Here is a 140,645-nt window from a genome sequence, read left to right as displayed (position 1 = left end):
CCCGTGGAGGGGGGCATTGGGCTGCCCTGCCATCCCCCCGGTACTAGAGAACCAGCACCTCCCCCGCCAGTGCTGTGGGGCTGAGCTCCTGGGTCTGAGAGTCCACGTCAGCACACGACCCAGCACCGCCACCGCCAGGGGGGAAGCAGGGCTTCAGAGAGTCACGTGCACCCCGCGTCCACGGCCGCGTTATCGCGGCAGCCAAGAGGAGGAAGCAACCCCAGGGCCCTGACAGATGGATGGACGGACAGGGTGGGGTCCAGGCCGACAGCAGAAGGCTAGGCAGCCTTAAAGGATGTTCTGACCGCTGCTACAGCATGGGCGGATCCAGAGGACGCCACGCTCCGTGAGGCGAGCCAGTCACACGGGACGTGATCTGTGCGGCTCCACGCACAGGAGCTCCCTGGAGGAGTCAGGCTCACAGAGACAGGACATGGATGGTGGGCGACCAGGGATGGGGTGCGGAGTTGTTTACTGGGGACAGAGCATCATTTTGGGAAGAGCAGGGTCTGGAGGTGATGGTGGGGATGGTTGCACAACGGAGTGTACTGACCGCCACTGAAAAGCACACTTAGAAATGGTTAAAATGTGGGTTTTCTGTTATGTACATTTACCACGATTTTTTTTTTTTTAAGATAAACAACCTCCTTCAGGGGACAAGGGCTTCCCTGGTAGCTCAGCTGGTAAAGAATCCTCCTGCAATGCAGTAGACCCCAGTTTGATTCCTGGGTCAGGAAGATGCCCTGGAGAAGGGATAGGCGACCCACTCCAGTATTCTTGGGCTTCCCTTGTGGCTCAGCTGGTAAAGAATCCACCTGCAACGTGGGAGACCTGGGTTCGACCCCTGGGTCGGGAAGACCCCCTAGAGAAGGGAAAGGCCACCCACTCCAGTATTCTGGCCTGGAGAATTCCATGGACTGTATAGTCCATGGGGTGGCAAAGAGTGGGACACGACTGAGCGACTTTCACTTTCCTTTCGGGGGGTGGGGGGAGAAAAGTACTTTTGTACATAGTAGGTACTCAAGTAATCCCTGTTTCCTGCCAGCCTCTCCTCGCCCTAAGGACAGAGAAACAACTGCCCGCCACAGAGACCCAGGCCTGGGCTCACCAGCCAGCGGCACCAGCGAGTGCTCAAAGCCCGTGTGGGGGGTGGACGAGGAGGCCCTTCAGGCCGGCCCTGCTCTGCATTCGGCCCTCGTCCCTGAACTGCCGGTCAGCATGCAAGAGGCCAGCACGACGCAGGCTTTGGAAAGGATCCTTGAGATCAGAAGATTTGCTGGAGTGGATATAAATAGCCCAAAGCTCCCAGCCCAGCTGCTGAGCCGGCGATGCGGGCCAGGCGGTCAGGGGGACTCCCTAAGCCTGGGTCCAAACTCGCCTTCGTGGAGCGGCCGTCCCGCAGTCTCCTCTGCCCTCCGGGTCCTGTGCCCCACCCCGACCCCGCTGTCTGTCCCGGTTCCTCTCTCCAAACGCAAACTGCTTCCGAACGAAGGCAGAAGCATCCGCGGGCCCCTGGTTTGCTGTGGAGGCACTCAAGGAGCCAAGGGCAGAGGGCATGCGTGGGCAGGGACGCCTGGGGTGCTGGGGGGGTGGTACAGAGCTGTAAAGACACACCCTGGTGTCTGTGACCCCAGGCCAGGGCCAGTCTTGCTTTCGCCCGATCCCTATAACGAATCTCATTAGTCCCAACATCAAACCGCAGATACAGCACCCTCAACGCCAGTGAAAGGCGTTTTCTGACGGGCACACAACACCCCTTCTCCTCCCAGCACCCGCCCCCTGCCACCTCCCATCAGATCTGCATCCCCTTGAGGGGAGCTGACCCCCTGCGTCCCCCTGACCCTAGCCTCTCTGCTCCAGCATCCCCCACACTGTATAGGCTGGCACTTATGAGGCTTGGCAAATACTAGTTATATGAATGAATAAACAATGAGCCTCTGGCGAATTCAACACATGGGGGAGAGAAGAGGCGGTCTGTCTCCCCGTCTGTCCCCTGTCTTGTCTGTCTCTGCCTTATCTGCTGGCAGCCCAGGCAGTACCCTATCTGTCACAAGGCACACACCACCCCCTAGGGTCACAGTCCAGGGGTGCTTGCCCGACCCACCACCTCTGTATCTCACACTGTAAGAAGTAACCAGCCCTCGTGGCCCATGTAAGAGTCTGGAGGTGGAGGTGAGTAGTCCAGGCTGTGTGGGGCAGTTCTCCCCAAGTGTCAGGGGCCCTGGCGCCTTCGGCTCACTGGCCCTGCCCTCCCTGCACTGCGACCATTGTCCTCATGATCCAAAATGGCCGCCTGTGCTCCAGCCATCACCTCCTCATTCCAGCCAATAGGAAGAAGAAGAAATGGGAAAAGGAGCCACCTCTTCCTTTTAAAGACACTTCCTGGAAACTGCATACTTCTGCTTACCTCTTACTGGCCAGAGCAGTTACACAGCCATATCTAACTACCTGGGCGGCTGAGAAAGGTGTTCTTTATTCTCCCTGGCATGGTGGCCATATTAAACACAAAACACACCAGAAATGAAAAGTTTTAATAAAGAGCAGATACTGGGAGGCAGCCATTTAAGTCACACATCCTCCCCATCCAGGCCAGGATCACCCGCTTTCCACCTCCAAGACCTCTTTCACCATCTTCCCCACAACCTGCCAAATAATAAGGCCCGAGAAGTCCTGTTCAGGGAGCTCTCCCCGTCTCCCGTGCTGTGCTGACCGGCTCTGTCCCACGAGAAGGCCTCTCTCTTTCCTTACGTCCACTTTTCCAGGTGAGGAGGAAACCTGCCAGCCTGCTAGGATGAGGCCAGGGCCCAAACCCAGACCCATGTGCTCCCAGCTCGGCAGTTTGTTTTAATCAAACCACACTTGGCAAGCTGGGGCATGAGTGGGCCCCCAGCCACCGACCTCCTCACGGGATGGAGCAGCCTGAGATGCACCTGCCCTGGAGATGGCCCTGGAGATGTCCCAGCTGTGAGGAGTGCCCCCGTGCAGCATGGGTCTGACTGCACCAAGGCCAGCCTTTCACAGACAGAGAGCCAAGCTCCGCCTGCACTGTGGCCAGGCTGGGCTGAGCCTGCGGGCCCCGGGTGGTCCAGACCCCGCCTGGGGTCCCTCTCATTAAACCAGGGGCTCAGGCACCCCAGCTGGGTGCACAGAGAGGTCCCCACAAGCTTGCGAGCTGGAGAGGGCACAGTCTGCTTCAATCAAACGAAAACAGAGGAGAGCTATTCAGGGAGAAAACCGGTGAGCTCTGGCTGAAGCTGTCACCTTGAGAGACATCAAACACCAAGCCTTCCTAGAGGGACACACAGAGCCCCGAGGGCTGTGCAAGAGAGGTACGCACCCACCTGGGGCTGGCTGTGCCTGCCCCGACACCTGCCCCCATGCCCTGCATGGGGCAGAGGGGGCACCTGCTTCCCCAGAGGCAACGAGGCACCTCCCTACGCCCCTAACTCCCCAGCCTGCACATGTCTGCACATAGCAAGGCTCCGAAACTTGCTGGATGGAACCTGGAGTGTGGGTTCAGTGGAGAGGGAAAGACAGCCCCTCCAGACTCAAAGCAGTCCAGGCAGAGGAGGCAGGCCGAGGTGAGGGCAGAGCAAAGGCAACTACCCCACCTCCATCCACCCCGGTCTCCTGCAGCACAGGGCACAGGGCAGTTGGCATCTGGTGAATGACAATCCAGGGAGATGGCCATGAATGAGCTCCTCCCCAGCTGCCCTCTCCCTCACAGACCAGAGTCGGCAGGCTTCTTCGTAAGGAGGTCGCACCCCACGGATGCCAGTCCTGCTCAGCACTGTCCTGCAGATCCATCCTCACCCTCTCTTCCCGGCCCAGAGCTCTCAGCTCTTTGGGGACGAGGAGAAAAGGGGCTCCCAGAGCCCTCCCCACAGGAAGGGGCCCCCGCGGGCCTCATCTGGACCGCTGCCAGCAGGACTACCCTCCCATCCCTGCCACTGCCCAGCCCCTGGGCATAGGCCCCGGGCACGGCCAGTGCTCGTTCTCAGGACCACAGACACAGAGCGGAACAGAACACGGGTGTGGTCTCATCTGGCCTGGCCACTTCCTAGCTGTGCAACCCTGGGAAAGATGCTCCACCACTCTGAGCCTCAGTTTCCTCATCTGTAACAGGGGGAGGGGGGCACACAGATTTAAAAAGGGGTCAGGGGGCACACAGCAGGCACTCAGCCCACCTCCCAGCAGAGACCGTGTGCCCAGAGAGCCGCCAACTCCAGGAGACAAGCAGGGAAAGCCCAGCTGCAGGTGAAGATGCCAGGCACTAGGCTCTGCTGAGTCCTCCCTGCCCAAAGAGAGAGTGGGCACACGTCCACATGATAACTGCATCTGCGTGTACTTACTAATCATGTGTGGGCACAACCGCAGTAACATCATGCGTGTCACAAAAGATTGCCCCAAAAAGACACTGAGGACGAAATTCAAGGCTCAGTGGAAACAGAAGCCCCCTGTACCTCCAAGGATGGTACTGACTGCCCCTGGGGTGCACACACTCCTTTCTGGAGCCCCTGGACTTGTTCACGTGTCGACTGTGGGCTTATTTCAAAGGTTCTTTTGTTTTCTTGTTTAGTGGCTCAATCACGTCTGACTCTTTGTGACGCCCCGGACTGTAGCCCACCAGGCTCCTCTGTCCATGGTATTATCCCAGCAAGAATACTGGAGAGGGTTGCCATTTGCTTCTCCAGAGGATCTTCCCCAACCAGGGATCAAACCCATATCTCCTTCATTGGCAGGAGTGGCTTTACCACTGAGCCACCTGGGAAGGCCCTCATTTAAAATATCTCATCTGAAACATGAGTGATTTGCTGGGCAGGCACCTGAAGGGAGCCAGGATCCGGCACGGCCAGCTTGATGGAGGGGAGAGGCAGGACTCCCAGCAGGGCACCGCCACAGCAGGTCAGATGGGACGCCCCAGGGGACCCAGGCCTGTGGCACATGCAGAAGACAAGACCCATTCTAACATGGATCAGAACCACGAGGAGTTCCAAGACGGCAGCTGGTCCCTACGGGACACAAGGGGTCTCCAGGGGCAGGAACGAAGCAAGTCCAGGCAGAGGGACCCGCCTGAGCCAAGGTACACAGCGTGAAAACTGCATGCATCAGGGTGAGCAGCAGAGGGCAGTGCCGGCGGCCACCCCACCTGGGGCAGGTTTGGGAGCGAGAGGGGCCTGCAGGGAAACGCTGTCTGGGCCAAGATGTCCTGGGATGGGGGAGGAATGGAGAGAGAGGAGGGCCGTGCTCCTCGGGCTCCCTGAGAGGCAGTCAGGGGCTCCGCACACCCCTCGTGCGTGATCTAGGCCCCCACAGGCTGGCAGCCCCCTCCCCAGCAGGAGTGAGGCTGCTCAGGGTGCCCGCGAGGCTGGGGGAGCAGGGGTGTGCTCTTAATTACTGTGGTTATCACAAACGCCTCAGCCGTGATCAGTTCCTCCAGACCACCCACCACCACCACCGCCCTCCTCCCTGGATGTTTTGGCGGCTCCGCCATATGGCGGAGTTAAAAATATAGCTCAGAGTGAGGGGGTGCAGACAGGAGTGGGCAGGTTCCCGGCGTGGCGGGCGGGCATCTGGTCAGGCCGGTCTGGGGTGCACTCTGAGCCCAGGTGTCTGGCTCCCGCTGGGCTATGGCTGGACAATGCCCATCAGACACCTGGCACCACGGAGAGCAACCCACCGGGGGGGGCCGGACCGGCGCCAGAGCCCACACAGAGTGGCCCATTTGGCCTGAGGGGAAGTGACAGCATGGGGCCTGGGGACCCTGAGTGCAGGGGGAAGAGGGCTGCAACCCCTCGCTCCTCCTCCCAGTGAGGGGCGTGTCCAGTCCCCTCCCGCCTGAAACTGGCCTTGGGATCTGCTTGACCAATAGCAGGTGGCAGAAGTGACCTCATGGGATCCCCAAGGTCGAGCCACAGGAAGCCTCAGAACATGGCATTCCCAGCCTCCCTCCAAGCCTCAGAACCCCGGCTCTGGGGTCTCCAGACCCCCGAGCTGGAGAGGCCAGGTGTGGACACTCTGATCCACAGGGCCAACTATCTGGGCGTCTCCACTGGTTCCCAGATCCCCGAGGAAGGTGTTCTGGATGCTCCAGACTAGTGCGTCCACTATTTGAACACCACTGAGTAACTCCCAGCAAGCGCACAGGGAGCAGAAGACCCAGCCGTACCAGCCCTGCCCTGCAGAATCTCAGCTCTAAGGAGGGGGGCTCGCCTTAAGCCTCTAGATTTTAGAGTAATCTGTTACTCAGCCACAGATAACTGGAACACTCATTCATTCACTGACTGACTCATGCATTCATTCAACATGTATTCATTAACATCCACCCCCAGGCAGCCACCCAGGGGAGGCAGACGTCCCTGCCTGGGCTGCTTCTCTGGAGGGGTGAGTGAGGGGTGCTGGAGGCAGGGTCCAGGGGATCAGCCAGCCCCACTCTCTCACCAGTCCAGAGACACCGCAGACAACACAGGCCAACATCTGGGCTCCTTGTTGTTCAGTCACTAAGACGTGCTGGACTCTTTGCGACCCCACGGACCGCAGCACACTGTCCAGGCTTCCCTGTCCATCACCACCTCCCAGAGTTTGCTCAAACTCATGTCCATTGAGTCGGTGATGCCATCCAACCATCTCATCCTCTGTCGTCCCCTTCTCTTTCCACCTTCAATCTTTCCCAGCATCAGGGTCTTTCCTAATGAGTCAATTCTTTGCATTGGTGGCCACAGTATTGGAGCTTCAGCTTCAGCATCAGTCCTTCCAAAGAACACCCAGGACTGATCTCCTTTAGGATGGACTGGTTGGATCTCCTTGCAGTCCAAGGGACTCTCAAGAGTCTTCTCCAACACCACAGTTCGAAAGCATCAATTCTTCGGTGCTCAGCCTTCCTTATGGTCCAACTCTCTTGTCCATACATGACCACGAGAAAAACCATAGCTTTGACTAGATGGACTTTCATCTTTCTGGTTAAGCAATGAGCTTTCCCTTCTGTCTGGACAGGCAGTTGGGGGGTTAGACAGGATGGGGCTTGTTCCTTTTATCCAGAACCCATGTGCCCGGCTCGCCTCCAGGACCCCCAAGTCCTCCAGCATCTCCTGCAGCCCCTGCTCACTGGTTCCCCCTCCCGGAGGCAGGTGAGCTGTCCAGCGTCCTCCCCCGGGCAGCCCCCTCTGGGGACGCCCAGTATCTCCTCCCAGCACCCCTCAGGGCCTCTGCAGCTGTTGGTTCTGCCCACCCACCGCCTGCAGCTCCCCACTCCTCTCCCTCGCTGTCCTCTGGGTCCCTCCGCTGAAGACACACCGGTCTCCTCACAGCCCCTGGACCATGCCCCGTTCACTGTCCCCTCAGGAAACCAAAAGGGAGACCCAGTGACCGCTGTCTCCACCAGAGACAGCAGTGCCAGGGCCCCGAGAGAGTCCCCTCACCCTCAAGGGGCGAGCAGGAGGGGCAGGGCCTCACCCCAGGCTGACCTCCTGGGCTACCCGCCCATCCACAGTCCTCCTCAGGCTGTCAGGGAGCCCTGAGGCCTGTCCTGGGTCTCACGCCCTCACCCGTAAGGGCCCTGGTGCCACAGCTGTCCAGGAGGACACTTGGGTTTTACAGGGCACCTCGTGCCAGCCCCGCCCTGCTGGACACCTGATGGGCATGACCGACCACGAGAGCCAGGTCTGCCGCCAGGACGCGGGCTGCAGGAGCCCGTCTTCTGCCCGCAGCAGGCCTGGTCCCCCGGGAGGCAGAGGGCTGCCCAGGGGCCTCAGGGTCCATGTGGTCTGACACTCTCTGTGCAGAGCAAACAGGCCCCTCCAGCCAAGAAGACGGGGGGCAGAGCCGGGGAGGGGCACAAAGGACTGTGTGCCCAGTGCGTCCCGAGGGTCAACACGCCGGAGAGGCCTCAGCGGCAGGCCGGCACGTCCTCGTCATGTGCTTGGGGAAACGCACCAGCCCAGCCGGTGCCTGACAGCTTCAGAGTCCCTCCCCTGCACGCGGCACCTCCTGCCGCCACCACCCCCATCATTTTGCAGGTAAAGGACTCGGGCTCCTGGTGGTAAAGTAACTTCCCCAAGAGGACTAGAGCATGGCAGAGGCCAAACCCGACACTCAAAGGGAAAAGGCAGGGCTGTTCCAGGATGGACGGTGGTGCTGGAGGCAGTCCTGGCTCCTGGAGCCAAAAGCCTGGGTGAGCCGACCACGCACAACCGGAATCAGCCCAGACACTGACGCCGCGCAGGGAACAGGCCTGGTGCGACAGTGCCCGGGTCCTAGAGGCAGACAGACCTGCATGCTAATCCTGCCTCTGCCCTGGCGACCGCCGGCAACCTCTCTGAGCCTCAGCGTTCACATCTGCAAAATGGGATGATGGTAGCCCACACGTGTCATGGCGCTGGAGCACCGGGAAAGACTTCATTATTACCAGGGCTTTATCGTCGTCAAAGTGCTCCGGAGTCTGGGTGCCCAGAGCCCAGGATCACTGCCTGTTCCTCTGTGAACCTCGCTTCCTCCAAGGAAAGCTGAGCGTCTTGCAACAAGGCTCAGACAAAGCTCAGTTGAGGGTGAGCGGCCTTGTTCCCCACCCCCACCCTCCAAAGCTGACGTCAGTTCTCAGCAAGCACCCTGGGCTGTCTGGCACACTGTCCCCACTCCTAGGCCCGGCACGACCACAGGCAGCACATCCAACCCCAGACGACTATGCGCCTACTTCCTGTCTTGGCACCCACGTGTGCTGTGTGCTGCCGAGAGACCATCCTCTCTCTCGCTCGTCAAGCCTGGCCTCAAACGCCACCTCCTCCAGGAAGTCTTCGGAGGCTGACGCCCAAGGCTGGCCATCTGCCTCTTGCTGGGGGCTGCCCGCACACCACTCAGCCCCTCTCTCATCCCGGCCCAGGGTCTATGTCCCTGCTCACGTGGAGGCCACGGGGGAGCTGCTGCTCAAGACCAAGGACCAGGTAGGGCTGAGTCACCAGGAGCAGTCAGAGGGGACAAGGAGATAGTGGGTCCGCGGAGCCCACCCCAGCTCCTGCCTCTAACTGGTTCCACACACCCTCCTGGATAGACAGGCATGTCCTGAACAAACTACAAAGCCTTCACTGGAGAATCAGGGGGGTGGGGGGTGGGCGGTGTTCTGCCTGGTTCAGTCCTTTCGACGTTTCCATAGGTTTGGAAATTTCACAATAAAGCAACCCTCAAGGGCTCTCTGGGTACCCCGTCCCTCCCCCAAGCCAGCATCCCTGGTGTACTGCAGCGCCAGGCACCCTGCAATCCCGCAACCTGCTCTCTGGAGCAGGGCCGCCTCCCCAGCCCACTGGCCTGGGGGCAGCCGGGGCAAAGCCTGTCTTACTCCATCCGTCCTCCCCCTGGGAGGTACCCAAGGCTGACGGGTGCCTGCAGACCCGAGCAGGGCTTAGCAGCTGAGGCGTCATCATGGGGCCGCCCAGAGGGTCCCTATGAGGCTGGGGAACGTGGATTGCAGAAGGTGTTTAATAACCTCAAGGCTGCGGCTCTTCACTCAGTAAAGCATAAGCACTCAGCATCCCTAATAACTGGTGTGGCATCGCCCGTCAACACGGCACTCCTGGAAGAGCAGGATTCGGACACTGAAGGTCCATGGCCTTGGGGATTCCTAGCAAGGCCGTCGCTCTGGGAAGCTTGCTCTGAAGTCAGGGCAGTATCCGCTGCAGCCTGACCTGTGTCTGCATGGTGGTGGGGCGCGGGGTGGCGGAAGATTCGAGGCCCCTTGATTTCCCGGCTGCCTCGCGACCTCCTCTGTGGCTTCTGCTCCGTTTCAGTGAGGTCAGCTCGCGTCCCCCTCCCAGAGCCTGCCCGACACCCGGCCGGTCACTTTGTTCCTGCTGCTCTGTGGCCAATTACACAGATGACACCCTGACTCTCTCAGAACGGTGCCCTCCCCAAGTCGGGCAAAGCTTGGCTCTTTCTTACAAAAGCAGAAATCAGGGAACAACAACAAAAAAAAAACCCAAGATCAGCTGTCAAAACAATGTCATCGACAAAGCAGCTGACAAGCAGCCACACCGCTGACCGAAACTGCCCCTGACCCCAGACTCCTGAGTGCAAACCTCACAGGCACAGCCCTGAGACCTCCGCAGACTCGGAGGCCTGAACCAGATTTATCTCAGGACTTATCCTCCAGGCTGTAACAGAATCACTGGCTTAGTGTGTCAGACGGCCGGGAGACAGCGTCAGAGAAGCATCTCCTTGTTTCTGTGGACTTGACCATCTGCCTGAGAAAGAACGGCTCGCCCCGCTCCCCAGGACGTGACCACGTGTTCTTCAGCCGGACTGAGGCCCTGCAGGCACAGAGCAGCCCGTTCCCAGCGGGGGGACGTCCTCCCCAGCACCAGCTACTCGGCTAGGAGAACAAGAGCATCATTGACCGAGAACGGGAGCCCAGTATCTCCCTTGGCCGCCCCCTCCGCCCTTGCAGATCTTCCTGCCTGTGTGAGGCCCCAGAGGTAGAATCAGAGGCGGCCGGGACCTCCGACCCTGCGGCCCGGGTCTGGGGTTCCCCAGCCACTCTGAAGATAAATGTGCTCTCGGAGGCTCCCAGCCAGGACCCGCCCTGTAAGGTGCTCGGGTCCCCGCCTCCAGCCCACCCCTTATCACTGGTCACCCTCGAGCGTCACCCCTTCCCTCTCCCCCGAAATTGATGCGCCCTAGTCATGGTTAATGTCAGCACAGACCGGAGGAGCGCCTGTTTGGAAAGTCAGCAGAGACTGAATGCCATTGGAAACCTCCCCCGGAGTGAGTCACCAGCTTGCAGCTCCAGAGAAACGTCCTCTCTGGTGAGCTGACAGCCCTCGAGGGCTGGAGGGGACGCAGGCGCCGAGGGAGGCGGCTCCATCGGGCCTCCCAGCCTTGTCAGGCCAAGGCTGACTTCTGCCAGAAACTCAGGAGCAGAGGCTGGGAGGCAGCGTCCCATGCCACCCTGGGCCCCTCCGCACGGCAGCCTTGGGCTATGCTGCAGACCCCGCCTGGGTATCAAGGGCCCAGGAGGCAGGACAAGCGCCATGCACGCTGGGCCTCCTCCAGCGCTGCGGGCTGGGAGTCACGCAGGACCATGGAAAGATGTCTGATCACGGGGGAGCGTGAAGGGCAGGTGTGGGCGGCGGGGTGAGAGCAGGGTCCCCAACTCCTGGCTCCACACTGGACAGGCGGGAGGGCCAGAGCCGGTCCCGGGACCTCTCTGAGCATCAGTCTCTGCATCCGTGAAACGGGAGAGGCCACCGTCCCCGCCTTGTGGGAGCGCTGGACCCACAAAAGGAGCTGGTAAACGCGAAGACCCGGAGCAGGGTGGGCGCCTGGGGTGCCCTCGTGGACGCCGCGGCGACGCCCGCACCGGCTTCCCCCGCGTCCGGGTCCGCATGTTCATCGGCACAGCTGTACCCACGAAAGCCCACACTGACTTTCTAATGGAGAACACACGGATCCTAATCAAGCCCCCCGTGTTCAGCAGGATCTACCGAGCATCTATAATGAGCCCGAATTCCTGGAGGGTTGGGAGGGGCCGGTTCTAGAAACATTAGGATGGAGCTGACTGAACACTGGATGTGAATTTTGATGTCACCAAAAACAAGCAGTGAGACGCCCAAGGGAACCAAAGGCATCCCATTCCTTCCCTGTTATTACCCTGTTTTCCTCAAAGCTGAGAGACTCATGAGGTCAACCTTCAGCAGAGATGGAACGAGGACTTCCTGAGAAAGGGGTTAAAGGTCTCTGGGTGGAAAGGTTTCCCCCACACCCAGGAACTCCCCCGAGGACTGCCTGGGGGAGGCGGTCCAGAGACGACCGGCGTCCAGTGTGAGCCTGTCCCGCAGCCTCCCACTGTTCATTCCCCAGCGGGACGCTGCGCCTGCCAGGCAGGTGGGGCACCCTGTCCAGCAGCCAAGGGGCCAGGGGTTGCTGACTCAAGCCAGGCCCAGCCAAGCCTGCCTGCTCACTGGACCCTCAACCTCAGGGGCCCCGGTCTGCAGGTGGGGGGCAGGGCTGGGAGACACTGGGGGTACTACCGCTGCAGAAGGTGCAGCAAGTCCCCCAGCAGGAAGCAGTCTCGACGGTGTGCACTCGCACTGCCCGTCGGCTCGGGCCAGCCAGGCACAGACCTCCTGGTCTCTACCCCAGGGAGCCGACCCCCACCCCGCCCCACCTTCTGGACCATGTCCTCCAGGGTGCTGTGCCCCACTCCACATGCCCCAGAGGTCTCACCTGCCGACCTGTGCTCACCTGGCCCCCCAAAACGAGAACCTGCCTGACAAGGAAAGAGTGTGCCGTGCATTAAGCACCTACTGTGTACAGTTCCTGCACACCCTTTATCTTCTCTTTATCCTTAGAGCCTGGTGGCAGCTGAGTCACCCCTGTTTCTGTGAATTAAACACCCCGAAGCTAAGAGAGGAGACCTGTCCCGCAGCCCCTGGGGCCTGACTGCCTGCCCACGCTGAGTACCTCCTGGTTGCCTTCTCCGCTCTCCGTTTTGGGTCGCCAGCACATCACCAATGGCTCCGCATCCAGTAGGTGCTGAATAAAAGCCAGTTGCTCTCAGGGGGTTGGTTACCCCCTTGCTCCTTAGGCATAAATCGCCTCTCTCCACGGATGGGCAGGGGCCCCTCAAATCTGGGCTGGAAAAGCAGCCCTCTGCTCACTCCCCCCACACTGCAGGGGCCGGAATACACCCTCCAGAAGGGAGAAGGCACGTATGTGCCACCAGCCCAGGGCACGGGCCCCGTGGAGGGAGAGGGGCTCCGGCGCCCTCTCTCCTCAAAGACTGGGGAGAGACACGGTCAGGGAAGTAGGCCCCCAGTCCTGTCAATACGCTCGAGCCTCCCAGCCTGACTCCTTACTCCTCACGTGTGGCCCCAAAGCCACAGCACCCCCACCCCCAGGAGTCTGTGAGACCCTCGGGCCCTCCAGCTGCCCCGCCCCCAGACCCACTGGTCAGCATCTGCTGCTTAGCACCATCGCCAGGCCCCTGTGCGCACCTTCCGCCCGAGACGCTCCCCTCCACCCAGAACTCGGTGTTGCCACCGTTTCTCTTGAAAAAGATGCGACCACAGGCTCTGAAGCCACGCTGGGGACTCGTGACCCAAGCCCCACCTCAGCACCCCCAGCTCCCTCCCTCCGAACCCGCCGCCCACACCAGCACTGGGGGTGGGGGTCCCCAAGCAGGCTCGCAGCATCCTCCGGCCACACCTGGTCACTGGAAGTGACTGTGAAGGGGAAGAAGGAGCGCTTGGACGCTGCCACGAGGCACCTGCCAACATTGCGCGGGCGGCCGGGCCGCGTGGCCCCGGGGCCCTGCCTGCCAAGCTGCTGGCGGCTTCCTCTGGGCCCGGCTCTTCCATGAGTCCCTGCCTTGGGGGGGTCAGGGCTCAGGCCCTGCAGCCAGCACCAGGCAACCACAGAAGAGACGGAGGGACAGAGGGCATCTCAGAGATGCCGGAGAGCCAGGGGCAGAAATACAGAAGCGGCGCGGGGGGTCTCTTCCTTCTCCAGTGACCCCGGCTGAGAGCTGTTCCATCCTGCCTCTGCCCTCCCAGCACACAAACAGAAAGAAGAAGTTTGCCACTGGCCTGGCACCACAGAGCCACCGGGCTCACCCGCGCCTTGACCCACCCAGGCACCCCTCCTCCTCCAGGGCCCACTAGAGCCAGGATCACGGCCGGGTACCACGCAGGAATCCGGGCCGCAGGGAGGCTTCTCTGTCCCCTGACTACAGCCTGCACAGCCCGGCCAGGGGCAGAGGCACACGGGGTCTCAGGTGACCAGAGGACCAGATAGCCACACCTGGATGCCTGGGAATCAGTAGCCCCTCCCCCGAAGGACTTTGGAGTCAGGATAACTCTCCCCTCATCATTTCTGCCCACCCCTAACCTCCCAGAAAACCTCCCCTGAAGCTGCGTACCATGGGCATTCCAACCCCTACCCCAAAACCCACGCAAACAGTTTCTCCTCCGCCCCAGTCCGTGGTGTGTGGGCCAGGCGGTCCCAAAGACACGGGGACCAAGGGGTTAGACAGGGCGCAAAGCACGCAGGAACCCCACCCCCCAGGAACCCCGAGCCCCAGCGACCCCGAGCCCCGCGCTCCCCGCCTCGCCCAGATGGGCATCAGGACTTGTGCGGAGCGCGGCCGCGCACACGACTTCAGACCCACGGGAGGCAAACGCGCGGCAGGGACTCCGGGCCCCGCGCGGCCAGGCTGTCCTGCCCCATCCCGTCTCCGGCTTAATCCTCGCTCTGAAATAGCCCCGGGTAATCCCAGGGCCGGGCGGGTATTAACCAGGAGCCGCGAAGGAAGACACGGAGGCGTCCCGAGGGAGGAGGGCTCGGCGCGTCCCGGGCTGGAGGCAGCAGAGAGTCCCTCCCCGAGGGAAGCTACCCGCGAGGGACCCAGGCCCGTTCGAGGGCGGGATCTGCGCCTGCGGCGCCCCCGCGCTCCGGGCCTGGGGTCTCCGGGTCAGGGGTTCCGGACTCGCCACCCAGAGCCCCCGGAGCGCCCGGACAGCCCTCTGTGGCGAGACCATCCCGCATCCGAGCTCCCGGGTCGCTGGAACCCGAGTCCCGAGCCGGCCGTCCGTGGAGAGCCGGGCGCGCGGGAGCGCCGGACAGCGCCCCGGAGCCCCTTTCCCTGGGAGCTCAATCCCGCAGAGACCGCGTCCCAGGGCGGGCCGCGACCCCGCCAGGGGTACCCCGAGGTGCCCCCCGGCCGGGCACCCTCCACGCCGAGCCCTGAGGGGCCCCCGGGGGCCCCCAAGAAGTTCGCGCGCCCCCGACACGCCCGCCGCCCCCGGTCCCCACTTACTTGTCGCGGTGGCCGCCGAGCTCCGGGGCGGCGCCGAGGGGCTGCGGGCCGGGGCCGGGGTCGGGTCGGTGGGCGCACGCGGCCAGGTGTCGCCGGTGCCGCTCCAGCAGGCCGGCGTTCTCGCGGCTCAGCCGCGCCACTTGGCGCTCCAGCTCCTCGATGCGCCGCCGCCGGCGCGCCAGCAGCTCTTGCTGCGCCGCGACGATCCGGGTCAGCTCCTGCAGGTACTCGGCCGCCTGGCCGGGGGGCTCGGCGGCGCTCGCCATGGTCCCCGCCTCAGGCGCGCGGGCGGCGGGGCGGCGGCGGCGGCGCGGCCGTGGCTGCGCGGCGGGGACGGCGGCTCTGCGCGGCGCGGCGCGGCGCGGGGCTCGGCCCGGGGGGCGCGGCGCGCGGGGCCCGGCGCGGCCCCGCCTCGGCGCCCGGCTCCCGCCTCCGCCCGCGCCCGCCCCGGGCGCCTCCGCGCCGCCCGCGGCCCCGCGGCCGCACCGGAGCGGACAGGGCGCGGAGCTGCGGCCGCCGCGGGCGGGCGAGGAGTTTGCAAAGTGCCGGCTGCGGCGCGGGCGGAGCGGGAGCCCGCGCCCGGCGGCCGGCGCGGGAGGAGCGGGCGGGAGGCGGCGGCGGCGGCGGCGGCGGAGGGAGGGCGCCGCCTGCCGGCCCTGCGTCCCGCGCCCGCCGCCGCCGGGGTGCGACTCGCGCCTCCTCGCCGCCGCCTCGGTCGCTCTGAGATGCTAGTCTCACCAAGAAATTCGGCAACACAGACGTTCCTACATATTGTCAGCCGACGACTGGGCTGTGAATAGCAAAATAAGGAGCTCAGAAGCACTCTGGCATTTTTTACCAAGTGTGATAAAAACGCGGGGTTCGTTCTGTTGCCCAAGCACGACAAGTTTCCTAGGCCGTCCGTTGTCCTGGACGGCTCTAGGCGGCTGGCAGCCCCGAGGCCTCCACGATGCGGCTGTGGATCAACTCCCAAGGCCCGGGCAGGGACCTTGCTTCACACCCCGGGTCTGGTGTGCCGGGCCTGCAGTCCCAAGACCCGCTGTTACCGCGGCCCTGAGCCTTTCAGCGGTTCCTTTCGTCTCTGAGCCTCAGGTTGCCCAGCGATAGTATTTTCTATTTCTTGACTTTTAATAACCTTCTATCATTTTCATGCTCTAAATTTCCTTAGGACTAACCTTGTTCTTTTCCTGCCTTCGGGGGAGTTTAGTTCTTTCCACTGTTTGTTTTCTGGCAAATGTTATAAATTTGCCTCTGGGTAAAGCTTTAGCTACATCTCATGACTTTCTAAAAACCTTGTAATAATGTACATTTTGATGGTATAGTGTGTCTGTTAAGGCTGGCGTCACACTGGCTTCGATAAAACTTGGTTTCCCACACCCACGATTGTTGACACCCCTTTACCTGGAGGAGATGATGGGCCCCACCTAGAGAGACCCCTGACCCTCCAGGGCCCTAAGGCCTCCTTGGGTGGCCCCTCGGCATGGCCTGTGAAAGAGAGAATGGCAGGAGGAGCTGTTTCGAGGTCCTCAAACTCACCAAGTGCTTTTCCTAGGTTACTTGTGATGTTGTAGAAATACTGTCTTTATAAATCCTGTAATTATTTTCTCTAGGGCAAAATTACATCCTGCTTGTGTGTGTAAATGTGTTTATCATTTCAGTTTATATTTTGAAAATATACCAACATCTTTGCAAGCCGGTTCTATAATATTTCCTCCCTTTATAAAGATACCAGGAGCTTTCCCAAAAGGGATACGACCTTGGCATCTAGTGAGTTCTTTGGGAGACCTGACCCTCGGGCCACACATATAGGGGTCTCTGCCAGTTTGGGAATGAAGGAAACTCAGGTGTAAATCCTGGGGCACTTGAGTGAGGAGTGGGGGTGGGGAAAAGCTGATGGGGGGGTGAGGAGCAGCTTCCCACATCCCCCCACCCAACCGCCATATCCTGTCCCCACCCCCACCCCAGCACCCTCTTGCAACAGTTCTGGGTTGAAGCTGACCTCATGGTTCTATCTCCATGCTGCCTCCCCCTGGGCCCCCCAGATGCAGCGAGCTAACTGACCTCCCTCTGCATGAAGGACGAGACTCTGGACTGTTAGCCACCCAGACGTCCTTTACAGTCTCCCCACGCAAGCCGATGATGTCAGAGCATTGATGGGCAAGGTGGCAGATGGTGGAGAGAGAGAGGTAACCCAGGGTGCTTTAACACACCTGCAAAATGAAGCAGCGAACACACACACAGGTCATCCCGTTGTGACACTGCCTCTCATCTGGATCCCCGCAGGGGACAACAAAGGAGGTCTGTGTGTGGACGCCGCGGCAGCTGACAAGACCCCGCCCCAGGACGGGGCTCTCACCCGCCACCCACCAGACACGTCGGCATCTGACAGCTCAGCAGTGTTCCTCTTTGGATACTGCCCCGTGCCCACGGACTCGACCGCATCCAAAGCTACGCCCCTGCTTCCCTGAGGCTGTGACTGGTCCACGCAGGGGCTCAAGAGCCCAGCGCCTTTGTCCAAACTCGGCCAGCTCTGCAGGGTGGTCCCAGCTCCAGAGCCGCTGATGGGACTCGCGGAGGCCTCTGCTGGGACAGGCCCGTCGGCCGGCCCTCCTGCTGCCTGGGCCTGGTGCTGGTCCTGAGAGCTCGGCCAGCAAGCCTCCTGCACCAGCCTCACATCCCCACCTCTCCCGACCCTGTGTCACCCACATGAACATCCCCTTGCTTTGTGTGGGGAGATTCTAAACCTGAAAAGCCAGTGATAGGCTTTTCCAGGGTTATCATTACCTGAATACAAGGCCAAGGGGCAGAAAAAAAAAACAAAACATATTACTATTAGCTGTAAAGAAAAGAGAGGTAACAGAAGTTTGGAGGAGAGAGGGGAAGGAGAGGCATGTTATAATCATCTATTAGCTTTTACTGTCATTATCCACATTCAGCTTCTCAGTGAGACCATCTATCTTTTAAATATCACCCTTTGTTGCAGAATCCTCATTTTTCTCCGTAAAAACCCTCCTGAGAGCTCTCTGACTCACCGTTACAACTTGGCCTGGTGCCTCCTTGGCCTGCTATGTGGCTATCGTCGGCGATTTCTTGGCACTTCCCTCCTGGATTGGGTCCATGCTTTCTTGGATTTTATGAATTCTCTTTCTTGGATTAATTTTGTATTTTGCTGTGAACGTCCTCTAGCAATTCTCCCAGAGACAGCCTGTGGTAAGGTCTCAGAGTCCTTGGGTGTCTGAAATGATATATTTTGCCCTCGCACTCAGTTGACAGTTTTTCTGGGTATAGAATTCTAAGTTAAAATCAATTTCCTCAGAACTTGGAAAGGTTTCTACCATTTTCCTCTATCATTTAGTGCTGCTGCTGATGCTAATCTGATTCCTCTCCCTTTGAGGAAGAAATTCTCCTGGAGGGGGGTGGTACTGCCCCCAATCACAACTTTTGGAAATCTGGTGGGGGGGTCTTTTGATCATCACAGTGACTGGGTTCACTCTGGTATTCAGTGCAGTAAAGTTTCATCTAACGAAAGCTGCTCCATTCAAATTGCCAAAAAGAGCAAAGTTGGAGGGGCACGCTGAATGAGCTCAAGCTTCACTGTGAGGCGACAGCGATCAGAGCAAGCGGCCCCGGGCAAAGCTGGACAAAAAGGCCAACAGAAGAGAGGAGAGGGCGAAAAGAGACCCCCACACATGTGGTCAACTGGTCTTAACAAAGATACCAAGAAGCCTAATAAGGGGAAGGATAGTCTTCCAACAAATACTGCGGGCACAATTGGATATCCACATGCAAAAAAATGAAAGCTCACACTTGCAGCATCTACAAAAATTAACTGGGGACAGAGCATGAACCTAAATGTGAGACTTAAGTATATATACCTTCTAGGGAAAAAGACCCAGGAGAAAGTCATAATGGCCTTGAGTTTGGCAAAGATTTCTTAAGTATGACACCAAAAGCATGAACTCTAAAAGAATAAAAAAGCAAGACATTGGACTTCATCATGATGAAAAAAAAAAGAAACACTGTTAACGGTCTTTCCCATCTTTTGATTGGACTGTTTGTTTTCCTGATATCGAGTTGCCTATTTACGATGGAATATTACTGAGCCATAAAAAGAACAAATTTGAGGTGGATTGTTCCAGTGAGGGGGATGAGCCTAGAGCCTGTTATACAGAGTGAAGTAAGTCAGAAAGAGAAAGACAGAGTATATTAATGCATATATGTGGTATCTAGAGAAACGGTATTGATGAGCCTATTTACAGGGCAGGAGTGGAGACAGACGTGGCAACCGCTCGTGCACTCTGGGGAGGGAGAGGGTGGGGCGAGTGGGGAGCGCGGCGACAGCACGTACGCACAGCACGTACGCACAGCACGTACGCACAGCACGTACGCACGTACGCACAGCACGTACGCACAGCACAGCACGTACGCACAGCACTTGTGGGGCGGAGAGCTGGTGGGAAGGTGCTCTGTGATGACCCGGAGGGGAGGGATGGCGGAGGTGGGGATGCTCACGAGGGAAGGGGAACGTGTGTAGTTGAGGCTGATTCGAGTTGTTGTGTGGCAGAAACCAATGCAACATTGTAAAAAAAAAAAATTTTTTTTAAAGACACTTAAGGGGACGTTCCTGGCAGTTCAGTAGTGAGAGGCCTCCTCGCCTCCACTGCAGGAGGTTCGGGTCTGGTCCCTGGTCAGGGAACTAAGAGCCCACATGCTGTGTGAAGAGCCCTGCATCCTGGTAGACGTGCCTCAGGTCACGGCGATGGGCCCGGCTCCCAGTCACCGCCCTGGGTGGGGACGTGTTGGTTAGCGCTGCGCCTTCTCTGACCCGGAGTCAGAGTCGGTCAGTCAGGGCCCCCGGCTGTAGTCCTGCTGCTTCTCAGTCCTCACCTGGCACCACAGAACTAACCGCTGCTGGCTCTTCAAGACTGCTTTCCCTTGGAGTTTCCTTTGAAAAGGAAATCCTCTACTTAAACAAACAAAAAAAAACACTGTTAAGAAAAAGAAAAGTATGGGAACAAATATTCACAAAATGTACATTCAACAAAGAACTTGTGAGTAGACTGTATAAAGAACGCTTACAACTTAATAATGAGACAAACAACCCAATTAAAAATGGGGAAAAGATTTGAACAGACATTTTACCAAAGAAGATATATTAATGGCAAATAACCACACAAAAATATGCTCAGCTTCATTACTTGCTAGGGACATGCAAATCAAAATCATAATGACTTATCTATGAAACCAAAACCATCAGGAGGGCTTCCCAGGTGGGACAGTGGTAAAGAACCCACCTGCCAATTCTTCAAAGGACAAGAAATTGTCAAATCAGTCAAGAAATTGAAATGACAACCCTCCGAACAGGAGAAAATTTTTGTGAGTCATACATTTGATGAGACTTTTGTTTCTAGAATAAGTAACTTTCTTCACTCAACAATCTAAAAAGACAACCCAGTGTAAAATGGGCAAAAGCTCTAAATAGACATTTCTCAAAAAAAACACAATAAGCACATGAAAAGATGCTTGACATCATTAGTGATCAGGGAAATGCAAATCGAAACCAAGCTGACATACCACTTCACCCTTACTAGGTTAGCTAAAATTAAAAATACAGAAAATAATAAGCGTTGGCAAGGATGTTGAGAAAGTGGACGCTCATACATAGCTGGGGGGAATCTAAAATAGTACAGCTGCTTTGCGAAATAGCCTGGCAGTTCCTCAGACATTTAAGCACTTATATGATCCAGAAATTCTTTTCCTAGATGTATAGCCAAGAGAATTGAAAACATACATCCTCGCAAAAACTTGTACACAAATGTCATAACAGCATTGAGCAAAAATATGGAAACAAGTCTCCATCAACTGACTGATACAAAGCGGTCTATCCACACAATGAATACCTCAGTTCAGTTCAGTTCAGTCGCTCAGTCGTGTCCGACGCTTTGCGACCCCATGAATCGCAGCACGCCAGGCCTCCCTGTCCATCACCAACTCCAGAGTTCACTCAGACTCACGTCCATCGAGTCAGTGATGCCATCCAGCCATCTCATCCTCTGTAGTCCCCTTCTCCTCCTGCCTCCAATCCCTCCCAGCATCAGAGTCTTTTCCAATGAGTCAACTCTTCACATGAGGTGGCCAAAGTACTGGAGTTTCAGCTTTAGCATCATTCCTTCCAAAGAAATCCCAGGGCTGATCTCCTTCAGAATGGACTGGTTGGATCTCCTTGCAGTCCAAGGGACTCTCAAGAGTCTTCTCCAACACCACAGTTCAAAAGCATCAATTCTTCAGCGCTCAGCCGTCTTCACAGTCCAACTCTCACATCCATACATGACCACAGGAAAAACCACAGCCTTGACTAGACGGACCTCTGTTGACAAAGTAATGAATATTTACTTGTTAATAAAAAAAGAATACAATACTGACACCTGCTATATGGACGAGCCCTGAAAACATGATGCTAAGTAGAAGAAGCCCGTCACAAAGGATCAGCTATTGCAGGGCTCCATTTACACGAAAGGTCCAGAATGGACAAATCCACAGAGAGAGAAACCGGCCAGCGGCAGCTGAGGGGAGGGGCTGGGTGACCGGTGGGTAGATGAAGATTTCTTTATGGGGTAATGAAAATACTCCAAAATTGATTGTAAAAGTCTGTGAATGTGCTGAAAAGCATTGACTCGTACACTTTAAAAGGGAGAATTGTATAGTATGTTAATTATGTCTCACTGAAGCTATTAAAAGGAAAAACACTCCACCATATCTGGTAGCACGGCTTTAATTAAGGAGTCTGACCGCTCTTCCCGAGTCTTATCTGAAGCGGGGCAATGCGGGTGGGTGGCCGGGAGGTGGGTAACCAGCTTCTCCAGGCTCAGCATGCAGCCCCGCTAGGAGCTCCCCACCCCGCCGGGTTGGGGCCTCTCTCGAGGCTCTTCCTGCTGCTGTGTTTAAAAGACAGTCTTCAGTTTGATGGAGCTCCGGGACGACGTGCGCTAAGCCTGTCACGGCTGGGGTGGCAGCGACACACACGCCTCGGAGAACGCGCTCCTCTGAAGACAGCTGGGACTCGAACCCTCCTCCACTCTCTCACGCACAATTCCAAACTCAGGGGTTTGTCCCACAGTAAACCCACTCACGAGCTCCAAGGCATCATGGACAGTGCCTTTCATGGAATGTCTGTGGCCTCAACCAAGGCTGTTCTCTACGGATCAGCAAGGGTGACCTTCAGGATAAAGGAAGTGATGAGGGTCAGGCACACGGCAGGCGTGGGTTTCTCCCAGCAGCGCCAAAACACGAAGGAGCGTGCAGAAGCGTGCGCTTGAATTTGTATAGACTCTTTCCACAAGGATGCGCTCCAGATAATGCCAAAGGTAGGCACTGCTGGATTTTTTATACCTCCTCACGTATATTTTACCTTTTATATAACAACATCATCCTAGGGGTGGAGAGAAGGCTGACTCTATAGCCTTTTGTACAGTTCAGATATTGTCTTCCATGCATGTATCACCTTTTCAAAGTATAGCCATAATAATAAGGAACAAAGAATCTCCAGGCCCTGTTTCCTCTGCACGGCTCACCTGGATGCCTTCTGATCCCCAAACCACCCCCCTGCCAGGAACTGCCACCCAGAGGCGCTCAGCAAGCATCTGATGAATGAGTGGCAGAGAGAGGCAGCCCCCACCCCGAACCAGCACAGCAGTCCTCCCGGAGCATGTGGGCAGGAGGGTGTGCCCCACCAGGGCTCGGTGCGGCTCTCAGACACCCCAAACCCACTGGCAAGAAGCAGGCACCAGTCAACCACGGGGAGGGCTCTCCCCTCTCGCCCCTGTACACACTCACCTCTGACTCTGTCTTCATACTCCAGCTCACTGGCTCTTTGTTGAGGAAGTACAGACAAGTGGTGAACCGTACAGACAGACAGACAAAAAATGGCAGAAAGAGCCAGGACTTAGAACTCCTGCTTGGCCGCCCACTTGCTGATAAGCCCTGGACCACCATCTTCGGCTCTTGAGCGTCACTTAACTCATCCATGAATGGAAGGACGAACCCTTCTTTCCAGGCAGCTCTAAGGATAAATAAAGGTCATATGCGGAAACAGAGACAGTGCTGGGGCCCCTCCCCCACTCCCTAATCCCTGCCTCGGGGATTTATCAGCTTTCGCAAAGACCAGGCTGGAACAGAGATGCTGTTAAACAATAAACATTATTAGAAAACTAAGTATGTGTGTTGAAAATATACAGTTATTCATTAGGCAAACAGAGACAGAAGGCATAATTTTCAAAGCAGTTGAGGGGGGGAAATGAAATAGATACTTTGATCAATTTAAAAATGTAACACAATGAAATCATGATGAATTAAAATAAGATGGCCAAGTAAGTCTAAACAAACAGTACAATAAAGGTTAATGTCTTCCACTCTCCTATCAAAAGGCAGAGACTCAGGCGGGAGGGTGCTTACCTGGTGGTTCAGTGGGTAAGACTCCAAGCTTCCACTGCAGGGGGCGTGGGTTTGATCCCTGGTCCAGGAAATAAGGTCCTACACGATGTATGGTGTGGCCAAAAAATACTAAAAAGGGCAGAGACTCAAACAGGACTCCCAGGAGATCCAGGAGCACAAGTTTACGAGAGTTAAGGTGTCTCAGGAGCCCCCTGGGGACTGGAGTCTCTGCTGACCACCTCCCCACCACCTCACCTGTCCTGATGCTCCACGTTGCTAATCCTCAGAGATGGCCATCAAGCCCCTCTCTTTCTGAGTAGCTGAGGAGCAATTTGTGGTTCTTCTAGATAAAGCTGCTTGGTGATTAAAGTCACCGTATCAATCACCTTGTTTCTGCAAATCAGGAAGGATCCTCATTCCTCGGTCATCTCACCTTGCAGGAGCAGGTGGCTGGTCTGGAGTTGGTCCTGCAACATTGCTCCTTGTAGTGACTCAGAGCACCTGTGCACAACTGCCACGGAACTGAAGCCCTTCCCCGCGTTTCTCACCCCCAGTGCCAGGCTCCAGGCGCCTGCTCCTCCACACGCCTTTGGTCCACTGTCTGCGGGACCTGTATGGCAGACGTTGACCTGCCCTTTAAAGAAGGGGAAGACCATCAGAAAAAGGAGTCTTTAGCGTTAGATCCTTAGCACTGGACCTTGTCTGCATTAGCAATCCTTATCAGGAATGGGACAGCCCAGAGAGGTGGACTGACTTGTCTGAGGAGACACAGCAGAGGGTGAGCTGGTTGGATGGCATCACCAACTCTGTGGACGTGAATCTGAGCAAACCGGGAGACAGCGAAGGACAGTGGAGCCTGGCGTGCTGCAGTCCACGGGGTCACAAAGAGCCAGACACAACTTAGCCCCTGAACAGCACACGGCATGCTAACTGCAGCCCAACCCCATGGAACCCTCAATTTGGCCATTCAGATGCAGCCTTCATGATGGCCACCATTAAAGAGTCTACAAATATTAAGTGCTACACTGTTCGTGGGAATAGCCACTGTGGAAAATGGTACGGAGGTTCCTCAGAAAACTAAAAACAGCGTTTCCAGTTAACCCAGCAATCGTGATCCTAGACATATATCCAGAAAAAACTACAATCTGAAAAGATACATACATATACAGATGCACCCCTATGTTCACAGCTGCGCTGTTTACAACAGCCAGAACACGGAAACAAGCTAAATGTCCATGGAATGGATAAAGAAGATGTGACATGTGTACACACACACATACATGCAATCGAATGATACTCAGCCACCAGAAAATGAAGTAATGCCCCAGAGATGATCATACTAAGCAAAGCAAATCAGACAGGAGAAAGACACACGCCACATGGTATCAGCACATGCGGAGTTTAACGCACAACACACATGAGCCTGTCTGTGAAACAGCAGCAGACGCGGACGCGGTGAACAGACGCGCGGCTGCCGAGGGGAGAAGAGGGAGGGATCGGGAGCTCGGGATTCACAGAGGCAAACTGTTATACACGGCACAGATAAACACCACGGCCTCCTGCCGAGCGCAGGGACCCATTCAATATCCTGTGATGATGCCTAACAGGAAAGAATATGAGAAAGAATATATACGTATGGATGACTGAAGCATTTGCTGTACAGAAGAAATTAACATAAAACACTGTGAATCAACTATACTCCAATAAAAAATGTTTAATGCTGCCTTCATGAATTTTGCTGTTACTGGGTATACATGAAACACGTATTTAATTTTTTTCTTTACTGTTTTAAACAAAAATACTTTTAGGGGCGTTCCCTGGTGGCCTCGTGGTGAGGATTTGGTTCGTTCACTACAGAGGCCTGGGCCTCCCTGCAGTAAAGACCACATCTGCCAGTGCAGGAGACTCGGGAGATGTGAATCCGATCCTGGATCAGGAAGATCCCCCGGAGCAGGAAACGGCAACCCACTGCAGTATTCCTGCCCAGGAAGTCCCATGGACAGAGGAGCCCGGTGGCCCACAGTCCAGGGGGTCGAAAAGAGTCTGACACGACAGAGCACACACCCAGCGGGGCGTTGAAGACCCGTCAGCAGCTCCTTCACACGGTCAGGACTGAAGGGTAACCGGCCTGCCCCCAGGGTGAGTGATGCACTTCGGCCCACACCTCCTCGGGCAGGCCAGGACCCCCCAGGGCTGTCCGCACCTCCCAGCCTCTGCCTTTCCACCTGTAAAGTGGGGATAGGAACAGCTGATGATGCTGGCGCCCCCGGCAGTCAATGGTCCTGTGAGGGTGGCAGGGACTCTCACCCCCTGCCTCTGAAGGAAGCGGGAGGGCTCTGACAAGCCTCCGCGTGGGAGGATGCGCCCAGGTGGTCACCGCATCCACCGTCCCCCTTACAGACAGGCTGAGGGGGGCACTGCGGCCCTGAGACAAGGCCACCTGCTTAGCCACGGGGCAGAGCATCGGTAGCCGGGAGGCTGTCGGGAGCCCAGCAAAGTTTTGCAGATGGGGGTCGGGGGGTGGAGGACAGAGGAAAAGACATACTAACGTGTCAAAATGAATAAATGTTCAATTAAGTGTCCACAGAACAGAACCTCAGTCGACTAGTCCACGGCATCTCCACTCATTGCCGTGTCGTTATATAGAAATTCTATTTAATGAGGCACGTGGGTGCCTTTTAATCTGTTTGCTGTGACGTGGAGTGGAGGCGCCCACACAAGGCCTAGGGCGAGGCTTAAAATAGCCCAGCCACGAGAAGGAGGGGGTGGCCAAAGTGCCCTCACTCATTCATTCTTTCTTTCATTCATTCATTCAGCAAGTGCTGAGCCCCGGGGGGCCGGCAGAGCCCGCGTGAGGGACCCAGACGCCGCCTCTGGGAGCCTCTCCTACAGCTGACTCTGCCCCCATCCGTCCCCCGAGGCCCGCAGGGAGCAGGGCAGGCCCGACGTCACGGACTCTCGCCGCCAGCTGCAGAGCGGTGTGCACACCCAGCCCCACCTCCTGGCCCCCCGCACCCCTCCTGGGCACACATCATCCCCTGAGACCCTCTCCCGGCTCCTCGTGAGTGCACACGTGGTGGAAGCCCCTTCCAGAGGGCTGCAAGGAAGCCCGTTACAGATTCCTAGGGCTCCGACTGCATCTGTAATTAGGAGAGCACAGTGGTTCTAATTTTAACATCACTCCCACTACTCTCACCGCCTCCCCTCCCTGTCGTTTCTGGGAGGGATGCAGCCTGAGATCTAATCTGTGACTTGCGATGAGTCATCTTTTGGAGAATTCTCCATACAGCGAGTGGCCCAAACCTCTTGTTCCGGGGTCCCTGACAGACACCTTCCCCACTGAGCTGCAAGCCCACCCATTTTAGTGCCTGGGCCAGCATGCAGGTTGGAGCCCTCGGCCCTGTTAACCCTGATCCTTAGAAAGAAATCCAACCACTTCCCCAGGCCAGCCAAGCCTCCATCAGGCTGATGAATCACTACCCCCCCACACAGCTCCTCCCCCGAGCATAGGACTGCCAGATAAAATAGAGGTTCCCAGTAAAATCGGAATTTCAGATAACAACAAGTGACTTAGGCAACGTTTGGAATACACTTATATTAAAAAATCCTTTTAACCAAACCAGTCAATCCTAAAGGAAATCAATCCTGAATATTCATTGGAAGGATTGATGCTGAAGCTCCAATACTTTGGCCACCTGGTGCGAAGAGCTGACTCATTGGAAAAGACCCTGATGCTGGGAAAGATCGAAGGCAGGAGGAGAAGGGGACGACAGAGGGATGAGCTGGTTGGATGTCTTCATTGACTCAATGGACATGAATTTGAGCAAACTCTGGGACATAGTGAATAACAGGGAGGCCGGGCGTGCCGCAGTCCATGGGGTCACAAAGAGTCGGACACGACTGAGCAACTGGACAACAACAGCAAAAATCTTTTGCTGTTCAGGTCTTTAACTGGGTGCCCTGCATCCTCGTTGGCTAAAACCTGGGACCCGACTCCAGCCACGGGGCCCCTGCTCTGTCCCACAGTCAGGCCCAGAGCTCCTACCTCAGGGCCTCTGCACACGCTGTTCCTCCGGCCGGAACACTCCTTCCCTGTCTCTGCCGATTCCTTGGCTCTGAGATCTCGACTCAAACGTCGCTGCAGAAAAGTCTTCTCTGACCACCAAACGGAAGCAGGGTCCCCTCCGCCATCATCCTGTCCCCTCCCATCTTGTCTGGTATTTCTCGGGGTACTTACCACTATCTCTGCAACCGTGTTATCTGTTTATGCTTTTTCCGTCTCCCCCACTACAGTGCCAGCTCAACGAGAGAAGCCAAGCCTGCCAGGCAGAGGGCCAGGCACATGCCTGTCTGTTGGCTGTTGAATATTCACAAGCAGCCCTGCAGGAGAGGGCGGCCCTCACCGCCGCTGAGGAAGCTGAGGCTCGAGGCAGTGGGCCACCTGGCCTTGGGCTCCAGCTGGCCGCTTACACGCCAGGAACGCTTCCCAGTACTTTCCATGGATTCCCTCATTTAATCTCACATCCTCTCGAACGATGGAAGCACCTCTGTGGGCTCCATTTGCGGGGTAAGGAAACGGAGGCACAGATCGGATTGCTCGCAGTAAAACAGCACGTGGGAAGTGGAGTCAGAATCTGGACCCAGGCTTTCTGACTTCAGAGCCCGCTCCTAGAAAACAGTGGCCTGGTCCAGCCTTTGACTTCACTCGCTTCAATGTTACAGCAGACCCACAGAAGCCCTGTCCGAGCCACACCACCTCAGCCCCCTCCTGACCTCGGTGATGCTCTTCCCTGGAACCGCCGCTGTCTGTTCAACGCAGACACACGGACACACCCACCCCCCACCTCCTGGTTCCCTCTGGTCATCTTTGCAAGGGCTGTCCCCTCCTCTTGGCGACCCTTGCCAGATTAGGAGTTTGGGATTAACATTGAATCCAGGGAACTCGACTCAACGTTCTGCAATACTCTACATGGAAAAAGAATCCGAAAAAGAGTGGGTATGTGTGTAACTGAATCACTGTGCTGTACACCTGAAGCCAACATAACATTGTAAATCAACTAAACGCCAATATAAAATAAAGTTAAAAACAAAACCCTTGGGAAGAAAGCAGGGCAAATTGAAAGCAAATCAAGTCAGCAATCAGCAGAGGGGCTACAGGTGAGGCTGCGGTGTTTGGCACTTTAATGAACTCTGATTACCCTGTAATTAGAGAAGTGCACGAGTCACCCGGGGGGCTTGTTGAACTGCAGGCCCTGACGCAGCAGGGCTGGGGTGCAGCCTGAGAGCCCACATTTTCTCACAGGCTCCTGGGGGGCACCCACGCTGTCCATCTGAGGACCAGAGTCTGAGCAGCGAGGCTGTAGGGTGTTGCGGGAGAAGAATGGGGAGGAAGAGGAGAAGGATGGGAAGTGGGGGGAGGCCGGGGGGGTGGGGTGGGGAGGAAGAGGGGGATGGGGAGGGGTGCAGGAGGAGAAGAGGAAGAAGGGAAACTGCAGAAGAGAGGAGAGCCCTGCCCTGGAGCAGGGAGTCAGGCCGGCAGAGAAGGCAGACGACAAGAGCAGCAGGGCAGGCTGACGGATCAGCCCAGGCTGCCGGGAGCATCGCCCCACTTGGGGTGGGAGGAGCCGAGGCAGCTCAGGTGTTCTGAGTCGGGCAGGAACGCGGAGCGGCTGGCACTGCCCTTCAGGGCCTCACTGTGCCATGCCATGCCGGTTAAATCAGGCCACCGTTGGCAGAGGAACCGGCCCGCTGGGCTGCCCAGCGCACCGCCCCCCGCCACCGCTGGGGCCTCTGCAGTTCCGTCTCCCACCTGCCAAGAGCAGGGCGGCCCCAGGGTGGCAGCTGTGCTCCCTGGGGATGCGGCTGCGGTGGGCAGGCGGGCAGGCAGGGCCCAGGCCTGGGGTCTGCTCCCTTGCTGGACCCACAGGCTTTTGGAGCTGGGGCATCTAATCAAAGCCGAGGGGGATGCTGAGGCCCAGGGAGGGGAAGGTCCTGGCTGGACAGTCAGGACCGGAAGTCTGGGGGAGCCTGGCTAAAGGGCCAAGGGGCAGAGGTGAGGTGAGGGCACGTGTTTCCCCCAAACACGTCCCGTCCACTCTCCTTGGGCGGAGCAGTCATCCTGCCAACTGTCCCCGGGGGACTCCACTCACACATACAGTGACCCCAGGGTGCCCCTCCGAGCAGCCGCTGGCCACAACACGCCCACTCAGGCACCTGCCATACGAGGGGCAGGCTCCCCACCGCACACAGCGGGGCTCGCAGCTCTAGGCATGCTCCCTCAGAGCCTCTCGATAAAACTCAGTGCCCGCAGGCTTTCCAAGGTGACACCTGTGGTCTTTCATCCTTGGTTTAAAGGTGTACTTTTATGAGTAGGACACAGAACATAGTAAGCACTTTACAGGTTGAGATACAATGAGGATTAACCCATAATCAGAACATTTTATACCATGACTTGATATAATAGCTTTCAACTGTCATATGAAATAAGCTACTCAGAATCTGAAATTATGTGAAATTGTACTGAAAGTGGGCTTCATCCGTTTTGTCACTCAAAAAGTGAGAAACTTAAAAAAAGTAAGAGTCCAGTTAGATTGGGAAGAATTAACTTAAGAAGTTAATTAACTGACTTCTCTCCAGGTCCTGAATTCAGAACATCTCAACCCAGCCATGCACGCCCCTGGGGAATGCCACAGGCCTGGGGGACGCAGGAGGCCTTGTTTGAATGCACTGGCCCATCACCCCAAATCGGCACTTCCCTGCACCCCCTAGTTTGGGAGCCGAGAGCTTTTTATACCCAGAACAATAGGCCATAACTCTGTCCCAAATGGGTGAGGATATGAATCCAGGCCCCAGCGTTCCTTCCCACTGCTCAACACTGCCCTCAGAGGACGCTGGGAGTTTCTGATATGCCTGGTCACTCAGCCATGTCCGACTCTTTGCGATCCTTTGGATTATAGCCCGCCAGGCCCCTCTGTCCATGGAATTCTCCAGGCAAGAACACTGGAGTGGGTTGCCATTTCCTATCCCAAAAGCAGCTTGTGACCTGCGGCTCATACCAGCCCCTCTGACGATGTACCACGCCTGGTTCTGACTACCCTCCTCCTAGGAGCCTCCTCCAACCCAGCTGCGTCCCTCCCCTGAGGCTGCCGCACGCCCACCCACAGGAGTAGCTCTGCGCCTTGCTGGGTCTCCCCCTGCCCCACCGAGAGACGCCTTGTCTGACTCATCCCTCCAACTCCCACCCTCCCAGCTCCTGGGGAAGCAGAGCGTTGACAAAGGCTGCCAGAATCTCCTGGAGGTGGTAACAGCACCTTACCCCTCCCGGCTCAGGGAACAAAATTACCAGCTTGACAGCCGACAGGAGTCTGCCTCCAACTTGGGCGCCTTGATCATTTTCCTTTGATTTAGACCATGAGCTCCTGTTCTCCTCCCCCACAGGGGGGCGAATGGCGTTTCTGTGGTTCCTGAAAATAAAGTATTATGTTTACACAAACACCCTACCTCTGTCTATCAATGCCCTCCACCTGGACCCAGTGGGCAGTAGGGGCAGGAAGTGGGGCCTACATCTTCTGCATTTGAAGATGCTTCGGTCCCAAACCTATACTTTTGAAGAAAAAAAAAAAAGACACACTCCAGCACACAAAACATCCTTCATCCAGTGCCTCTGTCTTTGTCAGCTGCCAAAGAGAAGCTGATCCTTTCACGTCTGGTTATGAGTGAGCTAAAACTAGTCCTTTCCTGCCTCTGAAATGAGTGGCTTGGGAGTAGGTTAGTGGGAAAGGTGGGACTCCTCACTTCTGTTGATACTGGCTGACGGGCCGTGGCTGCCAGAACGCTGGACTGTAGGGAGTCCAAGGCGGAGTCCTGCCTGAGCAAGAAAGAGAGTTCTGGGAGTGATCAGCAACGTCTGCCAGGGACACAAGAAGGGGCTGGGGGCAGGCACGTGCCAGAATGCTTACTGTTTATGGAGAAACTCAGAGACTGAAAGCTGGTGCCCTGAGAGCAGGTTTCTTTGGCCCCCACAAGTTGGTTTTTCTAAAAAATACATATATATTTAAACGTTATTACCAATATGTATACACTGGAAGGTTTTACCTCCCCCGAGCTGGAATTTCAGAGTCTCTAGAAAACCAGAAGAACGGGCCTGCAGGGCTCTGCTCCCACCTGGCAGGTGAGCCCAGTGGGCAAGGCCATCCACCCTCAGCCCCGCAGTCTCGGGGCCACGTGCTGGGCTGTCCCGTGGTTTGTGAGCCTGCACCTGCCTGTGATTTGACTCCATCGGCCTGGTGAGCGGCAGCAGGGACTCCGGCGGGGAAGCTTTCACGGGGCCCCCAGGAGAGCGAGGACGGTTGCCTCCAACCCCCAGGGAGACGAAGCTAGAGCAGCTCACAGTTACTGAGCGCCACGCGCTTGCTCGCCAGCACGCTGGGGGGCCAGCAGAGCAGCTCCTGGAAGCCACACAGCGCATCTGCCGCTTTGCAGATGGGGGCACTGAGGCTCCGGGAGGTGACAGGGCGTCCTCAAGGCCATGGCCGCCCGCTGGTGAGCGGCAGAGGCAGGCAGCCTGCGGTGGCCGGGCCCGTGCCTCGGGCCCTGGGCTGCTGCCCTTGGCCTCCCGACACGCCCCGCTCCGTGGAGAAGGACCCAAGGGGCAAGCCACCGCCACCCCGAGGCGACGGTCCCTGGGAACCACGGAGCAATGGGAACACGGGCTGCCACCTCCCAGTGCTTGCAGTCGTCTCCATTTGCTTTCAGCAAATACTCCCCACGTGAAAGTGGTCACCTCGTGAGTCTGCTGATGAAATCCTCCCCGCGGGAGTTTCTGTGCACCACTTAACATACAGCATAAAACCCAACAAGATAACAGACGATCCCCAAACGCACGGCTCTGGCTTTGTTTCCTTCCCGTCTCTCTCTTTAACTGAGATCGCTCACCTCATGTGACATTAAAATTTGGGCTCCAGACGGGCTCCTTGAGGGTTAGTCGTGGGGGAAAGGCCCCCGCCATCCACCAATGAGTCCTTGTGTCCTGGGTGGCTACTCCGGGTGGAGGAGGAGCAACCTTGACCGTCAGGAGAAGGGCCTGGTGTACTAACCAGGGGGGCCCCCCCGCTAGTCCCTTCCTGTCTCTGGACCTCAGTTTTCCCATCTGCACGATAAGGCAGTTGAACAAGAAAAAGTACAACCCATGATTGTTCTCTGTTAATGCCCTTGACTCTTGACCCCTCCTCTCACACGGTGACTTTGCAGCGCCCCCCAGCCAAGGTAGCCTGTCCCCGAGCCTTGATTCTAGATTCAGATTCATGACTCGCTTTGTTCAAGAGGCTGGAGAGCAGCGGCTCGCAGCCCAGCCCCGGGGGTGCTGTGTGCCCCCACCTCCTCTCTTGGTTCTGGTCGTCACCTGGCCCACTGGGGTGATGAGAGAACAGAAGCCCAAGGAGGAGAAAACCAGAGCTCCGGGGAGGAGGGCCCTGCGTGGTTAGCCTCCACAGCACCTGCCTGAGTGCCTGGTCGAGGCGCTGACGCGGGGCACGCTTCCCACTCCTGTCAAGGCCACCAGGAAGGCCTGTCAAGCTCCAGGCAGAGCCCAGGAGCGAACGGGCTGAGGGGAGGGGTCCGAGGCTGCAGCCGCGTCACTCAGACTCTGAGACAAGCGGCAGAAAGCCGCCCCTCAGGGTTCGGCCAGAAGGGAATTCATGCCGTGCTCTGTAGCAGGTCACCTACTGCTGAGTAATGCTCCTGACAAACCGTCCCCAGCGTCGGTGAGCTTGTAACTGCCGTCACTCACGCCCAGGGCCAGGCGGCCAGGGGTAGGGATGCGTGTCTCTGGTGCCCTGGGCCCCCCTGTGATTCTGTCAACGGCAGAAGCATACGGAGGGTCAGGGGAACTGGTGAGGCCTCTAAGCCCAGGCTCTGAATGGACACGTGGTCACCTCCACCCACATGGCCAAAGCAAGTCACGTGACCTCCACGGCGGCGGGGTCACGCGTTCAGCCTCGGGGGAGGTGCAGGGAGGCGGAGGGCTGGGAGGAACGTGCAGCCCACGTACCACCTGTTACCCTGGTGCCACCGCGGGCTGGCGGGTAGGGAGGCCCCCAGGTGTTAGGAAGGCTGCTCTGCAGACGGGGGAACACGAGCCCCCTCCCACCGCAGACGGTGGGCCTGCACCTCAGCCACCTCATCTGTAAACCCCGTGCCTTTCCCACCCACCTGGACGCCCAGGCTGTGGTGTGTCTCAGAGCTGGTGTCTCAGACCTTGAGATGTAACATGTCTAATACGGCCCCCTCCCCGCCCCCAACACACACAGACACAGAGAAACAGGAGGAGACAGAGAGAAACAGAGTTATTTTTTTGGCCAAACTTAGGAATTCTAGAGGGGAAAAAACCCTATATGCAATACTATATTTTTAGCACGAAATGGTGCTGAAAGCATTTTTTGGCACCCTTGAGAGAGTGAAAGTTGCTTGGTTAGCTCGGGAACAGAAAACGGAGGCAAGTCACCGGGTTTTGTCAACGCCCTCGCCTCCGGCCGCGTCTGGCTGTTTCCAGTAGCACGTGCTTTAAGATGACGGTGACGTCCGGGGAGAAGAAAGCCCAGACCTCTCGGCCGTAGGCCCGGGTGTCCATCCAGCTCTGTCAGGGGTCAGAGTGCCTGAGATGAGCAAAGGGAGGAAGACGCAGCGATCAGGGAGGAGACCAGCTGGGAGCCCTGTCAGGGGTCAGAGTGCCTGAGATGAGCAAAGGCAGGAAGACGCAGTGATCAGAGGGAGGAGACCAGCTGGGCAGACCCTGACACCTCTCCATTTTCATCTGAAAGAAGTTGAGGGGGTCAACATCCAGACCTCCAGTCAACCCTGAAGGAATACCATACGTGATCGTTTCCTGAAGGAACAATCATCCGTGGCCCTCGCCTCCAGGGGCTGGGAAGGGTCATGGACACAGACTCTGGCCAACAGGTAAGGTGGGAGCTGTTTGCTGAGGAGCCTTCCACAAGAGAAGCCTTCAGTCCTTAGAAAGAGACAGGGAGGGTTTGTCTCTGTGCTGCTTCTTCTGGACGCTGCCATGTCCAGTCGTGATGTGACACCTGGATCCTGGCGGCCACCTTGTGCCACTGAGGGCCGTGCCTGAGGGCTGTGCTGACTTGTACTGAGTGCTGCGTGCCAGGTGGGCCCTGTGCTGAGCATGTGTGCGTGTGTGAGTCACTCAATTGTGTCCAACTCTTTGCAACCCCATAGACTGTAGCCCGCCAACCTCCCCTGTCCATGGGATTCTCTGGACGATCTCTCTAGAGGAGATTCTCCATTCTCCTCTGTCCTGGGTCTCCCACATTGCAGGCACCTTCTTTACCGTCTGAGCCACCAGGGGCATATGGTATCATTACATGCTTTCTAGGTATTCCTGTGGACCAGACTGTGGAGACACACCAGGTCTGCTCCCATCCTCGAGGCTGGACCAGCCAGGGTGGGGCAGTGGGGTTGATGATGGTCACAGAGATCCCTCAGAGGGGAGGGAGGCCTGGGTGTGCAGCCAGAGAAGAGGCCCATAGAACAGACCCGCTCCCCACATTCACACAACGGGAAGTGGCAACGCCAGCCTGGGTGGGCTCCGGGCAGGACGCAGGGGACTCCGGTAATAATCACACTCGTGTTAAGAAATTAAATCGAGCTTTATTAAATAAACCAAGTAGAAATGTGCCTATTTACATCCAAGTTGTCAGTTTGAGCTCAAGTAATATGCCAAGGCACAATTCTTCCTGTCTCTAGCTTTAAAAAAATAAATTGCATGGTCCAGCCCCGAAGGACTGAGGCAGATTCAGGCATACGGCTCAGGTTCAAAGCTGGAGGCCCCACGGCAGGGTCCACGCACACCGGGCTCTGGGGCTTCCTGGGGGCGGCCCGGCTCCCTGGCCACGGGAGGGCTGCGTCCTGGAGGTCTCAGCTGCCGCATGGACGAGGGCTGGGTGGGAGGCTGTTTTCCGAGCTGCCTCTTCCCTGGCCCGTCTGGGGAGCTGCCTTGAGGGAGCCCGTCCCGCAGGGCGGTGGAGGCTCAGATCGGCAAGGTGCTTCGTACAGAAGGAGGGGCGGAGAACGCGGGCCTGTGCGTGGGCAGAGGACTGAGCACACGGGCGGTGCCTGGCTCCAGGTCAAGGACGCCTCCCTGATTCCGACTCTGAAGCCCCTGTGCTGATAGTGAGACCGGGACAGGCAGGACGGGCTGTCCCCTGGGGCGGAGGCCAAGTTCACCGCCGGGGAAAACAAAGAACCACAGAGGACACTGTCCGTTCACAGCGGCCCTCAGTGGGGGCAGGAGGAAAGGCTCCCAGCTCCGGGAGTTTCAGGAGCCCCTGAGGCTGATCTGGGCGCCCTGGCCCAGCCCTGAGGCTCCTCGTGTAGCCCTGGGGTGGCCCCGGTCACTCGCGACCATTTGCTCCAATCATTTCCCAGTAGGAGCCGGACGGGGGAAATGTCGGGTTTCCAGAGAGAAAAGAACTGACACAAATAAAAAACATCACTGACAAAGTCCTTTCCCTGAGAACACTGCTGTCACAGCATCTACAGAGCCCTGGTCCACAGACGGCCGCCTGCTCTAAGTCCTGAGAACGGTGCGATTCTAGAGACTCCAAAATAATAAAAGCTGCGTGTGCTTCAAGAAACCCCAGACAACAGGTCGAGGAGGGAGCCAAAGTCTTCACCTCTGCAAGACTCAGTAAAACAAAACAATAAAAACAAAACAAAAACCCCAAACAACAAACTTAAGTTCCTACATGTAAGACTGAGCTCGTGGGCACAGCCTAGACTCCAGTTACGGCAGGGGCGGTGCTGATGGTGGCAGTGGCGGCCGGGGCCAGGGCTCGCTCCAGGCTGGACCCGGCAGGCCTATCCCCGGGGGCGGTGGGGCCCAGGGTCTCGGCCCGCTGCCTAGTGGGACGGGTACCATGGGCTCCACAGCCCTGAGGCGGGGCTGGTTCGGCGGGCAGGAGGGAGTGCATTGAAAGGTGTTGGCGATGAGGCAGCAAAATCTAGGTGGGAAGAGAGACGCTGTCAGCTGAAGGGAGACCTCGACGCCCCTGGATCCCGCAGGCCCACGCCAGACGATGGTCAGGAAGCGGCCCAGGCTCCCGGGCTGGTAGGCGGGGTCCACAGGGGCCTGCTGAGCTGCACAGGCAGAGGCCTGGGCCACAGCCTGACCTCCCAGAGCACACAGCCTGCCGGGCAGAGACTCAGAATCCCAGGACCACGTCCCATCCGGGGGCACTCGGGGAAAGGGGCCTGTCCATCTGGGCAGTGAAAGCTATAGGAACAGACTCCAAAGTGTGTGGGTGGAAGGGTCTGGGGTGCTCAGGAGGCAAGGCGAAGCCCCCGGCACGACTTCCGCAAAACAGGGAGGCGTGTGCTGGGGGATGCGGGTTGCAGGGCGAGCGCCCACTGCAGGACAGCTGATCAACAGGACAACGACAGTAAGTAACAGGACGACTCTGTGGTCAGAGTCGACACAGGGAAGTGAGCTGCTGAGCAGTCCACGGCCTCCCCTGGGCGTCACAGGCCTGAGAGCTAGCCTGGACAAGGGCTGTGATTCTGGGGTCCAGGACACGTGGAAGGTCTGGTTACCCAGCAACGTGCATCTATCAGAAAGCTGTGTCCTCTTCCAAGAAACTCACAGGCCCCTTGAAGCCAGGCCATGCCCCGTGTAGGTCAGTAGACACCCCCTCAAGGGTTCTTTGTGTAGAGGAGGGAACCCTTAAAAGGGAATAGGGAGACACAGGGCCGCCATGTACAGCGGTGCAGGTTGCACACTGCACAGCCCCAGGGGACGCCACTCACGGGGTCACCAGGGCCTCAGGACCGCAGAGACAGCTGGACTATGAAGAGGAGTGAGTCATGCGATTCTTCTCTGAGCATCATCTCCTCGAGACCGCCCAAACCCTCACCTCTGAGTCAGCCCATCCGCCCCTTGCTGAGAGCCCTAGGAAGCGGCGCCAGTGTGCTCCGGCAGACCCAGGGTCCCTGGCCCCAGCCCCTCTGCCTTGCCTGGTCTGCCCCAGGGAAAGCTCTCCTTGCCCAGGACTGACGTCCACCAGCTCCCGTTCCCCGGCCAGCGCCCGGACCTGCCCTCTGGGGCTCACACCCCAGCTGCAACTCACGCCCGGGGCAGGGCCTCGTGAGACCCGGGGTCCCCCACCCCTGGACCGCTCCGCGGGGCAGCTACTCACAGTGAGGGCTGTGCTGAGGGCTGGCTCTCGGGGAGAGGGCTGGCGTGGCGGGGGGCTCCTGGGGCGCGCAGACTGCGTGGTAGGCTGAGAGAGGCACGGGCGGCTATTAGAGTGGGGGCGGGGACGGCAGGGCAGACGGAGGGGGACGCGGAGCGCCCAGCTCACCTATGATCGTGGCCGCCGTCCCGGCCAGCAGGGCGAAGAGCGTGAAGAACATGGCCTGGTAGGAGTCCAGGACGCGCTGGAAGAGCCCGGCGCCGTCTGCAGCCCAGGACACAGTCACCAATGAGCCCACAGAGCCCCGAGTGCTGTGCCCGCACTCTGGGGGAGGGGCCGGGCCTGAGCCCAGTCAGCCCAGGGCCCGCCCCGTCCATCTCCTGAGCCCACCCCCTGGGCCCGGGGCCCGCCCCATCCATCTCCTGAGCCCACCCCCTGGGCCCAGGGCCTGCCCCGTCCATCTCTGGCTGCTTGACCCCCCCCAGGCTGGACCCAGGACCCTGCCTCCTGGAGCAGGGAGGAGGCTCAGCTTCCGCCCCTTCAGGGGCGTGCTGCCCCGAAAGCCAAGGCCGTGCTCAAGGGGTACAATTCAGTCACGTTTAACAAGACCTCCGGCTGCCCTGTGAGCGCAGATGGGGATGAGGGGAGTGAAGCCCGCCTGCCAGTGACTCGGTCACTCGCTCCGGGGGGCACGTGCGTTTCTGCTCCTCCCGCCCCCAGATTCCCGGTTCCGCTCCTGGCTGGACCACGCTGGCCGCCCTCCCCCCGGGGCCCTGTGCCGTGACTCACGAGCACCCGGGCCTCGGCGGTCCATTACGAAGGCCACGGTGACTGGGATGGTGACAGCCTGGTCAGTGCTGGGGCTGGAGAAGGTCAGGGTGGTGGACAGAGGGCCCTGGCTGCCGGCCGCGGGGTCGGAGATGCCGACTGTGTAGGTGACGAAGCTCGGCAGCCCCAGCGACTTCTCCTTCACGAAGGCCAGCACAGCTGGGGACCCCGACTTCACCTGGGAGAGACATCAGAGCTGAGGATGTGAACGCCGGCTCAGTTGTGTCTGACTCTCCGTGACCCTGGGGACTGTAGCCCACCAGGCTCCTCTGTCCATGGGATTCTCCAGGCAAGAATACTGGAGTGGGTTGCCATGCCCTCCTGCAGGGGATCTTCCCGACCTAGGGATCGAACCTGCATCTCTTGCATCTCATGCATTGGCAGGTGGGTTCTTTACCACTGCGCCACCTGGGGAGCCCCAGGGCTGAGGGGTGCACCCCCACTTCTTCCTGACACTCATGGTGCCCTGCTAGCTGGGCATATCCAGCCGACAGGCACGCAACCAACAGAGTCAGAGGAGCACGCTGTCTAGGCCGGGTGTTTTTTAAAAGGACAAATCAGTACCACGGAATTCTAATCAACAGCTCCTTTTAAATAACGCTGCGCTACGTGAGCCATCCCCAAACTCGCTTCCCGAGGGGGCAGCCGGAGCTCTGTCATTGGGCTGTCAGATGCCAGCAGCCCAGCCCAGGGCCCGGCAGGTGCTCCCCCGTCAGCAGCCAATTCATCTCTGCCTCACTCTGCAGCCAAGGCTGCCGCAGCGAGACCAGAGAAGGCCGAGGAGACGCCGGCGAGCCCTGCACACGGCGCCCCGAGCTCCTCCACCCTGCCGGGCCCCAGAACCCCTGTCCTACACCACCCTTCGGCACACAGGGTGGCCCAGGCCCAGAGCTGGGGACCCGCTGTCGGCAGGCGTGCAGGATCTGCGATAGGTGAGGGCTCAGCTGCTCGCCCTGCTCTCGGTCACCACGCGTCCTGCCCTGAACTCACTCGTGGACACGTGACGTGCTTACTAGCACGTGCTGCAGAGGAAAGGAGCAGCCACACCCCTCACACAATCATACGAGCCGACAGACAGGCCCGGAAAGACAGAGGCAGGAGAAGAGGGGGCGACAGAGGAGGAGGTGGTCGGATGGCATCACTGACTCAATGGACATGACTTTGAGCAAGCTCTGGGAGACAGTGAAGGACAGGGAAGCCTGGCGTGCTGTGGACCACAGGGTCACTGAGTCGGATACGACTTAATAACTGAACAACAATAGACAGGGATTCTGCTCTGGGGAAAAAGAACGGTCAAAATCATTCAGCTCTGTGCTCATTTCCAGGAGAGGCGGCCCAGGACTTCACGGCTGCAGCTGGTCCTGCCCGCCTCCCCCTCCCAGGGGCCTTGGCTCCCGCCTGCTCAGGGCTCACCTCCAGGTGCTCCAGAACCTCCATGGCGCCAAAGACCTTCACCTCGGAGCTGGTGTAGTGGTTGCTCAGGAGGATTTCGGCCTGGTCAGCGTAAAGCCCCGGGCTGAAGGGCACCTCGGCCCCGACCTGCTCCGCCGGGGAGGGGCTGCCTGGGAGGCTCGCTGTGACCAGCAGCGCCGTCCGCTTCAGGCTGAGGTGCTTCAGCTGCCGCTCCGTCAGCGGGAGCATCGTCACGGAGCACAGGTACCGGCCTGCAGAGACAGGGCCACCGTTCCGCCCGGGCCCCTCCCCACCCAGGCCCTGCCGCCGCCCCTTCCCCCTGGAGGCGCCCGGGTAAGGCATGCCGTCCTCCAGGGGCCTCCTGGGAAGGCCCTCTTCAGTGTCCCCGCCCGCCCTGGGCCCCCTTTCTGGGCCCAGAGCTCTCGAGTATCCTGGAATCCTCCGTTCACGGACTCCCCTGGGGCAGGAACGCCAGGTCCATGTGTGAGTCTCGGGGCCCCACCAGGCTGGCTCAGGGCGGGGGTGAGGGACGGGTGAACCAACACCATGGCCCAGCGCTGGCCCCACGCCCGGCAGGGCTGACCCCTCCACAGCTGGCACCCCAGGTGCTGCAGGAGATCCCACGGCCGCCTGGCTGGGACTGTTTGGGGTCCACGCCTGGCCCACAGCAGGTTCCTGGGCTGAGTGGCCACTGCTGAGGGGGCCTTGGGAGGCTCGGTGAGCGGGGACCAGGGCGCCTGGGATGGTTCACCCCGTGCTCCTGCCAGCCAGGAGCCTCAAGGCCAGTCCCTTCCTTTCCTCCTCCCCCACTGCCACCAGCTGGGAGCCCCCAGCAAGTCGGCATCCTGGCTGACTCTTTGTCCTTCAAGTCGGGGTAACACTGACCCCGTGTGGGGCCATGCAGGTGAATCCACAGGGCCTGGGACAGCTGAGGGCCTACTCTGTGCTAGGCCTGACTCGGTCCTGCACACAGCACGCCCACAGGTGCACCCTGGATCCCAGACGGCAGCCAGAGGGACAGACACGGAGTGGACAGAGGAGGGCCTCGCCTCGGCCTGCAGCCACACTCGCTGGGTGACACCGGGCCGTGCGTCCTCAGGAAGAGCTGAGCGACGCACTGCACGCCCGGCCACAGAGACTCTCACGACAACACTGACTCGAGCCGGGCGCCGAGCAGGCTCGTCACGGGGACCCTCCTGAGCTGTCGCTTGCTCCCGTGACGGCGGCCCTCCTCTCAGAGCCACCCCATGGGGCCGGCTGCCAACTCCCCGGCTCCGGTCAGCAGGTCTGTGGAGCAGCTCCACTCCAGAAACGCCCAGGACTCTAAGAGTGAATAAAGGCCCTGCCTCTGCGGAGCCCCCTGCCAGAGCCTCATCATGCTGGCGGTGCAGGGCACCACCCTTCCTTCCCAGGTCTTGAAGGCAGCAGCCCCCAAGCTCTGAGCTGAGAAGACCAGGAAAGGCCTTGGACCAGGTTTCTCAGCTCGGAAGCGCGTCCTCTCCCCGGGTGGAGGCAGCCACTGGGGGAGGAACGCGAACCCTCCCGGAGGTCGCAGTGACCCAGACGCCAGGATGACCACATTCGTCCCCAGGACAGGCTCCTGACAGACACGAGCCCCACAGAGAGACCGCCATCGTGAGCCAGACACACCACAGACACACCCAGCGTGCAGGTCATGTCCCCTCCAGACCCACAGGCTCACCCAGGGCGGCGTCAAACTCGGGCTCTGCGGTAAAGACCTCTCGTGCCGGGAAGTCGAAGACGTCCTGCTTGAACTGCAGCTGGCAGCCGAGGAGGGCTTCTGGGCGCAGGGCCGCGATGCCTTCCGCCTGGCCGGCGGAGCACTCGCCTGCACACGGGGGAGCAGTGAGAGGTGCCACACGCAGGCCCCCGGCCCCCGCCTCAGCCCTCGCCTGCAGAGCCCAGCACAGGATGCCAGAGCAGACCACGCAGGGGCCGGCTGCTCCGAGAACCAGACCTGCGCCACAGCCCTCTTGACGACCACAGCTTATGAAGGCTGAGGGAACGGGCCATGTCAGCATTTGCTCAGAGCCTGCATCCAGAGAGCGCCCAGAGGCTGGGCAGCTGGGTCTGCCCCTGGCAGCACGTGTGCGTGTACATGTGCTCAGCCGTGTCTGACTCTCTGCGACCCCATGGACTGTAGCCCACCAGGCTCCTCTGTCCATGGGGATTCTCCAGGCAAGAACATTGGAGTGGGTTGCCAAGCCCTCCTCCAGGGGATCTTTTGGATCCAGGAATCGAACACTCGACTCCTGAGTTTCCTGCATTGACAGGCGGGTTCTTTACCACTGAGCCACCAGGGGAAATGGGCAATTCACCCCTGGACACCGGTTCCCCACTGGCACCCTGAGCGCTGTTCCTGCCCAGGTGCCTTGGAGTGGGGAGAGGCCGCCACGACGCAGCAAAGCTGCCGCAGATCGATAGCACTGGCGTTTAATTCTACTGGTTAAGTGGTGTTTTGCTGTGTTTTTTTTTTTTTTAAACAACCTGTATGGATGCACTTGGGTTTCCCTGGTACTCAGCTGGTAAAGAATCCGCCTGCAATGCAGGAGACCCAGGTTCGATCCCTGGGTCAGGAAGATCCGCTGGAGAAGGGAAAGGCTACCCACTCCAGTATTCTTGCCTGGAGACTCCCATGGACAGAGGAGCCTGGCGGGCTACAGTCCACGGGGTCGCACAGTCGGACGCGACGGAGCGACTGAGACAGCACAGCCTGTGGACACACTTCCGGCAGCTGCTGTCCAGGACTGTCGTGGGCAGGGGAAGAGGTTGACTATTCCATGCAGGACTCGAATTACGAAAATCAGAATGAACAGCGAGGCCGGCTAGGCCAGCTTTTCAGGGCTGTGTGGTGGCAGGGGGCGGCTTTCTCTAGTTGGGTGCCCGGGGCTGACATTGCATCGCCAAGCCCCAAAACAGGCAGTTTCTCAGCACTGGGCCTTCAGAAACATCTCTCACGGCTTCTGCCTTGGAGGACTCGAATTTCTAAAGAGCTGGAGGGGGCGTTAAATGGGCCAGCCAGGGTTACATGCCCTCTCAGGAGATGGGGAGGCGAGTCTGAGCAGGAAGGACACAGAATCCAATCTGAAGGGCCCACTCCCCAGCCCGGCAGGGCCCCCCAGGCCTCCTAGCCCCTCACTCCCTACCTCTCAGGTTGGAGCTCCGGTCTCCCACTGTGACCATCACTTTGAAGGCTGAGACCTTCTGGAAGCTGCCCTGGACAGGGCGGGTGTACCGGGCCACAATCCTCTGAGGCAGGCTGACCACGATCTGGGGAGGAAGCCAGGGTGGGTCGTTGAGTGCCCGGGAGCAAGTACCGCCCTTTCCACAGTACAGGGGGCAAGGCTGAGGTTCCGTGGCCACGTGATTTGTGTGGATGGGGCAGAGCTGGGCTAGACCCCATGGTGGCTGGACGCCCCCATGGAACCAGCTGCCTCTCCCAGCATGGGGCAGGGTCGATGTCAGGCCTGAAATCACGCAGCCTCTTCTCTGAACGTCAGCTCAGTTAATTAATCTTTCAGCGAAGAGAGAAGGACCTGTTTTACTTCAGTGCCATTCATTCAAGAAGAACCAGCCTGACCAAATGCAGGCTCACACAGGCATTTTGAGGGGTGGTCTCTCCCCGCTCACCCCTCCCATGCAACGCCTCCTCCCCCGCCCCGGGGAGAGGCCCCAGACCCAGCTCCACTGCTCCTGCTCCGGGAGGCCCTGTTTGTTCCCACCGCCTCTAGGGCTGCAGACCCCCCACGCCCCCACCCTTCGCCGTCTCCAGCGTTCAGCCCTGGAGCTCCTAACACAGCTGCCCAGCTGCGTGGTCCCCAGCCCCGCTGAGGAGCCACAGCCACCTCAAACCCCCATCACCAGCCCCCAGCTCCGCCCTTCCTCCCTGCTCCCCTCTTTGCTCCCCTCTCATCGCCCAGGCCAGACCCTGACACTCACTCCCAAGGCTTCCTCCTCCTAAATGGTCGCCGAGCTCCGATGACCCTCCCTCCTGAGTGTCTCCAAATCCTTAGTCTGCCCCACCTAGGGGCCCCAGGCCTCACTGCCCCCTCCCTCGGTCTCCTGGACTCGGCCAGGTACCAGGCAATCTTTCCAAACGTACCTCTCATCGACATCACTCTTTGCCTTAAAAAAATTCTCTGATGAATCCCTACTGCATCTGGCCTAAGTTACAACGTCCTTACCCTGAACAGCAGCAGCTCATGTCTGTCCTAAGGGCTTCACACCCGTGAACGACTCATTTATTCCACACAACAATGTCAGCCCCGCTTTGCCAGTAAGAAAACTGAGGCACAGAGAGGTTAAAGGACAACCCGAGGTCACACTGCCTGTCCGTGTCCAGCCGGGATTTGAACCCACACAGCCTGGCCCCAGAGCCCGCACACCTAACCACGCTAGGAGCTACCTGGAATTGAACGCATGTTCTGATGGACAGGGAGGCCTGGCGTGCTGCAGTCCGTGGGATCACAGAGTCGGACACGACTGAGCGGCTGAACTGAGCTATGATCCGATCGCAACGCCAGCCTCCGCTGCCCCAGAGCTGGCTCTCAAAGCCTGTACACGTTTGCTGGGTGGTGCCCTGCTTTGCCAGCCCCGCCCCTGCCCCCACCGCCCAAGCCTGTCCAGCTGACCCCCGGGGCTTCTCGGGGTGGGGGGCACTGCTCTGTCGGTCACACGGTGCCTCTGTCTGCACTAGCTCGCCCCAGCAGCAGCGCTGAACACGCCTGCTATTAGGTCACACTGCTGGGTTCCACGGAGCACACGCTGCTTGGAGAATGAGACAGACGCGTGGAAAGCAGCCAGACTCTGCTCATTGATTCATTCTCGGCTGGAGATAGACAGGAGAGAGAGCGGTCTTGTTCGCCTCCACAAAGACTCCAAAGGTGACTCGCTGGGGGAGGCTGGCTTTGCCGGTGATGCCAAATCACTGCACAGGGCCGCCCACGGCCGCCACTCCCGGGGGGACGCCCACGCGGACAGTCCTGCCCACGGGGCTCCGTCGAGGTGGCGTGGGCGCGGGGATGCCTCCAAGAGGCTGCCTCTGTCCTCCCACTGCTGTGGACGGGGGTGCCAGCAGCCTGTGAGGAGGGGCCGGCCCCCCACCAGGCTCGTGACCCCCAGCCAATTGCCTCGCGAGGCGCTGGAGCTTCTTACATGAAGAAGAGAAGCAGTCAGCTGGGAAGATGAGCTCTCCACCCCCCGGGAGTCAAATGTGTGCCCAAGGCCCACCTCCTTGTAGGTCCTCAGGTGCCCGGAGACTTCATAGTAGACAGTCACGGAGCCTGGCTGCCAGGCCACGGCCACACCTGTCTTGGGGTCGACGTGGAGGATGCTGCTGGCTGACGAGCTCCAGGTCCCGGGGACTCCTGGGAGGGGAAACTGCGCGTGACCTCTTTCCCACACCTCACACTCCAGTCGTTCCCGTCGCGTCTGTCTCACCGGGCAGCGTCCCCGCTGCCCCAAGCCTGCCCCCACCCCCCAGCTCCTGGCCACGCCACCTGCTCCCCGAGTGCCACCCCGCAGGAGCATGCCACCTGCTCCTGCCCAGTGCCTCCCCGCTGGGAACCTCACGGTCATTTCCCATTCTGGGATGACCCAGGCACTGGTCCTCCAGGGCTGGCCCGCTGCGTGCCATCCCCCAGCATCGCCCCCGCCCAGCCACCCCGCTACGCGATCCTTTTTACACAAACAGAGCAGGTGGCAGACTCTGAGCCGTCACTAGACCGCGGTCCTTAGTGAAAAGCCAACCTCGTTACATAATAAACACGTGAGAACATTCAACAACCACCTTCTATTTGCGGCAAATAATATTTGCTTTTCCTTAAAGGCAGTGTGTAACTTCGTTTTAAAATGAGTTTGTTGTTATCGTTGTGGCTCAGACGGTAAAGCATCTGCCTACAATGCAGGAGACCTGGGTTCAATCCCTGGGTCGGGAAGATGCCCTGGAGAAGGAAATGGCAATCCACTCCAGTACCATTGCCTGGAAAATCCCATGGACAGAGGAGCCTGGTAGGCTACAGTCCATGGGGTTGCAAAGAGTCAGACACGACTGAGCGACTTCACTTTCATTGACTCTTTTGCAACCCCCTGGCCCATAGCCCGCCAGGCTCCTCTGTCCATGGGAGTCTCCAGGCAAGAACACTGGAGTGGGTGGCCATGCCCTCCTCCAGGGGATCTTCCCAACTCAGGGATGGAACCCAAGTCTCCTGCATTGCAGGCGAATTCTTTACCATCTGAGCCACCAGGTCCCTGTAAAGGGCCAGACGGTAACATTTGGGGTTGGACATGTCTGTCTCTGACGCTGCCACTCAGCACACAGATGAAAACGGCTGCTGACACGGGGAGCTGGAGTGCAGCCGAGCACCACTTCTAGCCCAGTGCAGGGAGAGGCCGCGGGCTGGCTCCGGTCGGGACAGCAGTTTTCCGACGCCTGCTCCAAAACCTCACCAAGCTCCACATGCACACCGGCCCCGGGGGGCAGAGCAGCCCTTCCCGCCTCCCAACACAAGACACGCGTCCCTCGGCTGGAACCCCTCGTACCTTCTGGGCTGACGAGGACCGTGGCCAGACAGAGTACATCCCCCACCACCACCGCCCCGGACAGGTCGGGGGAGATGGCCTGCAGGACGGGCAGCGGGACGAAGTCGGAGAGGCCGCCGTGCGCCGCGTCCCACGCCCTGAGCAGCGTCAGGCCCACGCTGACCGTGCGGATCACGCAGGTGTTGTTGGCGACGCCCTTCCCAATCTGCACGAACTCGTCCCTGCAGCACGGGAGACGTGGCTCTAAGTCTCGGGAGCGGCCCCAGCTCCCAAGGAGGGTCTGGCACAGGTTCCCGGCTGGGCCCCGCGCCTGCCCACTGCGCCCTGATGCCGCCTGGCTCAGGTTCACGGAGCAGCTGTTCTAGGTGAGGGGCCTCGGGCCGTACCAACTAGACTCCCCCACCACCCACGGCCCAGACAGCACGCCCTGCTTTAGCACCCCCACGTCCCACGGGGAGGCCGAGGCCCAGAGGAGGTGATGAGGCTGTGCTCCCAGCCCGCCCAAGCAGGGAGCCAGGATACTCTGGGGCCACGGGCAGCCCTCAAACAAGTAACTGGGACAAGGGCATGGCCCCTGCCCACCTGCTTTCTCATCTGCTGAGTGGGGCTGACCATGTACCCACATCACAGGCTTGACGTGAGCAGCAAACCCGGTCAGCAGCTGGAAAGAGCTAAGGTCAGCGCCAGGCGTGTGGGTACACGCGGGCACTCGGGAACGACAGCCCCTGCGGGCTGGGAGGGACGGCTGGGCTGAGCAAGCGGAGGGTCAGGGCCCCAGCTCCATGGCCTCCCTCCCCACGCCCCCGCCTCCCGAGCCCTGAGCGCTCTCTTGGAGACGGATGAGCCAGCCACGGAAGGGCCCATGTGACTTCCACAGGGGAGTTGGGGGGCTGGACGAGGGGCGGCCTGTGCCCCAGACCTGCAGATGCCCTGCTGTGTGCACGGAGCACCCCACAGTCCAAAGGCCCTCGTGACCACAGCCTCAGCTGGTGGCCCCGAGGACGAGGCCACTTTCCCACACAACAGGTGTAGATATGGCAGCCTGGAGGGGTGACCCATCCATCCAGGCTCACAGGCCCCAGAGAGGGCAGAGCCAGGCTTGACTCAGGCCCAACTCCAGACCCTGCTCTCCCATTGCCTGGGCCCAGGTGTGCTCAGCGCAGGGCACATGTCTGCTCCAGGGCCCGCGGGAAGCCCAGGCTGAAGTGGTCACCAGCCCCTGGTATTGACCTGCTGTGCCCGGAGAGGACACGCTGGAGCCCTGCTGCCTCCTTCCGGGTCTGAGGCTCCTCTCAGCTCCTCCTGGCTTGGCCTACATCCCCTGGGATGGTGGTCCTCAGCCTTGACAATCACCTGAAGGCCTTGTTACACCCAAGTGTCCTGAGAACGTGCATTAAGGGTTCCCGGGCAACGGCGATGCTGCCGTGTGGGGACCACACTTTGAGAACTGCTGCTCCAGTGCACTCACAGGTGGGCAGGTCTAGCCTGGGGCCACAGCTCTCTTTCCTGGAGACCACTCCCCTCCCCCTCATATTTGGCCTGAGGCTGCAGTTTTATTCCGGAAGTGTCAGCCGAAAAGAACTGCCCTTGCAGCGCAAATGGAACCTGGTATTCAAACCCTGCTCTCTGGCTGTGTGGCCTGAGACACGTGGCCTGACCTCTCTGGGCCTCTACAAATGGGCAGCAGTGAGGAGTCAGCAAGACGGCACGTAGGCAGGCCTGCACACAGCAGAGGCCAGTGACCATCGGACCCCGTCCTGGCCGACCTGAGCGTTGGAAGGCATGCGCCTTCTCCGATCGGCTTTTGCAGAGGGAGCAGCGAGCGCTGCGCGTCCACTGACTGCAGGGCCAGGGCTGTCTGCATCTCCCCTGCAGCCCAGCTCCCACAAAGGCTTAGCAAAAACCTCCAGCCACAAGCCCCAACCTCTGGGCTCCGCTTCCTGGGCATTAGGGGACGTCCCTGCCAAATGACTGTGTCTCATAATAAAGACTCTCGGTAACGGCCCCTCATGCCCGCTGCCTGGCCGAGCCTGGTGCTTCTCCTGGGGTCTGAGAGTGGGGTGAACGCCCTGCCCTTGGGAACCATGAGTGACGAACTCATCCTTCAGCAGCACTGGCTTCTCTGCGTGGTCATCAGTCACTGTGTGAGTCAGATCTGGATCTGATGGAGACGTGACTCCACGTGGGGAATGCGGGGGGCCAACCGCCTACCTGTTGGTTGCAAAGTTGAGGACGGAGTTGTGAGCGTGGAAGACGTCTCCGGAGTTGTCGTGGAAGTGGACAGTGAAGGTCACGGTCACGCCCAGGGGCAGGGCCACCAGGGCCTCCTTGTTCCGAGTGTGCAGGGCAGGGCTCATGGAGATCCTCAGGTAGGAAACAGGGGACACCTGGGGACAGCAAGCAGCCGCGGTGACAACTGTACCAGGGGCGCCCCCAAGAGTCCCCCAGGACGGGCGCCCACTCCAGCTGCTCCCCAGCGCATGACGCCTGGGGGCGAGACCGACTTGGGGTCTTGGAGAGACTGGCCCAGCCCAGATGCTGGCCCTCCTCCTCCCTGCGGTGGCTGGCCTCATTCCGAGGAAATCTAACCCACAAGAGTCAGAGTCCACGACTGTGAAAAATTAGATCATTATTCATGTTGCAAAAACATCCCCTGGGCTTTGAATGCTGGGCTGCGTCGGAGGACCTGGCTCTCCAGGCATTTAAAGTAGAAACAATGTCCGCTCGGACGGCGGTGGTATCTGGGGTTCACTGCATGCTGCCGAGGTGCCTGGAGGTGCTCCAGGGAAAGCGGGGATGGGAAAGGAAGGGACGACAGCTTTCGGGAGCCTGGGAACCCAAGGTCCTTAGAGAGCCACCTTGGTTCTCTGTCTCCAGTAAAATCCATCGTGGCCAAAACGCCAGCCCCTCAAAGACCCCACTTCCAGGGATGGGCACACAGCTGGCACTCAGTACCATCTGGTGACCCGAGACGCGTCCTCAGTCACTTTCGGTCACTTGGAAACTAGGGTTGGGGTTCCCTGCTAGACGCCCGTCTTGAAACAAAAAGATACTAATAAGGAAAGACGCCCAGGACCCAAGCAGAGCCTAAATATTAATATTCAAGAGGTCGTGTATTTGCTCTGTCAGCGAGGATTACACTGTGGTTGTGATGAGATGTGCAAAGAAAATTCTGTTCAGGATAAACCCCGGGACCCGATCCGGGGGCCTCCCAAGGAGAACATCCCGTCTTCAGGAGAAGAGAGGCAGGGGACATACGGGCATGCTGGGCATGGTGGCAGGGGTGGGGGGACCAGGGGGCACCATCCCGGGGCAGGCCGACATGGGCTGGAGCCCAGAGCCTGACTCCCAGCCCCTGGCGGCCTTGGCGACTCGACTGCCTCGCCTGTGAGATGGGCCCCCTCACCCTCCAGGTGCTGTCTGTAACCGAGTGCTTTCTGGGCCAGGACAGCACATGCTGAGTTCATCGCGCTTAGGTGTCTGCTGATCCAGGCACTGATGGCCAGTCAGGACACCGGGGTGCCAGTCCTGCAAACCTCATACGGGTCTGGGCCACAGTTATTCATCTATGAAATGAGCTCATTGATATCAATCATGTCCAAGGATCTCTGCTCTGATACCCAGGAGATGCTTCAGCTTTTCACCTATTACTGCTGTTCAGTCACTCAGTCGTGTCCAAATCTCTGCAACCCCGTGGACTGCAGCATGTTAGGCTTCTGTGTCCTTCACCATCTCCCAGAGTTTGCTCAAACTCATGTCCATTGAGTCGGTGATGCCATCCAACCACCTCATCCTCTGTTGTCCCCTTCTCCTCGTGCCTTCAATCTTTCCCAGCATCAGGGTCTTTTCCAATGAGTCAGCTCTTTGCATCGGGTGGCCAAAGTATTGGAGCTTCAGCTTCAGCATCAGTCCTTCCAATGAATATTCAGGACTGATTTCCTTTAGGATGGACTGGTTGGATCTCCTTGCAGTCCAAGGGACTCTCAAGAGTCTTCTCCAACACCACAGTTCAAAAAAATCAGTTTTTTGGTGCTCAGCCTTCTTTATAGTCTCACCTAGGACCTTTAATAGTTTCTTACAATTTCTTGGCTAGAAGGTGAGTATCTTTACTCGCACACCTGCGAGGGGAAAACAGTACTGCTACTCTTATTCCAAGAAGGAGGCAGACGAGATCCTACCTTGACAGCAACAATGATGGTCTGGTTGGCCCCGAAAGCTTCTTGGGCAGTCACTTCGACCATGGACGTGCCGATCACGGACCCCGACGCCAGGAAGCCCTTCTCGTCAACATGCACGACGGGAACCTTCTCTGGCCCGTCCAGGACACGGTAGCTCAAAGAGGCAGCGCCATCCCTTGGGAAAACGAAACACACCCATGCTCGCAGACAACAGCGGCAAGATGGCTGCTGCTCAAGGAGAGAAAGCAACACAATCCTGGCCTCACGACGCACCAGGCCGCCATGCACAGCCTGTTGCAGCTCACTGGCCATCGATGGGAAACCTCATTTGGAAAACCAAGGGTTCCCAGTAGGGCAGCACCTTCCACAGCCAGTCGGCAGGAAGCATGTGAGAGCTGAGGGTCTCATGAGCCACACAGACGCTTGCAGTCAAAAGATCCTTCCATTTTAAGGCTTCCCTGGTGGCTCAGTAGATAAAAATCTCCCTGCCAGTGCAGGGGACACGGGTTCTAGGCTGGTCCGGGAAGATTCCACGTGCCACGGACCAACTAAGCTTGCGCACCATGACTACTGAGCTTGCGCTCTACAGCCTGTGAGCCGCAACTACCGAAGCCTAGAGCCTGTGCTCTGCAACGAGGGAGGCCACCGACATGGGAAGCCCGCGGGCTCTGAGCCAGATGGAGCCCAGAGGCAGTCCCAACGGCCCACCAGCAACTGTGCATCTTCAGACACACAAGTCCCCTCTCCCAGCCTCGGCTTGCTCAGCTGTGAAACGGGAGCGACGGCCTGGCCCCGTCCCACTTCCGCCAATAACTGGATAAAAACGGGCCGTTGCTGTAATAAGAATGTGGTTCGGAAAACTACTGATAACGTGTACCAGAGAGGAGACAAATGACGCAGTCTCTTTTGCTCTTTTACATATTCATGATGTTACAAAGAGAGGAAGGAAAGAAGAGCTCCCAGGCCCGCCCTCCAGTCACCCTCTGCGCCGCAGCCCCACAAATCCTCCGCAGATGACTCCTTAAGCAAATGTCACCGCTTCTGCCTCAAATTCCTGCCCCCTCCATCAACGCCCTCCTCTTAACCTGCAGGACTCATGCGCATCCTGTGAGACCCGACTCCTGCATGTCCACGGGGGCCGTGCCTCCCCAGAATCCTGGCACGGAGGCCCTCCTTTGGGCTGCGGCTTCATTCCATTACAAGCCTTCTCACACGACACTCCCCTCTCCCCCACCAGACTCCTCCAGGGCACCGCTGTCATCCGACTGGGATCCAGAGTCCAGCTCAGAGCCGGGCGCTGACACTTTTGGCTGTGTGCCCACTGTATGTGGATGTGTGTGTGTGTGTGTGTGTGTGTGTTTCTCCAACGTCCTTGCAATTCCCGACTTTGCAACTGCAGTTCACACACAAAGCACTACCGTGGAACACAAGGCAGGAGTCTGGTGTGCCTGCAGGCTTCAGAACTCGCTTCTCAGCCTTCACAGGCGTCTCAGCAACCCAGGAGGGCCCGAGATCTGCATTTTTCATGTGCCCCCTCCCCCCAGCTGATGTCCCAATTCCCAGACTACACTGAGTGGCAAGTCTTAAAGACACGGGGCATTTGAGAGACTGAACCCCTCCAAGCTGGCACTTTCCCGCCTTTGAAGAACTGGATTTGTGCAGAAAGCATGAGACGGTCTGGGCCGTGGGGAGGAGGAGAAGGGCCCAAGGGGAGATGCTGCAGACAAGCACGGGCCATCTCCGCGGCCGGGAGGAGGAGGAGGACGGCAGGGAGGTGCGGCTGGCCCTTGGCACTCACAGCTCCTGCCGACGTTGACAAATGAGCCGTCGGACGTGAGCGCAGCCTCGCGACCCACATGGAGCCGCGCCGAGTCACGTACCTGTTTGTCTGAAGCTTGATGAATGAGTTCGGTGACATGAGCACGTGTTCCGCTTCTACTTCAGGGCTCAGCAGCCGCAGCTTTTCAAACACCTGGGGGAGAGGGCGATTTCTGCTCTCCCTTGATCCCCAGAACCACGTGCAGGGTTGGTGTGCCTCTCGTGGGTCGAGAGACCCGGGTGCCACCCCGCTAGGAGCTCGGGTGCAGCGGCAAGCGCTGAGGGCATGCTGAGCAGGAGCAGCAGGTGCGCTGGGGAGGCCCCCGGGGCTCTTCATGGGGCGAGGGCTGTGATCCCCCAAGCTCTCAGGGTGTGCGTGTAAAAGGCACACTCAGCGATGGGGTCTAGGGTCCTGCTTGGTGACACTGCCAGGCTGGGGAGGCTCTGCCTGAATTCTCCTTCCCCCAGCCAGACATGCTCTCCACGTCGGCCCCTCCCACAACGACCCCCCAGGCACCCCCCCAGCCCCACCTCACACCCTCTCTGCCTGTCAGGCTCCTGCTGAATCTCACAGAACCGGGACAGGGTGCCTGGTGACCTCCGGCCAGTGGCTGATACAGCTGACAATGTCGGGGGGATCTGACCCTGCCCCTCCCTGGCAGCCCCCAGCCCATGAGGCAGCCCTCCCCCAGGGACTCCAGGCCGCTCTCTGCACGCAGCCCACTGTGCCCACACCCTTCCAAGGCCCCCTCTCTGAGGACTCTCGGGCTGCTGGCACCCCTGACACCGAGCCTGGGTGCTGAGCACACCTTGGGGCTCCCCGCTGGCTTCTGATACGATCAGGCCAGCTGGACGCTCCGAGGGCCTGTGTCTAAAACCGAACGGGTGATTTCTGAAGAGGAAACTGGCCTACGTCCCCTCCCTCCCAGCAGCTGCTCTGACCACACACTCAGGTGCAGCTTCCTCATCAGTAAAAAGGGTCCTGAGGGAAGCATCCTTGGCGCGCTCACCTCCCAGAGCTGGGGACGTGCAGGACACTACGGAGGGGCAGGGCTCCCTACACGGGGCATGGTCTTGGGGGCTGGACCGGGTTCCAGAGCCAGGTGAGCCCATCCGCTGGGCCGACGGCTCCCAGAGCGAAGCTGCCTCACTGGCTGTGCATCACACAGTAAACACACACCCAGACAGGCCCCTCCCACTGCTCCGGGCAGGTAACCCCTGAGGTCCCCCCGACACAGCGCTGAAGGCACAACGGGGCCTTCCTCTCCTGCCCCATGACCTGCCGAGGAGCGTCAGTGCCAGCAGCACGGGGCACGGCCTGGGGTCAGGGCGACGAGGGGGCCTGGGGGCTGTGACCTGGGGGCTCAGCTCTATCAGTGAGAGGCTGTCTCATCTCCTGCCGGTTTGGCCGGTGGCATCACCCAATGTCCCCAGGACGAGCCGCACACTGGGCTTTTAGACAAAATCTTCCTATTTTTCAACATTGGCAACAAATAAAAGACTGTTTCGAAGTACTGAGTGAGCCAAATAAAACACCTCTGTGGGCTGGATCCAGCGTCTCTGAGTTTCCGATGCGCTTGAAAGTTACCTGCTGTCAGCCAGGGAAACCGAGGCACAGAGCTGCTAAATGACCCGACTGAGGCAACAGAATTCGGAAGATGCAAAGCCCTGTCTCTAATTCCAGGACAGGGTCAGAGCTCGCTTCACTTTGTCTTCAGCTGGGAAGAACATCTGCTTCTGTGTGTGTTTGTGTGTGTGTGTGTGAGTCTGTGTGTGTGTGTGTACGTATGTGTGTTTCTGTGTGTATTTGTGTGTGTGTCTGTGTGTGTATATGCGTCTCTGTGAGTCTGTGTGTGTGTGCGTGTCTCTATGTGTGTGTGTGTGTGTGTGTGTGTGTGTGTCTGTGTACGCACATGCAGGCAGGAGTCGGGGGTGGGGGCTGGGCAGACAGGCATTTCTCTCTGAAATGTGCTCCTTCACCCTGCGTGGGGTATGTGCCTGACCTAGAATTGGCTTGTTTCCTCTTGAAGAGGGGGTTTGAAACTGTGTCTTTCCTCATGATATCTAGGAGTCACTTTCAGTCTTTCTCTGCAATTTAGGGGGACCCAGATATTACATTTAAGGGCTTCCTGGATGACTCAAGTGATAAAGAATCTGCCTGTGATGCAGGAGACCTGGGTTCGATCCCTGGGTCAGGAAGATTCCGTGAAGGAGGAAATGGCAACCCATTCCAGTGTTCTTGTCCGGAGAAGTCCATGGACAGAGGAGCCTGGTGGGCTACGGCCCATGGCATTGCAAAGAGTCAGACACGACTGAGCACATACGCACGAGGTCAGGACATTACTGAGTCTCACATCAGCAGAAGAGGGTCCCTCAGGCTAAATGTGCTCAGGCCAGTGGGGCTGGAGAGAGCCGTGGGCCAGGCCCTGGGTGGACAGGTCCACCCTGCCGCTGCCCCCTCGAGGGGCTCTGAGCAGGCTGGCTGCCCCCGTCCTGAGGCTCGGGTCCCATCTATGAACAATGGGGTCACACCCTGTCTCCTGGGGCACAGCTCTTGAGGCCTCCTGGGACCCTCCACTGCCTGCTCCCTGTGACCCCCCTGCCCTGGGGGTGTTTGCCTCCGTCTCGTCCTCCACGAGCGCTTGTGAAATATAGGCAATTAGATGCGTGCCTGGCCCAGATTTTCCAGCCTCTTCCCCCCAGAAGGCACCTGACACCCAGCTCAGAGTCAGCTTCTGCTCTGGAAGTGCATCGAGCTACTGTAGACCTCCAGGCCTCTGCATGCATGGGCCAAGTCCCCCACCTGCCCCCGCCAGGCCCTCCCAGCCCCAAACGCCTCCCCTCGACGAAGCCCAGGGTCACCCCAGCCCTGGACTCCCACAGCACCTTGGAGCCCCAGCTCAGGCCCTGCCAGCCTCACCACACCTCCCCGGAGGCCGAGCACCCCCCAGGGCTGGTCCCCAGCCCCCAGCACCCTCCACGTGTCCCTACAAGCCCTGGGGGGAGCAGTGCTCTGGGCTGGCCAGCACTCCCCCGCTGACAGCAACTCCTGCCTGCCCAACCCTCACCTGGATCTGGATCTCATCAGAGAGCTCTTTGGCGAGGCCCAGCAGCTGCCCGGCAGTGGGGTCCAGGGCCTTGACCACCACCCTCAGCCCGGTGCGGCCCTTCGCCCGGCCGAGCACGTTCATGGCAAAGTTGTACTGCGACGGCAGCCGGAGCGATGCCTGCGACAGACAGAACCGAACGTCCCGAGGGGGCCCCGGGCCCGGCTCCCACACAGGGCCAAGCCACCCGCCCCTGTCACCCTGCTGCCCTCTCGCCCCGGTGGGGGCCTGCCAACCCTGGCACACGCGTGGGGCACTCCACGCTGCGATTCACGCCGTTCCCAGGGCCCGCGGGAGAGGTGGGCCCCGCCAGTGTCCTCACGCAAGACTTAGAGCCTTGGCCGCGGGGCTCAGGGCGGACTCACCCCGACGACTTGGGCTTGGGGTGCTGCCCACAGAGCCCTTGTTATGGGGTATTTGTGAAGAAGTCACATGCCTGGGTACCATGGGGATGGTCTGGGGACAGGATCTGGTTCCATGGGGACAGGGGACCGGGGGTACTCATCTTGCACTGTATGAGCTTCAGGCAGCCTCTAAGAGACCCCATCCCCCGTCTGACTCCCTCTCCAGGCCCCCACTGTCCACAAACAAGACAAGGAGGGACCCCGGGAAGCAGCCGCACTCAGGCCCCGTGTGACCGAGGCCCACCTGGGGTTACTGCCTGGAGTCACAGGGCCAGTACCCGCTGCACAGCCCACTGACCAGGTCACCTGGGCGTGTCCACCCTCCCCACGCACGGCCTTCAGCTCACATGCACGGGGCGGTGTGTCTCTCCAGCACCTCCCAGCACAGACCTGGGGAGGGGCCAGGGCCCCCCTAGGGAGCCTAAGGGAACGGGGTAGGGCCCTGGGACAAGCCTGGAGAAAACTCCAGGGCTGGCAGAGGCAGGTGACATCTTAGAAAGGGGGTCAGACGCTACAGACTGGGGACCCCCACCAGGACCCCATGACGTTCTGGGGCCTAGTGACTTTGCCCCTTCCATGCGCAGGTTGCCTCTAAGCCCCTGGGTGGTGCGGCTGGTCAGCAAGAATGAGCTTAAGAGGAAAAGGCTGCAGCCTGTCCTGGGACCCACGAGAGGGGAGCTGAAGGCCGGGTTCCTGGACACACGAAGGGCTGGAGGGGGCAGGGACCCCAGGGAGGGACAGGGTGGCTGCAGACCAGGAAGCCTCACGAGGGCCTGACGGGCAGTCATCTGGGATGGAGGGCGGGGTCTCGGGTGGAGGGGTGGGGGTGACGGGCTGTCATGTGGGATGGAGAGTGGGGTCTCGGCGGGGGGGGGTGACGGGCTGTCATCTGGGATGGAGGGTGGGGTCTCGGGGGGTGACGGGCTGTCATCTGGGATGGAGCGCGGGGTCTCGGGGGGCGGGGTGAGAACCCTCCCACCTCACGTCATCTGGGATGGAGGGCGGGGTCTCGGGTGGAGGGGTGGGGGTGACAGGCTGTCATCTGGGATGGAGGGCGGGGTCTCGGGGGGGGTGACGGGCTGTCATCCGGGGTGGAGGGCGGGGTCTCGGCGCGGGGGCCAGTGAGAACCCTCCCGCCTCAGGTCAGGGTCTCCGGGGCGGGGGGTGAGTACCTCGTGGTGCCGCCCGCGGACATCCAGGACGTCTCGCTTGGTGACAGACCAGTGGAAGGTCAGGCCCGGCACGGCGTTGCCGAAGGAGAAAGGGTTCTGGTTGTTGGTGATCCCGGTGACGTAGACGGGCATCTGCGGGGAGAAGCCAGGCCCGTGACCACCCGCGTCCCATGGCCGGAGCCCCCGGACGCCCTGAGACACAGCCTGCAGTGCCCCCCAGGGCCCGCTGCCGCCCTGTCTCCTGAAGGCAAGGGGGGCCTCGATCAAGTCCTCCCAAGTCGGCGGCCGGCCCGGCACAGCGCCAGCCCCTCCCGCCCGTCCTTCCGGGGCCGAGGGACCCCGTTCCTGAATAGCCGCCTAGAGCTCTGAGGGGCCTGCAGCCCCCCGGCAGCCCGGCTCACCCTGTTCCCGTCCCTCTCAGTCTAGTGGGGGCCCTGCTCACAGCGGTGGGCTCGGTCTCCCACACTCTGGATTTACCAAGCGCTGATCCGAGGGCAAACGGACATGGAGGCACCACAGCAAGGGGCTGGGGTGCAGCTGAGTCCAACTGCGGGTCAGCGCCCAGTCCCAACGCTCACTGGCTGTGTGGCCTCAGCAGACGCCCTAAGCCTGCCACGTGTGCACCTCCTCATCTGTGATGCGGAGATGACCCCGGAGCCGCCCCCGGGGTAATGCACTCCACGCGGACTATGACATACAAAGCACGAAAAAGGTGCATGCCATCCAAACGCCAGCTGCTGGGAGGCACCAGGTGCTATTCCAGGTGAGCAAGGCGACAGACCGGCACAGACACGGGCGTCACCCCCGCAGGACTGCAGGGGTGGGCGCCACACGTGCGGGAGCTGGCGCCGGGGAAGAAGGACAGGGAGCCTGGGCAACGCAGCAGGAGAGGCGGGAATGGAGCTGGACCCAGAGAGTGAACAGGGTCAAGGGGCTGCAGAATCGCCCCAGCAGAGGAAACAGCGTCCTGGGAACAGCTCCCCCAGGCTCATCCTGAACCAGGTCTCAGAGCCTGACACCTGCTGGAGGCTGCTCCGAGGACACAGACAGGAGGGGCTGGAGAGGTTCCGCCTCACATGGGTCCCCGCCCCCATCCCTGAGATGGGAACCTCCCTGGTCCCGCCCCCATCCCTGTGAAGGGAACCTCCCTGGGTCCCCCCCTCATCCCTGTGATGGAAACCTCACCTGGGTCCCCCCCTTCATCCCTGTGAAGGGAACCTCCCTGGGTCCCCCCCTCATCCCTGTGATGGAAACCTCACCTGGGTCCCCCCCTTCATCCCTGTGATGGGAACCTCACCTGGGTCCCCCCCTTCATCCCTGTGATGGGAACCTCCCTGGGTCCCCCCCTCATCCCTGTGAGGGAACCTCCCTGGGTCCCCCCCTCATCCCTGTGATGGGAACCTCACCTGGGTCCCCCCCCTTCATCCCTGTGATGGGAACCTCCCTGGGTCCCCACCTCATCCCTATGATGGGAACCTCACCTGGGTCCCCCCCTCATCCCTGTGATGGGAACCTCACCTGGGTCTCCCCCCTTCATCCCTGTGATGGGAACCTCACCTGGGTCCCCCCGCCTTCATCCCTGTGATGGGAACCTCACCTGGGTCCCCCCCCTTCATCCCTGTGATGGGAACCTCCCTGGGTCCCCACCTCATCCCTATGATGGGAACCTCACCTGGGTCTCCCCCCTCATCCCTGTGATGGGAACCTCCCTGGGTACCCCCCCTCATCCCTGTGATGGGAACCTCACCTGGGTACCCCCCCATCCCTGTGATGGGAACCTCCCTGGGTCCCCCCCTCATCCCTGTGATGGGAACCTCCTTGGGTCCCCCCCTCATCCCTGTGATGGGAACCTCACCTGGGTACCCCCTATCCCTGTGATGGGAACCTCCCTGGGTCCCCCCCTCATCCCTGTGATGGGAACCTCCCTGGGTCCCTGTCCTCATCCCTGTGATAGGAACCTCACCTGGGTACCCCCTATCCCTGTGATGGGAACCTCCCTGGGTCCCCCCCTCATCCCTGTGATGGGAACCTCCCTGGGTCCCTGTCCTTATCCCTGTGATGGGAACCTCACCTGGGTCCCTGTCCTCATCCTTGTGATGGGCGCGCGGATCCTCACAGCCTGGAGCAGCAGCACCTCCACCTCCACAAGATCCTGGAAAGACGGCTTTGGGGCTCAAGCCAGCAGGGCTCAGGGGCTACATGCCAACAATGGGTCCCTGCCCGAAACTCCCATTTCTGAGGCTGCAAACCCTTTCTGTAGAGAGGAACGAAGTAGGCCCTCCCTGGTACTTAATTTTACTCTCAACACGCCTGGTACTTTCTTGTTTTTATAAAATTGATAGACTTGGAGTATTCACCCTGTGACTCAAAAGGACTTTGCGGTGTGACCAGGATACTTGGGGAGACACTGGAACTGCTGGGAAGGGCGTGAATCAATGAATTCCGGGCTGGGTAAAGGTCAGTCCCACCCACTCCAGGGGGTCCCAGCACACAGAGCTGTGTGCTTAGACGCTCTGAACTCAGCAGGGCTCCTGGACCACTGTCAGGGACCCAGTTTCTGTCCACAGTCACATCACCCAGAAGGAAACACTCTCTTAGAGCTGGGGCTCCCGCATGGCCAGGCCACCAAGTCGCTGCTCCTCCAAGTCACTGCTGGCCGCGGACATGGGGCAGAATCCAAGCAGCTTGAGCCCTTCCCAGGAGGGGACACGCTGTGCTCTGTCCTTCCCAGAGGCCCACAGAAGTGCCCACTCCAGGAAAGAAGGGAAAGAGCAGACCGAGACAACCCCCACCACCTGCTTGGGGCCAGAGCCACCACATGAGGTTACGGGGCAGGGGGGCAGGATGGGGGCCCCTCCTGGGTGAGGCCCTCCTGACTCGGCCTCCAGCATCTCTACTGACCCAGAAAAGCTGCTAGGAAATGTCCCCAACTCCGGAAAGGAGGCCTAGGGATAATTTAACCTCTAGCTGAGCAGATACTAGCGGCTGACTCAGGTTTTCTTCTCCTAGAAATATCAACCCAGGTCTGAAATACTACTGGTGCCCAGTTACCCAGGTTTATGGCAGCCAAGCCAGCATGTGCCTCTAAAAACACACACCATAAGCTCCCCAGTGCCCACAGCATCCCAACTCTACTGGGAGAATGTCTGCAAGCCCTGCTGGAAATGAATGAACTAAAGGCGGGAGGGCTCTGACGTGGGCAACACCAGCTCAGGCCTAGAACAGCTGTGGATGGCCGTGGGTGAGCTGCGCCCAGGCAGAGCAGAGAGTCCTGAGAGGAGCCACGGAGGCACGGAAAACAGGGTCTGCCGTCACAACCGCTACACCACCCTGCACTGCAATGTCCCCAAGGCGGGAGAGCTTGGGGCCCCATCCCTTAAGGAGCCAAGAGATCAGCTGGCAAAGAATCCGCCTGCAACGCAGGAGGCCCCGGCTCAATTCCTGGGTCAGGAAGATGTGCTAGAGAAGGGATAGGCTACCCACTCCAGTATTCTTGGGCTTCCCTGGTGGCTCAGCTGGTAAAGAGTCCGCCTGCAATGTGGGAGACCCGGGTCCGATCCCTAGGTCAGGAAGATCCCCTGCAGAAGGGAACAGCAACCCACTCCAGTATTCTGGTCTGGATAACTCCATGGACTGTATAGTCCACGGGGCCGCAGGGAGTCGGACATGACCGATGGCTTTCACTTTCAGGGACCCTCAGTCTGGAGAAGGGCAACCATGGGGGTGCAAGTGCAGGTCTGGCCTGGTGAGAGGGGAGGGTGACAGGCAGGTGCCTCGGGCCCCGAGGGCAGAGCAGGACCCTGGGAGAGGGGTGGTCCTCAGGTCCTGGGGAGCGGAGCGCCCCCGCCGTTACCTGAGACACGACGACCAGCTTGCCGGTCTCGGCGTCCACAGCCTGCACGACCCCCGACACGGCGCCATGGCCCACTGCGAGGCCCCGCACCAGCCCGGCGCCGCTCACCAGCGCCACGCTCTCGTTGCTCATGGAGAAGAGGATGTTGGACTGGGGCTGGGGGCCGCCCTCGGAGGTGATCTGGAGGAGGAGGCAGCAGGACCCATCAGCCAGCTCCCCCGGGTGCCCACACCCCACCCTCCGGGGCTGGGGCACCGACACCCCGCAACACCCCTGCACAGCCCGCTCTGAAGCCCCAGGTGGTGGTGGGGGTAGGGCGTGGCCTTGAACTCCTACCTGCATCGTGGCCCCAATAATCAGCGTCACCTTCCTGGGGATCAGCCTAAACGGGGGGAAGACCTGGGCGTGGAGACACAATAGGGAAACAGGCCGTTGTGTTCCAGGCTCACATGGCTGGGCGCGGTCACCCTTCAACTCCAGGGATGCGGGAACATGGTGCACAGACTCCTGCCTCTGAAGGGGGCCAACGAGGGCCTGGGGTCCCGGCCAGCCCTGGGGGAGACCTCATGCACCCTTGGCCTGAGGCTCCAGGGCTCTCAGGGGCGTGTTCTGCCCTGGTGGGGTCGGCAGAAACGCCTGCTCCCCGGCCCGCCTGGGACCTGCCCATCAGAGGTGGGTCTTGCCGTGTGTTTCAGCAAATCCCCAAGACAGTCTGGCCCATGCCCAGGTTTCCAACCCTCTGCCTTCGAGGTTCCCCAGCTTCCCTTTGGAAGGCTGACTCTTGCAGTTTCCAGATTTCTACTGAATAATCACCTAGAATAGTTCTCTACTCCCGTCGTCTGCGTGTTTTCCAGATGAGGAAAGGGGGCTCGGGGGGGTAGGGCGAGGAGGCCCTGTCTCTGCGGCAGGGCAAAGCCCCTGCATCCTCCTCCTACAACCCCACAGTCCCCGCTTTGCCTAAAGACACTCCAGTCAGCCCAGGGGTGACATGTGCGTGAGGCGTGGTCTCCGAAGGGCTGCCCTGAGTATAGGCGCAGAGGGCTGCCTTCTCACCCGGAGGAGAAGGGTGCACCTCCATCCTGAAGCCCCACCCACACCCGCCGGCACGAAGCGCCCCAGCCCGCGAGGCTGAGCCCGCAGCGGACGCGGCAGGAGCAGCGTGCTGCCACCGATCGATAAGCTCCGACACGACTTCCCGGCCCTGGCGGCCGTGGGCTCCTGTCTCAGCCTAACGCCCTGGGGGCACCAGGTCCCAGCCGAGCCCAGGTGGGCCCCGAGCTCCCTCACCCAGAGCTGCTGCCCCAGGGGCTCCCACGAAGAGCCGGCTACCTCCAGGGCCCCGCCACCAGCGTGTGCTTCTACACGCGAGTCCAGACCCACCCGCTCCCCCCACCACTCCCCCGTCTGTGACAAGTCACTCTCCTCCTCTGAGCCACACCAGGCCCCCTGAGTCCCAGAGACAGTGAAGTGACCCAGCCCCCTCACTCCTGGGCTCCCAGATCCCCAGGACCAGGGAAGGCCCCCTTCCAATCAGAGGACCCTGGAGAGCAGTTTAATATGGCCTCTCCACGTGGGGCCTTCCCTGGTGGCTTGGATACTAAATAATCTGCCTGCAATGCGGGAGACCCAGGTTCCATCCCTGGGCCAGAAAGAGCCCCTGGAGAAGGGAATGGCTTCCCACTCTAATATCACTGCCTGGAGAATTCCATGGACAGAGGAGCCTGGCGGGCTACAGTCCAGGGGGTCAGTTGCAGAGGCAGACACAGCTGAGCAACTAACACTTTCCCTTTCCACGGGGCTACCTGGGCTGCCCCTAAAGTCCAAGCCGATCACAAAAAATGCCATATCCCACCCCCACAGGACCCTGACGTGCCCCAGGGGCTGGGCCGGGCCCACGAGGCGTGAGGAGGAGCAGCTCTACCTCAATCTGCTGTGGGGCTGAGTTGATTCTCTGTCCGGCCTTGTCGGTCACGGTTGCAGTGAGGCTGGTCTGGCCGATAGCCACGCCGTGGACGCGGAAGGAGGCGGTGTAGTCGTCTGGGGCCTCATTGAGCGCCCTGGAGCAGAGGGAGGGGCTGGGACCTCTCCCCCAGGCAGACCCGTTGCCGCTGCCCCCAGATGCCCTCCTCCAACCCCTGACCCCATGAGAACTCACACCAATGTGACGATCTGGGAGGCTGCCCGGAGTTTCAGGTCCATGAAGGCCAAGTACTTGGCCAGGAAAGGCTTCTTGTGGAAGTCCAGCACGCGGACGTGCGCCTTGACCGTCTTCCCGATCTCCACCTACATCGTGGGGGCAGAGACTCCGGGTTGGCGTCGGATGACCAATGCCACCACCTGTGGTGCCCCACAGCTCTCTGCCAAAGCATCCGAAAGCTCACACCCAGAGGCCCACGGTGACCTCCAGACTCTCAGCCTACCAACAAGCGGAACTGTTTACATGCTCTCCGTGTTCAGGGGGCCTCGAGGGGATACTCCGGTGCTTTGCCCGAAGCATAAATGTGACATAACGGTCACATCCCACTCTGAGAGAACTAACGTCTGGGAGAGGGATAAATGAGGATGGGATTAATAGATACACATGACTACATATAAAGCAGATAAACAACAAGGATCTACCAATAGCACATATCTTACAATAACCTATAATGGAAACGAATATATATACGGGCTTCCCTGGTAGCTCAGCTAGTAAAGAATCTGCCTGCAATGCAGGAGACTCCGGTATGATTCCTGGGTTGGGAAGATCCCCTAGAAAAACTACCCACTCCAGTATCCTTGGGCTTCCCTGGTGGCTCAGACAGTAAAGAATCGCCTACACCGCGGGAGACCTGGGTTTGATCCCTGGGTTTGATCCCTGGGTCGGAAAGATCCCCTGGAGGAGGGCACAGCAACCCACTCCAGTACTCTTGCCTGGAGAATTCCATGGACAGAGGAGCCTGGCAGGTTACAGTCCATGGGGTCACAAAGAGTAGGACACAACTAAAGTGATTAAGAAAAGTTATGACCAACCTAGACAGTATATTAAAAAGCAGAGAAATTACTTTGCCAACAAAGGTCCGTCTAGTCAAGGCTATGGTTTTTCCAGTGGTCATGTATGGATGTGAGAGTTGGACTGTAAAGAAAGCTGAGTGATGAAGAATTGATGTTTTTGAACTGTGGGGTTGGAGAAGACTCTTGAGAGTCTCTTGCACTGCAAGGAGATCCAACCAGTCCATCCTAAAGGAGGTCAGTCCTGAATATTCATTGGAAGAACTGATGCTGAAGCTGAAACTCCAATGCTTTGGCCACCTGATGCACAGAGCTGACTCATTTGAAAAGACCCTGATGCTGGGAAAGACTGAAGGCAGGAGAAGGGGACGACAGAGGATGAGGTGGTTGGATGGCATCACTGACTCAATGGACATGAATTTGAGTAAACTCCTGGAGTTGGCGATGGGCAGGGAGGCGTGGCATGCTGCAGTTCATGGGGTCGCAAAGAGTCAGATACAACTGAGCAACTGAACTGAAGTGAAGCGACTAAGCACAGCATATGTGTCTATAAATGTGTATAAGACGGAATCACTTTGCTGTACGCCTGAAACTAATACAGCACCGCAGATCAACTCTACTTCAGTAAGAGAAAGAACTAAGGACCTAGTTAGAGAGCTAATCCACAGCTTCGGATAGCAACAGGCATACAGTGGGGGTTTAATAAGTGCTCAGCAGTTCACACCTGGCAGCACAGACTGCACACGGCGAAAGCTCTGGGAAACATGTGTCAGAGGTGCTCAGTGAAAGAACACAAGTCTAGAAGCAGCTCACCAGTGGAAACGAGACCAGAGAAGGCATACCCGAGGCTGAGAGAACAGTGACTTTGAAGGAGTCCAAGCTGCGTGAATGCCCCTTCTAATGACCAACCCTTCTCTCCCTCGGGAAGATCAGACCCTGAAAGCATTCCTCTGGAAACCGCTGCAGTCACTTCATGTATTTGAGTTACATAAAATCCCTCTCCACATTAGAGAAAAGCCTAGATCTATTATGTATTCATTTTGCAGAAGCACTTGGCGTTAGGACGCTTTATTCACCTGCCACTGAATCTCTGAGAATCCAACAAGTACAGACAGGGGAGAAAATTCCAGCTCTGGCTGGTCAGTCACCTGCAGCAGCCAGAGAACAGGGATCCCTAGGCCGGGGCTAACGTGAGGACAACTTCCAGGGGGATTTACTGCCAGTGTCGACCGAGATGAAGATGGACGCCCCCAGAGGCCGCCCTGCGCTGAGCCCAGGATGCCAGGTGAGACAGCACTCCAAGGGGTGGGGAGATGCGAGGAAAGCACCCCCCACAGCCCCACTGTGCTCCTGGCTCCTGTGCAGCTAAAGAGGGAGCGTACGGGGAGGCTGACACTGACCTTGTCCACCACGCGGATGTACAGCTCCTGAATGTCCGAGACGTAGACGTCGGCCTTCGCGGGGGCAGGGAACGCTAAGCACAGGTCGTGGATCATGATGGTGGAGGTGCCGGGGAGCAGAGGGTGGACCTGCAAGGCGGGAGTGGGGTGCGGTCACACAGCTGCTCAGGGTCACGGCCTCTCGCCTGCTCAGAAAACCCAAACCCAAAGGCAGCCCTGCCCACCCCTCACCGTGAGCCCCCACTGCCAGCCGGGCAACGGGCTTGGGATGTAATATGTTAGTGCCAGGATAGATTTCAAGGAGCATTTATTGCAACCTGGCACAAATTACAGAGAAGAAATGGAAGCTGCTCCAAGGCAGGGTGGTCAGAGCTCGGCGGAGAGAGGATTCACACCCAGGATCCTGTATCGCTTGTCCAGGCCACCTGCTGCAACTTCCATCAGAGCAGAGCATCCTGTGGGGTCTCCTCTGATGCTGGCAGGGTGTGAGGTGGCTGCTTTCCACATGAAGCCCTCACTGAGGAATCCTAATCTGGACCCACAGACTCTCAGGACCTGGGAATAGGCCACAGAGGCCACCGCATGTTCACTGTGAGCGCCTCGAATCTCACCCATCTCCACATTCGTCTCTACCTCTGCTATGTTTGAGGGCTCCCCTGGAGGCTCAGACAGTGAAGAATCTGCTGCAATGTGGGAGACCCAGGTTTTGATCCCTGGGTCAGGAAGGTCCCCTGGAGAAGGGCATGGCAATCCACTCCAGTATTCTCGCCTGCAGAATCCCATGGACAGAGGAGCCTGGTAGGCTGCAGTCCATGGGGTGGCAAAGAGTCAGATGTGACCAAGCGACTCACACTTTGACACACTTTCCCTATATTTGACGTAGAGCCTGTGTAAAATGTTCAGAGCGAATGAACTCATCTGAGCTCCTGTCTTCCAAGCTTTCCTTGCCAAAGACCCTCTTTAAAGACCCTCTTGCCAAAGACCTTCTTCTCTCTCTACTTCCTTCCAGGGATCCCACTTTCAGAACCCCTCCCCAGACAGCCTGCATCATCACCACTTTCTCACGTGGCAGGTGGACTTGCCGTGATTTGTTGCATTGCTTAGACGTGCATCTCTGCTGGGTGGTCTGGAGCTGGGCGGGTGGAGGCTTGTTGCGGACCCAGCGGGGGGCCTGTGGCGCCTCCCACCTCTATGCGGCCCGGCTCTGCTGCCTGCATTTTCCGGCCTACATTCACCAGGGGTAGGGGTGGGTACAGAGAACGGTTCCGTGTTGGCAAAGCTACAGTTTTAATGTCAAGAACATGTGGGGGGCAAAATGTCAGGAGACAACCAAATAGGTTAAAAGCCTTCAAAGGCCACCCAGAGTGAGTTTTATGTTCTAGGAGAACCTGGCGTATCTGGCCCCTGCCCAGGGCTCTGACGTCACCACAAACCACGTTCCCCCACGGCCGTCACCCTCCGGCCAGCTGGCGCCCGCCTGCCCCTCTCAGGGCTGCACGATCCACCCCTGAAATCTGGGGTCTTCGCTCCCCGCGTCCACCTGCTGGCTCCCTCTGAGCCTCAGCCCCGTGCCAAGGTCCCTCTCTGGCCAAGTCTCCCCGGGTCCAGGTGGGAACCTTCGCCCCCCTGCTCACTTCTCCTGGGGCAGCTCTGCCGCTCCCACCTGGTCAGCACCCCAAGGCTGCGGTGGCACCTACCGCCGCCTCAGGGCCGCGCCTCGAGTCCGGCCTAGCCCCACAGCGTGTATGTACACTGAGATCCAGGGTCACCGCTGCGAGGCGCTGGTTAACCTACACAGACCTACGCTTCCACCAGCTCGGCTTCGGTCCTGCCTTCATTGAGACCAGAATTCAGAAAGAAGTCTGCAAACCCCAGGGACCCTCATCCATCTGGGAAGTGCTGATTCTAGTCCACGCCCGCCCAGTGGACATACAAAGAGACAGGCTCACCCAGGGTAGGAACCCAGCCTCAAAGGGGCGGCGCTGGGGAGGGAGCACAGTGCCTTCTCCCACCCTCGGCCACGCCCGAGAGCCTGACGCCACCAGCAGCCAGAGGGAGCTGTAGGGCAGGGGGCTGGGCCGGACAAGGCCAGGCTGACTGTGCCTGCAGCGCTGGGCTCAGGGGCTCAGGGGCACAAACACAGGTGAAGGATGCTCAGGACGCTTCCCGTAAGGACCCAGGTCGCTCAATAAAAATCCCAGAGCGGAAACCCCACCGGCACCCCGAACAACGACCAAGCCAGCCTGACATCGAATACACTGAAGACGGTGGGTCAGGGCCACGGGTTTCCAGTTCTGTGGTGGACGAGTCCCCAAAGAGAACCCACTTAAAAATCCCAGGAAGACGCAGGGGCTCTGACCTGATCCCCCTGCAAACGTCACCGCCGTCGGGAGCGGCACGTCACTCAGGAGGCAGAGAAATGATGGCTCGCTGCACCCACGGGGAGAGACCTGTGAGGTGGGGGTGGGTGTGCAGGGGAGGTGTTTTTGTCTCTCCTTCAAAAGAGCCATTTTGCACATTTTAAACAAAGGTAACTGACAGTGAGGAAATCGGTTTCTCTCCCACTTGATTTCCCAGCAGCTGGACGTCCAGGCACCTCCCGGGTGACAGGGCGGAGGACGGCAGCCCACAGAGAGACCACACAGCCCACCGGGCCGCCCACACATCAGCCCTGCCAGCTCACCCGATGGTGAACGGTGCCCCATGGGTGAGCCCGCCTGCCGCTCTGGAGACAAACTGCTCTGGAGGAGGCGAGGGGGCAGGCTGGTGGGTGGCATGGGGTGGGGTGGGGGGTCCTGTCCCCACGCCCACTGTGCAAGCATCACACCTGCTTCTCCAGGTTCCAGACCCACTTGCCTCTTGAAGGACGTGCAGGGGGGACGCGTGTGCAGGAGGGGAGGTGAGCGAATCCACCCCCAGAACCGATTCTCCTTCCTCAGGGGTGACACTGCCCCCTGAGAGCTCTGAGGAAGCCCTGTCATCTCTCTGGAGCTGGGGACACGTCACTGCTCATTAAGACGCTGCCGTGGAGCCAGGGGCAGCGCTGCTCGGGACCTCTACCCACGCCCGCCAGGCCCCGAGGTGCCAATGCGTCCTCACGGCTTCACGCTTCCCAGGCCCATCACACGTCACGCTTGTCCCTTGACAAGCAGCATCTGTAGATGAGTGAGGACCCTGTGGATATCTCTGCATGTCACCGGTGCCATCAGCTTGTCTCCCGTGTGTGCCCAGCAACGTCTCGTGGTGGCCAGGCCCACGCCAGAGGTGAGGATTGTGCCCCCCGCAGATACGGACCCCCTTGAGGCTGGTGGGGGGTGGCCAGGGTCACACTGAGGTGAGAAATGCCATCCAAGGGGCCCTGCCCAGCCCTGAGGCTTCCTACAGGGCCAGGCTGGGGACTGGTTCCTCTGCCCTCTGTCCCCTCCCAGGAAAAAGGTGGGACACATCTGAGTTCATGTTGCACAGCTGCCACCTACCACCCATCCGTCTCAAGGAAGGACCCCCGCCCCCCGCCTCCCGCTGCGCTGAAGCACCTCCTCAGACGTACAGCATCACGGGGACCAGCCCACAGCCCAGGACCCAGGAGAGGGGTCGGCTCCTAAGAGCAGGGCCCCTGGTTGACTGCTCCCTGCTGAGTCGCCAGAGCCTGGCCTGGGCTGGCGCATGACGGGAACCCGCCTTTGCAGAGTGACTGCTGGATGAAAGGCCTGAGTGCTAGGCTCCTTCCCACTGCCCTTAGAATTACTACACGGCTTCTGCAAGGAGGGAGCACGTGAGCTGTAAAGAGGTGATGAGAAGAAAGAAACCTGAGTTTAAGTCAGGTAAACCCTCCCGTGCGTAAGCCAGCCGAGAAGGAAACAGAGGTGCCTGGCAGAGGGTGTGGGGCCGTGTAAGCCTCTGCAGCTCTGGGACCGTCGTGTGGGCACCATCGCCCCACAGCAGCCCAGGTGCGCCCGCGCCAGGCCCCCGCCCGGAGACGCACGGAAGCTGACACACACCCACGAGCCATTCTTGCCTCTGAATGGGCCTCGATAGCGAAAGAAAGAAACATTTCCTCTGAGCTAATTGAAGAACTGTTGTGGGCTTCCTTGTCTCTGTGATTAAGGGAAATGAGAATGCTGCTAATTAGCAGCTGGGAGATGCCGCAGAAATGTGTGAATGTCCTTCAGAAGGAGCGCTCTGAGACGCCGCAAGGACCCGTCATCAGCTGGCAACACTCCGTGAAAAATCCCTCGTTCCCTTGGTGGAGGAGGCAAAGGAATCGGCGTCCGATTGCATCTGGAGCCACAGGGGCATCTGCAGGCCGAGGTTGGGGGAAGCAGAGACCCCCGGGGCCGAGGCCCCTCCGGGACACCTTCCGGGCAAACACGATCCTGGCGGGGCCTGCCTCGTCGGGCGCTGCTGGCATGCCCCACACACGGTACTAGACGGGTCACGGGGTCGTGTCTGCAGCAGGGATCAGCCTCTCTCAGCAAGAGCCACGGAAGATGAGATGTGGGCGAAGGCTTGTCCACCACGCGGAGAAAGAACTGCTCCGGCCTTTTGTTGTTCAGTCACCAAGTCGTGCCTGACTCTTGTGACCCCACAGACTGCAGCATGCGAGGTGTCCTGTCCCCCACCGTCTCTCGGGGTTTGCCCAAATTCATGGCCATTGCATCGGTGATGCCATCCAACAATCTCACCCTCTGTCGCCCTCTTCTCCTCCTGCCTTCAATCCTTCCCAGCATCAGGGTTTTTTCCAGTAAGTCGGCTGTTCACATCAAGTGGTCAACATACTGGAGCTTCAGCTTTAGCTTCAGTCCTTCCAGTGAGTATTCGGGGTTGATTTCCTTTAAGACTGACTGGTTTGATCTCCTTGCAGTTCAAGGGACTCCTCACTGTAGCTGTAGCTCGAGCTCTCTGGGATCATCTATAAACGGGGACATCATGCCTGCCTTGGCAGTGACAAGCCTGAAGTCTGCTGCCTATAGGGACCGTACACCGTAGGACATCACAGGACTGAGCAGGGGTTCGTAGTTCTGGGAAGACTTGACTCTGATGCTGTAATCCTGTCTTGAGTCTTTCAGACAAGCGTGCCAGCTTGAATGCCTCCCTGGACAGGGAGCTCAGTATCTGAAGCAGCAGCCTAGTCCATCACAGACTCTTAGAGGCTCTTGTTCCTGGAGGAAAGGTCTGTCCCTGGCCCCTGGGCTGCCCTCAGGGCTCACTCAAAATGTATGGTGCGAGGTTAACTGTGAGTAAAAACGAGTTCAAGTTTTCTTGGCACAGCACACATTTTTCTGAACTGGACACATCCCTCTTCTAGATAACAAGGGAGTTATTTTTAATCTCCAGAGATAAAGCAAAGCAAGGCATATTTCAAGCAGTTGGAATCATTTACAATTTGAGGTTTTCCTTTCAGTGGGAAGGATCTGATGGTGACCACTCATTTACACGGAAGAGGAATGGGCAGGGGGTTATCCTCTCTTGGACGAAAGGAATAACAATGCCTCGGGGGAGCTCCCTATGATCTCAGGCATCCAGCTGCCCCCAGACTCCCTCTAACAACACACGCTCATCCACAGGTGCCAAGGGACGGCTTTTTCTTCCTCTGATTTACGGCGATAAACCCAAGAGGCCCTGACATCTGCAATTCTGCCTCTGAGAAAAACAGGTATGTTATGACATGCCTCCTCGCGCTTCGCCGAGGGGCTCCACAAGCGAGCTAAAGACCAAGGTTGCCCACTGGGGGAAGGTAAGAAAATGTCAGAAAAACAATGTAACAAAAAAACCATCCTCCTAGAAACTCGCATGCTACCAAACTGACTCAAAAAGAAACAGACAGTCTGAACAGACCAATAAGAGGTGAAGAGATCGAATTCCTATAAAAAAAACCTCCCATGTGGAAAGCCCGCGACAGCCTCCCATGTGGAAAGCCTGCGACAGCCTCCCATGTAGAAAGCCCGTGACAACCTGGCTTCACTGGTTAACTCCACCAAACATTCAAGAGTTTGGTAGAATTGTTACCAAATTACTTGTTACCAATTCTACACAGACTCTTCCAAAAATTAGAAGAGGGAACGCTTCAGAGTCATTCCATGAGGCTGACATCCTGATACCCAAACCAGACAAAGACACCACCAAAAACCACAAACCAGTGTCTCTCGGGAATATGAACATACACTCAATCAAATGCCAGCAAACTGCCTCTAGTTACACATAAAAAGAATCACATATCATGATCAAGTAGCATTCATCCCACAACGCAAGGCTGGTTTGATATCTGAAAGCCAATTAATGTATTACATCATATCAACAGAATAAAAAAGAAAAGCCCACACGATTATTTCAAGAAACACAGAAAAAACATTGGACAAAATCGAAGATCCCACAGGCTGAGGGGCAACGAAGCCTGTGTGCACAACTACTGAGCCTGTGCTCCAGAGCCAGGACGGCAGCTCCTGAGCCCACGTGCCCCAGAACCTGTGCCCCAGAGCCAGGAGGGCAGCTCCTGAGCCCACGTGCCCCAGAACCTGTGCCCCAGAGCCAGGACGGCAGCTCCTGAGCCCACGTGCCCCACAGCCTGTGCTCCAGAGCCAGGAGGGCAGCTCCTGAGCCCACGTGCCCCACAGCCTGTGCCCCAGAGCCAGGAGGGCAGCTCCTGAGCCCACGTGCCCCACAGCCTGTGCTCTGCAACAGGAGAAGCCCCTGAGAGGAGGAGCACACGCACGGCAACCAGAGAGTAGCCCCCACTTGCCGCAACTAGAGAAAGCCCAAGTGCAGCAACAAAGACACAATAAATTTAAAAATCCAACAATTTCCATGTGTGTATTTGTGTGGAAGAACAGGGAGGTGATTATTATGGTGTTTTGGTTTTTTTTTGAGGTGATAAAATACTCTAAAACTGACTTTGGTGATGTTGCCTTTATTTACGAATACACTAAAACCCACTGAATTGTGACTTTAAGTCGTGAATTGTATGGTATGTGAATTACAGCTCAATAAAGCTGCTACTAAAAACACTAAAGACTGAGGAGGGGTCACAGCCATCGCTGAGCCAGTCTCTGCTCCCTAGTTTGCCGCAGTCCGCACCATGCCCTCATCACCTCCAACACTACAGCTAAGCATCTGGGGTCGGCCAGCCCAGCTCCTCCCAGCGTGCCCCTTGCATCCTGCTCACCCGCCTCACTTACTCAACACCCGTTCCACTTCAGAAGCAACTGATGTCTTGCATCAAGACAGTCATCGGAGGCAGAAAGTCAGAGAAAGGGACCTGCAGGGAGTTACGGCTGAGAGAGCGAGGTGTCCAGCTAAGGCACGAATGTACTGCCTAGCCGAGGGCAAGGCGCCGGGCTCTGTTTCTGAAGGAGCTGGTGGGCCAGGTCTCTGTGAAGGCTAGGTCCGAGGGCAGCCTTGCCCAGAATGCGTGTTTCGTGCGCTTGCCAGTGGCGAGGGCTCCCCGCACAGACGGGCAGTGCCAAAAGCAAGTGCAGAAGACTGCAGGCGAACCCGCCTCAACCCCCACCGCACGCCAAGCGCCGAGTGCCCGTCCTCTCGAGTGCGGGGCCAAGGCTTGCTTGGCGCTGGGGTGACTGTAAAACTCCTTCAACGCCTGGCAACCAGCCTGCACCAGGGGATGCAGGTCACAGGCTCTGAGTGCAAAGCTCACAGCAGAGCTGCGATGCCAGGATCCCGTCCAGGGTCATGGTCGCGACTCACAGCAGGGGTTTGACACACTCCGTCCTGACGGTTTCCTTTCAGACACAGTTCAGTTTTCGAGACCGTATAACTCACTGTGCTGATACACAGACAGTTAGGACATTGGGTTGGTCAGCCTTTACTCTCTGTCATAACCAAAGGAAGACCTTTTATTTTTTGTATTTTTTGGCTTCACCACGTGGCATGCAGGAACCTGTGCCCCCTGCGTTGGAAGCATGGGGTCTTAACCACTGGACTGCCAAGGAAGCCCCATAGGGCGACTTTAAAAAAAAAAAATTTAAGCAACTGAAACACCCCACAGGAGAGAATGCCTGAGTACAAATGATTGCCAGAAAATCACCATCATCATCATCACCATCCAGCCTACAGAGCGATATGGAGAAAGAGAAAACTTGAATTAAAGCCCTGAAGAGCGTGGAAGGCTCAGTTCTTCTGTGGTCACAGCTGGGTGGAAGTCAGGGAAAGAACGTGGAGAAACGGAAAAAGCCGATGTGTCCGTCAAGGCCACAGTCCTTCGGGTTCTTACAGTGTGGCTCACGTGATGATATTTCCATCTTACCCGAAAGGCCGACCGAAAGGAAACCATTAGGTAGCTAACAGCGTGCGCAGCTTGTGGAGACTCGGTCCGGACCACAAAAGCAGCTCGCGGGTGTCTGCTGTGACCCCTGGGAGGCGCTGAAGACCCTGCGCTGTGACCGACGTGACCCGCCGCTGACGGCACAGGCGGGCGGGCGGAGCCCACACTCACCGTGGCGACACCCCGGGCCTCCTGGTAGGCCACCCTGACCACGTCGGCGCTGCTGGTGTTGAGGAAGAAGTAGCCAGAGCCTTCTCGGACATGCAGCTCCGCCTGCGGGAGGGGCCGGGCTGGGGTCAGAGGTGAGGGGTCCTCAGGGGTCGCGATGGGGGGCGGTGGGGTGGGGAAGGGGGTGGCCGTACCTGCACATCTGGGTGGTTGTAGATGGTCAGCTCTTCCGGGCTGACCCTCACGTCCTCAACCAGCATGAGTTCAATGGAGACCGACACAGGCGTGAGGGGGTCGTGCTAAAGGCGCAAGGCCACGCGGTCAGAGCCAGGGGGCCAAGGGCCACACCGGCCCATGGCGCCCCCCACGGAAGGGCAGCCCCAGGCACTGGCATCACACCGGGGACCCCGCTGTCTTGGGGACACAAGCCCAGCAACACCCGTCGAGCTTTGAGCCGCGTCCCTGTGAGGCCTCCCCCAGTCCTGCCAAATCAGCCACCCCCTGACCTGCCAGGCCGCAGGCTGGACTCCCCCCACGTGCCCCAGGGAAGTGGGGCAGTGTTCCACGCAGTGGGGGCTGTGGGCTGAAAGGGACGGGGCTGAACCACCCGGGCACACTCGGCAGGGGCTGTGAGGCGGGCGGCAGGCGGGGAAGAGTCTAGATGGGCAAGCCCCTCTGCCTTTCAGCTGGACCCCCCCACCCCCACCGTCACCAGATTGCAGGGAGCACAGGAGGGGAGACTGAGGCATGAGGGCCAGTGAGGAGGCGCCCCCCGTCAGTGGGCCAGCCTCAGGACCCCGGGAGCACTGGGCAGAGCGTGGGGGAAGCGGGAGGACGGCCCGCCCCGGGGGCCCCAGTCGGTACCGGCTGCTTCACTCTGGCCAGGTCCAGGTGCGGCTGCTGGTAGCCAGTGGCGGTGGCAGAGATGGCCGTGGTGCCCGAGGCCTGGTGAACCGAAATGGCCTGCAGGCCTGAGAGCGAGAGGGAAGCCGACTGTGACGAAGACCCGCCTTCCCTGTACCTGGTGTGCAGCTTGAAGTCTCCCACCGCCCTGAAACTGGGGGACGGGGCATACCGTGTGCACCTCTAAGAGCTGAGGGGACCTGAGCAAGCTTCCTAGAGCTGCTCAGAGGAGCTGGAGGGGATGGCTCAGGTCCTGGCAGCTGAGGGTCTCCAACACAGCATCAGGGTGTCTCGGAGCTCGGAGCAGCCGGGTCTGGGCTCCAGCCCGGTCTGTGCACAAGCTGGGCCTTGAGCTCGGCCACCGTGTGCCCTGAGCTGCTCCCCACCTCCCACCCAGAGTCCGTTTCTCCCTCGCAGACGTGTGAGGACTAAAGAGGAGTCCTGATGCTCCCCGGGCGTCAGTCCTGGACAGAGGGAGTCCTGGCCCCCCACCCACAGCCGTCCACCCCTCTCTGCGCCCAGCTTGCCGGTTGGGGGCCGCCGCTCACCATGCAGCTTCCTCTGGCCGCTCCCGTCGTCCTGGGACACCAGCTGCAGGGGCGGGGCAGGCTCGATGCTGGCCAGCAACGGCCTGCTGGACTCCCACTGGATGCTCAGCGAGCTGAAGTTGTCGAACCTGCGGCCCTGCTGGTCGTAGGCGGCCAGGTCCAGCAGCGGGCTGCGGTGGCTGGAGACCGGAACCTGCAAGAAGCCAAGCTCACCCACGGGCCACACCCCGGGCTGGGCAGGCCTGTCCCTGCCACACAGCGCACCGTGTGGGCTCACGGGGGTCCTGGTGAGCTTCTGGGGGTGACTCGCTAAGGGATGCTCGCTACGGCTGCTGTCAAGGTGGTCTTCACAGTCCTACACAACCAGGCCTCCAATTCCAGCCCATGCTCTCGACGGGGACCTTGGTGACGTCTGGAAACATTTTTGGTTGTCATGACTGGTTGCCAGTAGGGGGCGCTACTGGCATCCGGGGGTAGAGGTCAGGGTGCTGCCTAGCACACAGGACAGCCCCCGCAAAAAGGAAGGATCCGCCCCGAAGGGTCGGCAGTGCCGAGGCTGGGGACCAGGCGTCACGCACACTTGCAGGTTCCCTGGTCCTGCGATGGCAAAAGCACCCCCAAATTCACGAACAGGGAGGCCGAGGCGGCTCAGAGATGCTGAGTCACTCGCCCACGGTCACACAGGTTCTGGGGTGGACCGTCTGGTCTGAGTTTAAAGCCCATGGGCCTCCCTGGACGCTGTGCAGCCTCTCCCCCGCTGTGCAGGAGTCGGGCAGTGGCTCCATCCGAGCCCCGGCTCGGCGCTCCCGGCCGACGCCCAGCTCAGAAGCCCGGGGTCACGCTGGAGCGCGGCCCCCATCTGTCACTGTGGCAGGTCAGCCCCGTTTCAGCGCCTGGTCACCAGTGATTTACTCTGCAAACACGTAAGGGCGGCCTCTGGCTCCAGAGGGGCATAAAGCGAAACTGACCCGGCACCGGCATACATGGCAGGGATCTATCCTCCCCAGGTCCCTGCGAGACCACAAATCACAGGGGCCCTGTCTGCCTGGCTGCAGACTCTGCAGTCCCAGGGAGGCTGGATCTCCGGGCAGTTCTCTGTTCAAGCAAGATCTACGACACACGAAAGCCCACGCAGAGCCGTGCTCGCTGCCCTGTCGCCATCTTTCAACCAAGGGACAGCCCTGGGCGGACCCTGAGGTCACTGCTGACCGACGGCCAGACACAGCCCTCTTGGTGAGCAGCCAGCGCTTATGGATAGGACGGATGCACGGGGATCTGATTATCTTATTCTCTGAAACTGAGGCGGTCTGGCCAGCCTGGCGGGGCACGAGCCGGAGGGAGGGGGCTTTGGAGGGATATCCGCTGTCCACGCCTGACTCCTCCCAGCCCTGTCCACCACGCCTGGGTTTGGGGTCCCCAGGCACGTGAGTCTGCAGAGTAAGAGCAGAGGGTGGCAGGGACACGAGCCTAGAGGGGTGGGGGTCCCCCGCCTCCCAGCCTGAGCCGGGCCCCGCTCTAGAACTACAGAGAGGGAGACGAGCACAGGCGCAGCTCGGACGCGCCGAGCCTCGCGGCATCTGTGTTTTCAGAGGTCAGTGGCCTGGAGGTCGGGGCAGCCCTCTCTGCCTCGCGGAATCTGTTTTCAGAGGTCAGTGGCTTGGAGGTCAGGGCAGCCCTCTCTGCCTCGCGGCATCTGTGTTTTCAGAGGTCAGTGGCCTGGAGGTTGGGGCAGCCCTGCGGAGAGCAAGCCTGTCAGGGCCAGTTGTCCAGCTGCGTTTGTTCGCTTTGCGTCTCCGGGTCACATTTTGGAAACTCTCCCAGTGCTTCAGGCTTTTTCATCATTACTGTCTGTATCTGTTAGGGCATCTGTGGTCAGGGGCCTTTGAAATTACTACCACAACTCACTTCTGAAGGCTCAGATGGTGGTCAGCGTTGTTTAGCAATGAAGTACTTTTAAATTAAGGTCTGTACATGGTTCTCCTTAGCCGTAACACCACCGCACACTTGACAGACTCCAGGATAATATAAACATAACTTTTAAATGCACTGGAGAACCAGGAAGTTCACGTGACTCGTTTTCTCACAACATTCAAGCTGTATCGGGGGGTCTAGAACCAGACCCAGGCTATCTCTGAGGTCTGCCTTCCTGCAAATTCTACAGCGTTAGGATGTCAGGTGCCTGGGGGCAGGGGTCGGGGAGGAGGAGCAAACCAGAGGGGGAAACGCTGGGGACGCCCGTTGTTACCCTTGTTTCGATCCTCCGTCATTGCGACCCCATGGACGGTAGTCCCCCAGGCTCCTCTGTCCATGGGATTCTCCAGGCAAGAATACTGGAGTGGGTTGCCATTTCCTTCTCCAGGGGATCTTCCCGACCCAGGGATCAAATCTGCATCTCCTGCAGATCCTGCATTGCAGGCAGATTTTTTACCACTGAGCCACCAGGGAAGCCCGGGGACACACATTAGATAGGGTCTAAGGCTGAGGAAGGCCCTCCCAGGAGGTAATGTGTGAGTGAAGAGCTGAGGGAGGCAGGAGAGGGCCTGGGCGTTCAGAAGGAGACCATTCCAGTCAGGGAAGAGCAAGCCAGACCACGGGGCTGCCCCAGCTCCGGGAGGGGACGGAGGTGGGGCGGGGAAGGTGATGGGCGGTCCCAGGGCCTGCGGGCCTCAGGAGGCAGGGGTATGACTCTAGCTCTCGCTCTGGGCGCACAGGAAGCCACAGCAGGACGGAAGCAGGGAGCAAGGTGAGGTGCCTAAGACACCCTCTGAGCGCCGACATGAGTGCAGCTCCCCTTATGCCTTTAGTAGCCCTGGAGGCCGCTGTCACCCCACATCACTCAAAGGAGGCGGACGCACACGAGTCAGATTGGGGCTGGGCCTGCCGCCCTGAGCGCCGCCCAGCTCCGGCCTCACAGTGGACCCAGCGGGCCGGGTCTTCCCAGATCCCGGACTTACATACGTTGCTCTTGCCACAGGGGATGAGAACAGCGGCTGATCTGGCGTTGGAGAGGTTCCCTTTCTCCTGACACTGCCACAGCACAGGCCCCTGGCACCCCACGGCACCCCCAGACAAGCACCCGCCGGGCAGGACGGGTGTGCCGACAAGGGAGGGGCAGCACCGGCCGTTGCCTGGCCCTCGGAGGCCACTCACCACCTGCTTGTTCTGCTGCAGCAGCGGGCAGGACAGGTCCAGCTGGGGGCTGGCGTAGACAGGCGTCAGCGTGAGCCGGGAGGGTGGCGCGCACACGAACTTCACCACGGCGGGCTCCAGCGCCGGGAAGGGGTTGGTGACGCTGGGCTTGTTCCCCACCGTGAGGGCGATGACCTAGCGGGGGGAAGACGCATCGCACACCCAGGCTGAGTCCCCACTCCACTGGGACCCCTGGACTCACAGTGCTGTTCTGCGGAATGGGGATGGCGGTGATAACCCACCCCAAGGGCTTACAACAGTCCAGGGATACGTGGATGGGAGACGGACGGACCTTCCGGAAGGGGCCCTGGAGACCCTACAAACAGGACAGAACCGGGCCTGCTCCAAGAGGAGGGTCAGGGGATGCCGTGCAGCTTCCCAGGACTGGCCAGCACGTATCAGGGTCCTGCCCCCTGCTCGGCCTGCCTGGTGTTCAGTCAGTCACCCCCTGCCCTGATCCTCAGTCTGCCTGCCTGTGGAATGGGTACAAAGGCCACAGCTGTGTCTTAAGACTATCTTGAGGATTAGACAAAACGAGGGTGCGAGGCACAGCAGGGCGCTCGGGGACATGACTGTCCACCCCTCCTCTGGCCAGGGTCGGCCTGGGGGGGCTGCCTTCTCACCTGTTCACCCAAGACCTGGCAAGTCACGAGGATCCAGTGTTGCTGGTAGTTCCGGGAGGCAGGGGGCCCAAAGAGGGCCAGGCTGATGCTGTCCGCGTCCTCTGAGGTGACGTTGCGGAAGAACTTGGAAGGCTCCAGGACCCAGGGTCCGGGACCACCCTCAAAGAGCATCTCCTTCGAGGAGCCAAGGGTCACCAAGGCAACAGAGGAGGGGTCCACAGCCTGTGGGAGAAAGCAGCAGAGTCTGCGTGTCTCCGGGAGGAGCAGGCCCGCGGGGCGGGGGGCTGGCGTGTCTCCTGGAGGAGCAGGCCCGCCGGGCGGGGGGCTGGCGTGTCTCCGGGAGGAGCAGGCCCGCCGGGCGGGGGGCTGGCGTGTCTCTTGGAGGAGCAGGCCCGCCGGGCGGGGGGCTGGCGTGTCTCCTGGAGGAGCAGGCCCGCCGGGCGGGGGGCTGGCGTGTCTCCGGGAGGAGCAGGCCTGCCGGGCGGGGGGCTCACTCTCTGGTCCTTGCCCCACGTGGTGCTCTCCGTCCTGCCAGGAGGATCTGTTTGGGTGGCTGTCTCCCCTCCTGGCTTACGGGCTCCAATAAAGGAAGGGCATGTCTGTTTCCCCTCGTATCTATAGCGTGATCTCAACCACGTGAGAAATGAAACACCATGTAGAAAAAAGTAAAATATTTTAAGAAGAGCAGATCACAACTACACTGGATACTATTTCTCTGCCGTCTCATCAGCAAACATCAAAAGTCTGAGTACACACACTGCTGATGAGTCTGTAGCAACACATGCATGTCATTTATTTTTTCTTTGGCTGTGCCAGGCCTTGGCTGCAGCACGTGGGGTCTTTAGCTGTGGCACATGGGATCCAGTTCTCCAACCAGGGATCAAACCCAGGGATCGATGTCCTGCGTTGGGAGCAGAGTGTTCCCCACCAGGGAAGTCCTAAACACATACTCTCTTATAAAAGGAAGCTGTTTTCTTGAGATATGATTGACATATAACCTTCTATGAGCTTTGTTAGTACAGGACAGCGATTTGATGTTTGCACACATTGTCAAAGATCACCGCAGTACGTCAACAGCTGTCACCACACAAAGTTACTAATGTTTTTTTCTCGTGAGGAGAAGAATTTTTAAGATCTACTCTCTCAGCAACTTTCAAGTACAGTATCATTGAGAAATGTGTTCTCATATCCTGCTGGGGAAGATAGGGAAATGGCACAACCCCAACAGGGAAATTCAGCAATGTCTGCCACAGTCACAGGCCTATTCATCCCCTGTCTAAGCAGCATCCCTTCTAGGAATGGACTCAGAAGATAGGGCTCCATGAATACACGAACTGCAGGCACAGAACTGCACACTGCAGCGTTATTTTTTAAGAGGGGAAAGCATGGGAACAGCCCAAACAGCCGTCAGCAGGTGATAAACTGGCCTATCTTTATGACCAAATAGCAAGCAAAGCCCTTCCCGTGTGTATGTGAAGAGATCTGCAGTCACCTTCTTCGTTTTTCAAGTAAAGGAGCAAGGTGCAGGACAGGGTATAGAGGATGGTACCTCTGAGGACAAGAGGAGCGGGCAAAAAGAAAACCCATGTGACTCTGTGTGGTGATGGGTGTTAAGTAGACTCGTTATGGTGATGGTTTCACAGTACAGACAAGTTTCAAGTCACTGAGCTGCGCTAATGAAACCACAGAACATTATCTGTCTATTACATCCCAGCAAGAAATCCAAACAACCCTGGGCTGCTGTCTGCCCTGCATCAGACACTGTGCCCGGGGCCGGGGGTTCAGAGATGACGGTTTCTAATGTCCCTGAGCTTGCTCCTGGTGGGGCAGGGGAGAAGGAAACACACCCCAAACCGACAGACCCAGAGGTGCAGACGCACCCTGCTAGGGTCTCTGTGAGGCTGCACGACCCCACGTGAGAGGAAGGGCCAGGCCCTTCTCGCCCACACGTTAACTACTAACCCTACTGAGCATTTGCCACCTCCCGGGCACGGTGCTCAGCCCATCTGGTTTTGCTCAAATCCTCCTCCTCACTATAACCCTGTCGGCAGGTGCTGCATTAACCCCATTTTACAGGCAAGGAAACTGAGGCCCTGAGAAATTAAACCAAAGTTGCAGAGTTGCTGTGGGACCTGGATTCAGGCTCAGGAGTGCTGAAAGGCAGCGTGCTCTGCGCGGGAACATGCTTCACGCCTTCTGCACGCGTGTGCACAGGGGACCCAGACGCTGATGCTCACCGGGCGTGAGGTGAGGGGCACGTCCAGGCTGGCCCCAGAGCCCCGAGGCCCCAGGACCCATACCATGCGCCAGGGTCACTGTCCCCACCGCAGGGCCCTCTGGAGACCCTGCGGGGTAACTCCAGAGTGAGCCTGGAGCCCCCCGTTTGGATCCCTGTGGGGTCACTTCATCCACACGGATGTCAGCACTCACCGTCCGCCCTCAGGCAGGCCCTGCTCTGCTACAGGCTCCCGAATCCTGACTGAAAAGCACCTCTGGAGCTGCTCTGACTTAACGCACATTTGCCAGAGAGGACAGGTAATTCTTGCCGGGGAGGAGGAGGGCGGGGCCTGGGGCTCACCTTGAGGGGCAGGTAGGCGGCGATGGTGACGCGAGCACTCAGATGCACGTGGCCGTGCCTGTAGCTGACGAGCAGCGCGGTGTAGCCCTGGGCCTCCGCCCTCACCGTGACGCCGCTGCAGTGGTCAGGCCCCGGCCGCAGCCTGCCTGCAACGGGAGCAGCAGAGGTCAGCGAGCACGCGCCTGTCAGGGGAGACCCGACGGGCTGACGCCCTCTTTCACGCCGGGCTTGATACGGATCCAATTTTTTTAACTTACCATTTTCAAGTATAATTATCATACCCAAAAGCATTCGCATGTTGTAAGCATACAGCTCACCATTATTCCCTGCAGACTGAACACGCCCTGTTTCTAGGACTGAGATCAGGTATCAGCATGACCCGCACCTCCCCGTGCCCCTCCCCAGAGGAAAACCTAACCACTTCTAAGAGCAGAGCCGAATCCTGCTGGCCTTGGAACTCAAACAAAGGGAACTGCCGGGCAGAAGTCCTTGGTAACTGGCTCTCTCCTGCTCAGTACTGGCGGTATCAGAGTATTTTGGGGGCTCTCTGTTCTATTTCACCAGTCTCTAAGTCTGTGCAACCGCCACTCTGATTCAATTATTATAACTTATAATAAGGACTTTCCCAGGTGGCTCAGTGGTAAAGAATCCACCTGCCAAGCAGGAGATGCAGGTTTGATCCCTGGGTTGGGAAGATCCCTTGGAGAAGGAAATGACAACCCATTCCAGGGTTCTTGCCTGGGAAATCCCATAGAAAACGGAGCCTGGCGGGCTACAGTCCACAGGGTCACAAAGAGTCGGATATGACTCAGCAACGGATCAACAGCAACCTGAAGTAAGTCCTGAAAAAGGGAAGAATGAGATCTCCCAGTTTCTTCTTTTTCAGCATCGCGTTGGCTATTCTGGATCTTTCGGATTCCACACAAATACTATTTCTCCACATTCATTTTACTCCCGAGAGGCCTTTTTGGTGGAATCTTTAGGGTTTTCACATATTAAGTCATTTGCAAACAGATAAGCTTATCCCTTCCCTTCCAGTTCAGGTGTCTTTTATTTGCTTTTCTTGCCTAATAGCTCTGGCCAGGACTCCCGCTACTGCGTTGACCTTGTCTTCCAGATCTTAGGGTAAACGTTTTCAGCCATTTACCTGGAGGATGATGTCAGTTATGAGTTTTCATATACGGCTTTTATTAAGTTTGTGGAGTTTCCTTCTATTTCCAGTTTGTAGGCTGATTTTATCAGAAGAAGGTTTTGAGATTTGTCCACTGATCTCTCTGCCTACGCTGAGACAGCAGCGCGGTTTTCTTCCTCGATTTTGCTACCGTGGTACATCATGTTATCGTTAGACCGCTGAGACACTGCATTCCAGGAGTACATGCCCCCTGGTGCTGGCGTTTAACCCTTCTAACATGCCGTTGGCCATGTGGGGCCACGAGGGCACACTGAGCTGCCACGAGCATGTGCGGCATTTCTCTGGGGATGCATTTCAGCATTTCTATTGGCATCCCACAGAGAGAGGGATTTCTTCTCTGGTCCTTAATGCCTGGGAGTGTCTATGCTCAGCTTCATCACTTTCGCCAACCATCCTTCACCAAATGGCTGTGTTGACTCACTGACATCCCTGCCAATCCGCGGTATTTTCCACCTGTTTGAAAAAAAAGCCATTCTGGTGGTATTTTAGTTTTCCCCCCAAACATTTAGAAAGAATGATGCGGTGAAGCTGCACACCCAGCCCCCTAGATCCCACAGCGAACATTCATTTCTGCTCCTCTGGCTGCCTGTCTACCCACCAACAGTCCGTCCCATACCGTATGCGTCTAGAAGTGAGCCTCAAGCATCAGTGTGTTTCATCCTGAACGCTTCGCACACACGCAATAACCACAGGTCAGTGCTTCTTTAGGGCTCTTTTTTCCCGTGAGGTGGATGTACACACGAGGAGGTGCACAGATCTGGAGTAGAGCTGTCGGCGGTTCTGATGAAGGCAGCGCTGGGCCCAGGACCGTGGACCCCAGCCCGTCCTTCCTCCTCAGTCCCCTGGAGCTCATGGCTGCAGCACTCCAGGATGCATGGGGGCGGGACGGGGCAGCGGGCCCCTCTCCTGCCATCAGAAGGACGGGCCTCTTTCTTCTGTGCTGATGTTTTGTTGTTGGTATTCAGCCGCTCAGTCACCCAGCTGTTTGTGACCCCATGGACTATAGCCCGCCAGGCTCCTCTATCCACCGGATTCTCCAGGCAAGAACACAGGAGTGGGTTGCCGTTTCCCCCTCCAGGGATGAAATCCAGGCATCTCCTGTTTTGGCAACCAGATCCTGTACCGCTGAGCCACCTGGGAAGGCCGTGCTGATGTCTGCTGCTTCTCTGAAGACACAGGACCCATAAGGCCTGGTTTCCCCTGGACAGTCTGAGAAGATGCAGCCACAGCTATGTGAACAGGGTGATGGCCCGGGATGTGCCAAGACATCTGAGCAGCTTTGCCTTCAAACAGCCCCGTGAATGACCACAAGCATGGTGGCCCAACGGGAAGCCAACAAACACCTCTGCCTGTCAAGCTTCCTGATCCCTGCCAGGATCCAGGGCTCACTCCTCTGCTCAGAAACCAGCGGTGGCCCCCAGCTCTGGCCACTTTGAGGTCCACGTGCCCCAAAGCCCCAGTGATGCAGGGTTTGACAGGTTCCGCAGCCTCAGGCCACCGTGTGTGCACGCGGCCCACAGGTGTGCCCATGAGCTCTGCTCTCCACCCCTCTCACCCTGCCTGGGCTGTACTCACCATCAGTCCTTGGTTAGCATCACCCGCAACCCTAAGGGACCCCGTGGGCCGACTCCCCCGGGGGGCCCTGTTTCCCGGGCACTAAGGCTCTGGGTGAGGGCGGCACACACCCAGCCTTGCATTCCACCCTAAGGACCTGGCTTTGGGCCCTCGGGGGACCCTGGGCAGTGACACGGCCTCGGTCTCTTTGTCCAACACGCGGCCTGACCACAGCCCCTCTTCCCACAGAGGCTCTGAGTCTGGTGAGGTCATGCACGCCAAGGGCACGCACCACACCGGCAGGGCTGACACTCCATAACTGAGTGCCACCACCACCGTCACCACCGACTTCACCACCACCACCGTCACCACCGACTTCACCACCCAGCCCTGCAGGGGCCTGGCTCCAACGGCCCTGGAGGGGCAGGCCGTGGCGTCACAGAGGTGTCGCGATTCTGTCATCAGAACCGCTATGGACAGTGTATTCCAAGCAGCTGCCACATTCCAGGGGCTGCGACAGGCACCACGACACACGAGTCTCCTTAGGATGACGCCCATTTTACAGACGTGGAGACTGAGGCTCAGAAAGCCGAGCGACACACGGGCCTCACAGCAGAAAGGTGCAGAGCAGACCATAGCTGGGGGTGGACAGGGGACAAACGCCATTTCTCAACCCCTCTGCTGCCTCAGTTCCTGATTTAGGAATCTGGGCAACCCACGCTGAGAACTGAGGTCATCGGTGGTGACCCCGCCAGTCGGCGCCGCTCACAGTGCTGCGTTACCTGGGAGCGGCTGGAACACGCCCTGGTTCTCCACCTCCACCACCAAGTCGAAGTGGGAGCAGTCGCTCAGGGTGACCACGTCGTCGGCCCCGCCCGGCATGAGGCCGTGGATCCTGAGGGGCAGCTCCAGGCTCTGGCCCACGCGGGCCTCCACTGGGCACGGGCCGAACTCCATGCCGCTGGGCTCGATCACATACACCTGCAGGACAGGGTGTGGGTGTGGTCAGCCGGCTACACAGAGGAGGAAGAGCCGCTGCTCAGCTTTCCTGATTCCTGCGTGTAGGCACTCAGGACCCGCTGGTGAGAAGCCTGAGCTTGGTGGACACGACGCTTTATGCAGGGGGCAGAGAGATGTTCAGGGCAGAGATGCAGAGGCTTCCCTGGGAAGGTGACATATGAGCTTGACCTGGGAGTGTGTCAGAGACGGCCAGACCCAGTCTGGCTGAAGAGAGGATCTGTGCAAAAGCCCTGAGGCATGTACAGCTCAGCGCATCAGAGGGAGGTAAAGAAGAGGGGAGCGCAGAGTGAGAGGCATCACCAGCGTCAACACCCAACAAAACTGCCCACACGCCAAGCTCCGTTCCAAGAGCCGGACGAGAGCACCCCATCCTCTCAGCCTCCTTGGCAACAAGGTCACCAGTGTCTCTGCCCAACAAGGAACCTGCTGTGGGGGTTGAGAGCCTGCCTGGCTGCAGCAGGGTCAGTCTGGGCCAGGCAGGCAGCCCCGGAAGCCAGACTCCGACCACTGCGCACACTGCTGGGCTGCGAGTGGGCTCTGGGCTCCGCGGGGGTGGGCGGGGCACGTTCACCGAGATGAATCAGCCTGCGGCCACAGATCATCCAAACACTTGGAAGTGATGCTACAGTTAACTTGTCTTGGCTACAACCCTCCTTACATGAGAGTTAGGGCTTCCCAGGAGGTGCTAGTGCAGGAGACATAAGAGACACAGGTTTGATCACTGGGTCGGGAAGATTCCCCTGGAGGAAGGCATGGCAACCCACTGCAGTATTCTTGCCTGGAGAAACCCATGGACAGAGGAGTCTGGCTGGCTACAGTCCATGGGGTCACAAAGAGTTGGACACGATAGAAAGGACTTAGCACGCTCATGAGAGTTAGATGGATCTTTAGGTAGGTGTGTGCGGATCGAAATAAAAAGACGAGGACGACCTGTGCGTTAATGTCCCAAATAGTGTAGAAGGTGGGGCTGGACACGCTACGTACGGAGCTTCCATTCTGGCCCTAAGTGGAGTCATAAAAGCAGCTGAGGTCAGGGTCAGGCGGTCAAGAAAGAGCTGGGGTCAGGAGGCTACCAGGTGGGGCTGTCCAGGCAGTCATGCCCACCTTCGGCCGTCGCTTGGGACGTCACTTGGGACGGACGCCAGGTGTAGGGTCCCTGTCGGGGGGACTCCTAACTTGGATCTGAACAGGAATCAGAGCAAAGGAGCAGGCCAGTCTTGGGTCTGGGGGCTTCCTCTCCCTATGAATTTACAGCCCAGCACCCAGCAGCCTTTCTGAAGCAAAGTCCTAGCTTTCGGGTCGGAGGGTGTTCTAGAACGACTCCTTTGAGTGTCTCATGTTTCTGAATCCTCTGACCTCCCTTTGGGATCCTGGCGGTCCCACCCCTGCCCGGTGTGGGATGGGATGGCTGTCTCCCGGGTCTGTCCATGACCTCAGGGGCCAGTCTGGACCTGACCCCTGACCCACCTCACCAGAATCCCAGCCAAGGTCAAGACTGATGACTAAAGGGTGCTTCTGAATTAAGCCAGAGGCTGGTTAAGATGGCGGCCCGATCACTCCCCAAGCCGCCCTGCGGCCGCCCTGACACAGGCCTCACCTTCGTCTCTCCAAGGCAGCCGCCCCGACCCGGGCCTCACCTTCATCTCACCCTGCGGCCGCCCCGACCCAGGCCTCACCTTCATCTCGCCCTGCAGCCGCCCCGACCCGGGCCTCACCTTCATCTCCCACTGCGGCCGCCCCGACCCAGGCCTCACCTTCATCTCGCCCTGCGGCCGCCCTGACACAGGCCTCACCTTCGTCTCTCCAGGGCGGCCGCCCCGACCCAGGCCTCACCTTCGTCTCTCCAAGGCAGCCGCCCCGACCCGGGCCTCACCTTCATCTCGCCCTGCGGCCGCCCCGACCCGGGCCTCACCTTCATCTCGCCCTGCGGCCGCCCCGACCCAGGCCTCACCTTCATCTCGCCCTGCAGCCGCCCCGACCCGGGCCGGGCCTCACCTTCATCTCGCCCTGCGGCCGCCCCGACCCGGGCCTCACCTTCATCTCGCCCTGCAGCCGCCCCCACCCGGGCCTCACCTTCATCTCGCCCTGCGGCCGCCCCGACCCAGGCCTCACCTTCATCTCGCCCTGCAGCCGCCCCGACCCGGGCCTCACCTTCGTCTCTCCAGGGCGGCTGCCCCGACCCGGGCCTCACCTTCATCTCGCCGAAATGCAGCGGGTTCTGCACGTCGTGTGCCTGGATCACACTGACCCCCGTGTCGCTGCCTGTGGTCATCACGCCCTTGACAGTGACCGTGGCCACCACAGAGCTCGAGGAGGACCAGCTGAAGTTCCCGCTGCCGCCGTGGGCCTGGGGAGGGAAGGCATCATCAGGTCAGCCCGCCTGCCCTGCCCCTCCATCCCTCTCCCTCTCACACCCTCGCTCACACGCGTTGGCATCAGGTCACCACGTGGAGACACAAGGCATCAGCCAACGTCCAGCTGGCACCGCGCCCACCCCTTGTTCTCCCCGCCTGTCTCCTTCTGGTCCTCGTATTCCACGGACCTCTGACTGACACACACGTGTATGCACACGTCCCTGAGAGTGGCCCCAGGACCCAGGGGCACCTCCTGAGCTCAGGCTGCAGTGGGAAGACCCCAGCCACAGGGTCGTGACGTCCCTGCCCCTCCTGCACAGACCCTGCCCGCTCCAGTCATCTGCCGTGAAGTCAAGGAGAGCCCAGCGGCCTCCGCGTCAGGGGCCACCACCCCCGAACCCTAGAGGGGCTGGGAAGGTGACACAGCTGCGGGAAGGGACAGCGGGTCCCAGGCACACGAGGACACTGTCCGCACTGCTGGGAGACAGAGGGATGGACGGAGCACGGCCCCCACGAGCCCCAGCCCGAAGGGCCCTGGGCCCTGCCACTGACGCTGGGGGGACTTGTGAACTTCAGAGACCAAGAACACCAGACGTGTGGCAGAGTTGGAGACGTCTCCCCCGCCAATTCCAAGGTTTTCTCTCAAGATATTTACACTGCTCCCAGAAAGCAATTATTTTTACAAAAAATAAAAACCACATGTGAAAGTTAAATCCATGCTTAGGACTTTCTTCATCGTGTTTTCTTTTCTATTTTTCAAGGTTTTTTTCCTAATTACCAAAATACCCTGCTGTGATAGAAAACCTTGGAAGATACAGAAAGCATAAAGACTTTGATTTCAAATTCTTTCAACCAAGAGAAGGTAATTTAACAGAAACAGAATGGAGTTAGAGCCCCAACACATGGAAACACCCAAAGAAAGTCACCCAGATGGGGTCTCCAAGTTACCTTTATCACGTACTGATAGGCGCCTGCCTTTGGTTGCCATGGAAACGTCAAGATGCTCGGATGAAGGGTGATGGGGCTGTGGATTTCCACCTCCTGCTGGTTCCACACAGGCACCCGTAATGTGTGGACTCCTCCATCCTGCAAGGGGGCGAGGGAGCCACACGCCAGCATGACAACCAGACCCCATCCCCTCAGACTGTGGGGGAGTGGGAAGGAAGATGCCGGGTACCCTGCAGCCTTCTTCATCTCCATGGAGACGGCTTTCGGTGGCTCTTCAACAGCCACTCGAGTCAGCACTGCTTGGCTGCATCCTCATGGCACATCCCATGGCCGGGCTGGTCATGGTTATCCCCACTTTAAGGATGGGGAAACCGAGGCATGGGACATGAAAGCCACGCGCCAGAGCCTCCAAAGGAGAACCGGCCGCTTCGGTAGGAATCTCTGCCTGGTCCCCAGGCCACAGCGGCCTCCACTAGGCCTCTACTAGGTGTAGTAGGGAGATGAGAGTCCCGGCACCAAGCTTCCAATCAGTGGAATCTGCTCCCACTGAAACCGACTGGCCTTTCAAAAACGGGTGAGAATTTTAAAACTCTGAAGGACCCCAAACAGCCAAAGAAACACTCGTGGGTCCCAGTCAGCGCACAGCTGGACACACGGGCCCCAACAAGCGTTTCTGAACCCAGTCCTAGAGGCGAGGGCTTGCTTTTTCAGGAGTCAGGAAGGCTCAGATGAAGGGGGCTCTGGTCCACGACAAGGACAGAGGACAGGGGACAGGAAAAAGCCAAAGCCCCTACGCCTGATGCCACCGGGAGCCTAGAGTAGGAAGGACCCCCACGGCACCCGTGACAGCACTGAATCTTGGGGCCCCGACTCCTCCGGCTCATGTCCACCCTGGGTTGGCATTTCTGCCTGCAGAGGGCCCGGGGTGGCCCAGGGAGGTGCCAACTTGCCTGGTCCACCACAGAGGTGAGGGCCGCCTCGATGACCGTCTGGCCCCGCTTTGTCGCCCTGACATGATGGTACGACCCATTCTGGGAAGAAGCCAGCACCTCAAAGAACTCCACAGGTAGCATAGTTTCGATGCGGATGTTCTGGAAGGCAACACAGGATGGGGAGAGGAGATTCAGGGACAACTCAGGGAAGTCAGGACGCGGGAAAGAAGCCACGTGGCCCCCAGAGAGCAGTCGGGCCAGACTGATGAGCCGCACGAAGCCCGGGATCTGAGCTCTGAGCCCCGAGCCTCAGCCCCTCTGTACATGACCCAGTGAGCCGGTGCTCAGGAGCACAGAGCCACAGTGGCTCTCAGACCCCGTGGTCCCAACAAGGAAACCACCAAATATAAAGAACAACAACGGAATCCCTTAGAGGTAACATCCCCCCAAGACGGTGATGGAGCGAGTCTAGTAACACAAGGAAGGTGGTGGCTTCTGCCAAGTAGGCCAAAGGGAAACCTCAGGGCCCACAAGGAAGGTCTGGATATTCTCAGGATCCTGGGAATTGCTCACAAAGGAACGAATGCGACCATGACGCCTCTCCGTCTGCCTGTTTGTGTGAAGCTCTTTCCAGAACCAGGAAGCTACTGAGCTTGGTCTTAGTCGAGGGGCCTTTGGACAGTTCACAGGCATTTCTGGCCCTGAGCCGCTGTAGGGCCGGGAAGGATAGATTCTCAGTGGTGAGGTCCCTGGGCTAACAAGGAGGGAGCAGGAGGGCAGATGGTAGACGCCACACCCGCCACCATCACCGCCTCTGTGACCCTGCTGCTGCGGCCTCCTCTCCCCGCTCCAACCCTGATGGGAGTGCGGCCTTAGGGTGCAGACTCACAGGCTCACAGGGCCCTGAGATGCCCGAGGTGCCCATGACAGGGTTTCCTAGGGATCCAGCAGTACTGTAAGAAGCCCCCCAACTCAGCCCGCCTGCTAGGGGGCCCTATGATTTGAGGCGGCTCTTCAGGCACCTTCTCCAGGAGATGTACCCCTGCACCCCCAACCAGGCCCGAAGGGGACTCACATCCGACAGGTAGACCTTGTTGCCAGACTTGTCAAGCACTTCGACGGTGATTTCGTACAGACGGCCAGTCTCGAGCACCCACCTGCCACCAGGGTGGACTGTGAACCCTACGGAAGAGGCAGGTGCACAGAGTCTCAGCACTGGAGTCACAGGGGCCTGCAGCTCAGGAGGAGGGCAAACCAGGCCCCGTGAGCACCGGGGCCACAGCCGCTCTGCTACACGCCTTCCGGGGAGGGACCAGTGCCCGTGATTGGCAGATCTAATGCCCGCAGCAGCCCTGAGCCCTCAGAACCCGAGCTGACCTCAGATGCCCCTGGACCAAACCTGAACATTCGCTCCTGGTGGCTCCAGGGCCCGTTCAAACTCGACCTTATCCATGGTGGGCCCAGCTCTGACCCACAGTAGGTCTGCACTCTGAGTCCACAGTAGGTCTGCACTCAGTGCACAGTAGGTCTACACTCTGATTTCACAGTGAGTCTGCACTCTGAATACACAGTAGAGCCACACTCTGAGTGCACATTAGGTCTACACTCTGATTTCACAGTGAGTCTGCACTCTGAATACACAGTAGGTTTACACTCTGAGTACACACTGAGTCTGCACACTGAATCCACAGTAGAGCCACACTCTGAGTGCACATTAGGGCTATACTCTGGGTGCACAGTAGGTCTGCACTCTGAATCCACAGTAGGTCTACACTGAGTGCACAGTAGGTTACACTCTGATTTCACAGTGAGTCTGCACTCTGAATACACAGTAGGTTTACACTCTGAGTACACACTGAGTCTGCACACTGAATCCACACTAGAGCCACACTCTGAGTGCACATTAGGGCTATACTCTGGGTGCACAGTAGGTCTGCACTCTGAATCCACAGTAGGTCTACACTGAGTGCACAGTAGGTTACACTCTGATCTCACAGTGAGTCTGCACTCTGAATACACAGTAGGTTTACACTCTAATTGCACAGTGAGTCTGCACTCTGAATCCACAATACGTCTGCACTCTGAATCCAAAGTGTGCACTCAGAGTGCACAGTAGGTCTACACTCTGGGTGCACAGTAGGTCTGCACCCTGAATCCACTGTAGGTCTACACTCTGAGCACTGCCCTTGGGCAGCCCCTGGGCCCTGGCTATGCTCCTCTGGGTTCTCTGTGGCTGGGAATTCCTCCCCTCCTCTCTAGGCCTCCAGCCTTCCCCTCTTTCCCTCCAAGACATCTCGCTAGCATCCGCAGCCATGGTGCGGTCTGTGCAGAGCCCAGGTATAAAGCCAGGAGACAGAGCCCTGCCCACTCTACTCTGTCCTGCTTCTCTCCCTGAAGAGCTGGCTACCTGCTGGAATTTGGCCCAGGCTCCCTCCGCTTGTCCTGTACACAGACGGGGGAAGGACGGGGGTCAGGGTGGGAGCTGATGTCCCAGACCTCCCAGCTCGCAGATCTGGCCAAAGTGAGGCCATTTTCTGGGGGGCTGTTGCTTTTATCTGACTCTACCTCCTGTAATCCCAGACAACCCAGGACGCGCACACTCACCGAGGTACCCAGGCTCCACCACGTAGATTGTGCTGTTGGGTAACCGGGAAGCTCCCTGCATGCGGATGCCTGGATTTTGAATTAAGGAGCACTGAACAGGCCGGCAGGCTTCAGTTTGGCTCCTGCGGCTCCGTCATTGTCAACATCACACAGGCAGAAGCAAGGATGGAAGGCCCCCCGACCAAGGCCTGCAGAACACAGGTCTTTTCCAGGATCAGCGGCCACAGGGCACTTCCTCCACTCAAAAGGGGGCCTCTACAGGGACCCTGGAGACCGCCTGGGGCACGTGAACCAGTCCGGGACGCGTGACAGCCCACACGCTGGTGGGGACAGCCTAGACCAGGCCCCTAGGATGAGACCAGAGAACGTTCCAGAGGTGGGGAGGGGGGCTCAGCCCCAGCCACCGCCTCCACCTCGGCGCCTCTCCAAGGAGCCCTGCACGGAGGTGAGCCGTTCTGCTCAGACACGGTGCTATTTTGGTCCTTTCTGATTTTCAGACCTTGAGGGGAAACAGGGCTATTTTTAGCCTCGCCAAGGTTTCAGGGAGAAAAGTGACTTGACTTCCAAACAGCACGTCTGTGCAAGACACACAGGTGCGGCGCGCCATCCGGGAAAAGGATACTCCTGTGGCCGAGGACCAGGCTACTTTGTCCCAGCTGCACAGCGGTGACCGTCGACGTGTCCTGGGCCAGGACCGCCACAGGCCGGCCCGGGTCTCCCTGTGGGTCCCAGACGTTGTTCAGAAGCTGCAGCTCGTACTGATCGGAGGGCATCGAGAGTTCTGGCCACCCAGAAACAGGGATGAGCAAAGCGGGCGGAGAGAGCCAAGACAGGAAACGGTAAAAGTCAACATCATTCTCCCCCTCCCCCACCCCCACCCCCGCAATCTCTGGACCCTGCGGTCAGTACAGCTGCTTGATTTTTTTTTTTTTTTTGCCTAATTTTTTTCAACACTTTCCATTTTAATAGTATTCTGCATGCCTGTGGACAAAGCTGACACTCTCCATGAATCTTCAGAGGCAATCAGTTTTCTATGGATGCCATGAGCAGCTTTTTTTTTCTTTTTTTAAATTAAGCACAGCCTCTGACTCAAACTGCCAGCGTCTGGCAGGATACCAACATCAGAGCCTTTTCTGCTTGTCAGGGAAGTAAGTGACGCTGCTTCTGCACTGAGGGGCCCAGGGCAGGGCTCACTGGACCTGGCCGTCTTCCGGAGGTCTGCAAAGAGATGCTTGTCTGTGGTGCCCCATTGGGTTTCAAGAGATGGGTCTATAATTTGTAAAGAATTCTCTCTTTTGCTGTCCTGACCATCCATTGGTGTTCTCTGTGTCCCGTTGTGGAAGAGAACTCACCCAATCTGGGCCAGGATGGAAAACAGTTTCCCTGGGAAATAATGGGTCCTACAAACCCATAACCTCGGGGTCTAAACTTCACGTGCACCTCACCCTTTTCATCCCACGACGCCCCTGAAACCCTCACGTGAGCACTGGGGGACCTGCAGAAATCAAGACTGGAAGCTTGCTAGGGGCCCCTCAGTGGCGGGCAGCAGACCCGGGAGGCAGACCACAGGGAGCAGGACCCCGCGACACGCCCTCTCCCCCGTCTGGAGGACTTCCTATCAGATAGCCCACTCCCCGAGCCTGTGTGTGAGGCCGCGCTCCAGCCCTCCAGAGAGGGACCACAGTCAGCTTCCCCGCTCACCACCGCGTCCCAGGCGGGGGCTGCCCCGGGAGGCGCCCAGGACAAGGATCCGAGAGGCGTTTCAACCAGAACAACCTTCAGAACTCCCAGGAATTCTGAAGGGGGCGGGGGTGGGCAACGTGCCCATCTCCTGCCCTGGGGTACCAGCTGTGTTTTCCAATAAGTCCCCAGGAATCTGCCCTGGAGCAGAGTGTTCTCAAAGCGTGTTCCCTGGACCATCAGCATCACCTGGGAAGCTGCAAATAATTGGCCCCATCCCAGGCCCACTGAACCAAACTCAGGGAGCAGGGAGGAGTGGGGGGCCGGACAGGGAGGAGACTGCAGGGGAGGGACCAGCACAGGCCTGGCAGGGGATTCTGACAGGCCTGGAACAGAGAAGCCCTTCCAGTCCACACGGCCCACTTCCGGTCCACACGGCCCACTTCCGGCCCACAAGGCCCACTTCCGGTCCACAAGGCCCACTTCCGGTCCACACGGCCCACTTCCGGTCCACATGGCCCACTTCCGGCCCACAAGGCCCACTTCCGGTCCACAAGGCCCAGCGGTGGCCGAGAGGCTTGCAAACGACACACCCAGGGATCAGACCACAGCCGCCGTGCGTGGAGGGCTGCTGCTGCTGTTCAGTCACTCAGTCGTGTCCGACTCTTCTGCGACCCCATACACTATAGCCTGCCAGACCCCTCTACCCATGGGCTTCCCCAGGCAAGAATACTGGAGTGGGGTGTCATTTCCTCCTTCAGGGGATCTTCCCGATCCAGGGATCAAACCCATGTCACCCGCATCAAGCAGGCAGATTCTTTACCACTGAGCCACCAGGGAAGCCCCGCATCGAGGAAGCATCATAACAGAAGAATAAGGCAACGCTGCTCCCTGAGCAGCATCACTTGGGGCTACTTTAGAAGAACCAGTGTCCTCCCTTGTTTAAGGTTCTCCAAACGAAAAAGGCCCTTTTTGGGAAATAAATAAACTGGCTCTGGAAGGATCTTGCACAACAACATGTAACCCTATTTACAAAGCCCTAAGACAACGAAAATAAGGGGCTTGCCTGGTGACCCTCTTCAGCACCTCCTCTACCACAGGACCTTGCTACTCGTCAGAGCTCCTGAGCAGGGAAGGCTTTGCAGACGTGAAAGGTGCCTGTCCGTCCACAGGCGGAGGAGGTGGCTCCTGGGCCCCAGCCCAGCCCAGCTACCACTGCCGAGGGCATGAGGCCAGCCCCAAGGGTGCCGTTCCATGGCCAGGAGGGCAGCCGGGCTCTGACCCCCCTCAACCCTGGCTGATCCTCCAGACGTGCTTCTGATCGCCGGAACCTCCACCCCCACCCCGTGTAGGCTGCAGGGATGACCATGGAGCTCCTGGGGAGGTGGGTCTGAGCCCAGGACGAGGAGAAGCACAGGGCCCTGCCTCTGAGCCCAGCCCTGCAGGCAGCCCAGTGTACACTCGCTCTGGGCAGCCACAGCTCAGGGTGCACTGGATCCTTTAATAGCTGTGTCTTGGACTCAGGAACCCCTGCTCCACGCCCATCCATCTTTCAACCTCAGCCCAATTTACCCCAGGAATTTCCAGCAGTGCTGTCACCGAGGTCTCCTCAGACACCCCGTTCCTCAGCCAGCACGTCTCCCCACGTCTTGTTCTCATGATTGGTTACTGCGCCAGGCGAGCCTGCGACACCAGCATCACACACGGAGGACCAAGCAGGGCCTCACAGACACCCCTCTTCCGGGCCCCTCGCCCCCTTCACCTGCCGCACTGCAGGCCGTCACTGGAGCCCCAGGTGAGTGGGCCCTGGGCTGCCCCCCAACCACTGCAGTCCCCCCAACAGTGCCCACAGACAGAGCAGGGGCTCCATAAACAAATGGGCTCATGAGAAAGCAAGCCGCCACTCAGCAGAGAAGGGAACGGCCACCCACTCCAGGATTCTCACCTGGAGAGCCCCAGGGATACAGCGTGAGGTCGCAAAGAGTCAGACGTGACTGAGCGACTAACACCCTCGCTTACACTGTCACTTAATGGAAGGCGGGCGGACGTCAGGAAATGAAAATAAGAAAGAAAAGGAGGAACATTACATTTTGAAGGAAGAAAGACTGAGAGAAAACCTGAAGAACGGATTTGGGGTAACTGCCCTCTGGGTGTCATTCTCTGAGCCTTCTGTGGGACACCATACAAGACTGGGGCTCGCCGAAATCCAGGTCCCCTGTCACGACGCCGTCCCCAACTTCCCTGTCTGGCAGCCCGTTAAAAATGATAGCAATGTGAATTCTATGTCAATTAAAAACAACCCATCCAAAAACAAAAAAATGGACAATGCGTTTCCACCCAGATGTCTTGTTCACAGTGGCCCAGCGCTGGCTCCTCCCCGTCTGTTCTCCCCTAGCATCTGTCTGGAAGGCACGCCAGCCCAGGCGCCCGGTGCCATCAGTCATGCAGGTGTGTTTATTTTTAGAGGCATTTTCCATCTCATTACCCTACAGATGCAAGGAAGGCAGCTTAACTACTTCCTCTCCGGGGCTCACTTTCCCGAGTTCCATTCTTTGATTGCTACCGGAGGTCAGTAACCAAGCCCCAAAGTCCTCTGGGTGTCTTGGGATGTGCTGTCCGTCAGACACTGAAGGGTAAGCTGTGAAGTCCGCTTTATTAAATCTCCCCCAACCTCCCTGGTGGGGGCACGCCTCTCCACCCTCATCCACCCTGCGAAGAGGCCGCCCGCCCTGCCCCGGGAGGACAGAGAGCCGTCGTCGTGCGCCCCCAGGGCCGGGATGCCCCGAGCCTGCCGGCGTGGTATTACAGGCGAGGGCCTGGCAGCCCTGTGACTATCGCGTGTCTGTGCCTCAGCTTCCTCATCCGTACAACAGGGTAGTATTGAAGCCCCGTCACAGCGCTGTTGGGTCATAACATGACGAGCAGGGCACCGAGGAAACGCCCACCACGGTCAGATGTCTCCAGACCGCCCCCGTCCGGTCACAAGCTGCTTCTCAACAGCACGCAGGGGAGGAGGCATTGTCAGGAAGCCCCCCAGTGCCCTCTGGCCTTTCGACCTGTTCCCACTGCGGTCCCCCTGAGCACTCAGGGGCAGGATCCCAAGAACTCCACCCCTGAGCCATCTCCCCTTCAAGAGTCTCCGAAGGCCACACCTGGGTCCTAAATCTGGGGAGCACGCCAGCCTCGGGCCAGGACCCCGCCCAGCTTTGTACACACCCGCCTCCACACTGACACACGCAGAAGAGCCAGACGCTGAGCGCCCAGTGCTCGGGGATGCTCAGGACCCCCAGTCTCCTGCCCTTAAGCAGGGCACCCTGAGTGGGAGGGAGCTGGACCCAGAGGCCTCCCCAGGCCTGCAGCGCCGGCCACACGGTAATGACGGATGACCCACCACCCTGATCTGCAGACCCAGCTGCGGAACAGGCCCAGGCTGCTCCAACGCTGGAGCGCTACACGCTTCTTAACTGCTGCCCTGCCTCACAGGCAGGAAGCCAGCAACTGGGGGAGGTGCTGCCCGGACATGCCTCACAGCCCACAGGCCTTGAATGGGACACTCTCGTCCCCACGAGCCTGGACGCCCTGGGCTGATCATGAAACATGTATAAACTAAACAAAATGATGATGGTGGTGATGATAATTCTTAGCAGGCTTGGTGATGCATTAGGAACACTCACCACTAAGAACACATCACAAGTACACAGCGCTTTAGAGTTTCCGAAACAAATCCACAATAATTCACCCATCGTGCCCTCGACACAGGCAGAAAGGCCCTGAGGGCTCCAGCAGAGACACTGAGCCCTAAAGCGGGGCAGTGCCTCGTCCAGGCCGCCCAGAAGTCAGTGCCAGGCCAGGAACAAAACCCGGTCCAGCGGAAGCTCGTGGCTTCTGACATTTTTCAAACAAAGGGATATAAGCCCCCAAGGACTGAAAGCAGGATCTCAAGGAGATGTTTGTTCAGCTCTGCTCACAGAGGTACTATTTTAATAGCCAAGAGGCAGAAGAAACCAAGTGCCCATCAAGCATGAATGTCCAAAATGTGGTCTATATAGACAGTAGACCAGTACTCAGCCTGAGAAGGAGGGACATTGCGACGCCTGCCACAATCCAGACAGACCGTGAGGATGCTCTGCTCGGTGAGATAAGCCGGCCACAGAAGGACAGACACTACACGACTCTACTTACATGAGGTCCCAAGAGCAGTCGGGTTCATGGAAACGGAAAGCTCGAGGGTGCTTGTCAGGGGCTGGAGAAGGGGGCTGGGGAGTTAGTGCTTAACGGGCTCAGGGGAAGACGAGGAAGTTCTGGAGATGACGGTGGCGATGGCTGTACAACAATCTCTCGATAAATGTAATCATCGTCACTAAAATGCACACTTAAAAAGTAGCTAAAACAGCAACGTCATGCCTATTTCACCGCGATAACACGGCCGCCTGAGCGCGGCACTGAGCGGGGACCCACCTGTGATTTTCCCTTGCCTGATCTTCTGCACCCTGTAGCGGATAGATGTCCCCACCAAGAGGTAGACATCATAAGCCGGGTTCAGAAGGATGTTCTCCAAGATCAGCAGCCTGACCTCCGCGGGGTGGACGTTCTAGTGTGAGGAAGAGACAGAAGGGGAGGTGAGCCCAAGTGGTGGTCGGTGTGGGCAAGAGACAGAACCTCTAGGGCTTTTCAGTCTGTTCACTGAAGGCAGCTGAGGCTGAGAAACCCAGGCATCACCTTGGGACGCCCTAAGCCCCAGGGGGCCCTGTGGGAGCGGGGCAGGCGATCAGAGGTCATTGCCAAAATACCCCGAGCACAGCACTTTAGAGGGCGTAGCCTTCAGGTCAGTTTTAAATAGTAAGAAGCACAGAGAAGAACGAGGAGCCAGGAGCGATGGCCATGGAAACAGAGGCGCCAGGGGCCCCGGGGCTCCACAAAGAGCCCCAAAGGCCGGGGAGGTGGGGAGCCCGCTCGCACACCCGAGGAGGAACAGCTGTGTTCTGACAAGCGCCCCCTGTTCAGGCCACCCCCCACCAGCCCGCCTCTCATCCCCACCCAGACTCCCTCCTCAGGGAGCATCATGACAGACTCTGAAGTCGGGGCAGACCACCTGCATGGAGTCCGGGGCGCCCCCGGGTGATCAGACTCTATGGGGCCTGCACCTTCCGCTGTCTTGGAGCTGCTCGTCACCCTGCAAGTTGGGGAAAATGGAGGGCAGAGCAAGGGATCCTTGTCCACAGAAATGCAGACATGTGTTCCCTGGAGGACAAGCAGTGGTCATCCCTGGACGCAGGCCAGTTCTGCGTCTGTCTGTAGATCTCTTTGGGTTTTCTACTGAACCAGCTCTGACATGTTACATGCATCCTCGCTTAAGAGGAAGTCAAGGTTCCTGTTGAGGTTCCTGCATCATTCCCTGTGAGGATGTAGGAAGACCCTGCGCTCACCCCCTCCCACGGACACACTGCATCTACAGCTACATATGCAACAATTTCCTCTTAAAAAAACCCTAAAAACTGGCAAAGCAACCGCTTCACACAGGACAAATAGCAGGGAAATCACATCAAAGCGACTAGGATCCCGGGACAATCTCATCATAAACCTCACCGCTCGTAGAGACCAATTCACAGGGAACCCAAACCCGAGGCTTCTCCCTGAGGAGGGAAGGGTTCGTATCTCACATCAGGCTCCCCACCTTTTAAGACCAGCGCCTGAGAGATGAGCCTCCAAAACATGTGGTCTTAAAGACCTGAGTCGGGGGCTTCCCTGGTGGCTCAGTGGTAAGGAATCTGCCAGAATCTGCAGGAGACACGGGTTGGATCCCTGATCCGGGACTACCCCACACGCCATGGAGCCACCAAGCCCGGGCACCACAGCCACTGAGCCTGTGCTCTAGAGCCGGGGAGTGGCAGCTCCTGAAGCTCACACACCTCCAGCCCGTGCTCTGCAGAGAGAGAAGCCACCTCAGTGAGAAGCCTGCGCACTGCAAGCAGGCACTAGCCCCCGATCTCTGCAACTAGAGAAAAGCCCACACAGCAGTGAGACCAGCACAGCCAAAAATCAATACATGCAGTTATGGAAAAAAAAGACCAGAAGGGCTGTGGGGACTGGCAGACGTCCCTGAAGGGCCCGGCTGTGCAGAAACCTACTGCCCCGGGCCCAGAGCAGGCACAGCCCGTGGAAAGTGCTCGGAAACCTACTGCCCCGGGCCCAGAGCAGGCACAGCCCGGGGAAAGTGCTCAGGGAATTCCCTGGTGGTCCAGTGGGTTAGGTCTCAGCACTTTGGCTGTCGAGGGCATGGGTTCGAGCCCTGGTTAGGGAGCTAAGATCCCACAAGCCGTGTGGTGGGACCAAAATATCAGAAAGGAAGGAAGAAAAGAAGAAGAAAGGAAGAAAGAAGATGCTCAGATGTGACGTGACAGAGACTCATCGCCCACTGGACTCGTTCCCGCCAGCGGACCCTCGCTCGGCCATGCCCAGGAGCTCAGACCCGCCCCCCGGTGGCCCAGTTCTCATATCTCCACCCGGCTTTGTAGCTACCACCCAGGAAACACGCCACATCACCGCATGCTGGGGGCTGAGGTGGGGGTGCTGCGCTCCTGGGTCCCACGGGACTGTTACAATTGGAGAGACCATTCCTGGCAGGACCCCAGCCCAGGGCATGCACAGACAGCAGACCGACATGCCCAGCCTTCCTGGGAAAGTGGCCGGTCGGCCTGCCCAGAGGGGCCCCCAGAGAGCTCTCGGGGTGGGGGGCGGCACCGCCACACCCCAGCCTCAGTCGAGCCCACCTGACTCTTACAGAAAGCGGGGAGCACCCACCTCTGGGCCCCTGACTTTGGCAGCTGCTGCCGGACAACACGTCTCCACGCCCAGCTCTGGTGCCCAGACACGGGCTCTCGGGTTCCACGGGACCAGAATCAGCCAAGAAATTTCTTAACCAGCTACCACCCCCAGCGCTCAGCAGGAGGCAGCACACCCCGGAAGCTGACCTTTCTGGAAAGCAGCCAGCGGTTGGGGCTCAAGGCCGGGGCACAGGGTGAAATGGAGGGACCGCCTTGGGGGTGCAGCGGTGCCGGCGCCGGCTCCCCAGCCACCTGGTCCCAAGCACGGCTCACAGCAGACCCTGGTCCCCACGTGGCATCTCCTCTCCACTAGTGGACACGCCAGGGGCCCGTGCGTCCAGATGCCGCCCCGGAGCCAGGGCCGCCCAAGCCCACCTTGTACACGGTCTCCTGGATGCGCGCCTTGAGCTTGGAGCTGCCGGTCTTCAGCCCAGACACCAGGATGGTGTCGCCCTGCTTGGCCGCCTTCTCCATCTCTGAGATGTACGAGGGGGGGATGTAGGTGGACTCCAGGAATGTCAGGATGCTGGAAAAGGAGCGTGTGCTCAGCTATGACATGTGGAACCAGGAACCTCACACATTTCCTCTAAATGCCTCCTCTAAGTGCCTCCTCCACGTGCTGCCAGGCGCCACAGAAATGACCCAGTGGGTGTTGCCTAGAAAACCGTTCCCAGAATGTCGTGCCTCAGAACTTCCAGCGTCCCCGGAAACACCTGGGCTCTCAGTCCCTGGCCTGGCCCTTGGTCTGCACCTAGGAACCTGCATTTTATAAACATCCAGCTGTGATTATGATCAAAGGCAGCACTGAAATTTGAGGACTGCCCACTTAGCTGAGGGCTTCCCTGGTGGCTCACACGGTAAAGAATCTGTCCGAAATGCAGGAGACTTGGGTTTGATCCCTGTGTTGGGAAGATCCCCTTGAGGAGGGCATAGCAACCCCACTCCCATATTCTTGCCTGGAGAATCCCATGGACAGAGGAGCCTGGCAACCTACAGTCCACGGAGTTGCAAAGAGTTAGACACGACTGAGCGACTTTCACTCACTCAGTCAACTTTATGAAAAGCTTTGGTCTCACGGACGTGAAAGGTGAGCCCCGGAACCAGAGGCCCAGCCTGGGCTCCCCACTAGTCCCAGTGTCCTCTCCCCGGCCAGCTCCTGCGTCTGGGAAACAGTTCAGCAATGACCCCTCAAGTGTCAGGAACAAGGGATCACGTTGCATCCTACCCTGGCCCTATGGTTAGGCTGTGGGAAGAAGGGAGGGAGAACTTGGGATGGAGTGGGACGCCAGAGCGCAGGCTGGTGAGCGGGGCCAGCCTGAGTCTTTCCTGACAGCCTGAGATCTATAAATAAGCCCCCCATCCCGCCCGAACGGGAGCAGTCAGACACGTTCATTCTCCCCAAGGTCTGCCGAGTGCTGCGGTGATTCATTTCCTCGTCGTTTCACGAGGTACTACGTGCTGAAATTCTTTTTCTTTGCATACAGAAGAGCTTTGGTTCTTCTTTTATTTATCATTTTTTATTTTTCAGAGGGTAATTACTTAACAATATTGTGATGGTTTTCACCATACATCCACATGAATCAGCCATAGGTATACATACACCCCCTCCCCACCCCACCCCTCTAGGCTGTCACAGAGCACCACATCTGGGTTCCCTGCATCTGACGTCATGACTGCCACTGGCTATCTACTTTACGTATGGTAATGTACATGCTAAGTCACTTCAGTAGTGTCCTTTTTGTGACTCTGCGACTCTATGGACTGTAGCCCACCAGGCGCCTCTGTCCATGGGATTCTGCAGACAAGAATACTGGAGGGGGTTGTCCTCTCCTCCTCCAGGGGATCTTCCCCACCCAGGGATCGAACCCGCATCTCTGACATCTCCTGCACTGGCAGGCGGGTTCTTTGCCTCTAGTGCCACCTGGGAAGCCAAAGAATGCTGGAGGGGTTGCCACGTCCTTCTGCAGGGGATCTTCCCAACCCAGGGGCGGAATCCGGGGCTCCTGCATCGCAGGCAGACTCTTTACAGCCTGAGCCACCAGCTGCGTTTGCGTATGTCTCAGTGCTCTTCTCTCACACCGTCCCGCCCTCCTCTTCCCCCCGTGCCCACAAGTCTGTTGTTCGTGTTTGTCTCCTTTCTGTCCTGCATGTAGGATCATCAGTAGCATCTTTCTAGATTCTACCTACGTGTGTTCATAGACGATATTCGTCTTTCTCTTCCTGACTCACTTCACTCTGTATAATAGGCTCTAGGTTCATCCACCTCATTAGAACTGACTCAAATGCGTCCCTTTCTACAGCTGAGTAATATTCCCTTGTGTGTATGTACCACAACTTCCTTATCCATTCCTCTGGCGATGGACATCTAGCTTGCTTCTATGTCCTACTTATTGTAAATAATCGCATGCTGAATTGAATAAAAGTCCAGGACACTCTGGTTCCAACTCTCAGCACTCCTGGACTGGGGTCAGCACTCGGCTCACATCCAGTGCTGCCAGGGGCCGCTGTCAGGGCAGAAAACAGGGCTGGTGGAGGGGGGCAGGCAGCCAGCAAATCCTGAACACCTAGTGTGTGCTGGGCCTGGTGACAGGCTCTCATCCCATCAACGTGCTCCCCACGTGGCACCCCTGGAGGCAGGCACGGTGACGCCTCCATCCGCTGGAGGAGGAAGGTGGTGCTCAGGTGGTCACAGTCCTTGAGGATGGCCACAGGCAGGACACGGCAAGGCCAGGACTGGGCGCCAGGTCTCTCTGACCTAACACCTGCACCCTGGGCTTACAAGACAGAGGGAGTTCCAGAGCTCATCATTCAGGAGATGGAGGCTGACGGCCCAGCCCCCAAAGAGCTCTGAGCCAGGAGGGCAACTGGCTTACACGGTGTCAGGGTGTGAGGGTGTCTGCTGTGGAAATGGCCGTGAGCTGAGCCCCAGTGCTTCCTGGAGCCCTGAGCTGGACTTTTGAAAGTGTAAATAAGAGGTCAGACTCATAACTCCCCATAAAAAAAGTTATTAATTGCAAGGGGGTAGAACCTGGCAGACACCACCCTCCCCGAGGGATGACAGAAAACAAAGTCAGTGCTGCATTATGATAAGATGCAGTGAGAATGTGGAATCTCGCCTCTGGTGATGTTCCTGCAAAGATGCAGAGCTCTGGGTCTAATCAGAGGGAACGTCAGATAAACGTGGAGTGGGGGAAGTTCTACAAAACATCTAGACTGCCATCTTCACGAGTCCCACCTCCCAGGAGTCAAGGAAGGACCAGGAAACTGGACCAAGTCCCCAGGCTGACGGAGACGAGGAGAGACAGGACAGCTTGAGGCAGGGGGCCCTGGGCTGCGTGTTTTGCTACAAGCGGGATAAACTGGCAAAACTCGAATGAGGTCAGGCATCAGTGTTAACGCCCCAACCGTGATGACTGTCTCGTCCATACGCAGGAAAACGTCCCAAGAGGTGGAAAACGCACGCTGGAACAATCGGGGTCACAGCCCCCGGGCTGGCTGCTTGCTCTCAGATGGTTTGGGGAATCCACTTCCTGTACCGACTTGCAACTTTTCTGCAGGCTGAAAATCGCTGCAAATCTTGAAAAAGTCAGTCTTCCTCCCCCCAAACTGTATTTAACACAGCACAACGCAAGGCAGCATTTTGTTGTTGTTTAATCACTCAGCCGTGTCCAGCTCTTTGTGACCCCACGGACTGCATCACACCAGGCTCCTCTCTCCAAGCACTCTTCAGGCAAGAATACTGGAGTGGGTTGCCATTTCCTTCTCCAGGGGATCTTCCTGACCCAGGGATCGAACCCATGTCTATGCGTCTCCTGCACTGGCAGGCGGGTTCTTTACCACTGAGCCAGCTCCTATCAGGGGATATTAGCCCAGACTCCAGGAGCGCATGAGTGCCGGCCAGCAGAACCTTCCGCTGAGCCACCTCCTATCAGGCGATATTAGCCCAGACTCCGGGAGCGCACGACTGCTGGCCAGCAGAACCTTCCGCTGATGGAAACGCCTTGTCCGCCCTGTCCAGTGCGGGCAACACCGGCCACACAGCTAACGAGCACCTGGTGGGGTCAGTGCATCAGGGACCGGAACCCCCCGTCTTCCCTGGTGTAAGTGTGAACGGCCAGGGTGGGGCCAGTGGCCGCCACGTGGCACGGTGAGGATTCCCACAGACCAGAGCAGTTCAAGTCCAGCTCCACCCCTTACCAATCCGAGGCGAGCAGACAGAGGAACATAAGCCACACGGCTGTTGGGAGGACTGGCCAAGTCAAGATGGGGAGCAAGTGCATCTCACAAGGCGTCCGTCTGTCTGCAGTACTGGCCCCCATGCCTCCTGCCCCGCCGGGCGCTGGCACAGGCGGCCTCCCGTGCCTGGAGGCTGTCACAGCTGGAGGGACCTCCCAGCCGGGACTGTTACCCACTCACCCCACCCTGGGGCCCCTCCCTACCCCTCCGGCACCCCATGACAGCTCCAGTTATCAGGATGAACTTTCTCTGCCGCAGCTGGACAGACCAGCGCCCTGGACAACGGCCCCCAGAACACACCCCGGGACAAGGCCCCTGCACAGCTGCGCAAGCTGACCACTTTGATCAGTCCCAGGCCACATCGGCCATCAGCCTGGGAACCATCCTGGGCTCCTCGCTGACGGGGCTGCTAACGGTGACCATGAGGGTGAAAGCCCCCAGCCCACCCTCCCTCCCTCCCCCTCCGCCTCTTACCGGAGCGCGTTGTGGGTGTCTGAGTAGCCATCAGCCTCTGTGTCCTTCACGATCGTCCAGTCAAAGACCAGCCCGGCCAGCGTGCTGAACGTGTTTCCTGCAGGAGCGGAGCAGGGGGTGGGGGGGCGCACCCAAGTTAACCCCCCGGGGCCAAGGGGAGGGGCGGTGGACTCGGCACCACCCCCCACGGAGGAGGGGGCACCACCTCCAGCCTCCCTTCTGGAGGGGAAACTGAGGCGTAAGGGATCAGGGTCACGTGAGCGAGCGGGGCTGCACCCCGTGAGCCCAGGTCTCCCGGGGACACACTGTCCTGCCTGTGCGCCCACCACCCCTCGAGTGGGTAAGCGCTTTTCAGCCTAGACAGCGGCTCCTGAGACTGTGAGTCAGCCCCCCGTCCCCTCCCCATGCTGGGAGAGGAACCCCGGCCGTCTGGTGTCACGTGCCCATCCTGTCTCCTCCCCGAGACGCCGAGACCCCCGGTCCTGGGGGAGGAGGTGGGCCTCACACAGCTGGCCTCCGCTCTGAAGTCCTGACTGCCGTCGGCACACCTTGGGCCAGACGTGAGAACAGGTGGAGCCCAGCACGTGAGTGGGCGATGCTCTCTGGAGGAGCAGGACCCAGGCCGGGTCTGAAACCCTCTGCAAACACCTTCTCAAGGTGAGGGCAACACCTAGTTCTGCTGCACAGACTCAGAAGTGGGGCGGGAGACGAAACCTGCGGCCAAAGGCCTGGCCTGCCCCGAGCCGCGGTCGCCTTTTCCCGGGTGATTTTGATCTTGCCCCCTTCCACTGGTTCCCATCATTTCAAATGAAGAAGCGCAACATATGTATCCAAGTTCACAAGTCCGCAGATCCGGTGGCCTGGCCCTTCTTCCTCTAGTGGCCCGCAGCTGGCCCAGCCCCTCCGCTGGCTTGCCACACGCCCCAGCACGCGCTACTGCCTCTCCCGCTCCACCTCAATCATCTCTGGATATTCCCCACCCGGCCAGCCCCCAAACAGAGCCTCGGGGGCCTCGAAAAGCTCTTTCTATGGTGCGAAGACCAAGGCATTTGGAGTCAGACAGGCCTGAGGGTCTGCCCCAGCCCACCTCCCAGGTCTAGAGCTGTGTAGAAGGCTGAGAGGAGACGGCCTGCTGAGGACAAGGAGACAGAGGCTGGGGCAGGCCTCCCGGGGTCACTTAACCTGGAATTTGGCGACAGGAAATCCCTGTCTTCATCCATGTCAGTGGCTACGCTTGGAGCTCTGTTTTTCAGCATCAAAATCCCTTCCCACCTGCATGTTCAGATGTGAAGCGAGGGATGACTATGGGACCGTTCCTAGAGCAGAAAGCATCCTTTGGCTTCTGAAGTTTCGCCCACGTTGGGAGGTGCACACGCAGGTCAGTGCCTGGTTTGCAGGGCCCTGGTTCACTCGGGGCCCTCATCCCAAAGGGAAGGCACCAGGAGGCAAGTCAGACTTGGGGCAGTTAGAAGGAGGCAGAGGCAGCCCCAGACACAGGGTCAGATGAAGAGGCTCCCTTGAAGGGCACAGATACCCCAACGTGAGTGCAGACCCTCAGGGGCACGCAGAGTCCCTGCCCTGCAACTCGGGTTACACACGGACATGCCAGCTACCGGGGTCCCCCCCCCTGCCAGCTGCTGAACCAACATGCTGCGTCCTGGCTGAGCAGGCCCCAGGAAATGGAGTCAGCATTTCCCCTTCCCGGCCCCCCGACCCCCATGCTAAACCTCTAAAGCTGTGCCCAGATGTGCTCAGAAGCCGGGAGAGGCCAGGTGAGAGGCTCACTCTGGCCAAAACGCAGCCGCTGGACCGGACGGTCCTGGGACAGTAAAGGCCTTAGCTGTGCTCCACCGGAGACACCCTGGCGTGCCCGCGCCCAGCCCAGGGGGATGGAAGGTGGCCGTCGTCATGGGACAAGGACCACGAAGGAGAGGCCCAGCAGGACTCAGGACACCAGGGCACAGGGCACAGGAGGCAGGGCACCCCGGGGGCAGGGAGGGGGCAGGGAAGCGGCATCTCAAGTCCCCGAGGCTCCAAGTCCCAGCGGACCCCACTCACTACACACAAGCGTGAAAAGAGGGGCGTTAAAATTTCAAGACGGCAGCAGTGGAGCGTTAAATCAAGCCCGGGGCCCTGTGGCACACACGGCCCTGCGTGGAGCTGGCCCTGACGTCTGGGAGACGGAAGGAAGCCACAGGAGACAGCAAGCGGTCTCAGCACGACTTCTCAGAGCGGACAGCGAGCAAGGGCACCTGCCCGCAGCACAGGCTGCAGGACCCACACGGTCAGCCGGAGTTTGCAGGCTTGGGCGCTTGTCTGTTTCAAAAGTGTCTATTAGCCCTACTGTGTGCCGAGTGCTCACAGGAACGAAGAAATGCCAGGACCCCGTCTCTGGAGCTGCACCCCCCGCCCTGGTCTCAGGAGGGCAGCTGGAAAACGCTACGCAAACATTAATGAACATTCGCTGGACCAAAGTCCAGCGCCAAACAGGGAATGGCGTGATCCCGACCCTGTCCAGAGGCAGAGAGAAAGGCGCCCGCACCCCAAGGCCGGGCCGGGGAGCGCTGGGTGTCTCACAGGGGAGGGACTCACCCCACCCCAGGAGCCCCAGGACAGGATACCACGGGAGGCGGGGGTGCGGGCTGTGACCCGAAGGGCTCGGCCTCTGAAAGCAGAGATCCAGAAGCAGATGGGAAGTGCTCTGAGCAGAGCCTGGGTGTCAGGACGGGGGTGGGGCGTCTGGGGGACCAGAGCCGCCCAGCGCTGCCCAGGCACCAGCTGCTGGGAAAGATTAGAAAACCATGAACCCAGGACAGGCACCCTGCAGACCTCCTCAGGCCAAAAAATTAGACCCCAGACCCTGGCGCAGACCCCAGCACCCAGGAAAAACTCAGCAGGAGACGGCATGTGGCCTCTCCAATTTCAGTCTCAAGGATGAAACAGGGTCCCGGCCTGGCAGACCCCACACCTCTCGAGGCTCAAGCATCACAGCTTCTAAGAAACTCTCCTGACCTGTGATCTCCACGCCCCGCCTCTGAGCTCCCTGGGGTTGCTCCCCAACCTGTGGACCCTTCACCCTTTGCCCCCCGTGTGATTACAAACAGCGCCTGCTGGGGTGCAGGTGGGGCCTGACCTACATGTGGACCCCCAGCCTGAGATGCTCCCCCAGCCCAGCTGTACCCCAGTACCTGGCAGAACTCCAGAGGCAGAACCCACCCCACTGATACCTAGCGGACTGAGCACCCACTGCACACCAGGCGGGGCGGGACCCTTCACCTCTGCTCACCAACGAGGTGAGCATCACTATGTCAGTCTCGCCAATCAGAGGGCAGTTCAGAGAAGGTGGGCAGCTCACCAGGTGAATGATGCAGAGAGGAAAGACGGCTTGGAGACACTCCAAAACAGGACTCTGACCCCAAAGGACATTTGGCAATGGCTGGGAGAGAGCCTTGGTTGTCACAGCTCAGGGGTGCCCCTGGCATCCAGGGCAGAGACCAGGGATGCTGCTGACCACCTGCCGTGTCCTGGGCAGCCCCCACCACAAAGGATTATCTGCCCCAAATATCAACCCCACGAGCCCGAGAAACCGCGATCTGGAAAAGTGTTTCTAAAAGCAGGGGCTAGAGCAATCAGGGGAGATTTCAAAGACAAGATGAGACTTGACTTGGACTGCAAGTTTTAGAAGCTCCTTTGTTGAAAAGATGTCTTTGAGCCTGACCTACTTTCTTCAACAAAACCTCCACCTACAAATACTCCCTTTGTTCCCTGACTAAGAGGTCGGGCTAGAGCCGGGGCAGTCTGCCACCCAGCAAAACAGACATTGTGAGAAGAATCCCAGCCCAGAATAAGTCAGCGCTCTCTTACAAACGGAAGGACGGTGCATGGGGCTGGCAGCATAGATGCACTGCCCACAGCACACACACGCGCGTGCACACACACACGCGCACACACGTGCGTGCGCGCACACACACGCACACACGCGTGCACACACACACACATACACACGCGTGTGTGCACACACACACAATCTGCAGTCTGGACCAGGAAGCCCAGCCCAGCCCTCAAGGCCTCTGTGGGTCACGGCGCTGACCCTGCGAGCCGCTCTAAGCTCCCACCGCTGCCCAGACGATGCTGTTGCTTCCCAAAGATACGCTGCACCTCCTGGGTCCCTCTAGGCGCAGGGCCGACCTCCAGGCCCTGTGGAGTCGTGGCCGTGGCCTTGCTGCCTCCAGGGGCCTGGTGTCCATTCAGAGGCACTCCCAACCTGTAGCCGATCACCCTCCTAGCCAGAGCAGCCCCCCTCCAAGGGGAGAGCCGACCACAGGCAAAGGGAGGGCAGACAGCCCAGTGGCCTCACCTTCTGAGTCCAGGGCCTGGATCTTCAGCTCCAGCGGGGCGTCCTCCAGGTAGAGCTCGCGGGTGGTGGAGACGATCTGAATGCCATGGATGAGGTCCACGATGGCGTCGCAACGCAGGACCTGGCCAGTGGCTGCAGGCAGGAGTGCATGGTCAGGCAGTGGGGGGCCCACACCCCGTCCAGCGCCTCGTAGGGTGGGTGGTCTCATGCTTTGGCAAAGACTGGGGGTGACCAACGACCCCGAAAAAACAGGGCTGGAAGAACCAAGTCACCCTTAGGAGGCTCACTCGGCCTGAGAGTAGCCCAGACCAGGAAGTAAGGGCTTTGCGGGCACATTCATTGTCCGTCTTGTACTTTTCCACCCTGGGCACCAGCATTTAAAGCTGCAGCAAGGGGCTTCCCTGGCGGCTCAGTGGTCAAGAATCCGCCTGCCAATGCAGGAGACACAAGTTCGATCCCTGGTCCAGGAAGATCCCACGTGCCGCGGGGCCACTAAGCTCAGGAGCCACCATGACTGAGCTCACGCGCCCTGGAGCCCGAGCTCCACAACAGAGAAGCCACCGCACCGAGAGGCCAGGAGCAGAGTGACCAGAGGGCAGCCACTGCCCGCCGCAGCTGGACAAAAGGCCAACCGAGGCCCAGCGCAGCCCAGAATAAATGAGCGAGCACATGGGTTTTTAACATTGTGGCAAAACAGTTCCTAGACTTCCTAGTCTTGCTCAGGCTGTGACCACTGAGCTCCCCGACAAGGGCTCTGGTATGACGAGTTCGCACCCAAAAGGACGACGGTGCTCTGAACGCCTGTCCCCGCCCTGAGATCAGGAACTACACCCAGAGCTTGTGCATCTGCGAGTGTGTACACCGTTTCCGAGTAACACTATCAAATGTGTGCTAAGTCGCTTCAGGCGCGTCCGACTCTTTGCGACCCCATGGACTGTGGCCCGCCAGGCTCGCCTGTCCGTGGGACCCTCCAGGCAAGAACACTGGAGTGGGTGGCCATGCCCTTCTCGCTCTACTGTAAAAGAGTGTGTGCACACCCACAGAGGCTTTTTTACTCGCTCCATCAATAAGACACATAAATGGCATTACCTGGAGAATCCTCTAGGGGAGAAACATAACAACGTGATAAAAAGTCATTCCGACTGTTCTCCAGGCATCATATAAAACTACCTGTACACGCTTAACTTTCTGAGAAGGTCATTCAGCCTCATTATCTAAAGCCTTAACAATATTTACATAGGCTGTGACCCTGGAAAGCTGGGACTCCATCCTTGGCAGGAAATCACCTGAAAGAACCCAGAATCGTTGTCTTGTGTAACGTGAGTTTCTTATGTAACACAAAACAAACATCAGAAAACAGTCTGGATATCCAGTACGGGGAAGGCTCGATACTCAGCCATTAAAACTAGTCCTACAACAAAATGGGAACCTTTTCATGCCATCTTAGGCGGGGGAAGCACAATGGAAAATTCACTGCTTTCTGAGCGCTCTTTGCGGCCCCATGGACTGCAGCCCGCCAGGCCCCTCTGTCCATGGGATTCTCCAGGCAAGAATCCTGGAGTGGGGTGCCAATTCCTTCTCCAGGGGATCTTCCCAACACAGGGATCAAACTGTTACATCTCCGGCAGTGGAGGGCAGGTTCCCAGCGCGCCCTGGGAAGCCCCTTATGACCATAATATGGTAAATTAAAGATGGGGAAGTGAACGCTGCACAAATCTCTTCATTTTGAATCATTAAGAGTTATTTTAGTAACAAATAACAACTTAGAACGGAAGCCCCCCTCCACAGGAGGGAAGCGGGACACGTCCCTGGCAGGAAGGGAGCGGGCTGGGTGCTGCTCACTTGGTGACCCCCACCCACTCTGCAGGCGTCCTGCGACCCAACAAGTGAAGAGGAAGTGTGCCCGACCACGGCTCCACAGCCCCAGCGGCCCGGGGTCTCAGTAGGGTGCTCCCACCTCCCCATCCCCGCCAGGGCCAGGCCCGGAAGCCCTTACCGATGTCCTCTGCGAAGATGATGCTGGTCAGGCGGGCCGGCTGGGACAGGCGGGCCTGCACCACCGCCCTCCGGGAGCACTGCTGCTCGTCCAGGCCCAGAGGCTCGATGCTGGCCACCTCCGGCCGGGTTGACGACCTGAAGCGGGAAGACAAGAGCACACTCCCTGGAGCCGCTGGAGAGGCAGGGCTGCAACCCGAAGCCAGGGCCTCGGCCTCCATCTGCCCCAGACTCACAGGAGAAAGGGGCCAGGTTCTGCCAGCTTCAGACTCGGGTGAGCTGGGCGGCCAAGCCCCTCTGCTGGGAACAGGCTCCGCCGGCCCCGAGCTCATCCCACAGGAGACGGGACACTTGGAAACACCCCTACGGTCAACAGTCCTGAGAGGATAATTCCCTGGAACTGGAAATAACTATCAGTGGAGAAAGTGCCTACAGCCCTCAGGGAGGAGGACAGGCCAGGTACCCGCTGATCTCTAGGCTGGGTCGGGCACACGGCAGCTTCCCAGATGGTCATCTCCATCCCCAACAAGCTCTGCAAACCCAGAGCCTGCCCACGGGAACCAAGACAACAGGCACGACAGCCCAGCACACTCAGGGCCAAGGTTACGTGAAGGTGGGCAGAAGGGTAGGTAAACATTCAGACGGACGGATCCGCAGAATCCGTGACTTCCCACGGAGACTCGGGGCCTTGGAGTAACCGGCTGAAGGGACAGCGTGATGAGCAGGCACCCAGGGTTAGCGTGAGGTTTCTCATCTGAGACCTGGTGTAGCAGCAGTTTCCAGGGGAGTGAGATGCGGAGAGTGGGGAGGAGCAGGGTGGACGCTGCAGTACCAGGTGAGCACGGCCACTCGGGAGGTCAGGACATTGATGCTGAGGTCAGGTGCTGAGGTTGGGAAGATGGGGATGCTGAGGTAGAGGAGACGGGGTGCTGAGCTCAGGGACACGGGGTGCAGAGGGCAAGCAGGCATTGGAGGCCACAGGAAAGAGCTAAGATTTATTCTGAGGACGATGACCAGCCCCTGGGCCATCTTGAGCAGGTGAACATTCTAATCTGATCCCCACTTTTCAGAGCACAGTCAGGACTTCCCTCCGTGTGCTCCAGGCGGGGAGGCCCCAGGGAAGGGCACCCATGGTCCCCAGGGCTGCGTGCAGCACCGTGGTGCCCAGCAGGGAGTGGGCACTCCGCCCCTGCCCTGGGCTTTCACTGCCTGCAGCCTCAGTGTCCTGTGTTACTCAGAAGGAAACTTGTACAGTCTGCTGTTAAAAGGCAATGGTGTGAAATATACCCAACAGGCGTCTCCAAGTCGATGCAAGCCTCTCCAAGCTCAGCACGGATGCTCAGACAGCGCGAACACCCAGCACACAGCAGGATGTAGCAGCACCTCTGAGAATGAACCTCACCCCAGGCTGAGGGAGACGAATGTCTAAGCTCCCAGGGAAATGCATCTGTGGTCCCCGCACTAAGGGACATCCCCTGAGAAGAGTGCATTTCAGAGACCAACGGAGACAACAAACATTGAGCCCCGACAGGGAGAAGCGAGCAGGTCCTGGGCACAGCCTCGCCCCACACCACAGAACTGCAGAAGCTCTGTTGTTCCAAGTGATTTCAAAGGGCATCAGACCTCCCCACACGTGCACAGAGACACACAAAACTGATGAGGAAATTAACACCACATTGTAAATCAACTATACTTCACTTTGAAAAAAAAATCTGACATGGAAACAAGAACAGGAAACACGCAGAGATCAGATCTGAGACCAAGGAGACAAATGTGACGGAGGGCGCAGCTTGGATCCAGGGGACCCAGGGGTAAAGAAGGAAGCTCAGTGGACACCCTGACGCAACCCAAGCCAGCTGGACTCTAGTTAACTCAAGTACCAGGGCTACTGTTTCCCTTTCTCAACAATCCTGGTCCTGAAGGATGGTAACCGTAGGGGAAGCTGGGTGAAGGTACAGAGGAACTCTCTGCATTATCTTTGTAACTTTCCTGTAAATCTAAAATTGTTCCAAACTTTAAAAAATTGTTCAATGACAAGGGGAGTGAGGGATGAATAGGCTGAGCACAGAGAATTTTTAGGGCAGCAAAACTATTCTGTATGATCCTCCTCTGATGATACAGTCGCACACGTTTGGCTGGCTACAATGAATCGGTGCCGACTGTGGACAGTAACGGCACACAGACGCTGATTGTAATAAGGTGTCCCTGCAGGTACAGCTTCCCAAGCGGCGCCAGTGATAAAGAACCTGCCTGCCGTGCAGGAGACCTGGGCTTGATCCCTGGGTCGGGACGATCCCCTGGAGAAGGTCATGGCTACGCGTAACTCCAGTATCTTGCCTGAGAAATTCCATGGGCAGTGGAGCCTGGTGGGCTGCAGTTCATGGGGTCGCAAAGCGTCAGTCACGACAGAACACGCGTGTGCACACACACACACACACACACACACGCAGGCTCATCAGTTGAGACAAATGCACCATCTGGTGGGGGATGTTGATGGTGGTGGATGCTGGCGGGGGAGGGGGTATATACAGGAAACTGCTGTAATTTGGGCTCAATTTTTTTAATAAACCTAAAACTGCTCTTTTTAAGATTTAAGAGTCTGTTTAAAAAAAGTAAGACTGCTCATCGTCTTCTGCTTCTAACTTTGAGAAACAATGTGGGATGCCTCTTGTTCAGTGGCCCCGGGAGCCAGGAATCTGCACTATAAATCCCTCCCCAACCCCGAATCTCAGGCTCCTCAAGAACAGGAATGACAAGCTCTTTCCGCACTCCCTCAGGGCGGTGAATTAATCTCATTCTCCCAGTAAAGAAGTCAACGCAGATAAGAGCAGGCTGCCCTCATTTAAGTCCAAGAGGCCTGAAGTCCTCCTCCCACACCCAGGCCCTCCATGAGTGGCCCCTGAGATGCCTGCAGCCCCCTGAGCCTGGCCGGGAGCACCCCACCCCTCATCCAGGGCCCCCAGGGCTGCGGGGCTCCGCTAGGTACAGGGACAGCCCTGAGCTGCCCTGTCCAACAGAAATACACAGCAAATCACATTTAAAATGTCCTCGTTGCCTTACTAAAAAGCAATAGGGAGGGAGTCCCCAGGCCCAGTGGTTAAGACTCTGCACTTCCACTGCAGGGGGTGAGAGTTTGATCACTGGTTGATCTTAATTTTAATGACACGTATTATTTCACCCCAAACATCCCAATCATCCTTATGACCCGGGGGCCCCTGCATTTTGGACATAGTGAATGGCCCCGGGGCAGGCCTTCAGGGGGAGGAGAGCCCTGCAGATGGTGTCCAATCCCAGCCTGGCTCCCTGGGCTCTTAAAGAAGCCCCTCCTCTTCACACTAACGGTGGTGCAGCCTGGAGATAACACAGAGCAGCCAGTGCAGCTACCCACCCCCCACACACAGGGGAGCTCAGGGCAAGGGAGCCACGGTCCACCCTCACAGGGAGCTGGGGTGCTGGAAAACACATCCCTCACCACCACCCCCTCTCACCCGGCTCTAGGACCCCACATCTGAAGCTGGCGGGCTCATCCCAACCACCTAGAGGGCTTAAGACAGGCTGGAGGCGTGTCTGTGTCCCCCGCAGAGGGTTATTCTCGGTTACCCTGGAGGATGCTTGGAGGCCCGTGTGCTCTGGCTGTGCCTTTAAGAGCAGAGAGCCCAGCAGGGGCCTGGTGTCCGGTGTCCCTGTCACAGACGGCTGGTGTGAGTCAGTGGAAAAAGCACTTTAGAAGGTGCTCGTCAGGGATTCGAAAGGGAAGGGGACCCCTGGAACCCAAATTCAGAGTGGGGATTGCGGGTGGGGATGAAAACTAGGAGCGGGAGCAAAGGGGGCTGCAGCTCCACCCAGAACGTCTCCTTACCGGAAAAAGCCAAACTAGCCAAACACACAAACTGCTGACAAGGCCCAATCTGACCCAGGAATATGGTGTTCACTGTGTTACTCTCTGTTCTTTTCTGTATTACTCTAACTTCTAAATAACAGTATTTCCCCGTCAACGTTAGACGTAACCTAGAGAGCTGCCGTGCCCTCGTTTTACGGAGGAGTGAAGTGTTGCCGTGAAAGTGTTAGTCGCTCAGTCGTGACCCTTGTGACCCCACGGACTGTAGCCCGCCAGGCTCCTCTGTCCACGGGATTCTCCAGGCAAGAATCCTGGAGTGGGGTGCCACTGCCTCCTCCAGGGGATCTTCCCCACCCAGGGGTCCAACCCAGGTCTCCCGCGTTGCAGGCGGATTCTTTACCATCTGAGCCTCTATAGCCCCCGGAGAGAAGACTGGCTGGTTAGGGCCTCTCTGAGGACCAGAGAGGGTCAGGACACAGGGTCCAAATGCAAACGTGGATGTTTCCTGCCGTTCGAATCACGTCTCAGTCCCTCAGAAGTGTCGTGTCTGCGTCTCAGAGCTCTGGGTCACCCTGAGAGCTGCCCACAGAGGAGGCTGGCTCCCTCCTGGGCTGCGAAGGGAAGAGCTGACCATGTGTGTGCAGTTCTGGAAAGCTGCTGCCTCCGGGACCTGGCAAGAGAAGAATCACCTCCTCCACACAGGGAGGACGGGCCATCCTTCACAGACACGACGGTTAATCGCCCGACAGCCCGAGCCAGGCAGAGAGAGTGGAGATAAGGGGGGATGACAGGCAGGAGCCCCTTGCATGTGGCAAACGCAGAGATATCCAGACACAGTTCTTTTAAAAACCACAAGAGTCTGGGGGCGTGCGGGGCTCATTTCACGTGTCAGTCTGGCCAGGACATGAGGTGCCCAGCTACTGGGTCAGACATTATTCTGGGTGTGTCTGAGGGTGTTTGGGGATGAGATTAGCACTTAAACCAGTAGACCAGTAAATGAAATTACGCTCCCCAGTGTGGGTGGGTCTCACCCACTCAGTTGAGGCCTGACTAGAACAAAAACCCCGCACTTGTCTATGCTAAGTCACTTCAGTCGTGTCCGACTCTTTGTGACCCTGTGGACTATAGACCACCAGGCTCCTCTCCAGGGGATTCTCCAGGCAAGAATACTGGAGTGGGTTGCCGTGCCCTCCTCCAGGGGATCTTCCCGACCCAGGGATCGAACCCACGTCTCTACGTGTCCTGCTTTGGCAGGCGGGTTCTTTACCACTAGCGCCATCTGGGAAGCCACATATATATCTCCTATTAATTGTGGGTCTCTGGGGAACCTGACCAATATAGGGAGGGCATAGAAGATAATGAAAGGCATTGTCTACCCTGTGTTAAGCCCAGAGCTAAATCCTTCGATCCGTCAGATTACTTAACCCTCCAGCAGACACGTGTGGATAAAGCCAAACTGAGACTCAGAGAGGTTGAGTAATTTCCCCAAAGCACACAGCCGTGAGTGGCAGGGCCAGTGGTCATAGCTATGTCCGTGTGAGCCCAGATCACACAGTCCTCACACCACACGAGTGCTTTCCCCAGAAACACACGGCACCACAGAGCAGCGAGGCCCAGATGAACTATGTTTGGATTGAGTCTTTATGTCTTTTAATTAGCACACATTCATCTTTACTGTTTCAGGAAAAACAACTGTATCAAATGTATGAGCTCCTAAGTGTTAATACGGAGGAGCATCTCCAGTGTTCACAAAGGTAGTCATTTTGAAGGAAACAGTTCTAGTACAGGCAGGACATTAAAGAACCAACTCGGGACAGCAGCTGAGTGGCTGCAGTTTGGGGAGGAAATACCAGCGCACATTCCTGGGGCAGCTGTGAGGGGCGGGGTCTGTCCATCAGCCGCCGTCTCCAGGGTATCTCAGACAAGGACCGAGTAGCCTCCACAAGGCTGGCCGGAGCGCTAACAACCAGACTGTGCCCACGCTGCTTGGGGAGGACCCAGGCGAGGAAGGCACAGAAAGAGGGAAAGACACCATGTGGGCCGCAACGGCTTCCCCGGCCTGAGCCTTGCGGGCTCAGACACGGCCGGGCACTCGACAGAGAAGACAGGGTCCGGTGGGGCAGAGGGCTGAGAGGCCCACGTGGGAACTGGCCCCAACAGCCAGGTCATTTGGATACAGCCTCGTGTTTGCCAAAGAAGCAGGTTCAGGCTCAACGGCTTTTCTGCACAAGAGCCTTCCTCTGCCCCCAGTTTTTCTGTTTGCTGTTTTAATTATTTAAATTTTTCTATTTATTTTATGTTGGCTGCAGGTCCTTCGTTGCAGCCTGCGGGCTCTTCTCTAGCTGCGGCCCACAGACGCAGTCGACCCGTGGCACATAGCGCCCTAGTTCTCTAAGCAGGTACTCACACCCACGTCGCCTGCACTGGAAGGCAGATGCGTAACCACTGGACGACCAGGGAAGGCCCTGCCCCCAATTTAAACGCACTGATGCCGCTGCTCAGAAAGGAGGAGAGCTGCTTCAGCCTGTCCATCCGTCATCCCGTGCATCTTAGCCAGAGGTCAGCAGGCCTGCCCACCCTCCCTGCTCACCCTCCCTGCTCACCCACTCGCCCCAAGGCCCGCAGGAGGAGCTGGAAGGCCCTCCCCAGGCCCCAGGCACAGGTGGTGCTGGCAAGACGGCCCTTTTCTCTGCTGAGAAGGTGAAGGCCTAGGACAGCAGGGCGCTGCCACACACCAGCTGTGTGACCTTGAACAAACAAGTCAACCTCTCTGGGCTTCCGTTTCTGCATCTGTACAATGGGAAGAAAAATGATACCTGCTGCAAAGGGTTGGGGTGGATTAGATAGGATGATAGACACCTTATCACAGGGCCTCGCAGAGTAAGCTCTCAAACTCAGGAACCAGGAGCAGGTGCCCAAATGAAGCGCTTGTGGCCCTGAGGTGTTTGGCGAGATTCCAACCACAAGAACTTTTGATTTTTAGAGGGAGGAAGAGAACAGGGGTCTTTCTAGATTCTGATCACTGATGCCTGACCTGTCCATCCACTTCCCTGAGTGAAGCCTGACCCTGATCCCGGCTGGCAGGGCCCCACCACCAACCACACACAGACATCCTCAGAAAGACCGCAAACATTCGGGTCAGAGGTGGGTTTCCCGGCTGGCGGGAGCCTGAGGCTTGACTTCTGCTCCAAAGTGCTCCTTCCCCCCAGTTCCCCTCCCCCCGCCATCCCTGAGCTTATGCTGACCCCACAGCCGGTTCTCCGTGGAGTCCCTAACGAACTCCTTCATTCATTCACGAATCCATATTTATTGGGTTTTGTGCAATGTTCCAGGTACTGCCGAGGCACTGGGAACACAGCAAAGTACCAGCTAAACATTAACCCCCTGCTTCACGGAGCTTACTTTTTGGGAGGAGGAGGAAAGAACAGACAAATGAGTGCGAGAAGGTGAGCTCTCAACCAGGGCTGTGGACACACAGGAGGGAAGGGCTGCGGCTTCCACCCGGGGCTGAAGGGAGCCTCGCTCAGGCGGGATGCGTGAGCAGGAGGGGCCACCACCAGGTCCCTGAATAACCGCAAGAAGGGCATTCCGGCAAAAGCACAGGAGAGCACAAAGGCCCCGAGACCACGGCAGGCATGACCCTCCTCCCCGTCAGACTCCCTCGGAGACCGAGCGGAAAGACAGAGTCCACGGCGTGCTCATTTCTTGCCCCCGTTGCACGCAGCTAAGACCCTGGTGCCAGTTTTTACAGATGCCCTTTAACAGGTCGACGGGCTTCCCTGGAGGCTCAGATGGTAAAGAATCTGCCTGCATTGCGGGAGACCTGGGTTCAATCCCTAGGTCAGGAAGATCCCCTGGAGAAGGAAATGGCAACTCAGTCCAGTATTCTTGCCTGGACAATTCTACGGAGAGAGAGCCTGGTGGGCTACAGTCCATGGGGTCGCAAAGATCTGGACACGACTGAGAAACTAACACTTTCATTTCATTTTGTTATGGAGTCTCTTCTACTCCAAATTTGCCGCATTTTCTATCATAAGTGACTCTTGAATGCTCTGCACATATTGAGACCATTATATGGCTTTTCTTCTTCATTTGGTTGATAGAAGAATTGTTTATTGTCGGTCAAGCAATTACACTGATTGGTTAGTATTAAACCAACCTTGCATTCCTGGGAACCAGCCCCAGTTGGTCATAATACATTACTCTTTTTATATTTTTCTGGATTTGATTTGCTATTTTGTTAAGGAATCTTGAACTCTGGGTCTGTGAATTTCTTTGTCTTGTAATATTTGTGCCTGGTTTGCAATCAATGTAATGTTGGCCTCATAAAAATTAGCTGGGAAATGACTGTTCTTTCTCTCTTTCCTGAAAGAGTTTATAAAGGATTTGTACTATTTCCTCCTTAAATGTTTCACAGAATTTACAAGTGAAGTAACTCGGGCTTGCAGTTTTCTTTCTGAGAAGGTCTGTGACTATAAACTTAATTTTCCCAAATATCCTAAGTGGACAAGGTGTTCTGAGAACCCTCCCCCAAGTCCTGCACAGGAGCGGGGCGGGGGCACCCCACGGCTGGGGGAGCCTGGGGTGCAGTGCTGATGGCCTGCGGCAGTGTTGCTTCTTTTCCTCCAGAATTTCTCACCCACATTCCAGCAAGACCACCCCCGCCCCCTGCCAGATCACAGCAGCTCCCGTCAAGGGCCCCAGCTGAGCAAACCCAGGATATACATGCCATCCCCACCCCACCCCCCCACACACACACACACAGAGCCGGGTAAACGTGCACACGTGGTGTCATTCCTGCAGGGGACCCGTGTTGGGTTTTGGCTGCCCAGCCTCCACCCCCTCCTCAGTAACAGCACCCAGCTTTTCTGTGGGTGCTGCTCTTCTCCACCCTCAGACCATGAGGTTCCGGGTACCCATGCTCCTGGGACACTGGGAGGCCTGGTCAGTCAGCACTGTGAACCCTGAGCTGGAGGGGTCCAGACCCAGGGTGTGCCTCACCAGCCCCCATGGGGTTTGCAGGGCTGGAACTGCTGTCTAGGGAGCCCGAGGCAGAGGTCCAGACCTAGGACCTCAGACCAGGCTCTGCTGACCTCACTGAGCCCTGTGTGCAGCCTGAAATAAACTCTGCCAAAACAGTGTTTATTTAAACTTTACATAACTTCAAAGTTTATTTAAACTTTATTTAAACTATCGTAGTTTGAGTTTCCTGTCACATGCAGGCAACTCAGAAGAGTCTGCTGCTGCTACTGCTAAGTCACTTCAGTCTTGTCCGACTCTGTGCAACCCCATAGACGGCAGCCCAGCAGGCTCCCCTGTCCCTGGGATTCTCCAGGCAAGAACACCAGAGTGGGTTGCCATTTCCTTCTCCAATGCATGAAAGTGAAAAGTGAAAGTGAAGTCGCTCAGTCGCGTCCGACTCTTAGCGACCCCATGGACTGCATCCCACCAGGCTCCTCCGTCCATGGGATTTTACAGGCAAGAGGACTGGAGTGGGGTGCCATTGCCTTCTCAGAAGAGTCTAGCCAAGTGAAACCCCGATTGAATTCTTCAAGACATGTTGTCTCATTTCATTCAAACTATTGGTACTATATTTTTTAAAAAAGAAAAAAAATGTCATTTATTATGTGCTTATTATGTGTCAGGCACAGAACAAAACACAGCACAAATATTTTATTTGCCTCCCAACAATCCAACCGAAACTTCCATATGATACCCATGGAAACAACAGCATGGATGGGATGTAACTTGCCCAAGGATACATTCCTAGAAACACCTCAGTGAGGCTGGTCTCTAGACCCCTCATCTGGACACCTCCCTCCCCTCTTGTGATAAATGCACCCAGCTTGTTCAAGACAGAGCCAGCAGACTCCCTCTACCTGTAGTTGGACACAGGAGCGTCCAGCCTGACAGACCTCAGTGAAAAACGACTCCATGTCCTCAATTACCCCGACCCCACTTACATCCTTAATCCTGCTTCTCAGTGTGCTGTCCACTTTCCGAAAACCCTCCTGAAGGAACCTGAGTAAAACAGCCATTGATGAGAAGGCCTGGCACATTTCCTGGGCATCCCAGGACTGAGAAGGCACAAGTCTGTGACTTGTCTTTTGTTTTTTGAAGTGCGCCTTTTTTTCTCCCCAGTCTTTATTGAACTTGTTACAACATTACTTCTGTTTTATGTTTTGGGGCATTTTTGGCCAGGAGGCATGTGGGATCCTAGCTCCCCGACCAGGGATCAACCCCACACCCCCTGCATTGGGAAGCAAAGTCTTAACCACTGGACCGTGGGGAAGTCCCTGTGACCTGGCTTTGAACTTGGCTCTGCTCAGTTCCCTATTTGTGCAGTGGGTGGTCACTCTTGAGGTGTTTTGTTTTCAGGATTGAGTGGAGAGTAACACGCAAAATATGCAAAGGAATGAGCAGAAAAGCTGGTTCTGCTCTTTGGCTGCCTCGGCCGCCCCCACCTGCAGTATTCAAGCCCCTGCCTTCGGACCTGGGTGTCTGGCCGCCCACTCACTGTGGCGGCTGCCTGGACGCTGGCGCCTTCCCCAGTTTGCAGCCCCTCTCTTTCTACATCCAGTTATATCCAAGTTACCCTCCTATCATTATCCTACTTTAAAAAAAAATTTGATTCTTCTTTATTGAAAATTTACTTTAAAAGTTTTAAAGTACCACGCCCTTTAGGCCACGCCCTGAGGCATGTGGGATCTTGGTTCCCCCAACCAGGGATCTAACCCACACCCTGCAGTGAAAGTGCAAGTCCTAACCACTGGACCAGCAGGGAGGTCCTGCAGAAGTACTTAAAGAGGAAACTGTCTATCACCAGTGTAAACAGAAAGCCTATATGGTTTGCCATCCATCTGAAGCAACATAAAAACAAACATCAGTCCAAACACTGTTGCTACTTCCAGAGATGGGGTGAGGAAGGAAACAGGCTGATATCACCTGGTGTTAAGGAGACAGACTGTGGAAGTCAGGGCTGGAGGGGGAGAGGAGCGTTAGCAGACCGGGACTCAGTCTCAGTTTGGGAAGATGAAAAAGTTCTGGAGATGATGGCGGAGACGGCTGCTCAACGACGTGAATGTAGCTGATGTCACTGAGCTGGACACTCAAAGACGGTTACTTTAATATGTGTATTTCACCAATTTTTAAAAAAAAAAAAAGAAAGAAAAAATAGAAACATGTTGGTGCCAGAAATGAAATTTATCTTCAGGGTGTCTAACCAGACATGGGAACCCAAGGACAGGGGAGGTCAGGAGTGGAAAAAGGAGAAGTGATGGTTTTGCAAAGAAGAGGTGGGTGGGGGCAGAGGAAGACACAGCCCCCCTCCACCCACTGCCTAACCGTCCCCCCAACACACACACACACAAACACACACACACACACACACACACACGGAGGCAGAGCTCACAGGGCGGAAGTCACCACAAGAGCAGAGGGGGGTGAGGGTCAGGGACAGGAAGGGAAGCAGGTCCACTCGGTAAACACACTTGCCGTCACCTCCTTCTGTGGGTGCGGGAGGGGGGACCCGAGCACCCATGGGGGGGCCAGGACCCGTGGGCCGGGTTGGGTGGGAGGGCCACAGCCAGGGTCACCAGCTCAGCAACCCACTCCAGTACTCTTGCCTGGGAAATCCCATGGGCAGAGGAGCCTGGCACACTACAGTCCATGGAGTCATAAACAGCTGGACACGACTCTCCAACTGAGCAAGCACCCAAGCAATAACATGAAATATCAAAAAAGAATCAGGAACTTGTCACAAAACCAGCAATACTGGTGTGACGGGAGGGGTTCAGTCAGGTCTGGCCAATTAGCCAGAGGCTGCACATCCCCAAAGAGCGTGGGTCAGAAGGCACCACTCCCTGTCCCCTGTCCCCTTCTGTGGGCTCTTGCTCGATGGAAACCACCACTCAGTCCCCCAGAGCACCTCCCTCCCGAGGCTTGCACTGACATGTGAACAGTTTTGACTTGATAATCTCTACAGTTCTCCTCACCTTAAAATTGCCTGAGTATTTGATGCTCTAAAATCAAGAAACAGGAAAAGTAAACTTAAAGCCTCTGGCTCAGGTATGCAATGATCCAGAAAACTGGGAGCTGGGCTGAAAATTCAAAGGCTGAGCAAAAACTCCCCCAGGGTCCAGGGGCATTCTCACGTTCTCTGTTCTCCACCTCACAGACTTCACAGTGACCTCCTTGGTGAAGAAGGCGGATAGAAAGCTTGCCTGCACACCCACTCTTAAAAGTTCCAGAAGAGACTCTTCAAAAACTAAAAACAACACCTGACTGGACTAGGAAGAGTGGACTGAAAATAAACATTTCCAACGCTTGAAGAACAAGATTTTCCCGTGACGTTAAGGGAGAAATCACAGCACCAAACACCTCCGAGACACTTAAGCAGTCTCACATTTGCTAAAAAAACTATGGATCAGATTCAAAACAAGTTATAAGGTACTTAGCACTCCTCTGATGCATCAGAGATTAGGAATTTTGTTGTTGCTATTTTCCCCCTTTCTCCTAAGAATCTAGATAGGTAAATTAAAATCCATCAGTTTTTCCAAAAAAAGCAGTTGGGGGAAAAAAAAAAAAAAAACAGTTGTTACTTCAAAAACAAAAAACACAGCTCTAGAATCTCAGGAAGTAGCACACAAGGACATCCGAGGGGGTTCGTTTGAAGCCAGCTGTTTGTAATAGTCGGCTTCCTTTTCCTTGCCCCCATATCAAGAGAAGAGACATCCTCAACCAGAGAATGAGCACAGTCTCAGGCGAAGTCTGGCCTGACAGCTGATCCCCCAACACCAGTCAGAGCCCTGGACAAGGATGTAGAGAAGTTAGAGCGAAGATCAGCCTCTGATACCAAGCCAGAAACACGACCCACCAGGTGCAGCAGGCACTAGCCCGAAAATGCATTTGGCTAACCTGGACTGTCGTTTCAGGAGACCTTCAGAAAACAAATAGGTACTAGTAAGGCATGCATGGGGGCTCCGTGGGTAAAGAATCTGCCTGCAATGCAGGAGATGCAAGAGATGCTGGTTCAAGCCCTGGGTTGGGAAGATCCCCTGGAGGAGGGTTTGGCAACCCAATTGAGCCTTGCTGCCTGGAGAATGCCATGGACAGAGGCGCCTGGCGTGCTACAGTCCATGGGGTTGCAAAGAGTCGGAGACGACTCAAGTGACTCAGGAGAAAGCAGTCGGAGCCCCAGCAGCATGCTCTGTCGATGTGCACGCACTACTGGCCCCACAGACTTAACACACGCTGGACTCTGTAATGCGATCACACCTGTTACAGTCTAGCCTGGAAACAGGCAACCAAAGGAAGGAGCAGGGTGTAGCAGTGGGCGGCACCCCTCCCTTTCATCTCCAGCAAGGTGGCAGGGAGGTGTGGTAGAGCCTCGGCCACACCCAGCACTCAGCACCCCGCTAGGAATAGGAGTGGAGGCCACTTCAGGCCGCCTTCTTCTCCATCCGAGGGATGGAGCGGCTGGACCGCATCACCCAACCACCTTGGGGTGAGGCGGACCCCTCGTCTCATTAGCTCCTGGGGTTCCCAGATCACACCGCCCACAAGGTGCAGAATTCCTGAGCCCCCAGCAAGCTAGGAATCCAGGCCAACCCTGCTCTGTGGGCAACCTGGGGTGAATCACCAATCATTCCTTTGCATCTTTCATCTGTAATGTAGGTGTAAGTGTTAGTCACTAAGTCCTGCCTGAGTCTTTGTGACCCCGTGGACTGTAGCCCGCCAGGCTCCTCTGTCCATGGCATTCTCCAGGCAAGAATACTGGACTGTGTTGCCATTTCTTTCTCCAATGTAGGTGTATCATGTGTTAAAAACCAAGGGTTTGTCCGAAAGATCTCTCATCAAAGGCTTACATTCCTTCCCAAGACGCTGCACTGCTGACTCAACTCCCACGCACACCTTCCCCGCTTGCCCACAAGCCAGGTTCCCACACCAGTCCGGCGCCAGGAACGAGTCACCAGACAAACTCCAGCGAGCTGCCTGGGTCCCCAACCCAGGGCTCTGCAGGGCGCCAACTACCCCTCCCCGAGCCTGAAGGAGAACGGGGTGCGACCACGTGGACGCGCATCCCGGGCCGGCAGCTCTCCTCTGCGACCCTCTCCACCAGCAGAGGGTCCCTCCGGAAGGCCCGGACCGACAGGCCCTCGGAGACCCTCAGCAGCGCCCGCCAGACGCCCTCCGCGAGTCCAGCCTACCGCTGGGCTCCCGGCCGCACCCCCGCGCCCCGGCAGGCCCCCTCCTGCCCGAGCGCGCCGAGGCCCGGGCGGCGCCATGCGCAGTGGCGGCGACCCGCGCGCACGCCGCCGGGTCACGAGTGGCCAGTAGCCGGGGCAGTGGCCGATCGGCCGCCAACCCAGGGCCCGAGAGCGCGCGCCGGCGCACCTGCTGCGCGGGCCTGCGGGGGAGCGCGGCTCCCCGCCTCCCGGCGCCGGCCCGGCCCGAAGGCCGCGCGCCGCAGGCCCCGCCGGACCTGCCCGGGGCCGCGGCCATCTCCCCGCGCCCGCGCACCTGCAGCGCGCCCGCCCGGCCGCCCGCGTCCAAGGCCCGCGCCGGGCCGCGCCTCACCAGCGGTAGCAGCCCTCCGAGGCCTCCAGCGTGAAGTTCACGCGCGTGGCCCGCGTGAAGGGCAGCAGCACCTTGGGGATGTTGAGCTTGGCCGCCAGCGCGCCGGGGCCCAGCGCCAGCAGCCCCGAGAGCAGGAGCAGCAGCGGCCGCAGCGCCCGGCCCCCAGCCGCCATCCTAGCCGCGCTTCACCTCTCGCGACCCGGTGCCCGGCGGCCCGCGCGCTCCCCTCGCGCCCTCCGTCCCCGGTCGCGCGCGCCCGGCCGGCAGGTGATAAGCGCGGGAGGGAGTGGGGCGGGGCGAGGGCCGCGGCCCTAGGCCACTTCCTGGGCCCTGGCGGGACCTGAGCGCGGGAACTGAAGGGGCCGGGCTCCCAGCCCCAGCCCCGGGCCCTGCGGGGCGGAGCGAGGGGCTGGGGCGCGCGCCGGGGCCCCGCGGTGGGTGGGTGAGTGGGATGGGGCGTGCGCCCGAGTCACCGCGGGCAGGGTGAATACGGCGCCGGCCTGCAGGCCACCCCTCGACCACGCGGGAAGCGCTGCACGGTTTCCTGGCCTCCACGTTCAGACCCCTGGTTTCAGAGTCCTCTCTGCCACCTGCAGCCGTTCACTGGGCCCCGTGCAGCGCCTCTGGCCAGTGAGCCTGGCCAAGGCCCGACAAACAAGTCAGCTGGGCTCTTGAGACCTCGAGCTGGGTCAGAGGAGACCCCCATCAACACGCGAAGGAACAGGCTCCCAGGGAATCCGGAATGTGTACGCATCCTGGCCTAGGCATCCAAAAGAGGCGCCCAGTTCCGCAAGTATAAGCCACCTGCCGAAGTCCTGGACGCTTCTACCTCCCCCCCAGGGAGGCACTGTGACCCCCAGTTCTCGAGGAGAAACAAGGTGAGTTGGCCTGAAGGCCGCTCAGCCACGAAGGACAGCGCCGAGGCTCTCAGACCCCAAAGCCCAGTTCTCTGCGCTGCACCCACTCTCTTCCTTCCGGAAGCCACGGGGAGGTTACTCCAAGGGCAGATTTAGGGGCCGACACCGCCAGCGCACATCCTGCCGCTCCTCTGCCCTCAACCGCGCAAGGGAGGGAACGCTCAGCGTCAGTGAATACTGGGCGCAGAAGTCTGCGATCTTAAATTCAATCTACGGGTTGTGCTCTGGGTTTGTAGTTAGTTGTCTTTGTCCTGACTTACAGGAGGAGAGGGCTCAGCATGTACCCTACTCCCAGTTAAGATGCTAATCTGCTGCGCTGCGGGGAGGCCCCAGCCTATGGGAGGTCAGGAAAGGGCGGAGCAAGTGCTCAGGGGCCCCTAGTGTGAAGGGTCCAGGAAGTGTGCCCTGAATTGTAACCTGGGAGGCCCCTTGATCCCCTGGAGGAGGGCATGGCTACCCACTCCAGTATTCTTGCCTGGAGAATCCCATGGACAGAGGAGCCTGGTGGGCTGCAGTCCGTGGGGTTGCAAAGAGTCAGACAGGACTGAGCGACAAACCCTTGGGCTTTTCAGGCCCCTTGATGACCCTGTCTGAGGGTGGAGGGAGAGGCTGAACTTCAGTTCTTCTGGGAAAGGCTTCTAGGAGGAGGCGGCCCCTGTGTTGGGCGAAGACATCTCACTGGGTCTCAGAGAGGCCCCGATGGCCTAAGCCTGCTCCTCAGGGGCCAGCCAGCTTTGCAACAGTAGGGAGGGGTGTTTGGGGATCACCCTCAAAGCCTTTCCTGGCGGCTCAGATGGTAAAGAGCCTGCCTGCCGTGTGGAAGACCCAGGTTCGATCCCTGGGTCCAGAAGATCCCCTGGAGAAGGACATGGCAACCCACTCCAGTATTCTTACCAGGAGAATCCCGTGCATGGAGGAGCCTGGCTGGCTACAGTCCATGGGATCACAAAGAGTGGGACTCGACTGAGCTATTTCACTTTCACTTCCACTCAAGGCCTAAAGGCCCAGAGATCTCTGTGAGCTGGGCTCTTCCCTGTGTGAAGCCAAGGGCTCTGGGAGGGGAAATTCCAGTGGGTTCTCTTATGTAAAGAAATAAGAGTTGTATGAAAAAAACAGCCCGAGAGTGGGTATCTGTGAGGAATTCTTAGTGTTCTTGTTTGCATATTTTATTGATTCGTTTTTTAGTAAATAACGGATGGTTTAAGCTAAAAAGGCTGAAAAGAGCTCATAGTAAAAGTGACTCCCCCCTTCTCCCCCTCACCCAGGTCCCTTCCCAGAGCCAATCAGTGTTTTCTATTTGGGTATGCTTCCAGACAGATTTTATGCATACATAAGCAAATACATGCGTGTATACATTTGAAATTCATGATATAATTCGTCATGTTCCAATCTGCCCACTTAAATTGGCAAACCAGGAGCCTTGCCCAGCAGGTAAGTAAATACAAGGGACTCGGTGGGCCATCAGGGATCTTAAGCCCCTCTGGCCCATCAGAAGCATGAGTCCCTGTGTGAAAGGACCCCCCTTTCCAGATCTTCTGATTATTGAGGAGAAATCAGTGATGTCGGTTCGTAGATAAAACATCTTGACTGTGAGTGAATGTAATTTATCTTGGACATTTACCCCAGGAAAATGAAAGCTTAAGCCCATACATACCAAAGCCCATACATACAGTGTTCAAGGCAGCTTTATTCTGACCAACCCAACGCTGAAGACAGCATAGGAGTCCTTCCACAGGTGATGGTTAAACAGACTGGTCAATCGACCCCATGAAATGCTACTTGGCAACAAGGGAAAACAACTGATACACTCAGTAACTCGAATTGGAAGGAAATTATGCTAAGTGGAAAAAAGCCAATCACAAAAGGTTACATATGGCATAATTCCATTCATATAACATTCTTTCAAATGGAAAAATTGTAGAACTGGAGAACAGGTGAGTGCTTGACAGGGGTGAGAGCCAGACAGGGGAGGGGTAGGTGGTGATGCGGCTGTAAAATATGAAATCTTTGTGGGGATGGACATGCGTCTTGACTGTGAAAAAGTGAATGTGTTAGTCACTCAGCTGTGTCTGACTCTACGACCCCATGGATTGTAGCCCACTGGGCTTGAAGCCCATGGGATTCTCAAAGGCAAGAATACTGGAGTAGGTTGCCATCCCATCTCCAGGGGATCTTCCCAACCCAGGAATTGTAGCTGGGTCTCCTGCATTGCAGGGTAAACCCTGGTTACAATATGTCCTGTGGGTTTTTTTCTAATTGACACATACTTGATTTATTGATACAGTGTTGTCTTAGTTTCAGGTATACAGCAAAATGATTCATTTATTTGTTTTTCAAATTCTTTTCCATTATAAATTATTACCAGATACTGAGAGAGTTCCCTGTGTGTCCTATGGTTCTGTAAGAAGTCGCCGTGGGTGGGGTGGGGGGTGGGGACTGGGAAGAGGGTGCGCAGGATCTCTCTGTCTTAAACATGTCTCTCTCTGTGTCTTGAAACTGCATGGGAAGGACTTTCCTGGTGGCCCAGGGGCTAAGACTCCAGGCTTCCAATGCAGGGGACCCGGGTTCCATCCCCGGTCAGGGGACCCGGGTTCCATCCCCGGTCAGGGAACTAGATACAAGACTCCAGGCTTCCAATGCAGGGGACCCGGGTTCCATCCCTGGTCAGGGAACTAGATCCCCATGACACAGCCAAGACCCAGCACAGCCAAATACATAAATAAACACTAAAAAAAGGAGTTGCCTGTGAAGCTATAATTACCCAAAAAGAAAAAAGTTAATTAAGCAAGCGTACAAACAGGCCTAACAAAATACTCTGGGTAGACACAGCTTGTTGACCACCCGTACGCTTACTTTAAGGCAGTCAGGAGATTTCCCCTGAGGAAACCAGCCAACGGGAAGCAACAAAATGACGGACAGAACATTTCCCTTCGCTCTTTCTTTTGCCCTTAGCCCTGCCCACCCCAGCCCCGCCCAGCTGCCCACGAACCTGGTAAGGGGCGGCGTCTGGGTCCCAGACTCTAAGCAGCACCTGCCCTCTGTGTGTGGGCTGTGTGCGCGCCCTGCCTCTCGGTACCTTCTCTGGGAATCGAGTGCTTTATCTGAGTTTCAGGGGCATAGGGGGCCTGGCCTGAGCAGGCCATGCTGCCCCAGGCACAGAGAGCCCCGGGGAAGGAAGGGACCCCACGTTTGTCTGCCCGATAAATAAAATGAGATAGGACAGTGACTTCTCTCAGTATGCACCATGCCTGTCGTCTCCTACCACTCGGAAAAAATTTGCAGAGCTGAGGACCACCGGTACTGGTATTTCCTATTTGTCTTCAAACCAAAGCTTCACACTTATTTAAGAAGGAGACTTTGTCAGTTTTGTAAATAGGAACGCAGCATCAGTTGCTCAAATAGTAGCCATAAAATAAATACGAGACAATAGGATGCCATGATTCTACCAGGAGACACTGCTTGCAGAGCCCAAGGCCCACGCTCTCTGTTCCTGGGCAGAGGACCAAGCCCCGGCCAACAAGGACCTTTCTCCAGGAGCGAATGAGGGTCGAGAGGGGATTTCAAAGGCCAGCAACCTGCTTCTACTGGCATGCTGTCATATTAGAATCTATCTCCCACCTTTTTGCAACAAATACATTTTTTAAATGGTGCAGTGGAGAGGCTCAAGCATTCACAGCAGTTGCCAGAAGAGCATAATGAAGCCCCTGGCGGGACCATCCACCCCCACGACCCTGGCCATGGCCAGCCTCGCTCCTTCTGCACCTAACCCCAGCCCCTCCCCGTCTCATTTTGAAACAAATCCGGACATCTTACCATTTCATCTGCATTTCAGTGTGCGTATCGCTAAAAGATAAGAACCCTTTTACATGTACACGATAACCACAAAACTATCACATCTAAAAAACGACCCGTAATTCCTCAGTCATAAAATATCCAATCAGAGTTCAAACTTCCAACTGTCATAGTTTGTTTGTTTTTTCACAGTTTGTACTTTCAGAATCCATCCAAGTAAGGTTCACATGTTGCAAGGGGCAGAAATGAGCTTTTAATCTGCAGGTTCCCCGTCCGGCTCTCTCTGCCTCCAGGCATTGTCTGTGTTCCTCTTGCGATAACAGTTCTTCTTTAGAGCACTCTCACTCACACCTGCCCACCCCCATGCCATCCACCTGTGGGACCTGCCTGGCAGCAGTGGTCCTCCTGCAGCATGAGGCCACAGCTAGCTTCTGGTCATGGTCCCTGAGGATTTAGGAAAAAGGTGGGGGGTCCCCACTGTGGGCCTTAAGCACCGTCTCTGAGCTGGAAACCTCAGCATTTACGGAAATAAAAAATAAGAAAAAGGCGGGCCGCAATGGAACAGCTTCAACCCTGGCAAAATGCTTTCTAAAACTTCAAGGGAATGGCACCGTTTAATTAAGCAGAAATTGCAGCTTTCTACCAGTGCTCAGACATGCTGCCTGCTCACGGGATCTAGTTGTGATTTGTGCATCCATGCTCACGAGGGACGGTTTTCTCCCACTTGCCACTTCCATCCCCTGCCAGATCAGGGAATGCCCGGGCCAGTCCTCTGTCCCTGGGCCACCGAAGCCCTCATGCTCACCCCCTGCTCTCTTCTTCCCCGAAGACCTCACTGTGGGACAGTGGAGGCAGGAAAAGCTGGCTGAAGCGCCACACTGTCAAGCCCCTCAGAAGCGCTGGCATGCGTGCTAACCCAGCCACCAAGCCTGACGCCAGCAGCCCTGGAGGGACACACAGGGGCTCTCGACCTCACCAGGCCGCCGAAAACTGGAGGAGGGGGGACGTCCCTGGTGGGCCACTGGCCAAGACTCCGTGCTTCCAAAGTAGGGGCCCTGGCTTCGATCCTTGGTCAGGGAACTAGATGCCACACTCCACAACTGAGAGCTTGCATGCCACAACGAAGGTGGAAGATTCTGCACAGTCAAATAAATAAATCTGAAAAATACTGGAGGAGAGTATGTCCCAACCCTGGCTTCCCAGATGGGCCCTGCCCACCACCAGGCAGCGGACGCTGGTTACCAGAGTGGTCGACACAGACCACAGTACACGCCTGCCTGGCCCACCCTGCAGAGCCCCCCAGATGCCTTTGGCAGAAGAGTCTAAACTCCTCCGTGATCTTCAGGCCCCTCCGGGTATATCTGCTTCCCACACAGCATCACCTCTTCCATCCACCTCTAAGGCCCTCTCCTCCAGTCTGGACACACCTGGCTACTTCAACCTCTTAGGGGCGAACATTTTTTTCTAACACTCTTTTATAAGACAAAATTATTTTTTTATTTTTTTAATTAAAAAATATTTTTTTATTAAAAATTAAATATTACAGCCCCAAAGGAAAAGGTAATAGATTATTCTTTTTAATTATATTAGTATTTTTTTAAAAAACATACATATCTGCCCATTGCAGTAATAAATAACATCAGGGTGTACGGGTCCATTTACTAAATCAGAATGCAATTAAAAAGAAATTTGCAGTTTCGGGGGGCTTCCCTGGTGACTCAGTGGTGAGGATTCCACCTGCCAATGCAGGAGACACAGGTTCCATCCCTGACATGGGACAATCCCACACGCCGCAGGGCATCTAAGCCAGTTCACCACTGTTGAGCCTGAGCTCTGGAGTCTGAGACCTCCAGCTACTGAAGCCCGCAAGCCCTAGAGCCTGGTCTCTGCAACGAGAAGCCACCACAATCAGAAGCCTGCACACCACAGCTACAGAGTAGCCCCCGCTCACGGCAACCAGAGACAAGCCCGTGAAGCAAGGAAGACCCAGCATAGCCAAAAACACATAAATCAATAAAATTATTTTAAAAAATCATTAAGATGATAAACTTTACATGAACTTTACCACAACAACAAAAAAACTATTAAAAAAAAAAAAAACCCTTAACAGTAGCCACAGTAACTCTTTGGAACTTAAACCTACAAAGGCTTTCAGGTATCTGTGTATTTCATCCCTGTGTGATGAATTAGAAACATACGGTATGTCTTTCATCACTGACATTAATATTGCCTGTGCATGGTGGTTACAGAAACCAGACAAACTTCAGTCCATCTTGTTACTGTCTTCAGCATCTCTGGACAATGCACCTTCATGCTGTGGGCAGCCCCCAGCCCATCCTCGGGCACAGCTTACTCTGAGGCCTGTGTGTATGCTGCTCGGATGCCTTCCCTGCTCCCTTTTGGCTTCGTGGCCCTGAGAAGGTAATTGGTTACACCTTCATTGATAACATGGCATTCCTCATGGTCTGCAAGGCACAGAGATTCCATTGATAGGACATGTAGCCTTAGGACAGGGCTTAGGACACTATGTAGTAATTGACTAATTACTTTCTCCACAAGGAGGACATTCCTCTTCCTCAGACAGAAAACACTACCCAGATTTCTTTCCTTCAAATTGTTTCCCAATATTTAACAATCAGGTTTTTTTTTTTTTTACATAAAATCTAGCTTTATAATTTCTTTCAAAACATCAGAAGTTTAAAAAAATATATCAGAAGTGCTGGCAACACAGGACTCATCTTTCCACAGGGTAATGACCTGCCAGAGACAAGTGGCCAACATCTTTTGAAAGAAGGATTCAACCTCCCCAGTCTGCCACAGTCCCCACCACTCCCTACTCATCCCAGTGAGCTTTACATTATACATAAATAAAAATTCAAACCCAGGAAACAAGATACATTAGGAAACTTTCGTTTCACCCAGACTTGCCAACGCAGTGCTCAGGAGGAACTTTGGGTTTTCCCGTAACTTTCCATACGTTCACTGCAAAGAAGCTACAGTCAGTCAGCCTTGCAGCAGGCCTCGGATGTCTGCCCTCGGGCCCAGACGCCTGTCAGAGCAAGGATGACTTCCTGTGTGAAGCTGCGCTCTCCCTCCCCGCCCATCCAGCAGGGCACTTTTTATCTTTTCGGGGAACAGCCAGGCAGCTTTAGCTCAACTGTTTGGGGGTTCTTTTTGTTTCTTGTTTTGTGTTTGTAACTCTTGCCCTGGGCATGTGGGATTTTAGTTTCATGACCAGGGATCGAACCCATGCCCCCTGCAGTGGAAGCACAGAGTCTTAACCACTGGACCAATAGGAAGTCCCTAAACTGTTGACAACATCACAATATTTACATCACAAAGGTGCACGTTAGAATGTGTCAAATCCTACCGTCCTGTAAGTCAGAACGTGACTTGAGTGAATAATTTAGCTTTTGCATCCAATAGAAACTTTGATGAACTCAGTTTAAGTAGCTGGTGGGAGTGGGGGGGTGCAGTTCTTTGCTCCCATTTTTACTCCGTGGGCCCAGAATGCTTTCTGCAGGACTGAGAAAGGCAGTGTCTATCAGGGAGGGGAAATTTCCCTCTTCCCCCATTGAGTTCCTGTGGCTGAGCTAATAATAAAATGGACATAAGACACATAAGTAAATAAATTTTAATTTGTGCTCATAGAGGTTTCATAAATGGGACCTAAGAGGTGGCCAAAGCAAGCAGCTTGTATATTTTTTTAGAGAAAGAATAAATTTGAGAGGAATTGACAGGAAAAAGGAAATGAGGCTTTGGGAACTCTAATCAGATTTGGGCCTTGGGGTGGTAAATTAAAGAAGTAACAGGTGTTTATATAGACTCTCCGCCATGGCTCCCCTATTTCTGGCAATAAGGGTTCCTTCCATTTCCAGACGCAGGCAGTGACCCTTTTACAGGACAGATTTATTTCCTGCTTTCTGGAAGGCAGAGAGGAGGGTCACAGGTTCCCTCTTGTATTAACATCTATCTCAAGTATTAGTCTCTCAGTTGTGTCCAACTCTTTGTGACCCTAAGGACTGTAGCCCTCCAAGCTCCTCAGTCCATGGAATTCTCCAGGCAAGAATACTGCAGTGGGTATCCATTCCTTCTCCAGGGGGTCTTCCTGACCCAGAGATTGAACCTGGATCTCCTGCATTGCAGGCAGATTCTTTACCATCTGAGCCACCAGCGAAGCCCTAAGTAATTTTAATTCAAAATAACCAGTGTGCCATTAAGGCATATTTGGGGATGGGCTGACCTGGCAGAAACCATCTTTACTTGAGACTTCTTACTTTCTCTCCTACCATTTTTATCTCAGGGCAAAAAGAGAAGTTTGTGAGAATAAATTCAACTTCTCTACCAGCTGAAAATTAGAACTACTTGAATATGGTGTTAGAGTCAGTTTGTGGAGAGCTAAAGAAATCATTCAGAAAACGAAGGTCATGGCATCTGGTCCCATCACTTCATGGGAAATAGATGGGGAAACAGTGGAAACAGTGGCAGACTTTATTTTTGGGGGCTCCAAAATCACTGCAGATGGTGACTGCAGCCATGAAATTAAAAGACGCTTACTCCTTGGAAGAAAAGTTATGACCAACCTAGACAACATATTAAAAAGCAGAGACATTACTTTGCCAACAAAGGTCCATCTAGTAAAGGCTATGGTTTTTCCAATGGTCATGTATGGATGTGAGAGTTGGACTGTGAAGAAGGCTGAGCACCGAAGAATTGATGCTTTTGAACTGTGGTGTTGGAGAAGACTCCTGAGAGTCCCTTGGACTGCAAGGAGATCCAACCAGTCCATTTTGAAGGAGATCAGCCCTGGGATTTCTTTGGAGGGAATGATGCTGAAGCTGAAACTCCAGTACTTTGGCTACCTCATGCGAAGAGTTGACTCATTGGAAAAGACTCTGATGCTGGGAGGGATTGGGGGCAGGAGGAGAAGGGGATGACAGAGGATGAGAGGGCTGGATGGCATCACTGACTTGATGGACCTGAGTCTGAATGGACTCCGGGAGTTGGTGATGGACAGGGAGGCCTGGTGTGTGCGATTCATGGGGTCACGAAGAGTCGGACGTGACTGAGCGACTGAACTGAACTGAACTGAACTGAAAGAAATCATACTGAGAAGATAAACATACAGACAGAGAATTCTCAGGAGAGAAAGTCCCAATGACCAATACACAGAAGAAGATCTGCCCATTCCTTGAGTCCAGGGAAAGGCAAAATAAAAAAGGAATGAGCTGTCTTTTCTCACTGATCAGATCAGCCAAACTTTTAAAGTCTGACTCTATCAAGTCTGAGCAAAGACAGGGGAAATGAAGTCTCTTGCACTGTCGGCGGAGGTGTAAATTGCTTCAGCCAATTGGAGGAGATTTTCAGTACATGTGTCTGCAAGTCCTTATTGAAAATCTGAGACCAGATATGTTTCAGAATTTTTTAAATAATGTTTATTTATTTATGTGTTTATTTTCGGCTGTGCTGGTCTTTGTTGCTGTGTGCGCCTTTCTCTAGTTGTGGCCAGAGAGGGCTGCTCTCTAGTTGCAGCAGGCGGGCTTCTCGTTGTGGCGGCTTCTCTTGCTGCCCGAGCTGTAGGGCACAAGGGGTTCAGGCAGCTGCAGCCCCTGGGCTCCAGGGCACAGGCTCCGTAGCTGCGGCCCACGGGCTCCGCTGCCCCGACGCACGTGGGCTCTTCCTGCACCAGGAACCAGTCCTGTGTCCTTGCGCTGGCAGCTGGCTTCTTCACCACTGAGCCACCAGGGAAGCTCCTGTTTCAGAATCTTTTTGCTTTTCATTTAGTTTGAAAAGTCAAAGTGCAGAAACCCATTTTGCATCACCACTCCCAGTGAATTCAGGAACAGCACCTCCTGTCCACACTTTGTTCTTAAATGAAACATCAGTGTTCACACGGAATGGGCAGAAGACTTTAAACAGCCTCAACCAAGTATGCCAGTTTTCCCTGCAAAGGACTTTGATGAGAACGTACGGGGAAAGTGATATTAGAGGTTTTGGGGTTTGTTTTTTATTTCAGAATGGTGGGGAGGGATCTTGGATCTGTATTTAGTAAGCCTGAACACAGACACAGTTCAAGACCTAGCAATTCATCTCATAAATATGTACCTTAGAATATGAGATTTGAACTTTTTTTCTCAATTAAAAAAAGTTTTGAAGCATAGTTGATTACAATGTTGTGTTAATTTCTGCTGTGCAGCAAAGTGACTCAGTTATGAATAGACACAGTCTTTTATGTATTCTTTCCCGTTGTGGGGTATTACAGGACGTCGAATGTAGCTCCCTGTGCTATACAGCAGGGCTTTGTTCTTTATCCATCCTGTATATAACAGGTTGCACCTACTAATAGAATTTGAACTTTTCTGAGTGCAACCCACAGTATGAGAGACACCAGTCAGAGCCTTCCCTGGTTGTCCAGTGGTTAGGGCTCCGCGCTTCCACCGCCGGGGGGCACGGGTTCACTCCCTGCTCAGGGCACTAATATTCCACATGCTGCTCAGTGCAGTTAAAAAAACAAAACAACAAACCACGTGTGACCCATTTCACAATACTCTGTGTGAGTGAAACCAAAGTTTCATGAAACAGCATTTACCTTCCTGCAGGTGACCATTCTGATATCTTCTGCTTTGTATTTCATCGTTTGGGTGTTTAATATGTGCCAGACATAGTTCTAAGCCTTTTCCCCTATATTTCATTCTTTCAGAAGTTCTTGGATAACAACTCAATGATAAAAAAGCCAAATAACCGAATTTTAAAAATGAGCAAAGGGCCTGAATAGGTATTTTTCTGAAGAAGATACATAAACAGCCAATGGGAAAATGTCCAGCGTTATTAGCCACCAGGGAAATGTCAGTCAAAACCACAACAGATAGCATTTCACGTCAACTGGGGTGGCCGTGATAACCAAAAATGAGAAATACCAAGTGTTGGTGAGCGTGTGGGAACTGGAACCACAGGGAAGGAAAAACTTCCCCTGCCACGTTAGGGTCAGTAATGGGGGCAGATTAGCAAGAAGATAGACAATTAGGTACTGGAAGTTCACAGGAAAACATAACCTCTAAAGAGCTGAAGACTTAATAGGGGAGAAGGATACGGGGAAATGCTTCTGTGGAATAACAAATGGGTTTCCAGAGGAGCAAATGGGAAATAAGAAAGCCTGTGATGGCAGGCGGTGCTAGCGGTGAAGTACCCACCTGCCAATGAAGGAGATGCAGGTTCGATCCCTGGCGTGGGAAGGGATGGAGGTGGGCGTGGCAACCCACTCCAGTCTTCTTGCCTGGGAAATCTCACAGACAGAGGAGCCTGGCGGCTACAAGTCCATAGGGTCGCAAAGAGTCAGACACAGCTGAAGCGACTTGGCACAACACACAAGCAGCTACGAGGGTCTTCCAGGCTCTTCTTTCTGGCCCTAGAGAGGAGGTTTATGGCATCCTCACTACAGAAGTTTCCACCTTTAATCGAATGAAGGAAGCTCTGAAAAGGCTCTTCTTGCAACTGTGAATCTCAAATCTCTTTCCTTTAAAATGATCTTTCTTTCAACTCTGGAGGCCTCATTGGGCCCCCAAAGGACCCTCACTCAGGGCTGATGGGAATGCAAAATGGTTTGGACACTTTGGAAAAGAGCCTGGCAGTTCCTGAAAAATTAAGCATAGAGCTGCCCTGTTGTTGAAAGTGAACGTCGCTCAGTCGTGTCAGATTCTTTGTGATCCCATGGACTACACAGCCCATGGAGTTCTCCAGGCCAGAATACTGGAGTGGGTAGCTTTTGCCTTCTCCAGGGGATCTTCCCAACCCAGGGGTTGAATCCACGTCTCCTGTGTTGCAGGCACTTTTTTTTACCAGCGGAGCCACAGGGGAAGCCCCCGTGGTTGTTCAGTCGCTCAGTCGTGTCCGACTCTTTGTGACCCCATGCACTGCAGCATGCCAGGCTTTCCTGTCCTTCACTGTCTTCCAGAGTTTTCTTAAACTCACGTCCATTGAGTTGATGATGCTATCTAACCGTCTCATCCTCTGCCGCGCCCTTCTTTTGCCTTCAATCTTTCCCTGCATCAGGGTCTTTTCCAATGAGTTGCCTATGATCCAACAATTCTGCTCCTAGGTATATACCCAAAAAGAAATGGAACATTCCTCTACACAAAAACTTGTATACAGGCATTCATTAAATTATTCACAGTAACCAAAAAGGGGGAACAACTCAACTGTCCATCAACTGAGGAGCGGGTAGGCGAGTGTGGTCTGTCACACAGTGGAATACTATCCGACAACAAAAAGGAAGCAAGTGTTGAGACGCGCTACAATGAATGGACCTGGAAGGCATTGTGGTCAGCAAGAGAAGCCCGTCACAAAACGCCACATATCGCATTATCCCGTTCATGTGAAGTGTCCAGAATTTACAGAAGCAGAAACATAGGTGAGTGGTGGCCTGGCAGTGGGAGCGTGGGTGGAGAGTAGAAATGGGGGATGGTTGCTAATGGTCCAAAGGTTTGTTTGAGGGGTTCTGAGAATGTTCTAAAATTAGAGGGTGGTTTGGGATTTCCCTGGGCTTTCCTGGTGGCTCAGACAGTAAAGACTCTGCCTGAAATGCAGGAGACCCCGGTTCAACCCCTGGGTCGGGAAGATGCCATGGAGAAGGAAATGGCAAACCACTCCCGTATTCTTGCTTGGAGAAATCCATGGACAGAGAAGCCTGGCGGACTACAGTTCATGGCGTCACAAAGAGTAGGTCACGACTGAGTGACTAACACACACTTGAGACTTCCCTGGGGGTCCAGTGGTTAAGACTCTACACTCCCAATGCAAGGGACATTGATTTGATCCCTGGTTGGGGAATAAGATCACACACACCACACTGAGTGGCCAAAAACTAAATAAATAAAATTAAAACATTGTGACAGTTGTACAACTCCGAAATACCACAAAACACTGAACTGTAAATGCATGAGTTTTTACGACATGCAAACTGTATCTTGATAAAGCTGTAAAAGAAAGTTTGGTTGAAATCCGGGCACCCTATGTCCCCTTTCTGATGTCTATGTCAGAAGCTTTGCCTGTGCTTTTTACACTTTAATAAAACTCTGCTACAAACACACACACACACATAAAATTCTAGTTGAAATCCCTTACATTCATCTCTCACCCGCTTATAGGCTATGACCCACAGTGAGACGAAATGGCTACAGAGAAAGTCTCACGTGTACAAGCAGATGTGAAGAAGGATATTTATTGCAAGGCTTTTTTTTGTGAATGTAAATAAATTGGAAGTGTCTCTAATTTCACTCTTGGGATAAAATACTGTACAACCGTTAAAAAGGATGACCCAGACCTACAGACTGACAGCTTGAGATCACATCACAGCATTGCATGAAGCAGGCACGCTGTCAGGGAACACTGGGGCTTTCTGTTCTCAGGAATGTTCTTTTTCTTCAGCTGACTGACGGTCCCATGGGTGTGCACTTTGCACCCTTTTGTGAAACTGAACACGTTTCTGTATCTGCATAATTTATAAATAACTTAATTTAAAAAAAAAAGAAAATGCGGAATGTTATGTACAGCTTGATGGTGTTTATGTATAAATTTTACAAACATGCCATCCATCCATGCCTGGTCAGGAATTTAGAAGTTGTTCAAGCTATATTGAGCAGAAAGGTATTTAATGTAAATAACTGCTTTCAAGTGTGTTGAAGCGGATGAACAATAGGAAATAGTACTCAGACATCAGGAGGCTGTCTCTGCCCCTGGACTGACGTCAAGAATGCACAGGTACCGCTCACCCGCCAGAAGCCCTGCCCTCAACCATGAGCTCAGGGGCCCAGGGTCCTTCTCCTGCCACAGCTGAAAGCACCATCAGCCTGCAGAGCTGGCACAGAAAGGAGGACAGCTTCTTTCTCTCTCCTCCCTTACAATCTCC

General features: G+C 57.3%; 1 protein-coding gene and 1 long non-coding RNA gene across 5 annotated transcripts; both read right to left on the bottom strand.

Annotated features, from left to right (window-relative positions):
* Positions 1–19,936: 19,936 nt before the first annotated feature.
* On the bottom strand, positions 19,937–31,260 carry LOC132343532 (uncharacterized). Of its 2 annotated transcripts, none has more exons than XR_009492421.1 (4): positions 31,189–31,260; positions 23,252–30,693; positions 22,634–22,859; positions 19,937–22,016 (listed from the first exon to the last, which is right to left on the bottom strand). It is a non-coding gene; the product is annotated as an uncharacterized lncRNA (long non-coding RNA). The 2 variants fall into 2 exon arrangements; XR_009492420.1 differs by having other exon boundaries at positions 19,937–21,167.
* Positions 31,261–34,877: 3,617 nt separating this feature from the next.
* Positions 34,878–126,276, bottom strand: NUP210 (nucleoporin 210). Of its 3 annotated transcripts, XM_024982365.2 has the most exons (41): positions 126,033–126,276; positions 111,618–111,754; positions 109,622–109,753; positions 105,265–105,361; positions 100,930–101,080; positions 98,189–98,321; positions 92,673–92,831; positions 92,051–92,119; positions 90,522–90,628; positions 89,465–89,605; positions 88,515–88,652; positions 87,404–87,559; positions 84,975–85,173; positions 81,447–81,592; positions 78,869–79,090; positions 78,207–78,380; positions 75,057–75,249; positions 74,470–74,576; positions 73,800–73,904; positions 73,609–73,710; positions 65,163–65,291; positions 62,927–63,054; positions 62,693–62,828; positions 61,108–61,170; positions 60,772–60,951; positions 58,990–59,070; positions 56,919–57,050; positions 55,304–55,462; positions 52,298–52,389; positions 50,418–50,592; positions 48,451–48,626; positions 46,240–46,460; positions 44,929–45,065; positions 42,846–42,969; positions 41,381–41,527; positions 39,679–39,929; positions 38,227–38,443; positions 37,606–37,701; positions 37,441–37,524; positions 36,839–36,967; positions 36,161–36,249 (listed from the first exon to the last, which is right to left on the bottom strand). In XM_024982365.2, the coding sequence occupies exons 1-40, from the start codon at positions 126,203–126,205 to the stop codon at positions 36,885–36,887; spliced, it is 5,652 nt and encodes a 1,883-aa protein (XP_024838133.1). In that variant the 5' UTR covers positions 126,206–126,276; the 3' UTR covers positions 36,161–36,249; positions 36,839–36,884. The 3 variants fall into 3 exon arrangements, with proteins under 3 accessions (NP_001178390.1, XP_059735435.1, XP_024838133.1); NM_001191461.1 differs by lacking the exon at positions 36,839–36,967 and having other exon boundaries at positions 34,878–36,249; positions 126,033–126,273; XM_059879452.1 differs by lacking the exons at positions 36,839–36,967; positions 98,189–98,321; positions 100,930–101,080; ... (2 more) ...; positions 111,618–111,754; positions 126,033–126,276 and adding an exon at positions 93,752–98,109 and having other exon boundaries at positions 34,878–36,249.
* Between the last annotated feature and the right edge of the window lie 14,369 nt (positions 126,277–140,645).

Source organism: Bos taurus, chromosome 22 (assembly GCF_002263795.3).
Source record: "Bos taurus isolate L1 Dominette 01449 registration number 42190680 breed Hereford chromosome 22, ARS-UCD2.0, whole genome shotgun sequence".
NCBI lineage: Eukaryota > Metazoa > Chordata > Mammalia > Artiodactyla > Bovidae > Bos > Bos taurus.
Note: the sequence above shows the minus strand (reverse complement) of the source record. Positions and strands in the feature narration are given on the sequence as shown.

Coding starts and splice junctions, on each gene's coding strand:
- NUP210 (NM_001191461.1), bottom strand. CDS start 126,205: ATGGCGGCTGGGGGCCGGGCGCTGCGGCCGCTGCTGCTCCTGCTCTCG. Junction 75,250..78,206: donor TGCAGCAGAACAAGCAGGTG/GTGAGTGGCCTC, acceptor GGCTTCTTGCAG/GTTCCGGTCTCCAGCCACCG. Junction 41,528..42,845: donor CCGGAGCTCCAACCTGAGAG/GTAGGGAGTGAG, acceptor CCCCGTGTGCAG/GCGAGTGCTCCGCCGGCCAG.